This window comes from Mastacembelus armatus, chromosome 5 (assembly GCF_900324485.2).
Source record: "Mastacembelus armatus chromosome 5, fMasArm1.2, whole genome shotgun sequence".
Lineage (NCBI taxonomy): Eukaryota > Metazoa > Chordata > Actinopteri > Synbranchiformes > Mastacembelidae > Mastacembelus > Mastacembelus armatus.
This window is the reverse complement of record NC_046637.1, coordinates 18183925-18328103: the sequence shown is the minus strand read 5'-3', so window position 1 is coordinate 18328103 and position 144179 is coordinate 18183925. Positions and strand designations below refer to the sequence as shown.

The 144179-nt window shown below is 39.1% G+C and overlaps 4 protein-coding genes and 19 non-coding genes across 29 annotated transcripts; 21 read left to right on the top strand and 2 right to left on the bottom strand.

The window, feature by feature from the left end:
• Positions 1–36615: 36615 nt before the first annotated feature.
• On the top strand, positions 36616–81461 carry cdk18 (cyclin dependent kinase 18). 4 transcript variants are annotated; one of them, XM_026307927.1, is made up of 16 exons: positions 36616–36858; positions 57063–57198; positions 64798–64934; positions 68351–68482; positions 68905–68961; positions 70197–70311; positions 71518–71612; positions 71717–71779; positions 72207–72330; positions 72921–73041; positions 74777–74874; positions 75004–75109; positions 76547–76589; positions 76687–76777; positions 77355–77460; positions 78200–81461. In XM_026307927.1, exons 2-16 carry the CDS (start codon positions 57081–57083, stop codon positions 78417–78419), a joined length of 1626 nt encoding a protein of 541 aa, XP_026163712.1. In that variant the 5' UTR covers positions 36616–36858; positions 57063–57080; the 3' UTR covers positions 78420–81461. The 4 variants fall into 4 exon arrangements, with proteins under 4 accessions (XP_026163712.1, XP_026163711.1, XP_026163715.1 ...); XM_026307926.1 differs by lacking the exon at positions 36616–36858 and adding an exon at positions 50110–50229; XM_026307930.1 differs by lacking the exon at positions 36616–36858 and adding an exon at positions 50110–50229 and having other exon boundaries at positions 77383–77460; positions 78200–78356.
• Positions 81462–82802: 1341 nt separating this feature from the next.
• Positions 82803–114732, top strand: mfsd4aa (major facilitator superfamily domain containing 4Aa). Its single transcript, XM_026306865.2, has 10 exons — positions 82803–83101; positions 86603–86801; positions 87250–87504; positions 88751–88880; positions 88956–89071; positions 89574–89747; positions 106878–107025; positions 107907–107977; positions 113118–113238; positions 114452–114732. The coding sequence occupies exons 1-10, from the start codon at positions 82803–82805 to the stop codon at positions 114502–114504; spliced, it is 1566 nt and encodes a 521-aa protein (XP_026162650.1). The 3' UTR covers positions 114505–114732.
• On the top strand, positions 91767–91839 carry trnaf-gaa (transfer RNA phenylalanine (anticodon GAA)). Its single transcript has one exon. It is a non-coding gene; the product is annotated as a tRNA-Phe (tRNA).
• trnaf-gaa (transfer RNA phenylalanine (anticodon GAA)) lies at positions 93395–93467 on the top strand. The gene has a single exon. It is a non-coding gene; the product is annotated as a tRNA-Phe (tRNA).
• trnaf-gaa (transfer RNA phenylalanine (anticodon GAA)) lies at positions 94351–94423 on the top strand. The gene has a single exon. It is a non-coding gene; the product is annotated as a tRNA-Phe (tRNA).
• trnaf-gaa (transfer RNA phenylalanine (anticodon GAA)) lies at positions 95636–95708 on the top strand. Its single transcript has one exon. It is a non-coding gene; the product is annotated as a tRNA-Phe (tRNA).
• Positions 95950–96022, top strand: trnaf-gaa (transfer RNA phenylalanine (anticodon GAA)). The gene has a single exon. It is a non-coding gene; the product is annotated as a tRNA-Phe (tRNA).
• trnaf-gaa (transfer RNA phenylalanine (anticodon GAA)) lies at positions 96262–96334 on the top strand. The gene has a single exon. It is a non-coding gene; the product is annotated as a tRNA-Phe (tRNA).
• On the top strand, positions 96906–96978 carry trnaf-gaa (transfer RNA phenylalanine (anticodon GAA)). Its single transcript has one exon. It is a non-coding gene; the product is annotated as a tRNA-Phe (tRNA).
• On the top strand, positions 97219–97291 carry trnaf-gaa (transfer RNA phenylalanine (anticodon GAA)). Its single transcript has one exon. It is a non-coding gene; the product is annotated as a tRNA-Phe (tRNA).
• trnaf-gaa (transfer RNA phenylalanine (anticodon GAA)) lies at positions 97548–97620 on the top strand. Its single transcript has one exon. It is a non-coding gene; the product is annotated as a tRNA-Phe (tRNA).
• Positions 99818–99890, top strand: trnaf-gaa (transfer RNA phenylalanine (anticodon GAA)). The gene has a single exon. It is a non-coding gene; the product is annotated as a tRNA-Phe (tRNA).
• On the top strand, positions 101468–101540 carry trnaf-gaa (transfer RNA phenylalanine (anticodon GAA)). Its single transcript has one exon. It is a non-coding gene; the product is annotated as a tRNA-Phe (tRNA).
• Positions 101783–101855, top strand: trnaf-gaa (transfer RNA phenylalanine (anticodon GAA)). Its single transcript has one exon. It is a non-coding gene; the product is annotated as a tRNA-Phe (tRNA).
• Positions 102483–102555, top strand: trnaf-gaa (transfer RNA phenylalanine (anticodon GAA)). Its single transcript has one exon. It is a non-coding gene; the product is annotated as a tRNA-Phe (tRNA).
• On the top strand, positions 102837–102909 carry trnaf-gaa (transfer RNA phenylalanine (anticodon GAA)). The gene has a single exon. It is a non-coding gene; the product is annotated as a tRNA-Phe (tRNA).
• trnal-uaa (transfer RNA leucine (anticodon UAA)) lies at positions 104608–104680 on the top strand. The gene has a single exon. It is a non-coding gene; the product is annotated as a tRNA-Leu (tRNA).
• Positions 104937–105009, top strand: trnaf-gaa (transfer RNA phenylalanine (anticodon GAA)). Its single transcript has one exon. It is a non-coding gene; the product is annotated as a tRNA-Phe (tRNA).
• On the top strand, positions 105266–105338 carry trnaf-gaa (transfer RNA phenylalanine (anticodon GAA)). The gene has a single exon. It is a non-coding gene; the product is annotated as a tRNA-Phe (tRNA).
• Positions 105581–105653, top strand: trnaf-gaa (transfer RNA phenylalanine (anticodon GAA)). Its single transcript has one exon. It is a non-coding gene; the product is annotated as a tRNA-Phe (tRNA).
• trnaf-gaa (transfer RNA phenylalanine (anticodon GAA)) lies at positions 105938–106010 on the top strand. The gene has a single exon. It is a non-coding gene; the product is annotated as a tRNA-Phe (tRNA).
• Positions 114733–114867: 135 nt separating the features above from the next.
• On the bottom strand, positions 114868–129134 carry elk4 (ETS transcription factor ELK4). 2 transcript variants are annotated; one of them, XR_003295691.1, is made up of 7 exons: positions 128943–129134; positions 124155–124369; positions 120838–121611; positions 119950–120189; positions 118673–118792; positions 118355–118588; positions 114868–118228 (listed from the first exon to the last, which is right to left on the bottom strand). XR_003295691.1 is itself a non-coding variant. In XM_026306866.1 (6 exons), exons 2-6 carry the CDS (start codon positions 124359–124361, stop codon positions 118490–118492), a joined length of 1440 nt encoding a protein of 479 aa, XP_026162651.1. In that variant the 5' UTR covers positions 124362–124369; positions 128943–129134; the 3' UTR covers positions 114868–118489. The 2 variants fall into 2 exon arrangements, 1 of the variants encoding a protein (XP_026162651.1); XM_026306866.1 differs by having other exon boundaries at positions 114868–118588.
• Positions 129135–133901: 4767 nt separating this feature from the next.
• Positions 133902–143931, bottom strand: LOC113130939 (Krueppel-like factor 15). 3 transcript variants are annotated; one of them, XM_026307938.1, is made up of 3 exons: positions 143794–143931; positions 141254–142429; positions 133902–138777 (listed from the first exon to the last, which is right to left on the bottom strand). In XM_026307938.1, exons 2-3 carry the CDS (start codon positions 142360–142362, stop codon positions 138609–138611), a joined length of 1278 nt encoding a protein of 425 aa, XP_026163723.1. In that variant the 5' UTR covers positions 142363–142429; positions 143794–143931; the 3' UTR covers positions 133902–138608. The 3 variants fall into 3 exon arrangements, with proteins under 3 accessions (XP_026163723.1, XP_026163725.1, XP_026163724.1); XM_026307940.1 differs by having other exon boundaries at positions 141254–142403; XM_026307939.1 differs by lacking the exon at positions 143794–143931 and adding an exon at positions 143583–143669.
• Positions 143932–144179: the final 248 nt, after the last annotated feature.

Here is a 144179-nt window from a genome sequence, read left to right as displayed (position 1 = left end):
CTTCCGACAACTGGTGAAGAACAACACACTGCTTAAGATGACTGACGCAGAACATCTGCGTCTAATCAGCCACTCACCAAGACCTCTCTCACTGAATGAGAGAGAGAGAAGGAACACACAGGCACACACAGACAACCACTGATCATAACAGTGCAAAAGCTAAAGTAAAAAGGTACCGTAAGTCTTACTATTCATCTTAGGAGTCCATAGAATATATTTGTATATTTGATGCTAGAAAGATTAGAGTATGGGTTATAGTATATCAGTTGTGGGATTAGGGAGACCAAAGATAACTAGTTCTGTTTTATTGTCATTCAGTCAGTTTTTCATCATCCACTTTTGTGATATGCAATGTGGCCAAGACCATTTCACCTGGTATGAGGGGAAAATTAAACTGAATATCATTGGCATAACAATAAAAAGTGATATTATATGTGCAGAAACCGTTTAAAATGTTATTTATAGGCAGCAGATATATAGAGGTTGGGGCCAAAATTAAACCCTGTGGTAAACCAGTAGACAAGGTCATTGCATCCCTGTTTTAACCAAGAATTTAGAGTTAGGGTTAGGTGAAACATTTGAGGGCATTTAATTGGATTCTGGCTTGATTCTTTTATCACTTCAGGAGTATAAGTCTGCACTTAAGCGTAAGAGAATTAGTACTACATACAGTAATTCTATATAAAGTCCTAAATCTATCTTTTAATATATAGGTGTATTGCTACAGATGCATTTTTCAAGTTCAGTACTGTTATTATATTTGTTTGAAATTCCTTTGCTTTTGTACGAGTGTGAGACTTTTTGCCTTAAATGCATGCTTACAAAACTTAATAACGTTTTTTAACTTCAGAGGAAGATTTAACTTGTGTAACAGAGTGGAACAGAGAAATGAAATGATAACTGACTTACTATGACTAAATCATGAAGCTGTGATCTGATAATTTTTTTCTGTCTTGAAATGTGTTAGAAATTAAATCAGAGAATATCTTTTATACAGCTGAGCAATTTTCCAGTAGTAATAAGGCTAATAAAATATAATAAGAAAAGTCTGTTGTCACTGCAGTGAACAACAACCATTTTCCGTAATTATTTGATGACATGAAGCCTATTTAGTATAAAGAAATGATGAACAGCATATTTGAGGAAATCATTTTGTGTACCATGGGGAACCTCCTTAAGGCCTTTTGCAGCAGAGGGGTTGGAAGGGTGAAGCTGCATTAGCGATGACTGTGCCATGAAGTGATAAATTCTTCTATGACTTGAAGATTTTTTTTTAAAAATAAGGACAAAGCAATAAGTTTTACAGGACTACAGCCCACCGCAATCGAAAGGAAGGAAATTGAGTTGGTGGATAACTATAAATATCTGCTGTTGATAGCAAACTCCGCCTCAAGAAACAGACAGGAGCAATCTGTACAGATGGTACAACGCTCAATTTTCCTGCAGGAGATTATCTCTTTTAATAGGAGTGATAAAAGATGACCTCGCTTCATGAGAGTTTTGTTCAATATTTTAAGTTTCGTATAGAATTGACATGTTGAGTGTGTACAAATCAGATTGAGGTGAAAAAGAAAACAGACCAGACCAGCAGAGGTTAACTATGAGACAGAGACATGGAAAATGATATGTTGTCATTAAGACATCACTGTGACTTCCTTCCAGCCACCTCTTTAGAACTACATTATTTGTAGGCTAGTAGAGTAATAACATGTTTTACAAGTGGTATTTTTCCTCTACTAGTCTAAACCACTAAATTGTGACTACTGCATTGCTTGTTGATTTTCTTTGTGTGGAATATATTAAAGACATTAAGATACGGTTACTCTATATAGTAATAAAAGACATATACATATGAGCAGTGTAAGAGGCACAGTACGTTAACTCTCCCACACCCATAGATGTAAGAGAAGTGGGAGAAATTTCCCTGAATGAACCGAACAGCCTGTGCATCAAACTGGGAATTAGATGCCACAGTGACAAGTACCTTCTCCTGAGGGACTACAGTATCATTATGAAGCTGCTTGTACCAGCATTGGTACAAGGAGATAAATGTTCCTATGAGATGTTACTGCTGAACCTCAAAGCCCTCAAGGACACTTGTTTTGTAAAAATTGACGTCATTGTGTCATTGTGAAGGTATGCCCTCATTTCCAAACCAATTCTGCTCTTGGCATTTTTTTTTTTTTTTGGCTGACATGGAATTCCATAGAAAATTGAAGCAAATAAACGGCAAAATACAGTTCATTCAAATTAGCACCTAGATTGATATTTCAGTGCAATCAAGAAGCTGGACATAATATATACATGGTGTTATACAGCATGCATCTCTTTATGATTTGTAAAATAGTTAACATACTCCCAAATTGTTGCTGTTATGAAGTAATGTGCAGAAAAAAAAGCATCTGACTATGAGAGTCTGCATCATTTTCTATGTAAGGCTTTGCATCTGTGGCATCTTGACACACTTTGTTAGTGTACAGTGCTGCCCAGTTTCCCACTATGATTTCACGTCAACTCTTCAAATAAGCAGTAGTTTTACCATAGTCGCTGACCAGCTTAGGATATCAGTTACCTTTCTTTCTTCTGCTTGTATTTTGGTTTGTGGTACAGGCATCAAAACATTTGTGATGTCACCACTGTGTGTTGCATTCAAGGTCTAGATCCATGCACTCAGTTGGGTGAAGTTGGTTGGTCAGCCAGCTAACCAACATTGCCATCCTCATGCTGCGATGCTGCGTGCATGGCTAAAAAGCAAATCATTTGAACTTGCTGTTGCAGTCATGCACAGAAAATGTAACAATGCTCAAGAAAACATTGCAATGTGGCACTTTTTTCAAAGCTGATGTTGCCAATGTGTAATAAGCTTTTCAGGCCTATTTGTGTTTACTATTCCCCCTATCTGTTTATATTGTGCCAAAATGCTGGCATTGGTGATAAGGGTTGAACTAAACTACATTAGGGCAGGCTCCTGTGTAGCAACACCATCTGTCTGTCTCTATCACTCTCACACACATTTCTTTCTCCTCCTCTTTGCTGCGCTGAGGTGCTGCTGTCTCTTTCTTTTTTCACTAACTTCCCCTTTGCTGAAAGGCAGATGCCCAAAATCAATTGCATTCACTCAATTTTTATCAGCTCAAGTCAACACGGCTGAATGAAATGGGGGGAGGTGCACCGCTCAGGCCAGTCTAAATAGCCGCAATGTTCGGCTCATCAATAGCACAGCAGATAGGCATCAAGTACAATGAAAGGGCACAGAAAGTAAACATTACTGTTGAATCATAGATAAACAGTACGCTTTATTTTCCTGAGCAGCACTAAAGCAATTCAGATCAGGCTATTGTATATACTATAATTTCCAATAGTGGCAGGTGATGTGCTATAACTGAACCTCACTGCAATGACAGGATCATTTCAAAATTCAGTACTGTGAATTAATTTCTGCACAGGGAATAAGAGCCTTGACGGAAAATATGTTAAGCTTTAAGGCAAATTTTAATGAGGCTTCTGGGAGCTCCTTAAAGTAAATGTCCTTGCATTAGTTAAGCCTTCAATAAGTCAGTGTGATGGGGAGGGATGAAGGTATTACTCCATCGATAAACTGTTGTTACACCCATCCGCAGCTGGTTGATATTGATGTTTCACTGCCTCTTTGAGCAGGAAAAAAAAAGAAAAAAGACATTTCTGTATCAATAACCTATTTGCTCATGCAACATTGAATAATTTGACAGTGGAGTAAAATATCCTTATCACAACAAGACATGTAATTATATGATACTAAATGAAGCGTGCCTGAATTAATTCAGATCACCAGTTCTTCCTCAGAGTGGAGAGTTACAGAAAGCGAACTCCATTTTGCTTTTAAAATATTCATAGTCATAATGTATTGGCAAACACAAACGGCTGATGCAAGTGTTTGCTTATGGATACTGGGCTGGAAAGGGAGCAACATCTTCCCCTCGCGGGAGGGAGAAATTCAATTGAAGGATTTGCAGAAAATCCTGTCGGGTGAACTGTGTCTGCTGCAGTTGCAAATGCAGTGTTCTCCTGCATCCTGTTGTTTCCCTTCGGGCTCTTTGTATGTGTGTGCATCTTATTTGTTAGAGACTGTGAGGTGAGGGGGTGGGTTAGAAAATCAAAGTTGTAAGTTCCCAAGAACTGTAAAGAGAACTGAGTGTGACAACGGGTTCCATATCCATGGAAATAAGTGCTGTTGTTGGGCAGATTGAATCGATGACCACAGACTTGATACATTTGCTTTTTGTGAATCCATCTGTATGAGATACAAGAAATCTGCAGCCCCACGGTAATGTCTCATCATCAGGGTTGCAGTCACTTCCAGCTATGTTGAAAAGATCAGCTGATGATGTTCCGCGCTCCCAGAAACTGCTCACGCTCAAACAGGTGTTTCCAATTACCCTACTTGATTAGCCCTCCACTTACGCTGCATTTACATCATATGGGAATTACAGTAATTATCACTTTCCAACTTGTAAACACAGTTCAGGCAACATCCAAGTCATACTTGGGACTGGGAAAGTCTGATTTTTTTTTTTTTAAGTCTGTCATTCAAGGTATTTAAAAGCTTTTTTGATGACTATAGAGAGCAGGTGAACCCCAATCCTCAATGTTCTGTTCCAGAAGATAGATAACATCATTGTGACCACTGCTTTCCACAAGGCCATAATCCTGACATGCGTAAAATGTCAGCATTACTTTTTAAAAGTGTTTTTTTTTTTTTTAAGTAAACACAATCAACAATCAATGTGATGATTTGCTCTATTCCAGCAGCTCCGGAAGTAGCTGTGGCTTGGGAGGTAAACTAGGTTGCCAGCTAATTGCGGGGTTGGTGGCTCAATCACTGGTTCCTCTGGCCCACATGTCAAGTGAACACGATCTTGATCCTCAAGTTGCTTCCAGGGGCCAGGCCTAACACTGGTGTGTAAATGAGGGGCAAAAATGGTAACATGTTTTGTTGATTAAGGTAGAAAAGTGCTCTTTAAATGCAGTGCATTTAACATGTTTATTGGGCTGCACATAATAGCATTTAGTATTTCATGATGAAGGAACACATGAGCCTATTGAACGTGGACACAGCACAGATTTAGAAACAATATGCTTCATTAAAAACTATTAATAAAACCACCATTATTTCTGCATTTAGCTAAGAGATAGAAAGAAATTGATTTCATTTTATCGGTTTCTACCACTGTAATGGTAGAAAACATCAAAGTCTTTATCAGAATGTCATGACATTATAATGTCTATTAAAGTAAGGGAGCTGGAAATACAAGGTATTCTTTAAACAGTAGTTCCTGGAATGTTTATTGTACGCATGATGGCGGGGCTACAGTAGAAGCAAAGGGAATAGTTAAAGGGGGGTTGTTTTCTTTGTGTTTGCTGTAGATAAATTTGAAGAGGAAGATGTCAGGGGGAAATTCAGGGTTTGGAAGAAATGGATTCCCTCATGTCCGCTGTAGGAAAGTTAGTATTTGATGTTCTTTATGGAATATTTTATAAGGTACTTACCTGTTCTCTGCTTGTTTTACCCTTCAGAAAACTACAGAGTGCTTCGACTGCCAGTGTCAGCCTGAATGAAGAAGCAGGCCTGAAAGGTATGTCTGATCTCCACAGTGCATCTCCACTGACACAGCAACAAGCTCATCCGCTCAATTTTAAATCAAGCACAGAGTAAACAAGTTTGATTAACCAAGGTCAGTGTGTAGAAGTTCCTATATCTTCAATACAAAATGATTGCAAATGAATCCAATCATTTGGTATCAGCACCCCCACAATTCAAAGCCTTCCCTGTCCGTTAAAGATGCCCTCAAAACCTTTCATTTCATATATCTAATGCTGCCCTACATGGAAAAGACATGATAGTGACAGTGTATGACAGTGTATGACAGTGTATGACTGCTCATATTTACTTTCCATCAGTCTGTTCAACTCTCTAATCCTTTTTCGCTGTGTCTGAGCTGGCCCAAGGCTTCATTGAACTATGAGGCTGCTTAGGCCTCTGCAACCACCAGGGCCTTCCACATAAGCAAATTAAAACACATGAAGTCTTTTTTGCAGCCACAGCTGTAGGTGGCATACTTATTGGACAATTTGCACTCTGTATGAATATGGTGTGCCAATCCTTGAAGCAAAGTGGCCTTTATGTGGCAGTTTAGAAAGAAGACGTGTGTAGGGCGGGGGCGGTGGATTGGCCTGTAGCATAGACCAGAGTTCATGTCCTGACAAAGCCCCACAATTAAACTTTGTCTCATTATTAATGCAGCCATGATTTTTTTTATCTTTCACCAAGGGCTTCTGCCGCCTAAGGTATTTCATTTGCCACAAGCACACTTTCACCTACTGTATTTAGTGGTTTGAATAATGAGGCTTATGACTCTTGACTGTTAAAACAGAGTTGCCTTTCTTAAATAACCTGTATGGATCAGACAGGAGATAGTCAGTCAACTGTGCAACCATACAAACCATGAGAGACATGTCCAAGCCTACAATTTACTTCAAGAGGGGGGTGAGAGTCAGTGGTGGATTGTAACAAAGTACATTCCTCCATAGTGTGAACTGTGGTACTTGTTTCCATTTTATGCTCCTATAAACCTCTCCTCCTGTCACTGACAGCTAGATCTTTATTGTTTTCATGTCCTGGCGTTGACTCACACTACTCTTCTGTTGAATTAGATCCAGCCACCTCCTCTTGTTCTCATCACTCTCATCACCTAACTGTCTCCGCCCACTCACTTAGCTGTTTCCACCTCCCCAGTAAGCCCTGTCATATATACCAGCCGCTTTCATGCACCGTTTGCCAGATTGGCTATTGTGTATAGTTGAAATTTGTGAAGTGTGTGCATTGGACCATCTGCAACCTTCAGCGACCCACGCTTACCCATAAACCCCTTCATTGCATAGGTACACATTGATGTGTACACGCAGTTGAGGCCAAATCTAAATTAGCCTTAACTTTGACATGGGCCAAATGTGATGGCTACATGACTGGGACAGAGCATCTCAAAAACTGCGGATCTTGTTGGATGTTCTGATTCTTCAGTGGTTAGTACCATTCAAATGTTTTCTAAGGAAGGATAATCATTGAACCAGTGACAGGGTCATGGGTGCCCAGGGCTCACCGATAACACTGACCTATTGTTGATTAAACTTTTAAACACCATTCACTCATTTCAAATGATTCCATTATGTTAAAGAGGTTATAAATGAGAAATACACAATAACATTGTTATGGACGGACATAAATAATATTATATAAAACAGAAATAGCTCCTCCTCAACCAGCTAAATGCTATATTAAAGCAATAATAAATGTAATAAAAGTATTATAATATATAGTTGAAAAGACTGACAGTTACAGGAGTAATTTTTCTGCATAATAAGTACTTTAAGTACATCCTAAAATGCTTATAATACTTTAATGCTGGAGTTTTAATTGTAATAAGAATATTTTCAAATTGTAGTGTTACATCTCTTTACATTAGCAAAGAATCTGAATATTTTCTGCACCACTGAGACTAGTAATCATATCCTACATATAGCGCCAGAAGGACTTAGGCCAGCCCTGTCGAAACAGGCATTCAGTTTGAATAAATCATTGTATATTGAAAATGGGAATGGCCATATTGCCTCAGGTGCGTTTAAAGCAATAAAATAAGACTAAGGAAGTCTGGTTTGAGTAATGGAGTTCAAAGGCTTATGAGATGCCAAAACATAAACACACAGCTTAACATCCATGTGTTTATTTTCACTGGAGCTCCCTGTGATGGCTGCAGTGCTCTCATTGAAATGGACGAGTGTGTTATTTTAAACTGCTTGTACTGGTATGAACATAGCCTAATCCAAGTGGGCTGACTATTGCACCTTTTGCTTTGTTTGATCAGTGTCATTCCTCATGTTCCTACTTGTAGGAGCTGTGCAGTCTACATGAAGTACTGTGCTGCTGCCACTGAAAATCTTCCTTCCAGATTCCTACTGTGGCGGTTAAGACTGCAGAAAAAAAGGACCAGCTGTGGAGAAGCAAATACCCAAACCTCCCCTTCTTAGCAAGCATACAGTGAGGTGCCAACATGTGGGTTTTCAACACGCCATTTTTTCTCACATGTCTGTATAAAGTCTTCTGTTTCACAGGAACTCTAGTGTCTGCAGATGTGTGTAGTTAAACATAAAATGAAGGAAGGAAATGCTGCAGCCAGTGTCACTATGAGTGCACGCTTAAACAGGTGTATCCTGGCTGCCACCCAGTGGTTTAACTGTAGCATCACATTTATTATTTATTATTTTTTATTTAGCGAATAAAAGCGTTGCATGTTCTCCCCGTGCTTGCATGGGTTTATTCCAGGTACTCCAGTTTCCTCCCACAGTCCAAAAAACATGTATGTCAGGTTGATTGGTGACTCTAAATTACTCATAGGAGTGAGTGTGAGTGTGAGTGTGTGTGGTTGTTTGTCTCTATGTGGCCCTGTGATGGACTGGTGACCTGTCCAGGGTGTACCCCTGCCTTTCACCCAAAGAGAGCTGGGATAGGCTCCAGCCGATCCCCGTGACTCTGGTTAGGAATAAGCGGGTATAGATAATGGATGGATGGATGGATGGATGGATGGATGGATGGATGGATGGATGGATGGTATAAAAGCTGGGGAAACTTTGGTGGATCAATATTGTACAAGTATATTTTGGAAGAATATACTGCACCGGTCTTTTCTTCTGCCGGCTTGAGGGACCAGTAGAGCCGACATCCCAGAGTGATGCGACCAATTCACAGAATCTTGGGTTACAATACATAACCAACCTTCTGGCTCATTGGGGCGCACTCTAGTGGAGTGTGCATGGAGCCCAGTACTCTGCCCAGTGCAGAGTAAGTCTGCACAAATGATGTCATGGTAGACTGCATGCACACCCTCAGCAGCCAGGCCAGACAGAGTATCATTTCTCTTGGTGTGGGAGCTCTTTTTCCAGTTTATTGCAAAACCTAAAGCGCTCAAATGAGCCAGTAGCTTCATCATCTGTCACCGCGACTCCTCTTGGGAATGTGCCAGCAGAGGCAGGTTGTCGAGATACAACAGGAGCCTCATTCCCTATCTCCTTCTCGACACACTGGGAGAAGGTACGGGGTGCCAGCAAGTAGCCAAGAGACAGGTGGTTGTACTGGTCATACTGATAGCTGATACCTTGGAAAAGGAAGCACAAGAATTCTTTATGTTGGAGAATGATGGAGACATGGAAATAAGGGTCCTTCACGTAAACCAGTCACCCTGGTGAATGCACTGTAGGAGCTGAGCCATTGTGAGCGTGTGAAACCTTCTGACTTGCAGCGATTTGTTGAGCTGCATCAGATGGAGAATGGGCTTCATCTCTCCCAAGTTCTAGGGGACCAGAATATAATTGGATTAAAATCCACGGGCTGTATCCATTGGTGGAGCAACAGAAATAACTCTCTCTTCGACGACAGATCGTGTATTTCTGTTAGCAGAACCCACACATCCCTTATGATTGGCAGGGGTCAGCTGAGTTACAGAGGATTAGCTGCCCTTCAGGGGGATGTAAACATGTTTATTCAATATTGGACAACAAACATGATTAACATGCTCCTCAGAAAACATTTCACCAAATACATCCCCTGTGCTAAACTAGACATCTTGGGGTGGTGGGGCCAGCTTACACCTGTTAGCCACCATCGATGTCAAGAAGCTCCTGTAAGAGCTGGCCCATTACCAGCAGAGAGCTGTCAAAACTCTCACTCAGCTGGCATATTAGCAGCAGGCAGTTGCAGGGAGAGGTGGTGATGGAAGCCCCTCTGCAAATGGTCTGGCACGGAAGCAGAGTTGTTTAACTCCAGGTCCAAGGCCAGTTCAAGTATGGGCTGGAGCTCATCACCCGGGCCTGAGATTTCCTCAGTGGGAAGAGAGATGGGAGGAATCGTGGGAGCAGAGGACAAGGCAAAGGGAGGAGGCGTCTTGAGTCGCCCTTGGAAGGGCATGCCAGTGTGTTCTGCTCCCATGCAGCCCACGCTGCGGGGGTGCAGGTCAGCCAGAACAGGTGCTCTTTAGCTGGAATGGTGCTCTTTGTGCTTAGGCTGAAGTAAAGAAAGGGAAGCACTTATGTTGCGGACGTGATTGAGACATCAGTGTGCAGGCGCAAAGAAGGGATATAACTCATTAGCCCAGATGGCTGTGCCCCAATGAGACAGAACTGGCTGCTGACATCTATCTCCTCATCTAATCCCTCTTATTCTTGGTGTTTGCATTTTCATACAAATGCATATTTTGTCAAAGAAGCTCATTTATAAGTTGACTTGTGTGATTTTATTCATTTTGAATGGTAAATATCTATACAGTCTCAGATCAAATAATAAAGCTTTTTTTTAACAGTTTCATACTGAGGATGACTATGATTTTGAAGATATGAAAGTAATTTAATATTAATTTTAAAGTTTGACCACCAAATTGATGTTGCACCTAATGTACCACTTACCATTTTTGTATCACTGTATTACTTCACTTCCAGTCAGTATTCTAGAACCAATCACCACAGAGTAAATAGGTTGCAACAGCAAGGCATGCAACATGTTCAGCAGCCCACAGTAAATCCACACATCCATCACTTTAGTTTTCCTCAGTCTCACCTTGAATTAGCTCTGTCAACTGCTGTTCCTGGGAAACCATGGAGTATGTAATTTGAGTTTCTAATAAATTCACTGGCTACCAGATGACTTCCAACAAGAATCTACAAAAAAAAAAAAAAGAAAACTTAAGCAGTGGTGCACATCACTGATGACTCTGCATCCACAGATAAACAGTCCTATCCCATTAAAATGGCCCTTTGGCACTTCCTGTCAAAACTCTGTCAAGTATTAATCAACTTTGTTTAGATTTACATAACATAACATAATGACACAATGATGTCATGACATTAGTATGCAGGAAAAAAAAACTTTTCTTGCTTCTAATATACTAGACAGTGGATATCGGACATATATATCAACAGTTCAACAAATACAGTTGAAAGTGTTGGATTGGACACACTGTATCAATAAAGGATTTAATCTGTGTTGTTGCTCAGCCACACATGAAAAGAGATTGCATGCCTGATTATTTCTTTCTTATGGAAAATTATAAGTTTAGAACATTTCCATCCAACACAAAACTCTAAAAGCATGGCAAACACAGAGCCTGACAAACATTAGCAATATCCATTAAACATCCTAAACCACACAGTAAGTGTCAACTGTCTGACCATAAACATGTCCATTCCAGTCCAGACTGCTGGAGCTAATATCCAATTACTAAACACACTGAGCAAACAACAAGGATCCTTCTTGGTATAATGACAATTTCCCACCCATTACTTTTGCTATTTATGCAAAAAAAAAAAAAAAAAAAAAAATCTCCTCATGAGCTTTGTGGCTTTCTCATTTTCTGCCCCCTGCCTGGACACATCATAACAGGAAAAATAACACTGCAACCGGTCAGTGAGATTTTTTAAGATAATTACTCACAGGGATTGTTTCTAAGAGGAATATCTCGCTTGCAGTTTGCTAAAAAAGCACAATAGATATTAGACAACAAGAGTGACATATAAAAATATTATCAGATATTCTATATGATGAAAGATGTGTGTTATACGATAATTATTATGATCATTTGATTTGATAATTAAGGCATCAGTCACTCAACAGTGAGCAGCAAACTCAGATTACAATTACTTACTAATCATTGTCATTTTTCTTCATCGCCAACAGCTGTAGAACATTGCATTGTGGGATTGCTGAAGAAAAAAGTAATGCCATGTACATTACTTTGTATTCTCAATTGTGGAATTCAGTTGTGCACTATGGGGTAGTTAAGACAACACAAAATGGTGAACACATTATTTGTGTAGGTAGTGAGTTTGCACAGTCACACTTGCACTTAATTTGGAAATAGTACTTTTAGCAAGAGATATATGAAAGTGCATTAACTGACAAGACAAAAAGATCCAGAAAGTGCCACTCTAAACTGAACAAAGAAAAAATTAGCGTCATATCATACAGTGCTGGATTATTTATGGTCCATGATACCACTTCTTATCCAATACCAGTTCATTAAGGTGTTATCTCCACAGATGTACCTACCTGGTACTCTATACCATCAGTCAGAACTGAAGCTGTTACTTGTCTTCAAAAAACTCAAGCAAGTTTGATTTCCAAATGTAGCACTTTGTATTCTTTGTAATGTTGCTGAACTGATCTTGAATCTGGTAAATATAAGCTGATTTTATAAATGTGTATGACAAGACTTGTTAACTACTGCTATTTGAAATATAAAATACGAAAGTAAAAACAAACCCCTGGGCAATTTCCACCTTTTTATAATGAAAAGATAAAAAATAAACTTTTCTTATGCTAATGCACTGTTACTTTTTATTTCATCAGTAGAAATATTATTAAATTTTAATTGTGGCATGTACAAAATCTGTAGCACCCTACTAAATCAGTAATTATAGTAACCTCCTTCACAGCTTGTGGATGGAGTGGTTTTTCTCTCCTTCCTTCAGTAATTTTTAGTCACTCCTCTTGCAGATCACTTCAAATTCTGAGATATTTTTAGGATGATATTCATTCACAGCTTGTTAAAAACTACCCACAGATTTACAGTGATATTCAAAAGACTGTGAGGGTAGTTCCAAATGCTTCTGTGTTTTTGTAGCACATAGTGAATTTTGAGGTCATCATTGGATCAGTGTCCTGATAAGGAAGCAAGCATCTTCTCAATTTAATTTTCTGGATATATACAGTATGGGAGGGACAATGAAACACATTTCTAGAGAATAAGTTTGTTGAAGCTACTTAATAAATATGATATATTGTCTAATTTTTGTAATTTTGTCAAATACTATTTCCATTTTTTTGCAGACAATGTAAAGTAAAATCTTCGAAAACAAGACAACAAGCAAAGATATTTGTCTTATAGCATGTCTTATAAAGAAGGTGCTGTATAGTGTGAGCAGCCCATTAGCTGAATAGCAGCTCCGGTGCTCTGTGTCTGTCTACAGCCTGCACAACAATGTAGTTATAGGACAAATCACTTCCAGTTGCATTTACTATCTATAGTAACAAAAATGTCAGCCACTATGCAGCCTCTTTTCACAGCTGGATTGTTGAAAACAAAAACTGTACCTTTTCCACGAGATGTTTATGAGATTGATGAAAAATACAGCTGATGCACATTTTTTGTGTATCCAAAAGTGTGTATGCACAGCTCAAAAAACTGTCATATTCCAATGACAAAACATCATGCCAGCAAAACCTAGAGTCTTTGAAATAAGTGACACACCAGCTGCCTGCAAACAGGATGCACTTGATATATCATTGCATAGGCGAATGCAGATGTTGGAAAACCTAACTGAATGAATTAAATGCAAAAATTGAATATCTTGTAAATACTGCAGACAATAGAGTATAATGTATCACAAAAGTGATGGGTAACAAATGTCTGCTATGCCAATAAAGAAACATCCCTTCAAGTACACAGTGCTTATTAAGTGTTTGCAATTAGATAAAAGAGGCCTGAATTTTAACAAAGTGGCAGATGGAGTTGTAGAGAAGTTCCTGAAGGGGAACTACTATAGCTGGTTTAAGGTCGTCTCCCTCTGTCAATGCATATTTATGGATGTCTTAACTTTTAAATGGTGCAAACATTTGTCAGGTTTATGATGCTTTGCTGCTTAGTCTGATTTGTGTTCCATTGATAATTTTGTGAAAGTGAAATGTGGCTTGTCAGATAGAGGTTGATACTAATAACTGTATGGAAAATACATCACAGCTACAACTTTTCACAGAAAAAAAAATAATCACTGGCTGCTGACTACATGGCTAACATTAAATGATAAAATCCTGTTGACTATGTGCAGGCATTTTTAAGAGAATAACTTAGAAGTAGACAGCCAGTAGATAGTAGAAATAGATAGACCGTAGTAGATACCTTCAAGAATTAGAAGCTATAGATGTATAAAGTTACACCACAAACTGAAAGGTAATTATTAGTCATGCGGGGTGTTCCTGTTGTTCCAGCAACCACTACTTAAAATGACAGAGGGTGGATAATGCAAAGAATAAAGGGGTTGATTAGATTCCAGTTGTACACCACAGAGGAAGCTTTAATAGTGCAATAGCCTTGTCAAGTAAAAATGTTAAGTAGTAAACACATTCATTCCTTCAGCTTTTATTTCCACAGGGTGGCCAAAAGAGAGCCATTCCTTCTCATGCATGGGCCTTTTCTGTACTCAGGGCAATAAAAATCTAGGCAAAGATCCAAATTTTAGACACACATTAAAGCTTCCTAAACTACAAATAACAGATCAAATAAGGAAGGAGTAAAAAGGGCATCAAACAAGCACTGACTAAAATCTGCAACAAGAATATGGCATAAATAAAATCTGATCACAGATACAGCAGTAGCAGCAGAGGCATGTTGTTAAGTATCTGTGAGAGATTAGACAATGCACCATGAACACAGTTTTAAATCTATATGGAAATAATCCACAACCCATAGCAATCCAGCCAGTTACTTTACATATTCTGCAACTATGCAGAGGTATCTCTGTCTCAAGTTAATGTACTTTCTCATTCACCCCTTAGATTTGCCTTCATATAACTTGGCAGGTTTTTCGCTAAAAATTGTAAGATAATGTATCCCTTCATTGAGTTGAAGCTTTTAAACACCCTCAGTAAGTAAATATAATACAATTCTCTATTTTTTTAGTCCATAAAATTACAGTTGAACAACTACAATAAGTAAATATGAGACAAAGTTATCCAGACTATTAACTTATATATTGCAGTATAGAAGATAAACCAATATATTATGTTTGGACAGACCTACAAAGTCCCTTTTCTCTGCAGGTTTTAAGTCAGATTTGGCATTTTTGTCTGTTTTCTACTACATTGAATTGGCAAGTGGCATTCACCCATCCATGTGAAAAAGGCTGAGGCTGGAAGTTTGGTTACATAGTGGCTACTCGCAGGGCTAATTGTTGCAAAATTTAGGAGAGCTTCTCTCTACTGTTTAGTTTACTGCAGTGTGGCATTCGTTTACCATTGTACACCATTTGGTAGAAAGGTATCAAAGAGGGAAAATAAAGCTAACCAGCCAACACACATATTTAGTTTAGTCTCTGAGCTCAGTCGGTAGTAAGTTTGGTTTATTCAAAAGTCTATAGCTGTCCTCATTCCTGCACAAGGTGTTTCTGTCAGCACCACTATAGATCACATGCTGGTGACCAGGCCTTTCTTCACGGTCTGTGGGCAAATTCAGCAGCTGGAGCTAAATCAATCTCAAAGATGGACTACAGCAGGAGAACACTGCAGTGTCCATCTCGGCTGGTTTCTTCAGACATTGCTGAGAGTGTAATTTAAAACAATAATAGATAACAAATAAACCTGAATTGATGAGGTACCAAAGCATAATTGAGGGTTTCAAAAGCAATGGCATAACAGCATGTATATCCTGCCAACTTAATACTTAGAGAAAAATAAAACACAGTGAGTCACTGTGGACAAATTTAACAATTACAGACCTGTAGAAAGGTGATGGGGCATCATGTCAGAATGCTAAGGTGTATGCATTCTGTAATATTTACAAAACATAACAATAAGCTATGCACCATATTGTGGATAATCATATGGTCTCTAACACTCTTTATGTTAGCTTTACAATTACTGGGTATGAACTAAATACGTCACTAAAGAGAACCAGGTTACATCTTCTGTGTCCACTGATGGTTTGAAGGTGCCTGGAATAGCACAGTGCTAATTTTACACCATATTAATTTACAGCAACTATAAAAACACCTGCAGGTATATGGCAGGGCAGTGGTCTCACCTTTCAGAGTAAAGGTTCGGGGTTCAAATCACGTTCGACCCAGGAACTTCCTATACCTCTACCATTGAAGGTGTCAGGCTAGCAACCTTTCCCTGTGACAACAGCATCACTAAGGAAACGATGATCATCTCTTCGTTGCTGGTGCTGTGAGTGACTGAATTGGAGAACTTGCTGTCACAGCACAGGAGAAGACTCCACATACTCTAACAACAACCATGTGGAAATTTGAAGTAAGCATGTGATGAGCTTTTGGTAATTTAGTACGTCTATCTGTGGACAAATTTATCCAGAATGTTGATAAGCCTCTTAACATTTTTGGTCTTTTTATTATTAATGACGGGACCTGCCAGAGGACACAGACTGATCTGTGAATGCACAATTTGATTAAGTTTTAGTCCAAAACCATTATCCGTGAGAGAAATTCATAAAACTTGACTTTTTTTTTTTTTTTTTTCCTGCATGCTCTGTTCAATAACTTTTAATGCCTGGCCAGTTTGATCTATCAGAGCAGTGCTGCCATCATATAAAATACTTTATTCAATCAATCAGTCAATTACAAGAAAATACTACTACAAGATACACTTGAAGAAAAAATATCACAAAAAAAAGAATAAAACAAGATAAAGTACACAGAGTAATGAAGAATGGGTTAGGGTTAGGGACACAACAATACAAGATATACAGCATGAGTAATACATTTTAGCTACGGTTATTTATATAAAAACCAGTAAAAGCAAAACCCATTAGAATACAATGCATTATGGAGCCCCAAAGTGTTCAAAATTAAATAAATATAATGTTATGAAATAACAAATTATTTGGCTAAATACAGTAAACCAACGAAATTCGCGGGGGTTATGTTCCTAGAAAAATCATGAATTGTGAAAAACTGCGAATTTTGGATGTGGTCAAAAAAAATTCATATAAATGCCTATTTTTATAGTGAAAAACCCTAAATATGCCCCCAAATACGCTCCCAAAACACTTTAATTTCATTTCAAACTCAGTTTAATACATTGTTAGTAAATAAATTAGTGACCTAGATTAGTAAATTATATTGTTCTTAATAAGTTAGTGAAAAAATGCATAAAAGATTATATGTTGCCTAAAAAAATTGCGGAGGATATTTGTGGTTTTTTGTGTGAAATTGTGGGGGTTTCCGCTAAACAATTATTAGTTAGGTTCTAAGAAAAAAACTATTTAAGGACAGGTTGGGGTCCTCCTCTATTTGGATGAAATAGAGGAGGACTTCTCTCACTTACTTTATTTGCACTTTATGTTAATGATTTAGCAGAGGAAGTTAAAAAAGCAGAGCTGGGTTTAGTAATTGAGGAATCTTAGTACTTTGTTATATACTGATGATATTCTTTTGGTTGCAGAGAAAGAGTCTATTCTGCAAAATTGTTGGATACTATGAATGACTGGTACAATAAATGGAGGCTTGCTATTAACTGTGAAAAAACACTAATTATACATTTTTGAAAGCCCTGTATAGGTCGAAGTAATTATGTTTTTTGTAAGTTCATTTTGGAAAAAAACTGTGTTCATTCTTTTACTTACAAATATCTTGGTTTTGTTTTTCATGAAAATATGAATTTTTTCAATTTCAGATCACAATTGAACTGTGACTTGTAATATATAGTTATCGAGATCCAAAAAGATATTTAAGATAGCTCTTAAATGTGGGAAATAACAGATATCTTTAATTGGAATTATGACTAGTCAAAAGTTGAACTGTAATTTAACTATTGACTAGTCAAAATACTACTTTCAGATATCTATATCTTAAATTACAGTTTTGACTTGTCAAAAATACATCACAGATATCTCAAATGTGAATCCTGTCCAGCTATTTGATGTTAAAATGTCTTGCCATAGAGTAGGGACCTACTGAGCCATAACTACAGTCTGATAAGAAGCCCAAACGAGCTATTGCAACATTCCAATTGTGTGTTGTAATTTTGTGCTAGGTCTTTTAATTACTTTTAATTATCTCTACCATGGAAGCCTTGTCTGTCTGTTTACAATTGCACTTGTGAGTACTGAGATCCAGGTAGCGTTTTATACTTGCTTTCCTTTCTGTAGTAATACTCTGAGCTAATCACATCAAGCTTTGTAACAAGCCAAATACTTGTTTGTTGTTAGCAAACAGGCAGGCAAGGTTATGCAAAAATGTCAATAAGATCCAGGAACAATAGAACTCTCAAGAAACAAGGTCCTACACACTCCAGCAGAAAAGCAGAGGGTTAGTACACAGGAGTACAGGCAGAAACAATGGTAGGAGTGGGCAGTGTAAGCAAAATAGATAACCTGGCAAACAGGAAGGGAACCTGGGACACTATGAATAGAAGGGGCACACATAGGGAAACTGGGTCCAGGTGTGCAGGTGGGTGGAGCAGAGTCAGGTTTTGGAGCAAGCAGGAATGCTGGGGACCTGCAGGCAGACGGGGTTGTTTGTACTGGATTCACTGACAGCTTCCTCTCAAACAAAACACTTGAACAGCTTGATCAAATACCTCCATAAACTATAAACTTATATTTCACTTTGTCTTCAACAACCTGCAATATGCCTAAATATTGCAGCAACCAAATATATTTCTTTTTCCCTCCATCGTACTATTGTTGAAATTCTAACTTCCTTGCATTTATCTTGCTGTGCTGCATTGTATTTTGTGAAAGAAACAATTGCAAATGAAAAACAAAACTAAACTGTTACTCTTGTCTTTGAACATGGCTTTTTGTAGAAGTGATAACTTGATTGACATCTCTTAGAAAACTCTTTCAACTTGTCTACAGACTTGTGTTTCTCAGGCATACATCTCTTGGAATAGATATAGTTTCAATCAGTCAGTCTCAAAGTCTTAGAATAGAAAATCTATAAAAACTTTTATTTCTAGTGAAAAAATGAGACTAAAGAGATGATTACCTTCATTAATATTTGTGCAGTGTTTTATAATGAAACTGAACCCGCTGTTACTGGGATGGGAAGCTCTTGTAAACACTGCCCTCTGCTGGATGCCTGGGGCATGTACACTTCTCTAAGTGCCATGTCTGAGGGATCACATTGGGACCACGTGTTCAACAAGTTTGAGGGATCACATTGGGACCACGTGTTCAACAAGTTGAACCATTCCTGGAATTTGAACTCTTTTACTTCGAATCTCTCAAATAAAGTAATGAAGTACCTGGTGGATAAATTCTGGAGAAATCCACTTTTGTTTCTCATGTGATTTTTTTTTTAATTTACAGAAATGGCTTAAAGTGTTGGTATGCTTATACTTCACTGAAACAGTTCTTTCTGAAAAGTGTTAAAATTTAAAGTTGCTTTCTTATATGTACTTACATGTCTTTAAAACTGGTGTGAAAAGAGTTGATTTTTTGCTTATTATAAGAACATATTTTATAAATACATTTTTTAGGAAAAACATTTTGACAAATATGGAAACTCTCCAGTGGTCTGCTAGAGAAGTGGTCCTAATCTTAATCCAGATAAACATCTATGCAAAGAGATGAAAGGCAGCTATCAAATTTGAGAGAAATGATGCCACTTGCTCAAGAACAGTTGAGAAATGAAGTCTCATTAGGGCCTACAAAAGGAAGATGGCGCCATTTGCCATCTGTTGCAAATTCTGTTGAATTTTACTTTCTACAATAGTTCCCCAACATTCACTAAATTTATTCACATGAAGATATATCTCTATGGTATTTAGTAAATAGACCATAATCCATAAATGTTGGCCTACAGAGCCCTATTTTATGTTCATTTTCATACACAGTTCATTCTTCATCTGTGCTTCTGGTTTGAAATTTCACATTCTAATTCTTAGCATGGATCTCTACACCCCTGTTAAACAGTGCAGGATTTGTCATGAGAAATGTGTCTGATTCTTTATAAATATCTATAATAAGGAAATGTGTTTCATTTTTAGGGAATTCAATACGACTTCAAATAAAACCACAGACTATGAAACAATTTTTTGTTTTTACTATTTTGTTTATACTATTTTGTATTCTCTCTCTGTTGATACATTGTATGAAAAGAGCATGGAGAAAAATACATTCAACTGTTGCATATTTGCATTGCTATGCAACAGAAGCAAAGTCTGTCAGTTAAAGATCAGAATATCACAACCAAGTCAAAACAACAGGAAGTCTAAGGTTGGCTTTGTTTTCTACACATCATTTCTGCTCTATGAGAAAAGCAACACATGACGTTGCCATTCTGAGCTGCTGAATTATTTTTCTGATTTATTTCTTGAGTAAATGTAACTTGAAATTAAAACTTGCAACACAACATGCAACACCAACCAGATAAATAACCATCACCTACTATTTCCAATATTACTTATCATTTTTATCAGTGTTCATGCTTTTCTAAATACCGTGGCAACTTCAGTTTTCAGTTCATTTTTTATGACATGACTGTTTCCTCTGGAGTAACTCTACATTTTCATATCTTTTATATAGTGGGTTATCTAAATATAGTAACTGGTTGATATGAAAATTAAACAGCACATTCTAAAGTCTTGAGAAAATAAGTTTGAGGTTGTTTTTCAGTGCACTCATTCTCATCTCTGTTGTTTTTTCAGCACCATCTGTTTGTGATTCTTTCCCCTACTTCTTCTTTTCAGCACTCCCTGAGTGGTAGAGGACATACAGGTGGAGAGCTGGAAAGAGTTGAAGGAGGAATGAAAAAACCTAGTGAAGGAAGTGCTGTGGGTGGAGGTTAACTATACTGTAGCTGTAGGGATGTGGGAACTGCAAATCCATGCAAAAATAGACTTGGCAATTTAAATACTGACACTTCATGCACTGATAAACACACACACACATTCCAGCAAGTGCAAACACATAATGAAACGTTAATGGGGAAATGGAATCAGTTGCTCATTAGAAGGTGTTTAGAGAAGCAACGCTTTTAATTTCTTGAAAGCTGAAGACAATTGTCTCCATTTTCTTACACATATTGTGCACTAATCAACATTATCACAATTCTGCATAAAATATGTCACACCCACAGCTTATTGCTGTGGTGGATCAGAATACCATCCATTGTTTAGAGATATTTAACTTAGATTATTATGTCATTAATAGTTTATGTTGAAACTTGCACAGTTTTATACATGTCATAAATTATTTTAATAATCATAGTATTTCATTCAGGGCTGTGATGCTTCATGAAAACGGGAGATTAAAAAAAAAGAAACTGAAGTTGCTGTTTGCTGTGCAATTATTGTTTGCTGTTATTGTAGTTGTTGATGTTTGCTATTATTGCAGTTGTTGTTTACTGTTATCTCTCTCTCTTTCTCTTCCTCTTTTCTATCTCTTACTCTATCCCTATCCCTTCTGTCCCCCCACCCCCTGACATCTCTTGTAGCTGGCATCATTAATAAACAAGATAAGTAAGTAAGTAAAGCAACTCTGTTGGCTCAAAAAAGGCATCCAGATCTATGACTGCATGCCAAGCAACTGGACAGGACAGATTTAAAAAAAAACAAAATGAAAGGCCAGCTGACTAGCTAGGTGAGAAAAATAACAGGTTAGAGCAAAGGCAAAGGCAAAGGCAAAGGGAAAGGCAAAGGCAAATTTATTTGTATAGCACCTTTCATACACTACGCAATTCAAAGCAGCACAAGTACCAGTTGCAAAAGTATTCAATTACTGTATAGATACTTTATAACAACGTACTGGTTATTTAACATTTTCTGTCATTACTTAGCGTGGGTTTATTATTGATTAGGACGTGCAAGAGTTTTTACAATAATTAACACTAATCAAAGAATATATGATTCTGTATTCTGTTTAAAAAGGATTTAATTCAACCAGTTTTGCAGTAAATTATGTTAGGGTATAGTGTTTTGAAAACCTTCTGCCCCTTTTTAATTAAAAAAACAGCCCCTTTAAAGGTGCCTGCATGGTCCTAAGCCCATGTTTAAAACCTTGGAGTTTAAAGTAATTTCTAATGACTAGGTTTTCTTACACTTTTGAAAAAAAAAAGTATGATCTGGACATAGTGTGTGTAGCTGAATAATCTTTTCTGGGTTATTATTGCTATAGTACTGTACTCAGGTGATGAGCCTGATTTCTAGTCATGTGGAGCAGCAGTGTCTGGACATCCCTGCGGCTCCACCTGGTGTTGAGGAGGTGGAAGAAAACAGAACCATCACCCCTGCATAACAGTTGTCCTTATATCTTCCTCCTTATGTCAGGTGTCTCATCACACACTGTGAAATCAGTGGCAATGAGGATCTGTCAGATACCAGGCTTCACCAGCCAGTGAAGAATAGGACAAAATTAGTGAGAGTAGGGACTCAGCTTGAAAGTGGCAGCTTTAAGCAGAGAGAAAATGGTAAGAGTCCTGCTGTGACTGCCAAGCTCAGTGCCAACCCAGGGAGTATTTCACCTTCTCCCTTGCTGTAGAAGATGACACAACTACATTGATACTTCCTGCTGTGCTTACAGAAGCTTATACACGTGTCAAATACTGTTTAAATTATTAACAACACGCAGGATTTCATGCCCTGTAAAGTCAGATTTTTTTGCTCAATTGCTGTTTAACAGAGATTCAATTCTAAATGTGCTTTATTTTAGTTTTCTTTCTGAAATGTGTGTTTTTGAATTTTGCATCATTATGGGTTCAAGACACTGTGAGAGTTTTACCAAATGTTATACATTTGTCCTTCTTAATAGATTATGTGTTATATTTGCACATAGCTAAAAAAGCTAGCAAAAAGTGGCCACATTGATGCCTGCTAGAACAATATTATTGTCCCCAAAACAAACTGTCTTGTCATGGGAAAAACTATATCTTGTTAGTGACTACTCAGCTGTTAGTGACTTCTTCTCCCCCTAGACAGATGCTTCTTCATACATCCTTCATTTAAGGGACAGACTAATACATAAATAGTTTTGTCAGGTTTACAGTATGTAATCTAATGGCCTTTCCATCCAGCCGCACCATGTCTGTCTATACACTTTCTCACCCACAGGCAAACCATGTGTTTTTTTTTGTTTTGTTTTTTCACTCAGTGCTCCCTCTGACCTACAACAACAGCAGGCACCTGGGCACCTGTCCTCAAAAGCCCAGAGTTAGACATAACCTGCCACACATCCAGAGTACTCCCATCCCCTCCAGTGGATAGTCATAATTAGTGTCAGCTAGCCTAATTAATGTCAGATCTCCTGGATGAGGTAGAGGCCTGAAGAAACCACACAGCCTCCTACTGCCTGAGTAGACAGCACACAGGCACTTCATGTCCCTTCTGGAGCAATCTGCAGTTGATTAATCCTGACAAAAGCAAATATAAAGGGTGCAAATTATTATTATTTATTATTCTTGTCAATTGGACTATTGTAAAATAGCTACATGACAGCAAAATATAGCAAGCTTATGTTTGCAGTAAGCAGTTGTGTCTAAAGAAAATGTGTCTTTTGAATTCCACATGCTCAGCCTGTAGGACTTTTTTTATTCTCACATTCATTTGACAGTCCACTGCAATGCACTGATGAAGCTACTGTTATGTTCACTGGAAATGTGTATTATACTGGCCATTAAAAACTATAGAAAGTGAAACCAGATGTTTCTGGGTGCTGTGCAAAAATAAAATGACATAAATCAAACTCATATTTATAGTGATATATATATTTTCTTTTTTTTTTCTTTTTTGCATTGCATTATTTCTCTTGCACTTCCCACATTTCAGCTACTTTCCGACCTCAATCACACATCCTCCTCAAATTCTATCACTCTGTCTAAACTTTGAGATGGTCTCTACTTTTCCTACATGCACTTTCATACTGGCTGTCCTCTATAGACCACCCGCCCCATATCTTTTTTCTTGACAAATTTTTTGATTTTCTTGACTATCTTGCCAGTCAGAATTCTGTTGTGGAACTGAAAGCCATTCTGTTGTGGTTTTAACGTCCCTGTCAACAAATCCCTTACCTTTTTGTAAATCCTTTCTATCCCTCATTGACATACAGTATGTGGATTTACTCAGTGTGTTCATACTTCCACTCACCCCCATGGAAATACACTTGATTTAATATTAACAAGTGGTATCACTTTTTCTAATCTAACTGCCTGCCCTTTATCTTCAATTGTCTCTGACCACTCACTTATCCATCTGGACATCACCATACTTCAAAAATCTGCTCAACCATCTCTTCTATTTACTTCTCATTTGATAAATTTGTCCACTATGGAATTCTGCCGGGAACATGTAACATCTGTTCTCTCAGATCTACCATTCACCTCTGGTACACCCAATGCTGTTTTTGATTCTCTTAATATTAATCTCACTGACCTTCTAAATAATGTAACACCTATCCATACGCTGGGCACCAATACATCGTGGTTCAATGATCACCTTCACCACTTAAAACACACCCATTGATGTTTAGAGAAAAAATGGCCTAAATACAACATACACTTTTTCTATCCTACTTGGCACTACACTGTTTTAACATACAAATCCTCATTACATAGCACTTAGTCTGCCTTTTCCCCAATCTCATTTATAGGCACTGTGTTAATCAGAAATATTTGACATAATTAAGAGAGTTACCCAGCCTACGATCATGCCTGTCCCTCCAATGTTAACTGCCCAAAATCTTTCTGTGTTTTTTCATCCATACATCCATTATGTATATCCGCTTATTCCTATTTAGGGTCACAGGGATCTGCTGGATACTCTCCGAGTTAAGACAGGGGTACACCCTGGACAGGTTATCTGATCATCTCCTCCAAAATAATCTTTATGAACCACTTCAATCTGCTTTCTGACACTTCCATTCTGCTGAATCAGCTCTTATTAAAGTCATTAATGACATTTTAGTAAATTTTAACAATAATTACTCATCCGCTCTCCTCCTACTAGTCCTTCTCCAGCACTGCCTTTGACACCAACAACAATTACTTTTTAGTATAAGGAACTTGCTTACACTATTTTCAAAATCATTTTTCTGGTCGAACATCTTAGGTTCATTTTAATAATCAATTATCTTGATCCTCCATCTTGCACTATGGTGTCCCCCAAGACTCTGTACTTGGTCCATTGCACTTTGCATTATATCTCTCCCCAATTGGTAATATTATCAGGCAATACAATGTTGATTTCCAATGCTATGTGGATGATCTACATTCCCATCAAACAAAATCACTTCAACATGCTTAAACTTGAGTCCTCCTATTTGGCCATTCACCAATGGATGCCACAGAATGTTTTGTTTCTCAGTAACATAAAAACTGAGTTTCTTGTGATCAGTTCCCCTCATCTTCACTCTTACTTTAACAACCTAACCATAAAACTCAACTCTATAATCACCCTGTCACCAATAGTTAGAAATCTTGAGATCACACTAGATAACTCTCAAGTTACACTCAGATATCAAATCAGTCTCTAAATCAGCTTTATTTCAGCTCCGTAACATTGCACAAATTAAATCATTTTTGACTCCGTCCGCTGCCCAAACCCTAACACACGCCTTTGGTTCCTCTTGCTTAGACTATTGTAATGCACTGTTCTCTGGTGTTATGGCCCTTGTGCCGCTGGTTTGTTTTTGTTGTGGTTTTGTTGTTCTTGTCTTCACCCATCAGGTGATCTGCCAGCCCACATGCACAGATGCAGCTGATCAGCTGAAGATAAAAGGCCAGAGCCACCACAATTCTGTGGCCAGTGAGTCCTCAGAGCTGCTCCCAAAACGCAGGCCTTTTGAATATCCCAACCATACACAAAAAATCAGCTGGATTTGTTCTATGGAATTCTTTACCACTTAACATTAGAAATGTTGATTCCATTCAAGCCTTCAAAACAAAACTGAAAATGTACCTTTTCTCTGTTGCCTTTGGAATTTCTGTTGCCTTCGGGTAACACATTTCCCTTAATTTTTAGCATAAATTACTTTTATAATTTATGTTTTTAGTTTTCCTTTTAAGTCTGAATTGTTGCATTATGGTTTTATCTGATTTTAATTCATATGAATATGTTATATCTTGTTTTGGTACATGTGTTGAGACTATGGTGGAATGCACTATAAATAAACTTGAACTTGAACTTAAAAAAACTTGCTTTGAGTTTTGTGAGGTGTTACCGTGGAGGCACCCTTTGAGCTTATCATGTAACCAGCTTAAAGTAGCCAGCTGAGTGACTATGGCTAGGCCAAAAAGGATAGGTATTTTTTTAAAACAGCAGAGTTTACAACTAAGATGACTATGTGGGTTGTAAGAAGCATGTTGATGTTTGCCACAGACCACTATGTTCAGACCTACCACCACTAACCCTAACAGTAAAGCTGAGTGTTGTCCAACACTTGAATTCTGGAGTTTTTTCAAGTAAATGTTGCAGCCTGTAGGTGCTGCTAAAATGACTTATCAGCTCCCTCTAACCCTAGCTTTGTTGCATACAGAGAGATTAGCGTATGTGCGTCTCTGTGCATGTGCAGCAGAGATAATTATCTGTACTTCATGTTCTGTCTGGCTAAGAGGGAGGGAAACAGGATCTGTACCCAACTCAATTCACTCTAATTACAGAACTGAACCAAGAGGGAGAACACTTAACCTCGTCTAACCTCTGTCTGTCTCTTCGTTTGACTTCCGTACCAGGACCCACCTGCTTGTCTGTCTGGCTGTCCGTCTGTCAGGTGTTCCAGCTCTCTTTCTTTAACAAGACTGTTTTTTCCACCTAATCAAGCTGAAGAACCACACCACTGCTGTTAGAAAACCTCCCAAATCTGACTTCAGTAATCATGCTTCAAGAACATCTTAAACGCCCCCCTTACAAGACCCAATGTACATGTTATTCAGTGAGAACAACAAATTTTAGAAATGACCATTGCTTGGCTGGCTGTGTGGCAGTCTTGCCTCTATCCATCTGTATTTCTCTTTTCGCTAATCTGTCAGTCAGTCTGGATTGCACAGGGGTTGACAGCACTACAATCATGTAGCATGTTCCATATAATCTGCTCTCAAACTCTGTGTAATGGATCTGATAACATATTGAAACAATGTACTGTACAGTAGTATGATCAAATTACAGTCGGTTCATTCAAAGTATGTATTCACCTTTTGCTTTTCTTTCTTTCTTTAAGGCCATCTGTCTGAACCCCAATTCTGTCTGGATTCCACAGGCTTTTTCCAAGGACTGCTTCTCTAAAGCTGATTGCATTATTCATTATGAAAAGTGACTTGGTATCAATGATGTGGGCTTTCACACGATCTCATGCACACATGCGTGATTGCCAAACAATTTACATTTCATATTTAGTTGAAGGAACAAGAGAAAAAGACATGAAATAATGAGAAAGGTGGCTGTACCTATAAGGTGACATTGATTGCAAATAACCCATTTGCAACACATACTTTAGCTTTAGCAAAAAGAAACCGAGTGAATAATAAATGCACACCATAAATTAAGAACCTGAGTAGCAGTAGCAACAGAAACATTAGTGATCATGTTGGCTGTTCCTATGATAACATCTCAGAAGTGTTGAACTGTTGGTTCCAGCTGGTAGGTGCCTGAGTGGCATGTACTGAGTAGAAAGAACCAGATCTAGCAAACAAATTTTTGTGTCACGTGATAGCTGTCAGCTTGGTTGGCTGTGTGGCAGTCTTGTGCAAACAATTTCTTCTGTACTATATTTTCATGTGTAATGTGAACTCTGTAGTGACAAGTCCAGTGTGTATTAAGGGTTAGCATGAATTACCACAGCTGATCATGCACCAAGGAAAGATGCAGAATTCAACTCACACAAGGTCATAGATCAGCCACAGATGATCTGATGTGATGATTTTATTGTGAATTCTCACTGGTGGCACTTATATGGGGTGTTTCAAATGCCAACAGTAAATAGAGAACAAACATTATGTGGAAAAATTGGCTTAAACTTTTCCATTTTGATTTCAGGCTGAGCTACAGCAAGCACTTGAGCTGCAGGGGAGAGCCACTGTTACTGAAAATATCCATTGTCTGCACCTGTGATGGAGCGGCTGTTGAGAGAGGATAGAGGTCTCAGCAGTGCTAAGAGGCACAAGGAGGTATATTTATCCTCCTGCTGCGAGTTGAGCTTTTCTGCAATGCTTTATCTCTCATTGTGCTGTTCAAACCAAAAGGGAAACTCCCCATTCTATTTGTCTGAGACCATCTCAGTGATCCTGTCAGCCTGTGAGCTTCATGTGATGTACAGTAGTGTGCATGTCTGATCGTGTGTGTCCTCGATCTGTAGTGCTGTATAGTTGTATAATAGGTTGCACTGAAAATGTCAAAAGGTACATTCAGTAAAAGGCATGTAGTGCTCAGATTGTAGCAAGGCTGATCCAGTTACACTAGTTGTACAGAGTAGACTTTGTACTGAAGCTGATTTGAGAATTATATTTACAATATTTACATACCATCACAAAAGTTGCATATTAAATTAAACTAAGGAAATTGTGTCATAGCAACATACAGAATAAGCAAGTTGGCAAGCAAATCTGAAAAGCAGGACAAAGTCCAGGGTAAATGCAAACAAAACAGAGGTACAAACATGTAGCCTACAGGATGGCAAGACAGCAGTCCACATAGAACATAAGCTGCAGGACTAGTTGACAGTGGCCACTAGCTTGTGAATATATTGGGGAACGAATAGGACCTGACCTAAAATTGGTGTGTTAGATTTTCTATATGATTGAAAATGTGTCATTTTATTATCATTATTATTATAAACTATATAGAAAATTGAATATCACTGTCATCATTCTGTATATATACTTTCAAATCCTTAAAATTTAGCCCAGTTTTGGGTGTTTTTTTTTTTTATTTTTATCCCACTTCCCAACAGGCTAGCATGGCATTATAGTTTCATGTGATACAAGTACCTCTACTCTAATAAAACTGAACCTGCTACAGCCTCTTAAATGTCAGGTGCTGCTACGCCATCAGCTCCATGAGGGTAAAATGACTGATGTTGCCGATTTAAAGAAGAAAATTATTAAACTGAGCACAATTATGGACTGTTCTATCTGCTTATCATTACTTTCCAGTGAGTTGGTGTCAAGGTGCAGTCAGTGTATGCCACTTTTAAGATGTGTGTGAAAACATTCTGTAGATTATGTCATTATCATAACTTCTATGCCTGTGACTGTGAAAGTTCAAGCAGCCTTGGACAGAAAGAAAAATAAATTAGGGATTAAATAGAGAGGGAGGCCTATGTTTACTCATCAAATATGAAACAGCCTCCTTAGTGCTAGCAGCTCCCCAGGATAGATTTTAATTTTCTGCAATATTGTACTTGTACATTATGTTCCTCTGTGTGCATGTATGACGCGATGTGTCTGTATGTGTGTATGTGTCTGTATGTGTGTGTGTGTGTGTGTGTGAGAGAGAGAGAGAGAGAGAGAGAGATGGGGATTTGCCTTGTAGTGAAGGACAAGGGCAATCTAATCATACTGAAGAATGTTCCAGGCTAGGCTGCTGGCTGTGCCCTGCTCATTGTTGTGCATTAAGTGGTATGTGTGTGTGCATGTTTACTCATTGTATTACATATGCATTTGTCCTCAAGAGAGCTTAGATGAGATACAAAAAAAGTTGCAATTTGTAATTTCTCATTTTGTGCATAAATATGCATTCATTTTGAAATTCTATACAGTCAAACAGATGCTGTAATGATAGAGTATGCTATCACATTCATAATCATAATCATAGTCATAAAGCCAAGCTAACCCAACACACCAGAACCATCTGGGAGGGTACCTTAAGACACCAATTGGAAAGAACAGGCGCTTTCAAGCAATTACTTAGCAGGTGATTGGGTAAGCCATATGTCAGTCACAGTCTACACTAAGTAATTAAAATTAATCAGAGCAATGAGTCACATGATGTAGTAACTGTACACTGAAGACTAAACACAACAAATCGCTGAGGAGCCATGGACTCTAGTTGCTACCTACCATTATCAGAGAACATGTTGGTTTACGACTTCTGTCATTTTGGAAGTTAGAATAAATATGCAAATCAAACACAAAATGTTGTTGAACCATTGCTGTTCACTATTGAAACAATCACTTCTCACTGTCATCAACCTAGGCCATCATTACAACCCTAACTGATGTTACATCTTCACAGGGCACTGATTGCTCCAAAGCACTGGTGGTTTGATGAAATTACATACTACTGATTCTTGCAAGATGGATTCTCAGGAGCTTGTACACTCACAAATCTCACAACCAATAAGTACCTGCAGCCCAGTCAGGTTGCACAAGTAGTCCATTCACTCCAGGATGCTACTTTGTAGACAAGGGCCAGTATCTGCTCCTTTGTGCAAGAAAGAACAGGAGGGGCACTGTGAAAGCCCTAAAAAATGACATCTAGCAGGCTACTGGTGTGCACGATTCTAACCAAACAGTCAAAAACAGACTCCATGACGGTGGCAACGTCCAACGTCTGGTAGTATGAACTGCGCTCACAGCTTGCCACTGTGCAGCCCAGCTGGCATTCACCTAAGAACACCATAAGTGGCAGGTTGGCTACTGGCACCCCATTCTCTTCAAAGACGAGAATAGGTTCACACTGAGCACATGTGACAGTTGTGAAAGAGTGGTTTGGTGTCAGTGTCATGGCGGGAGGATTCAGGTGACATGCCCACCCAAATGAAGTATTGTGCCTCCTCACCCACAGGCCATGCCTTTGGCAAAATCTTTGTATTTTATTTAACTTATTATTATCATATTTAAAACAATGACAGCCAAACGAAGGTGACTGGACTTTACAATACATTATTAGCTCAAAGCACCACTTACATCTAAGCAGAATGCCGACTCTTTGGACTGCTTTTAAATTTTAACTTTTGGCAACTGCACAGCAATATGTGAGAATTTATTCTCCTCTCTGAGAAGAAAACCTATTTTCAGACTATAGATGCACAGTGCTCCACAAAAGGCCTTGTAGGTTGCGTTAGTGAATTAGAGATGCATGACCCAAAAATGTGCAAATGAGTGAAAAGAAGTTTGGCACCAACAGTCGTTGACTGCAACATATCTAGAAGTAAGGCATGCTTTTTAATTCACTTAATGTTGCCAGGATTGGCTTTTATGATTATTATGCTAACTGCTGATTGATTTTTAGGTCTGTCTTTGTTTGGACTAGAGCAGGGTATATCTTTTTCAAACAATGTTCTAATAAGAGGGCAGTTGTGTGCGTACAGTACACTGAGTATATACCTGCAACCTAGGTGTGCCGCTGATGTAAATGTTTGTTCATCAAGGGCTGATCTGTATGGTCCCTTAATTTTTTTTAGCAGCATGTTTTTGCGTGACCATCAGAGAAGTTAAATAAGCATTGATGTACAATGGAGTGCAGAATAATTTTAATAATCATCAGATTAAAGACCCTTGACCCTTCTTCTGTGGTTGTGTGTAGGGTAATGGAGGATGGCAGAGCTCCAAACCTAGCTGCTTGTTTACACTTTATAAATGGTTTGTAATAAACCAGTGTAAACAATGGCCTGAAAATATTATTTTTGGGCCCTTATCTACCAGGCTACCACCAACCTAAATTCTTTAATCAACATGTTGGCAGTTAACCTTGTTTGTACCTTGTTAGCTGTCACTTTGCTTTCCTTTCAGGTTGACAGCAGAAACACATTTTGTTAGTGATGGTTCAGTTTCCAGTGCCTATTTTTACAAGCCACAAAATGAATTTCCTGCTCTTTTAGACCAAGCATGAAAAACTCAGAATGGAACCCTTGATTGCTTTTTCAAAAGGAATGCTTAAACTTCATGCTGAAGTTCAAAAATCAGAACACAATGTTTCAAAAATGTGTTCTGCAAATAATATTGCTCCTTCACAATCCTGGCTACTAAAACCATTTTCTGTTGTCCAGACAAACTTTTATTTTGATAACATAGATAGTCAAAAGAAGAATCTGATAAGATATTCTGATGAGAGATAACAGTAAAGGAGGAATGACAAATTTGCCACCAAAAACTAAAAACAAGATACATGTTAAAGGATATAGAAGACAGTAAGATGATACATACACTAAGTGTTGACAAAAAGAAGTTTAACACAAAATAATAAACTTAGAAGGAAATGAAAATAGATTTTAGCTGGCAGAAGGGGGACAGCACCACGTCTGTTTAACAGCAGAGGGTGAGAGAACAGGAAAATGAAGATTCAGAAAATGGCAGCAGCCTTAAGTAAGTAGAAATTGACTTGGAAGATTGAATAAAATAGCAACAAAGAATACAGGATGGGAGGAAGTGCAGGACAGAGAGAGCAGGGGCCACGAGATTCAATACAGTTCAATTCAATTTATTTATATAGCACCAAATCACAATACAGTCATCTAAAGGCACTATACAAAAACCCAGCAAATCCCTTCTGAGCAGCACTTTGCAACAGTGAAGAAGAAAAACTCCCTTTAACAAAAGAAACCTCCAACAGAACCAAGCTCAGTTTGGGTGGCCATCAGGTGGATTGTGGTGAGAAAGAAAAAACATCAACAACAATGAACAACAAATAAACAATGCACAGGTTGGTGGGGCCAGTAACTGCACATCAGCAATATACAGCTCCAGGACCAGGGATATCTGCAGAAAGTACAAAGAGAGAGAGAAAGAACAAACTACGGGAGAGAGAAGGCACAAAGGATGACAGGACTAATAATAAAGTGTCAGAAACCGTCTATGTGGGGACAGAAACGGTAAAGGAAAGACGAGAACACACCCAAAGGTGAGCCATGCTCATATTATGGAACAGTGCCATCATGGTTGGAACAGGTTAATAGAATAATTAATATCTTTCCACCAGGGCCAACAACCATAGACCATAGTTGAGTAGTCAGAAAGAAATATAAAAAGAGAAAATGTGAGTAGCGCACAAGCTAAAAGTAAGTTTTACGTAGCATAAACATGAACAGAAAATAATCTCCCTAACCAAGCCATACCTAAGTACCTAAAAAGACTAGCCGCAGGTAAACTTCACTTGTCCCTAATATTTTCAACGGTTTGAAATGCCCAGTAAACATAAAGTATTAAACCTATTTTCCCATTTAGTTGAAAACCAAAGTGTACTTTTGACTAGTAGTGTATAAAGTAAAATAATTCTTCAATGTGTTTACTTTCCCACAACTTTGAGAGTACATTTTGACTGACATGGACAATGATTTTTGTTAACAATAGTTTGGCTGTGGTGACAACTATCATCTGTTAATTAGCAACTATGTCTGCCTTCGCTAATGATGTATCTCTGCTGTAACAGACATACAGCATGTTACTTCAACGAACCTCTGGGGCATGATTCAACTGACAGATGCGCTCAGTTGTCAACTTGCATGTAGTCTGTCCTCCAAGCATATTTACTGCAAACTCAGAAATGTTGTTCATCTGATATACAAACCCAAAGTCTGAAATGATGGGACAAATGAGAAATGATCAGAACAAGGAATGTGTCATTTTGTTTTGTTCTTTTTTATGTATTTTATGCAGTTCTTCCTTGCGTTTTATAACAAAGAGACATATGGCATATTTATTTATAACTAATATACACATGTTTATAAGCAATCTGATAATAAAGTCAGATTTTCATGATTTCATAGTGATGAAGATGAAGAGAAGTGAGAAAAAAAACTGAAAACTGCAGTCAGAAGCAAGGAGCTGTAAGGTTTTTCTGTTAAACTAATTTATCTGCTTAGATGAATTCACTGTTACTTTATTTCCTCCTTTCTGTCTTCATTCCAGTGAAACACAACTGAACCTTAACCCCTGGCATCAGATGTAAAAGAGTATAATTAATGCAGTTGGTTAGATCAGAACCGCTCACAGATAGTCAAGCAGACACATTTATTTTTATTTATTTATTTACAATTTTGAAGACCTTATGGCCAGTTTAGCTGCCAGGGAAGCTGAAAACAACACAAAAGAAGCTACCTTTTTAAAGACTAGTCTACCAGTTTGTTTGACCATAGTGAATATGGCTTGTGATTCTGAACACAAACAATCAAAGCCCAACCACTGATGCAAGCAACCCCATGGTGTTTGACCTGTAACACCAGCAGCTTCCTTCAGCCAATTAGATCTGTTTTAAAAACAGAGTAACAATGTGGTAATCATTTCCTTCTGAATTACTAGTGTCTGAGACATCAGAGACACATTCATTAATGGACAAATAATTAATAGACATCTAAAATGTATCTAAATAATAATAATAATAATCTGTGCAACAAAATTATGCTCAGTTAGGCATCACAATCCTGGTTAAACTTGTAATGCAACATAACAAACATCATTTACTGTTGACTGGTTTGTTCATAATCATTTTATTGTACATTTCAAAAAGTGATTGAAAGAATGCCTGCAGAGAAAGACAACAGAAAGGTGAGGAGAAATTAAAGAAAAAAAAACTGTAAGAGATAGTTCCTCTGCCAACTTGAATGAAAAAAATGAAGACTGATTGGTCACATTTGCATTAATTCATTTAAATTTTGCGTACATTTTTAATAAGGGAAATGTCTATAAGAAGACAAAATAAGCAAACAAGAAATAGCAATAGAAATAAAGAATAGACGTACAATACAAAAAGACTAATACAATAAGGCTCCAGCAGATCCCTGTGACCCTAAATAGGAATAAGCGGGTACAGATAATGGATGGATGGATAAAATACAATAAAATATAATAAAACTATAAGCATAAAAACGAAAGTAAGTAACACGCATTTGTTAACTAATAGGGTAAGATAGTCCTGTAGCCACATATAACCTAATAAAATGGCCTAATGCCTTCTACTGCAACTATGAATAACAGTCTACTACTACTACTGAAAATAATAATAATAATAATTATTATTATTATTACAATATTAATCATTATAATATAACTCTATTATTATATTCTCTCTATATATATTCTATTCTACTATATAGTAGAAGTAAATCCTGGCAAAATCCTGGAACTCTTTAGCAACTTTCACTCAGGGAAAGTATATTTTATTTTCTTTTGGATATGACAGAAATTCATATAGATAATGTGGCCTTGAAGAGGGTCATTTTAAAATGTCTTTCTTGGAGTAAATATTAAAAACACTTGTAATAACTGGAAAACACTTGTTTAATATGAGTTCTTCAAAAATTGCATTATTGGAAAAGCAAGATGTGTGTGTGTGTGTGTGTGTGTGCGTGTGTGTGTGTGTGTGTGTGCGCGTGTGTGTGTGTGTGTGTGTGTGTGTGTGTGTGTGTGTGTGTGTGTGTGTGTGTGTGTGTGTGTGTGTGTGTGCGTCTGTCTGTGTGTGTGTGTGTCCCTAAACCATGTTTTTTCTGTGGGGACTGGAGCCTGTTTTCACAGTGACATGAAGATTCAGCTTCCTCGTGGGGACCAAATCCAGCAACTGTGGTGTGTTAACTTCTCTTAGCCAGCAACTGATAATATCATTAGCAGGACAGATGTGTCACCCGCTAGTGATGAATAAATGTAATGTCAGACTGACTAATGAAGTGAAACAAGCTGACCAGTCCAGTCTTCATCAGCTTAGTTTATAATGAGTGCATTAATTGTGCATGACATATCTGTATCCAATGGAATGGTCAAACAGCATGTGTAGGTAAACACTAAATCAATTTCTGTTTTCAGTGGGACTTTTGGTAAGTTGTAATTAAACAATTTATAGATCAGTTTTAAGTGCTTAGAATGAACTTTTAGTTTGCCAGGTTGTGTATGTTCTGTCTTGTTGATGAGTCCTTATCCTAACCACAAAATTAATTAATGCTCATCAGCTTCCCACTTTCTTTTAACCCATCAGTCTGCAGCTATACTGTAAGTCATTAAGGAGCGGTAAATCTGCTGTAACATCTTAAAAATTCATTAACAAATTGTTATAAGTTTTGCTTTCTAATTACTTTATCGTAATTATAAATGTTAACTGTTTAATTAAAGTTTTGTTACATAACCTTGTGAATTTTGCATTTACCAGTGTGAACACACCAGTTACTAACCAGCAAGAGAGATTTTTCCTTAACCGTCAACCCTCTAAACACCTTTAAATGTGCTTGAATTCCTTTTGTATAACATACTTTTTGACACACATCATTCCAATACTGCCACTCCAGTTTATCTGTGTTTTTAATGCTATCAGCAGCCAGTTTGTTTTTTAAATGAAATGACTCACAGGACCACTCATATCACAACAGGTATAAATATGAGGGGAAATGATGCACTGCTAATTAAGAAAACAAACATTCACACACAAATAACCACACACTTACTTTCTCTAGCACAGTGCAAGTGCATTCTCACGAGTACAAACAGACTCATTTACATTACATACAGGCTTTGCACATTAACATGCACACACATACTGTATACATATATACAAAGGTATACACACTGACACACGTTTACATGTACACACACATGTACACATTGCATGCAGTGAACATGCACACTTTTTTCTGCATTGTTTGACATACACTAATACACACACATGCTTTTATAGCCCTTGCTGGTGTGTAACAACCCTGTTAACACCAGAGGCTGGCTGTGGAGGAGGAGGAGCACGGTGAGGAGGGGGCTCGTGTTATGCAGAGTGGTGATTGGTCGTTGCCATGCCAACAAGGGAGGGCCAAAGTCAGAGATTGGTGGGGGTGGAGCCCCAGGCTGGTTATAAAATGCTTCACAGCAGCAGTTTCTCCTCTCCTGAGCTGTCTCCACTGTATTTTTGCCTCTTTATTTAGTCGTTCCTGTTATATGACCAGTGAGACGGCTGACAGTGCTCTGCGTGGAGGACGGAGGGAGGGCAGAAGAGTGAACTGTCAGAGGGATTTGTGGAGGGGTCGGTCCATTTTCCCCTTTCTACTACCAAGACGTCTCTCCATCACTGTGATAGAACTGTCTGTATCTTGTGGATTTATCTCTGTGTGAGTGACACCTGGGAAGGCGAGGGAAACCTGAGCAGTGAGGCAGCAGTTAGCCCCCCACTCCAGCTACCCTGTGTCTGTGGATGACCTCTGCTCCTCTGTAAGTACAGTAGCTCTGCTGCAGCCAAATCCACTTGTTTATTTTTAAAATTAAGACATACCCACCTTACAGTAAGAGCCATGGGTCAGGGTAGGCAAAGGCAGCAGTACATGCTTTTTGTTTGTTAATTTGTTTTTTGTAGTGTGGTATGTTTTATGATTTTTATTATTTCCTCATTAGCTCTCAGGACATCTCAGGAGTCATGTTGTGTTCCACTGGAGCCCTTAATACTTTATCACGCTCTTTTTGGATTCCAACTTCACCTTAAGGTTGATCTTTAATAGTGATCTGTAATGAAATTCAGAGGTTACGTCACAGTCATCCAATTGATGTAAACTGGGTGACAACATTTAAAATATGCACGTGATACATAATGTAGACTATTTATAACATCTGTCATTATATAATATATAAATGCAAAGCAGACAAACAGATAGTGATGGCAAGACAGATGGTTTATTCAAAAATTGTGAAATGTCTGTACCTGCTTCTGTTTTGTGCCCACCACTGTAAAAAAAGAAAAGAAAAAAAAACATCTGAAACCCCTAGCACCCACCCACCTTTCTCCTGTCTCATGGGCCTCAGGCATTAGAAGTCACATGTAAAGTAACACTGGAATAGTAGAAGGGCCACTTAAATACAGAAAAGTCCATCCATAACCAATGTGCACAGCACTGTTTACCTGTAAGCGCCTGTGGGCATGACTGCGGGTGTGTGTGCAGTATCTGTGTGCTGGTATTACTCAAGTTGTTTATTTGTTTACACACTTGCATTTCCATTTCCTTCTGTGGACAAAAAGGAAGTCCCCAATATGTAAATCATTAAAGTAATGGTTATGCTTAGATTTGGGGTAGGTCTTTGGAAAATGAATCAATGTGATGTCCTCTGAAGTGATGAAAATATGTGTGTGTGTGTGTGTGTGTGTGTGTGTGTGTGTGTGTGTGTGTGTGTGTGTGTGGTGTGTGTGTGTGCATGTTTTTCCTACATCGGGGGGACTGAAACCTGTTTACACAATTACATGTGGGAACTTGGCTTACTCGTGGGAATCACATCCAGGCTCCAACCATATAAATCACAGAATTTTAAAGAAACAACTTGGTTGAAGGTCAGTGTGAGGCTAGAGTTAGGCAGGTTGTGGTTAAGGTTAGAGCAAGTTACCAGGAAGAAAATGACGTATAAAAATAAATGTGTTTTGTGTGTGTGTGTGTGTGTGTAGTGTATATACTCAAAACTAGTTCCCTTTTCCATATCTTTATCATGCATTCTTGAATCATGCAGAGTTTAGCCTTGCTGTAGCATCATCTGTAACAACTCTTTTTAAAAGCATTGCATGTGGAACACACCAAGAGCCATGAATTAAAGTGTCAGCTCATTATTATAATTGTTTTTGGAACTTCAAATGCATCAAAATGAACATATATTTTTTTCCTTTTGATCTTATTAACATGCATAATTTATTTGAATTTATTTAAAAACTGTCATTCTAATGCAGCTATGACATTTGATAATCATACAAGCAGATTCTTACAACTGCAGTTGTCCAATTAGTCAATCACTGACTAGACATGGCATGTCTTTAGCTTTCACGGTATACCATAGGAGTGATATTTAGTATACAAAATGTTCACAAGATGAGTTTTTTTTTCCAAACTCAAAGTACAAGGACAAAGGTATATGGAATGGATTAAACAAAGATCTATTTATTCTGATATACACACTTCAGTGTTTTGTGGTGCTGCAGTATAAGACCGATCACCTTTAAGACCAACATATTTACAGCATGGGAGTTAGTCAGCCTCCTCGTGGGGACCAAATCCAGCAACTGTGGTGTGTTAACTTCTCTTAGCCATCAACTGATAATATCATTAGCATGGGAGTCAGTCCTACATGTAACTACATTAAAGTTTAGGCTACCCTTTGCAGCTCTGCCCTGCTCTAGTGGATTTAAATTTAATCTGATATCAAAATCATTCAAACATCAAGCTTACCTGAGACAGCACTTTCATTGATTAGTCTGCATGCTCAATTCTTTTTCTTTTGTAAAAGTAAAACCTATTATTTTAAAAGGTGAACAAAAGGATAACTGCACTCTTGTCAAACTAAGTCATTTTTTATGGCAAACATCCACATAGTGTTATAAACAAAAAATAAACTGTCTGATCCTGCTCAGTGGTCACTAATGTAAAATGAGAAAGCTGCTTTTGTCAAACAAATGTAGACACCATGTCACTAAATATGTGCTTCTTACTGCCCCTTTTCAATCTTTTCCATCTTTGTGTCATTTCTATTAAAGTATGTACCATCTTAATAATACTGTAGGTTCCAGTATAACAGCAGCAGAGTCCATGTATATATGTACATGATGACAGTACAGTTACATTTCTGAATAGCTAGCCTCTGAGAATAGTTGTTACTATTATTTGGAGGCTATAGTAGTGATCTTTTTCCTTAGTATGCTGCAGCTGAGGCACAATACTAGCATTTACGTAAGCCGGTTTTTACTGAGTCCAAGATTCATCACACAGTCCCAGACCCACTCAGCCACGATAATGTGAAAATAGACCCATGCCGTATTCAACAATAGCCCTGGCACCAGCACAAGCGCTTCTCACAGAGGAACAAACACATGCAAACATTTGGTCAAACACACCAAATGGAAAGCAGTTCGTGATTTTCATAACACCCTGTTTTATGGGTATTGTGATTTAACTGTGAAAGGCTTCATTAATGTAAGCAAGCACCTTTTGTGAAAATAAACCCATCATCTCCATAACCTGAGACTTCATGGGTCCATGTTGAAATTGTACAACACAAAGGTTACTACCATAAAATGCAATATTTTGGCTCAGACTTTGCCATAGCATTTGTTTGAAGGGATTATAGACAGCATGTGTTTCTGTGGGATTTGGAGGATTCAAACATTACAGAATTTGCAGGTAAAGCAGTTTTTCTCCTATCATTAGCATTTTTTAGATTCCAACATATATAACATATAAAATTGCAAGTTGCATCATGGTATATTGTGTTTCCAGTATGCTTAACACCAAGCTATATCATTACGTTATTGTTCTATTTTCATTGGTCATTCCCTTACCAGAGGTCAATACATATTTGAATAAACTGGAACAAACTCACAGTAAAGTGAGAGCCAGTACAATGCATATAATTAAATAAAACCCACTACAGATGCCAGTGAGCACACATGACTTACCCAAATCAACATACTGGCACACGTTGCATGCACTGATACACACTTCACAGTCAAAGGTTGTTTTGTATTGTTTGCAACTATATAACATTATGTTTATATTCAGTATTACTCACCAAAATCTAACATGAAAATTCATAAAACATCATAATCATTACATCATAAAACATTTGCAACAACATTCTTTAAGAGTGCATTATTAAAATGCATGTTTGCTAACTTTCCCATTACCACAAGCGCAAGAAATTGGCAGAGGTAATGTGTATTATATTACGGTAAGTATAGTTACAATGTCATATCTAGTCTGTAAAAATAGGCTATAAAATTTCAGATCAACAAACCTTCAAACAAACCAATGCAAGCTGTTGCACTTTTCATTGAAATCCAAATGATTCTCACTAGTGTTTTACCCAATTTGACACGCTCCAAAACATCACAGTCAAAATAAAATACACTTCAATTAGTAGACTGGATTAGTATATTAGCCTTACAGCAGCTCTCACTGTGCTTCATAGTCGAAAATAACTTAAAAAGCAAAAACAGAAGAGAGGACAAGATCCACTTGCAAGGTTTCAGGGCTTTCAGTTCTGTCTCATTATTACAGTAATTGGAGACAAAACTTCCACGCACAATAAAAATACAATATCATAAGTAATGAGTATTGATATATTCGATACAATATATGACATGTTCAGGTTATTAGCTATAGCACCAGACAAGTTTTTTCTTTGTGTGCATGTGCAATAGTTGCATACTCCTTCCTGTGCTACAGCTACAGCCAGGGACGCATTAAATTACACAAAAAACAAAGCTCTAAAGGCCCTTAAGTATTGCTGGGCATGCTTTCCTCATTCACTCCCAATACACATCAAAAGCTCCTCACAGGTGGGTGGGTGATGCATTCATAGCCGAGCTACTGAGCTAATTAAAAAATTTCCACCCTCTCTGAGACAGCCAGTGCTTAATAAAGTCTGTTGTTTTCGGGTACACCAGACAGATACTAATATTGTGACATGCACTCTCTGGCTGAGAGAAGCGATTTTTTTATTGGTTCAGTATCCTGAAGTCCAGGATTTGCTTCTCTGGGCAGGAGGGTGGCCACTGCATCCACTTTTAACTGCTGTAATCAGTGACGTGTGTAGACGTTTTGCATAATTTCAAGGGGTCATTCTCCCAAGTTGTTAGTCTAGTACTGCAGCTGCGATGATGTATTAGATGCCAGCTCCCAAACTGGCACAAGCAAAAGTCACCTTAGGAAATGCATCTGATGTGCAAATGGTGTGAGGTAAACTGTGAGTCAGAGCTGCGCCTGTCAGAAACACAACCATAGACCAATACCTGAGGGAAAAGTCCCAAAAACCAGCACAACAGAATAATAACACACACATAATGTGACATAAAACAGCATTACAGCTTTAAAGGTCTGGAAGAATGGAAAAAATGAAAAAAAGATATTTAACTACACAATTCAGACTTCCTAAGCACAAACTTTTACCAGCTGAAAACAATAACTGAGGGAATGTGCTGTTTTGGACATGCACCCACATAATGTTGAAACAACAAAATTTGCGGAAGCAACTGACCAAGCCGAGATAAAAAAATCCAAGACATAACATTTTATGGAAAAATGTATCTCTCTACATTCCCAAACCACCCAGTTAGTCCTCGTCCTTAGGGGTCTCTGTTGTTGAAAAATAGCGCTTGGTAACACCTCTAATAAAACACACATCCCCCCTTTTTGTTGAAGTCTGCTTTCAAATGATGAAAAAAATACGACACACTCGAAAACAGACACATGGCTTGAAGTTTGAGATTACTTGGTGTACTTCTGGTTAATGTACCTAACACTGCTACATAGCAGTGCACAGCCATTTCCCTAAACTTTTTGATAGCAACCCACGTGGGACTGGTTCTTCATGACTGCAATAACATGACTGCTTTAATACATAAGAGATCAGCAGTGTGTTAGCGTCAAGACACGGCCTGACTGCTAAGTCCAAAACATGCCATAGGTAAGCCCATAAATACGAGTATAGTGAGTGTAGTGAAAGCTATACTTCAAAAAGACGTGATGTATTGAAGGTTTTTGCAGGTTGCCATCCAGAAGCCCCAGGTGAGCTTAATATTTCTCCCTGCCAGCAGGAAATTCCCAAAAACTAATTTTACAGCGTGTCCTTTTGGCTTCAATAAAGTAATTTCATGGTTGCAGCCACAACAAACAGACATTACACTGAGTCTGTCTGAGGATGATAACCATCTGTGTGGCTGCTATGGATTCCAAAGGAAAAGTCCCTCCTACTCAATTTCCTTTTTTTATTCCTTCATACTCTTTCTTGTCTCTTTTATCTCCCAAACCTTTTTGCAGTCCAACCCTGCTTTCATTATCTCCAGTCGGAGCATAATTAGCTGTGGCGTGCATCATGTGGTAACATATGTCAGTGCATCCTCACTTTCCTCTAATGTTACTCTGACAGAATTTAGTGCACTTGCATGTTTACATGTGTGTTTTAATAATTTGTGTTTAGGTGTTGGTCTATAGAGAGAGAAGAGATATTTACAGTATATAAAACTTGAATCTTCATAAAGCAGCAGTCTCAAGCAGTTTGCATCTTTCTATACTGTGTGAGTGGGAGTCTGTGTGAACTTTCATTCTGAATATGTAGACATGGTGATTATGAGGCAAAGGCTAGCATGAAAATCTAAAATGCTTTGTTTATTTGATCATCAAGTAAATTTCTAGACATTATGACAAACTTTACCTGTAAGGTTCCTGTGACACAAGTGAAGAAGCCCAGTGAGGTGGCAAGTATTTTTTCCTCCTTCTTTGTGTAACACCTCCGTAATGACTTGGGACTTAGACTTGGCCGATACCCTGACCTGCCACTGGTTGCAAATGCCATTGGTCTGCTGCCTTCTAAATGAATACATGCCTTAAATGAAGGAGTTCAATTATTTGACAATCTTGTCCATAGGTGAGGGTAAGATAGAGCCTGAGTTCAGCAGAGAGAATGGTGTGATTTCAGCAATATTGTAATCTCTGTACACGACATAGGGCATAGCTTCACATATCTCATCTGGTCTGGGAACATCTGGGTGGTCATGGGTGGCTCTAGGTCATGGGGTAATTGCCCCATGTACACTTGCTTCAAAACAGACCTCTAACTTTGAATCAAATTATAAATAAGTCAATTCAAGTCACTTTTTATGAGCACAAAATATTTCTCCTGGACTATAATGCTATATACAACAACACAAAAAACTACACAAGACTCTACTTATGAAAGAAAATATGTAACAAAATATATAAGGCTTTTGCAATAGAAAGCACAAAACTGATTTGCTCAGGCAGGACAAAAACTTGAAATGGACAGTAGTTTATATTAATGAGTATCTCACAAAAAAGAATGCAGATTTGGCCAGAAGAGCCATAAAACAATAAAGAATTCAGGCTACATGGACTTTTAACTGTAGAATGTATGTCAAAATGAATGAAAGACCGGAAGAGGTTAAAGTCCTGTGTCAGGAGCACTGAGCAGTTGGAAAATTTAAAGTTAACTTAAACATTAATTAGAGCACTTTTATGAGTGTCTAAAGAGTCTAAAGTCTAAAGTAAATTCCACTAAAGTAATTTATAAAATAATTTATAAATCCTTTTCAGAAGATGATTTCATCAATGATGTTGCAAATGTACACTAGGGTGATACACTTGAAAACACACAGGCTGAGCAAGCATTAAACACCTTTTTAATATTATTTTAGCAGTGTGTGATAAACATGCCCCAATAAGGAGACTTTCTGTGAGATCTACTAGGGCCCCTTGGTTGGATGATAATCTAAGGCTTTGTATGAAAGAAAGAGATCAAAGGAAAGAGGCAGCTATAATGTCAGGTAGCCCTGCAGATTTGCAAGCCTGTCATTCACTAGAGTAACATAATTAAATAGGCAAAGGAAAAAACAATATTATTAATTTAAGTTTGAGCAGTGTGAAAAAAATGGTAAACAGTTATGGTGGAGAATAAATGTATTTATGATTAGAGAATAAATAATTAAAATGTCTTATTACCCAACCTTTTGAATTAGTAAACTATTTCAATAATTACTATCTAAGCAAAGTAAGTACAATCAAAGATGAGATGCTCATAGTGAGTGGTAAATTGTCAAAAACAATTATTAAAATTCAAATAATTTCTGATAAAGGCTGCTGCTTTGTTTTTAAACATATCAAGGAAGATGGAATTGAAAAGATGTTCACAATTAATTGTGATAAACCTTGTGGAATTGACAATCTGGGTGGAAGACTATTTAAGATTACAGCTAAATCAATAGCTAAGACTTTATGTGATATTTTCAGTTTTTGTTTTCATGAATGTGTTTATCCAGATTTGTGGAAGATCTCAAAAATTATTCTTTTGTCTACAAATTGTAAAGAACCACTAATAGGGCAAATCGCAGACCCGTAAGTATCCAGGGCTTGAGAAAACTGTTGGAAGGAGTTGTGATTAAACAGATTCGACATCATTTTGCTGTGAAATGTATTCACTCTGATGTCTAGCACGCATAGAAAGAAGGCTAGTCTACAAGTACAGCAAGTCCTACTGATGACTGGTTTAGCCAAAATTGATAGCATATAATTGGTAGGATTTGTGCTTTTAGACTTTAGTGCAGTCTTTGATATTGTTGATCATAAGCTTCTACTTATGAAACTGTCAGCTGTTGGTTTTAAAAGAGGGCAGCATGGTGGATGGTGGTTAGCACTGTTGCCTCACAGCAAGAAGGTCCTGGGTTTGTAACCCGGCCTTTCTTTGTGGAGTTTGCATCTTCTCCCCATGCTTGCGTAGGTTTACTCCGGGTACTCTGGTTTCCTCACACAGTCCATAAACATGCATGTTAGATTAATTGGTGACTCTAAATTGCCCATAGGAGTGAATGTGTGTGGTTGTGTGTCTATATGTAGCCCTGCGATGGACTGGTGACCTGTCCAGGGTGTACCCCTGCCTTCCACCCGAAAAGAGAGCTGGGATAGGCTCCAGCAGATCCCGGTGACCCTGGTTAAGGAATAAGCAGGTATAGAAAATGGATGGATGAATGGTTTTAAAAGCTTAGCTATTAACGTTATTAGTAGTTACTTGAACTGACAGAAAACAATGTGCCATATTTAATGATACCTTTCAAATAAGGTAAAAGTTCCATGTGGTATTCCACAAGGCAGCTGCCTGGGACCACTGCTTTACAGTAAATGCATTAACTAAGGCACACATGGCTGTTTATGCAAATGGTACAATATGTTTGTATTTGTATGTATATATGTTTCAGCAGCTAGCTTAGATCAGGTCAATAGGTTGACATAACAAGGTCTAATATCTGTTTCTGAATGGATGATGGAGAACAGCTTAAAACTGAATGTTTCAGAAACAAGATGTATGGTACTAGGCACTAAACATTTTGTTTTAGAAATTTCATATTGCTCTACATAGCCAACTAGTAGAACAAAATAAGAAACTATTAGGTGTCACTATAGATGAGTGGGGGCATCTCAATAATCAGATGTAAGGTCCATTTTATGTCTGCAAAAACACAGAAACTAGTAATACAGTCTTTAGTCTTATGTTACCCCAACTATTGTCAAGTAGTTTGATCTGGTGCTGCCAAAAAAGAGCTTGATAAGCTTCAGACTGTAAGAGTAGCACTTGGCTGTCCTTTTAAAACAAATGTCAACTCAGTGCATCAAAGACTGTAATGGATGAGAGTTAATGGGAGACTAGCATGCAATCTTGTTCTGTCTTTATATAAAATCTGGATTTCACATAAACCCTTTAGCTTGTTCTCACAGCTGCTACCCACCAGTAACAGACATAGTTTTAATACATGATGAATCATAATCTTACCTTTACGCTACCTCTTCCCACAACTAATGCACTTAGAAAAACCACTATATACAGAGCAATCTCATACTGGAACATGCTGCCTCCAACAATAACTTTAAATAGAAACCATGTCAGCTTCAAAAAGAACTTTAAGCAGTGAATAATCCATATTTAGTATATTTAATCATTGATTTAACTGATTGTAGGAAAAATAAGCAGATTGTTAGACTGTTTCCAGTGGTTTTTGTTTAGTTTTTTTTTTGTTTTCTTTTTTGAATCTCCTTGGAACTATTATTGTTAAAGCAAATGAGTTCAATATGCATTTAAGTGTCATTTTAGGTTTTATTTTTCTGTAAGACTATGTGACATGTAAAAATGAACCCGAGGAAGAATAGTCTTTACTGTGGTAAAGAGTAATTGGGATCCTGAAATAAACATATAAAGAATTAGTAATTTTTATAGTTGCCATCAAATATTTTCTCTGAGTCCTTGAACTCTTATTTTGAGAGTCCCTAGTTTAGATAAACTCATAAACTGATTCACTGTTGTACATAATTTGCAGACAAAAGCTTTAACAGACATGAAACTGTTAAACTGAATCTGTTAAACAAAACGAGCACCATGACATCTGTTGATTGTGGTGCAAACTATGGCCTGTGATACAATAGGCCAGTTTGATGTTGACCCCAGTGGTGGTGTTATTCATGTCCCCTGAATACAGTAGGCCTACTGTTCATATCGGGGCAGGGGGTGACATGTAGACTGAAACAGAGGGATTTACTGTTGCTGTCAACATTGTTGTGCTGCTCATGACACTGTCCTTCGTAACATTTCTCTTAAAGTAGTTTGACAAAATATGTGTGTCACATAAGGGCAAATAAGGCAGTTATTGTTGTCTAGCACTGACCAACTCCAAGTAAAGATGGGATGGGAGGAAACAAAAACTCATCTTTATTACAGCCTCAGCCTCAAGACAAAGAGGAGACAAGAGCCTGATGTCATATTTCTAACAAAAACATGTCAAGCAAGCAATTGCTGGATTATTCATAACAGATTAGAGACAAGGTTGGTTTACTTTGTCTAGGCTTAACAGTTTTCTTCAACGCAATGTACAGAGCAATGTCAGCCAGAAGGGATTATCACTTTGGGATAAGGGCATGAGGATCTTCTGGTTGCTTCTGTCACTTAAACCATTCACATGAGTTGCAGACAGTGCAACAATCAGAGTGTTAAAATATGAGACTCTAAAGTTGTGCTTATGGAGAGGATTACTGGTTGTAAGATTATTGTCTTTAAATCTGACTCTAATTAAATTAGCAGCTGATATAATAACTTGAATGTAAAAGGTGTTGCTTGTAGTGACAAACACAGAGAGAATTACCACCAAACTCTGTATTAAAGCCTGCAGTCTCCCTCAGCTTTAAAGATTTGTTTAGTCTTTTAGCTAAGTGTTTTGTAAGCCAGCACAGCTTATGAAAAGCTCAGTGCCATGGGTACATTTTATGTCAAGCAAGAGCCAGCATGTCATAAAGATGTGAAGGACAAATGAACAGCTATGATGGCTCTGTATGAAGGTGAAGAATCTTCCAGCTAACACCATGAAAGTTTAGTCCTTGTCTATACACCAGGCTAAGCTTAATATCTTGTCTTAACTGGGGACATGTTCAATCTCACGCTACATAACTCAATAAGCCATATCTAAGGTTACTATACCTACAAAAAAATGTCAGCTTAAACTAACAACTCAAATAGGTATTATTTGAAAATACTAATTGAATATAGGTGTAGCTCTCATTTTGCAGTGGGTTTAACCAACCACCTCACTGGTATTATCTCCATTATATATGAGTACTGTTTTTGGAACATGGCTGGATGATGGCAACTGCAGCAAAAATTGGATTAGCCGTATTACACTAAACACACCTGCATTCTTTCATAACTTTCTGTGAAAGAGCAGTGTCAGCATCACTGATCTCCTTCAGTAAAAATTGTATGTGCATGTGTTTGTATCTGTGTGCACACTCTGTTGTACAAGCAAAACTAGTTTTCAGTTCATATGAACTACTGGAGCATATATTAATGTAACCTGAGGCCCAAAGTCAGTTTTGACCACATAATCCATCATACACAGATGACACAGACAGATCTGTGCATGTGCTTCTGTCTCTGTCACACACAGACACACACTCACATACACGTGCAGTCAAACATGTTTAAAATTAAAGAATGGTGCAAAGAAAAGCACAAAAGCATTATTACCTTGAATTATTTGTGCTCTACTTATTTATATTAATTTAACTTCAATTTAGTTTATTTCAATTTAAAGTTTAGGCTCTGTTGTTTGATTCCTTTTTTAGGCATTTTGATGCCTCTTCATTGGTGTACCTGTGAAAATATGACTTATGCTCCATGTTACTGAAACACCAGGTTTGGCTGCTAGGCTTAATAAAACAAACATCTCACAATCTCCCACATAATGTATCTTCAAATAATGGATGCATGTGCCCTCAGATCATCTTTCTTTCTTTCTTTCTGTTTCATTTAGGTTTTTTTCTGTATATGTCTGCCGTTTCCCCCTCCTTCCTGACCCTCTCATAGATCACAGCTTGCAGTGACAGCCAGAGGAACAGGAAGCTGCCATGCCAGGTTTCACTAGACAAATGCAGCAGTCAGATGAAGCTGTGGTGTCACTGTTAATGTCTGTCCTGACACTGTGCCAGAGCTGCATTTCACCAACCTTTTGGTCATTCATTCATTCAGCCTCAATTTTCCTGAGGTTGTGAATCTGAATGTCTGCATGTATCAAATCCTGACCCATGAGCCACAGTTGTGTAACTTCATGCCCGTGCTCTATACCTCTATGCCTGAAATGTGGATACACTATTAAAACTGTGTCACATTTCCTGGTGACTGTGCCCACTGACCTGTAAAAAACATGAAGCTCATCTGAACAATCCCCACTTCTTTTCCATCATCAGACCGTATTCTAAACAAGCACACATGAGGGAAATTTACCCGGAGCCAACATGAGCCAATGAATGACTGAGATACAGATTTTTGCTGAATCAAACACACTCTTTTTTAACCCCCCTGAGGCAACAGTCACTGAACTGTTCCACTGAATTTGGTTATTGACCAAGAGTGCAATATTTTATTTGCACTGGGAATGTCATGTTTTAATCCATCCCTCCCCCTGCAATAACAGTGCATTTACAAAAACATAAGTAAGTAAGTGGGTTACTTTTGTCTTTTTACCTTAATCTGATTTCTTCTGCTTAATGTACACAACAAACCTGGTTTCTGTAATTGTCACATGGAATCAGGTTTATTAGATAGATATCTCTCAAAGCAGATTCATTGCCATAAATACTCAAAACCACAATTCTAAATAATTTGTACATATATATGCATGACAGTGACTTCTGGCAGGAAATTACAATCAACTTAAACTGATGCTAACCAGCCTTGATAAGTTATGAGCAGTTACATTGGGTCAGGTTTATCTTTGGGAGCTGTTATTAAAAATCCCACTGACAGTACCATTAACTAAAAATAATCATTACAACAAATGGTGCAGTGAAGTCAGTTTTTAGCTGTTTGACCTGTTGCAAAACCACTAATTCAATAAATCATGTCTCCACAGCAAAATTATCTGCCGTTGTCTGGAGAAACAAATTAGTGACCAGGGTGGTGATATTTATAAAAAGTTACACTAATGTAACATTATTGAGTAATCTTCATAGTTTTCTCTTTATAATGGTAATGTTACTGTCAGTCAGCTAGCTTTTGTGTTGTTATGAAATGATTAGATTAAGGTCTGTGGTCAGTCTAGATGTTCCTTCTATATGCTTGCAAAAGACTTACCTGTTTCCCTCGAGCCAAACACAGATGGTGTCAGCATTTTAGTCAAGTAAATTAGACCAGCTTGATGATGCTCTGTAGTGACTGCACAGGTTGCTGTGGTAGTAGCAGAATGACACAGAAAGAGCATGTAATAGATTTACTAAGGCTAATTATTCGGTTGTATTACTGTGGAGCAGAGTGACATGGACATGGTGTGTGTGTGTGTGTGTGTGTGTGTCTGAATAAGTAAACAGTGTGTTTTCCATTAACCTCACACTTTCAACACTTGTGACCATGGTAACTGTACACAACAAAAATGGCGACAGCTGTGGATTAAAAATGCTGAGAAGATAAATATTAAACATGCACTATAAAATGGAGATTAAATGTCACTGATTGAAGACAAGACTAAATTGTCTTCAGCTTTTGTCAAATAACAAGAAGATGAAAACACACGTGAGTCCTACAAATGAAATAACAAAATTTCTTATTTTGCATTAGAAGAAAACAACACTAATATTAGAACACAGGACCCAATGAAGGTGTCTTCTGTGCTAACCATGCTCCTTCATCCCTTTTTCCTTGGCTAATTCCTTGTCAGGCAAACAGAGACAGAGGTTTCCTTAGGCCTTTGAACAAACAACAAATTCATTTGTGTTGTGAAAATTATATAAAGGACATAACCTTGGTGTCCTGGTTTGTACTGCAGCTATTGCCTGCCTACTCCATGTATCATTTATTTGATACTACAATTGTTTAAATTCATTTTTTTTCTTAATAATCTACACTCAGTGCCACACAATGCTAAAGTGAAAACAGAATTCAGTTTTTTTCTGTTTAATACATTTCTAAAGTTCAGTTTTCTCTTTGTCACTATGTGGCACTGAGTGTAGATTAATGAGAAAAAACTAATATAAACAATTGTAGTATCAGGCTGCATCATATAATAGGATTATTTGTTGAAAGCTACAGTGTTGTTGCACTAAGTATTCTTAGTATTACATTTCAGTAAGGACAGTAAATGACCTCAAGCTTCCATCTGTATTATTACATAAACGCACATATGGAAACCTACTATCCACTGACTATTTTCAAGGGCACTGACACCCACGTGTGTGTCCAGCATAGTTGCAATAAATCTGATTCTGAATTGAAAAATCGCAAAGATAAATCATATAACTGTTCATTAGGAAGGCATGGAGGGAACAAGACAGAGATCAAAGACGAACAGGGCCAAAAAAAAGTTGGTGTGTTGGTGCTGCAGCAATATCATGTGTGTATGTGTCTAGGAGGGATCACAGCTATGAGAAACCTCTGATTTTTTTGGCACCTCACTAGGAACAGATGCAGTTGTGAAATTGACTGTGTGTGTAGTCACAAAACCAGCCTCCTCCCTTTGATAAAATAGGTCTGATAGAAGAAGAAAAGAAGAAAACTGAAGCATGCTGAGAGTGTTGCACACACTGTCCAACACAATCAGGAAATTTCTCAGTCATGACCAATGCAAAATAGAGATTTGGGGTGGACTTGTGCTGAACCTTACCTGGGTGAGACCGTGCAAACAGCATGTTGCATACCCACTCATGGCCTCCTGAGCACAAACAATAGGCTGCTCTGGTTAATGGCATGATATTTATAGAAGCATTTTGATGACAAAAGACTTCAGGAAGCACGAAACAAATTTCAAGCCCACTCAATCTGCACATCAGCATCAGGAATGGATTTATAAGAAGAGAATTTTAATTGAGTAGTTTTGTTTGTGTGTGATCTTCTAAGTTTTCTTTCTTTCTTTTTTTTTTGCAGCTTCTGAGCACTTGAGATTGCAAGAGTTTGATTTTCTGTCTTTTATGACTAGCAAGTTGTAACTGAATCTGGATGACTGGGTCTTGTCTTTTTCAAAGTTTCAAGTCAGCACAAGCCAGTCTATTCATAGAGACACTATGTGGGATTTGTGCTACATCTCAAAACAAGCTGCCATTTTGAATAAAACCGCACCACACCATTTTTTTTTTTTTTGGTTTCCGTTAAAACTTTAGTATTTTGAATCTCACGTGGAGTTGGATCGGATCATTACAGTAACCTATTTTTTTTAGTCCTGGTCCCATCTCTGCCCTTTGTTTTTCCAGCACTACTTGTTCTGGACGTTTCTATAGAGTGCTAGTCCTCATCCAGTCTTCACATTCCCCAGATTTTCACTCCAACTCTGTCCTGCCTCCCATTTCCTCATTTTCCAGTTCTGACTGCCACACCCACTACACCTGTCTTTACTCCCCTGATCATCTGTCTCAGGTCAAATGTTTGTTTCCTTTCTTCACTGTTTTGTTGATTATCTTATATGCTTGCTAAAAGATTTGATTTTCTGTAGCCTCAGCTCTCTTGCTCACCCTAAGGTTTACATGTGTTCTGGACTCTTGCTGCTTGGGATTTTTGACTCTTATCTTCACCCCTTGGATTTGTTCAGTTTGGACTGTTTGTTTGCCTCTGACCCCACCTTGGACTCTTACCTTGCTACTGTTCCTTCCTGTTTTCCTGTTCCAGTTTTGTTTTGCCTGGATACAAAGTAAGCCTCTTTTCTTTCCCTCTCAACTGTTGAACTGCACCTGCCGCTCTTCTTGAGTCTGCATTTGGTCTCTCTGTTTCTGCCTGGTGTTTCAAATACAATTTCATTTTTTTGAGAGTGGTATCCTGTTCAGTAGTGATAATTTTAGCTTCATAGTGTACCTGAAAGTTTGTTATAATGCTTCTAATCATTTTTATTAAAATCATTTAAAAGAAAATTGTATAAGAAAAACCCTGTATCTGTTTCCATCTGTTCCAGTGAAGTGAGCATGTTACTAACTCAAATGTGGTTATAGTATTCCTCTTACAATCCGGTTTTATGTTTGGAAACTCCAGGGAAGTAGAACCCAAGTGCAGACACACAGGCAGCCAGACAGATGTAGTGCAATGAAACTTTAATGAAAGTGCCGACAAACTGAAAGTTCAGGTAAAGAAAGTGTCAGGGATACAGAGAAGGCCTATTCCAGTAACATTCAGTTCCAAAACAGATAAGCAAACACTCTGATCATGAGCAAAGGTCCAGGGAACAGACAAACGGTAAAGTTCAAAAGTAAATGCTAGAAGGGTATCAAAACCAGGTAGACAAAACAGGCTAGTACAGACTGGTGAGATACTCCACATGTAACATGAATTTCAGTCTGGCAGGGACAATGAGAAATGGGCTGGTATACTGGATGTACTGAGGGAATGTATTTAGACAGTCGCCCTGCCCACCAGCACGTGGCCAAGGCTACTGAGAACTGAGGAAAATCATCTGGTGGCAAGGTGAAAGACCAAAATGTTCAGGGCTGAGACAGGAACCGGCACTTGCACTAAAATCATTTGTTATGATCACAAATTATTCCTACACATGAGTCATACAAAAATCTTTTCTTACAATCAGTGCCTGTGTACACTAGAGGGCTGACTTTCCAGCCAGAGTTCTACTTGAACTTTTGTCATCAATATGCTCCTGTTGTTTTCAAGCATGACTTGAGATTTCTGAGTATAGAAAATGACATTTCCCAGAAGCCCTCACACAACATTTCACAGAACTCCTCATTCAGATAAATAGATGTATGTTACTGAAATGAAGGTACACTTGGAAAACTACCATGATAACTGAAATGACCATTTCTTTTAAACTCAGTTTTTCCAGTTCTTATTCTGTCCACCTCCTAGGCAACCCCCTTATCCCCCACCCACCACAAACATAGTCAAATGCTCTACATTTCAGACAAAAATGGAAAAAATCTAAATCTACAAAGAGTTGTGTGAGATGTCAGTTTTTAAGATGCAAGTGTATTGTTTGAGAGTAAAAGTCATAGTATAGTGTGCTGCATTCAGGGCTCACTTCACCACCTCTTTGGCGAAAGGATGCATATGGTATCAACACAGGTACTTCCTAAAGGAGAAATGTTGGTTTATTGTTCAAGCCACCATATTTTTCTCAGGGGACAATAAGAGCTTGAGACTTGTGACAGGTTGTAGTCCAGTTTTCTGTTTTTATTTATATCATGTAAAGTAATACACTACTGTCTAAATGCAACTCTTTGTACTCTTATGATTGTACATTTTCATGGGTTAGGTTAACCTCAACTAATTTGGTTACCATCAGAGAAAAGATGTATTGGATTCATCGGTAGATTTGCAAGGACTGGTGATAGGAAGTAAATATCATCCCTCAATGCTTTTCTTTTCTATTGTAAAATGTTTTCATTAACAATAAGTTTTAATAGCACAGTTAGCAACAATCGCCTCATCAAAGAACCTGAAATCAATCATTTGAGTGCAAACACTGTATAAACAAATACAGTACGGCTTCAGTTCAAAGTTGCATGAACAAAAGGCTGAAGATCATTTTCCATCAACATCATACTGATAAACACATCCTCCTCATTAGAAAGATAATTGGTCAAACCAGTAAAAAGAGCCAGCCACTGTTACTCAGCTTGTGACCCAAAGAGGTCTTTGTACCATTGTCTCTTAACACCACACCGATTTACTTGAGTGGATTTTTTTTTTTTTTAGATCACAGTGTCAACTACAGTGCACTTTTCTTCATATGAACTTCCGAATGAATGAAGTGAAGAATGAAGTGTACTTAAAATACAGCTATAGTATACAGGATATTTTCATTGTGCTGAGACCTTGGAGGAATCTGCCTCACTCCCTGTAGGGAATACTACCAGCTACTAATAGCTAGTAGTATTGATTTGTGTCCCCTTAATATGCTAATAGCTATGTATTATATGAGTGTCTTAAAGTTATAGACTTCTTTCATTTTGTATTTTTTGTCTATCAGTTAACAATACCTGGCCGGGGTTTATTATAGTTATATTATAGTGTTACTGTCAACATTTCCATACTGAGTTATAAGAATACTCCAGCCATACTGAAGTGGTTTATTGTTGCTAAAATTTGTTTGAAATAGATGTTAACTGTACCTTTATTGCTATGATAGATAAAAATTATTTAGGATCTCTGTTTGTCCCTTCTTCAAATACCCATTGAACATGAGTGTGTGTTATTAACAGCATGAAAAGGTTGTCATTTCTGCTTTTTGCAGTTCTGTGGCAGCAGCTTTGCTCTTTTGTGCTACCAAGAACATTTTATCTATCCACTGAAGTCACATGAGTTGAATTTGATTGATTTTTAAATGCATCGCCTTTTCAGAATTAGAACGCCCCCTTTTCTTTGCGCTCAGCTGTGGAATATTAGCTTCAGCCATCACCTTTTCAGCTGCTTCCTCTCCTCCACTCACTGTTCAATTTCTGGCTGCCACCCACACTTCTCTGGTCCTGTGAATGCCTTCATTATTTTCTCCTAGATCCCAGACCTTTGTGCTTATCTCTCACCTTTATGTGTTTCAGTCACCTCTAAAAATGAGACACATAATTAGTTTTGTGACATTATGTGATTTTCACACTCATTGAAACCACACGTCTTTCACCACATGGTAAAAGATTTAGAGCATCGTCATAAACTGCAACTTCTTAAGGTATAAAAGTGTCATGCAGTCTTTTGCAGCTAAATAACAACTGTCTGGCTATGCTGAGAATACTGCAAATAAAACCAGTTCTAATGTAAGTGTCACAGGTGACCAAGGCCATGTAAACAATACATCCTACTATTTTTTTTGTCCAGACTTTGTCAGGATCTTTAAATGTTGTAAAACGTTAAATCTTGAAAGTACAGTAGTAGGATATGAACTGTGGGGGCTGCAAAGGTTTAATGCCCCTCTCACAAAAAGTGAAATTAACATTTGAAAAAGCTTGTATCAAATGTCTGCTTTATAATTTACAGAAGCTCCCACATTCTCAGTATTGCACATATTAAAATTTGGTTGTTTGTATCAATTCTTCAAAATGTGAGATATAAACTATATGCCAGGTATCTTAGCATCAAACCTCTCATTAGAGAAATGCAGTGCATACAGATAATTAGTGTAAATCAAATTGTGTCATTTCTAGATTTAATAAGCATTATTAAATCAACCATATAAGTCATATAGGATTATGCAATGTCTCTTCACACCTGTTTCTAATTATTTTTCTCTGAACTGTTACAAAGATGACAAGTCACATCTGTCAGCTGTTGCTGTGGCACACCTGAAACTCCATATGCACACAAACCTACTGTTTGTGTGCATAAGCATAATGTTTCAAAAAAGCATTCACTAGCATATAAAAACCCCAGTACAAAATGCTAATTGCTAATTTTGCATTCTAAACTATCAGTGAGGTTTTTCCACTGGAAACTGTGTAGTTCAAAGCACAAAAGAAACTTCTCTTGTTGATCTCTCATGAGTGTTTATGAATTCTGGTCTGTTGTACCATTTATAATGATGTTACATGGATGTCTGTTCTTTAAAACCATCTGAGCTGCACTTATATTGTAATATGCCTTATAGGGCAGTTATTGTTCATACTAAGCTATATAAGATATACAGGGTGTATTAGATGCGCTGTGTTTTTTTTTTTTTGTTTTGTTTTTTTTTGTTTGCTTGTTTTATTTGTATGTATTTCTATGCATGTATTCCTACATATTGCACATGGTTCCTGATTAGGCTCAGGAAGCCATCTGACCAGGTACTGCAGCAGGCGGTGTAATTTGATAATGCACAGAATTTTCTCAGAGGCAATACTGTTGGCTATTAAAGCCTAAAAATAACAGGAGGAAATGTGGAGTCTGCTGTAATTGAACCAACCACAGACATCTCATTGCCTTTTACGATATAATGAGCAGAAACACATACACACATATGTACAAACCCATGACAGTAAAGAAAACATGGAGACCCCATGACACCACTCCCTGTGGCACACAGACTAGAGAAAAAGAAAAGAAGAAAAAGATGAGTGATAACTAAACACTTGGGCTGTGGTTGCGTAACCTACTGAGGGAAAGAGCATATTGATCAGCTGCTTTCCCGCTGTTTTCTGCCTCATTATCAAATGACACAGAACACTGTCTTTTGCTCTGCAGCTTCTGTCATGTAGGCAGTGTACCAGCAAGTGTATATCCTAGTTTTTATTTGTTTTTATGCTCCACTGCATGTTCTGTACATTGTAAGATAGATATTTTTTTCTAATTGTTTTGCATCCAAATCATCTCCATTTTGCTTTGTGATGGTAATTTGGCCTTCTGGAACAAACACTGCACCTTTTCTAAGAATATGTTCATGTAAACATTGATGAATTGGTGACAGTGTTTTTGGTGAAAGTCACTCTCTCACTTTCTCCACCCAGAGTCTGCTCGATATCACCATGAACAAGATGAAGAACTTTAAGAGGCGTTTCTCTTTATCTGTTCCTCGCACTGAGACCATTGAGGAGAACGAGTTCACTGAGCAGATCAACCAGTTCAACATTCGACACACACAAGGTAAGACCCTCTGATTTTATAAGCACATTCTAGTGTCAGGCAGAATGCCAACAGAATTCTTAAAAATCCAGGGTTATTCTGAACATCATTTTTGAACATATGTCTTTAAAATTGAGATATTCTGGTAAAATATATGCATTGCTACTACAAGGGTTAACATAAAAGCTGCACAAACCAATATGTTTTTTGTTTAATGGGTCACATCTCTACTGCTGTGCTTCATTCTCATTGCTCTCACCAACTGTCTTTCCAGCAGGAGCAGGAAGTTGTCAATTAATTTAAAACTTATTTTTGAAAAAGAAAAAAAGCAGACCGGTTAGTGAGCAGAACACCGGTGAGCAGTAGTTTGCAGCTAAATACTGTTTCTATTTCCTTAATAGTAGATCCCAAAGTAGAAAAAGAAATTCAGTATTGGACTTAAGCCACCAACATTCTTGTTCTGATGGGCTCAACAAACATAGATAGATATTTTATTCATCCCCAATGGGGATGTACAAATCTCCACAATTACCGTTTGTAATTGCAGCCAGTTTGCTGACAAGTGCATGGCTCTTATAATTTAAAACGTCAAGGTCTGCAGCCACACTGACTGCATGCAGTGCCTTGGTAATGACTGATTGATTGTTCTGTGGGCAACTCGTCTTCCCTTTCTTTTCAGCCTCCTTCCAAAAAGCACTGATAACCATGTAACAATGACATCTATAAACACCAGAAGCTGCAAATGTTCAGTGGCCAAAATGAGTTCCCAAATAATGCTAATATAACTCTTTCAGGGGTCTGAACAGGCATATCACCATTTTAATTATGTTGATTTCATATTTCAAATGTGGTCATTTGAACCAGCAGCCAAAACTATCTGTAGGTCTGCTTTGGATGAAACTGTATGAGTCCTGCATAAAATTTTGACAAATAAATGTAAATAAAAATAATGTATTTCACTGATTCTTATCCTAGCATTAGCTTTAAATTGTGTACTGCAATTTTTCATTCAAAATGGCAACAGTGTAGCTATAAAAAATGGCTAAAATTGCAATTATTAATATTAAATGACAATGTGGAAGCAATGTGCAGTTTCAGTTCGTTGTTTTGCTGCATTTTAGCAAAATTACTTCTTCTTACCAATCTCGCAGGCAGCTGTTCTCAGATAAAGAGCCAGTGAACATACCTGCTCTACACCAAACAGCCACAGGCAGATACAATTAGCAACTGTAAGATGTAATAATGATGTACTGTCATCAAGTGGTTTTGGCAGACCTGCTTGCATTTTACTGCTTGAATAAGTAATCAAAATCAGACAGCTAAAGCTTCTGTCTCCTGTGTGAAAATACAGTGCAGTTAACTGAGACTGATATATGGCCGTCTGACAGAGAGAAGCAGCTGGATATGTAGTTTAACCCCCCAGAGTACCACTGTCGGCATAACTGTCTGCTTCTGTACAAACCAGACAGAGGAGGAATACAAAGAATTGGACATAAAACAGCGGAGTGAAATAGAAAGTACAACCCAAACCCAGCCACCATCAGATTCCATCAGTTTCTAACCTGTATTCCTCTCTCATGTAAGGCTATAGGATAATGCCACACTCACACTATACATTTATCCACAGCATATACTGTTGTTTGGATGTAATCATCATCTGACATTTTTGTAAGGATTTAATCATCACACCCAGAACATTTCCTTAAGAAGACAATATTTAATAGATGTTACATGTAGGATGTTTTATTATTGGCTCCGCTAGATGTCAAAGGAACGGCATTTAATAATATGAGAGTTAGGCTGGCCACACACTGGATGAATTTGTGCCCGATTTTACCATACCTGAATGTTATACAATATAACACTTGACAAGAAAATAAATCTATTTAAACAAGCCTATTTAAACTATTTCTTTAGTGAGCTTCTTATATATATATATATATATATATATATATATATATATATATATATATATATATATATATACTATATACAGTTCATGCACTTTATCAGTAGCTTCTTCAGTTATATCAGCTTATTGGATTCTCTTCTCATTTACGAACAAGAACAGCTGTATCAAATTTCCAAACACAAAGTCAGTCAGTCTCAGATCATTGAGCAGGATGAACTCATTAGCATCCCCTAAGGATGCATGCACACACAAATACAAGACCTACTGTACAACAGAGTAACACAAAACTACACACAGATCCATCCACACTAGTCTAGTCATACAAACACAGGTAAACTCAGAGCTTCTAAACAAATAGTGCATAATATATTTGTGTGTTTGTGTGTGTGTCTTTGATTTCCTAAGGGGTAGCAAGAGCTTGCTACCTGACTAACTACTAATATTTCACATTAGGCAGAATTCCTCTGTTCCCTTTTCAGATATTAGCCCATTTGAAACTGTTTTGCTAAACTCCCCATATGAAAGTGCTAATGTAATGATGAATGTAATCACATAGGACACAGTGACACGTGTTCTGCATTGAAAGCTTCGTTTGATCAGTCTGGATAACTGTTTCTGTAGATAATTTATTGCAAGGAATGAATCAGTGAATTCTTGTCTCATAGCAAGAAGGTTCTGGGTTTGATCCCCATTCCATGTGGGGTTTACATGTTTTCCTCGTGTCTCCAAGGGTTTTCTCTGCTTAGTTAAGCTTCCTCCCACAGTCCAATAGGTAGGATAAGCCGTTGCCAATAGATGATGGATAGAATGAAACCATAAAGCAACCTATTATTTACAACATAGTTTAATAGTTTTAAATTGATAGAATGAGTTATTCTGTGGTGATCATTTTTCAAAGTATCAGACCAGAATAGCACTGTTAACTACCATTTCTCCCTCATCTAACCTGAGACTGTTAGCTCTGACTGAATTAAAATTTCCCTGCAGATTTTTCTAAATCAACTACTTAAGCAAAGTTCTATCTACCATTGGTGCTGGACGGGTAGCATACAATTCCTAAATCAGAGCTGCCTGCTTCTGCTGAAAAACACATTGATGACACTGCTGCGAGACTGAATCAAAACAGTCGCTTGTTGCCAGCCATAAAAACAAACCGATGAGCTAAAATACACTGAATCCCTCCACAGAGCAGTGAAGAACAGCAGGACTGGGTAGTGATTGTCTGTGGCAAAGTTTCAAATTACACACAATGTTTTTGATTTTAAAATTCTGACTTGTGCAGCTTTATATTCACCAAAGCACACAAAGATATATATCTATTTTTTATCAAATATGCTGATTGCCTTTTCTTGCTAAAACACATTTAGTCAACTGCCCTGAGTATTTGGGATTGTTTATATATGTGTTTTGCAATAGCTGGCACTCTTTTTCCGCCCTGCTGATGAATTTCTAGTTTTCTTAGCACATGTCTGACAGCAACTGTTGATCAAAATATTAATATCAGTGAGAGCATTTTCAGAATATGTGTATAACAGCACTATATTCAAAACTCCTTTGTATATCTTTAAAGGTTTTCAGTTTCAGCTCCATCCAAGCCTGCAAGCATGTATTAGCATGTATTAAATGAACACTAAGTAGGGCCACCATACATCTATACATGGCAAAAATCTTACTCCATGGTTGACAGTATCAGTAGGACTGTTGGGCAAGTTGATTGATAGACCATCTACAGTGGGTACGGAAAGTATTCAGACCCCTTTAAATTTTTCACTCTTTGTGTCATTGCAGCCATTTGCCAAAATCAAAAAAGTTCATTTTATTTCTCATTAATGTACACTCAGCACCCCATCTTGACAGAAAAAAACAGAAATGTAGAAATTTTTGCAAATTTATTAAAAAAGAAAAACTGAAATATCACATGGTCATAAGTATTCAGACCCTTTGCAGTGACACTCATATTTAACTCACATGCTGTCCATTTCTTCTGATCCTCCTTGAGATGGTTCTGCTCCTTCATTGGAGTCCAGCTGTGTAATTAAACTGATTGGACTTGATTAGGAAAGGCACACACCTGTCTATATAAGACCTTACAGCTCACAGTGCATGTCAGAGCAAATGAGAATCATGAGGTCGAAGGAACTGCCCAAGGAGCTCAGAGACAGAATTGTGGCAAGGCACAGATCTGGCCAAGGTTACAAAAGAATTTCTACAGCACTCAAGGTTCCTAAGAGCACAGTGGCCTCCATAATCCTCAAATGGAAAAAGTTTGGGACGACCAGAACTCTTCCTAGACCTGGCCGTCCAGCCAAACTGAGCAATCGTGGGAGAAGAGCCTTGGTGAGAGAGGTAAAGAAGAACCCAAAGATCACTGTGGCTGAGCTCCAGAGATGCAGTAGGGAGATGGGAGAAAGTTCCACAAAGTCAACTATCACTGCAGCCCTCCACCAGTCGGGGCTTTATGGCAGAGTGGCCCGATGGAAGCCTCTCCTCAGTGCAAGACCCATGAAAGCCCGCATAGAGTTTGCCAAAAAACACATGAAGGACTCCCAGACTATGAGAAATAAGATTCTCTGGTCTGATGAGACCAAGATTGAACTTTTTGGCGTTAATTCTAAGCGGTATGTGTGGAGAAAACCAGGCACTGCTCATCACCTGCCCAATACAATCCCTACAGTGAAACATGGTGGTGGGAGCATCATGTTGTGGGGGTGTTTTTCAGCTGCAGGGACAGGACGACTGGTTGCAATTGAAGGAAAGATGAATGTGGCCAAGTACAGAGATATCCTGGAAGAAAACCTCTTCCAGAGTGCTCAGGACCTCAGACTGGGCCGAAGGTTCACCTTTCAACAGGACAATGACCCTAAGCACACAGCTAAAATAACAAAGGAGGGGCTTCAGAACAACTCTGTGACCGTTCTTGACTGGCCCAGCCAGAGCCCTGACCTAAACCCAATTGATCATCTCTGGAGAGACCTGAAAATGGCTGTCCACCAACGTTCACCATCCAACCTGACAGAACTGGAGAGGATCTGCAAGGAAGAATGGCAGAGGATCCCCAAATCCAGGTGTGAAAAACTTGTGGCATCATTCCCAAGAAGACTCATGGCTGTACTAGCTCAAAAGGGTGCTTCTACTCAATACTGAGCACAGGGTCTGAATACTTATGACCATGTGATATTTCAGTTTTTCTTTTTTAATAAATTTGCAAAAATTTCTACATTTCTGTTTTTTTCTGTCAAGATGGGGTGCTGAGTGTACATTAATGAGAAATAAAATGAACTTTTTGGATTTTGGCAAATGGCTGCAATGACACAAAGAGTGAAAAATTTAAAGGGGTCTGAATACTTTCCGTACCCACTGTATACTATGTATGTATTGGATGCATTACAATAAAATTTGGTATACACTTATTCATGTTTGCCAGAAGGTAAATCCTACTACAATCACAATTCCAAAAAGTTAGAAGTTAAAATCTACATAAAAACAGAATGCAACTAGACTTCTAAAAAACTAGAAGTTTAAAGTAAATTTGGGTTTGTTCTTGAGCAAAATACTAACTAATTAATCTTAATCTGCTTAGTGATTGTATTAACAATTTTGTCCTAAATGTGAGTATTATAGTTAATACAAATATATTGTTAAATTTAGCCTCGGTTAATTTATTGCCTGCATCCTATCTGCCTTTCTCCCGCTCAATATAACTACAGTTTCAGATGGAAATGCGACAAAAACATCATGTGGCGTACCATATTGGATTGTCCTTTTCCTAGCAAGATCTCAAGCAGGCACCCATCCATATCTCATAGCAGTCAGGCACAGTGTGTGCATGTGTGTGTAATCATATCAGTGTCGCCTTTGCTGACCCTAATTAGCATTGAGAGATCAAAGGAGTGCTGTAGCTGTGATATTCAAATGACTAGCAAACAGGTTGTCATTTCATCCTCCCACCCCATTAGAAATGTCAATCAATCTGACACAAAACGGCTTGTCAGACACTTCTCTGGTGCACCATGAAAAATGCTTGTTAAGATCAAGCAGACATTTGAGTCATCTTGGGCTCTGTCTGCCTGCTTTATATTTTTACTGTTATTGAAACACTTGAGTACAATATTATGTATATGTGTTTAACACTACACTGTTGAATTTTCTGCTCTTTAAAACAGGTCATAGGTCACATAATATTTGTTTTTATACATAGAAATGTGCATGTGTGTTGAGAAGGTTCTTTGTAAAGAGATTTCCTTTGTAACACTGAGACCTGCTTCCCTTGTTTGCCATTGTCCCCATAGAAACAAGTAGTTAAAGCACTTTGTGATTCACCCCAGGAGGGAACAGATGTAACCCATACATATGCACACTCCTGGAGCTGCCAATAAAACACATGTCTACTTCACTACACTAAACACGCCATAGCGGTGAGATGGCAACACTCACCATTGAAACTGGACATCAAACTGCAGCTGAAACCCTCGCAGCAGGTTAAATTCAAAAGAAGCCGAAAAAACATCAAACCCACATTACATGCAGTGCTGTATGATGAGGATCAAAGTCCATTCTTACCCCCGCACAGACTGGTAGGTGACACGCTGTGATGCTGGTGCGCTCATTGTATGATTGTCAAACACATTTACTTCAGTAGCCTTTAACTATATCTATGAATAAGCTAAGAATGTACTCACATTAGGTGATCCATACACTTTCCTGGTGAGTATGTATACTCTGTATAATTCCTGAGCATGGTTCAGTGTACTGCACCCGGGTACACCGCTTCAAGGTCAGTTGGACTGGGGCACGGTATATATACAGTGTAATTGCTGGACACAGAACAGGAATCTTTATACATGCATCAAGATTAACTGGAATTTACTGCATGACATAATTGACAAAGCTAGAAGTCATGTGAGAGGGTTGTGTATCACAAGATGATTTCCATAAGCCAAGTTAAATAAATCATTGCAAGAATGCTTCTCTTCCACACAAAAAGTTGCATTGTGGCAGTGTAAGCACGCTTGGGCCTGCACTGTTTAAGTGCAGTGTGAGCAGAGACAGACAGGGGGTGATACCTTTTGGTGCACAGGGGGCCCCTGTTGGGGTCCAGATGGTCCTGGGTGTACTGGGCCCCGTGGCCCAGGGCTTACCTTGGGCTGTTTGGCGGCCTCGAGGTGAGCCCTGGGGTCTTCCACATGCTTTCCTCCTGGGGGCTGTTCCCTGCCTCAGTGGTATCTCTCGGCCTGTCCCTTGGTGTTTTTCATTGGGTCATGTGCCTGGTTCCCTCTAGGACTTGCCCTGTCTGTTTCTTAAGATGGGTGTAGCCCTGGTACTTAACTTGGACTTGCTGTTGCTCCTGGTGCTATACTTGTTCAGGAACAACATATATTGACATAAACACACTAAATCTTTAGTTTTCCTTTTTTTCTAACTACATAAGGGACTCACTCTTGACACACACTATTGCACTTGAATGCACACACACAGGCACATGCGCACAAACACACAAAGGTTACTTAAGCACGCATATACAAATGTATGTGACAAGGTGATATTATGATAGTCATAATTTTTATTCTGTGCTCTCAATGCATGAGAGATCTACAAACCTCTTAAAAAAATGTACAAAATTTGGCAAGCTTGTGTTTGAACACCACTGTTTTCCTTTATCTCTTGTCTGTATAACTGCTAATGCTCTCTTAATGTATTGTCTCTGTCAGGCCTGACTTCAGGAAGGTTGTGTCCTCCCTCTCACGATGCCAGTCCAGTGAGCCCTGAACCAACCACACCAGGATCTCGGTCTCCATCCCACCTCCACTACCACAGCAAGGCCCAGCACAGACGTTTCTCCATGGAAGTAAGTAGCAGAAGCTACAAATTTATGACATCAATCTGTTGCTGGACAAGTGCTATATTTTATCACACATGTGAGTGGTAGAAACAATGTTTCAACAGCTTTTGTACATGTAAGGGTAGTTTCAGCTTCTGAGGTTGACATGACAATATCGTTTGCCATTGAGAAACAATGTAAAATCATATGAAGTATGTAAAGTATTAGAAAAACTGTGGCTTTCATTGCTGCTCTGGTATCTACAACTTAGGCCCATTTCTGTGTTTGGGAGGTGTGTGTTACTGCTGTATATGGGCATTACAAAGTCAGTTAATAATTCTACCCAAAGGAGAAAAACTGCAGAAGGTCGTGGATGGCTTTCAAGAGAAGTGGGGGTTCCCCTCAATGCTGTGGAGTGGTGGAAAGGACATCAAAGGACTATTACAATCCTGAACCAAGTCGGTCATTCAATTATAATGCAAGCTGTACTGGATCATCTCTCTCTCTCTCTGAGTAGACCTCATATATGTCTTGCAACATTAACAATGCAATCCAAATAACGCTGTTATAAATTTGATTCTTGTAATGTTTATTATTCTCTAATGTTTAGTGCTGGGGAAGCTACTTTGAAACAATAGCTCTGCAAGCTCTGAATTAGATGTTGAACTACAACCAACCTTCTATAGGAAGAAATCTCATTAAGCCAGGCTAACAAAAGTTACTTTAAAATAGTAATACTCACTACGTCGGGCGGCAATCAGCAGTTGGGGTCAGTGGATAAATTAGGGATCCTGTTTCACTGGCACTCCAACCACATACCTCAGCGCCTCTCTCCATTTCTTTTTAAGCAATCATCATGTCCACACTAATGATAAATTTTCCTTGAATGGGTATTCTTACCTGTATTTAGTGCTGTCCACTTGTGATCCCATCACGCATGATACATTGAGACACATCTTAAAACCAAGTGTAAACAGTGTCTTGGGCATCAAGACTGGCAGTCATCATACATTTCAAGTCTTTCTCATACTTTACATAACTCATACCAGAAAGTCAAGTGATGATGTTATGCCAAAGGAAAGCAGTTGCTCAGGAAGGATTAATGTTGATGTTATGAAGAAAAAAATAATGGTATGATTGTCAGAGGTCAGGGAGTTCAGGCAGTCTGGAATTATAAACCTTTGTCACAACAGACATTTTGACAGATCACAGCAGAAAATTATATGCTTGAATGTTTTATTGGGACACTTAAATATTAATTTCACCTTTCAAAACAAAATGTCTATTGTGCAAAAGATCTACAGGTATTCAGCTTTTTTTTTTTTTATTTAGCTTTTTAGCTAATTCACCAGAACAACCTATCCAACTGACAGTTCAACCACTTACTATTTGGAAAGCAGAGCATTCCGACAAAAGTCAGTTTTATTGATTTATTAACATTTAACAAGCCCATATTGTGGCAGATCGTAGTGGAAGCGTCTATTAATTAATGACTAGTGACTTTTGACTGATCAGCCCCATCTAAGGACTATTTAGGTATAAACAGGATGTGCCATGTAATTCTAAGCCATAGCTCCACTCATCTTGAATCTCTGCAGTTTACAAGCAGGGTCTGTGTGGGGCATTTCACAGTGCACAACTGATGGCTTATCAAGTTAGAGTCTTATCTATCTACTCATTCTATAATAATCATAAGTCATTCGTAACTGCTGAACAACACCTTGGAAGAGGTCAGTGAGTTAAATGAGAAGCTTCTCAGCAGCAGGGTGGTGGGTGTGGGTAAGATTCACCCTGAGATTCTGAAGGCTCTGGGTAATGTGGAGGCTGTTTTGGTTGACATGCCACTTACCAGGGTATCACAACCAGAGGATTTGAGGCAGTTACTGCTTAGCCTGCCTGAGAAAACTAGAAAGGCCTCCACCTGTGTTGTCCCTTGTCTGCAATCCTGGTTATGATCTTAAGGTGCAGCCAGGTGGAGGATTGTGTCTGGTTTTGGGGCCTCAGAAATGCATCTCTGCTTTTTGCAGATAATGTGGTCCTGTTGGTTTCATCAGACCTTGGCTTTCAGCAGGCACTCTGGGAGCTGGGATGACAGTAAGCACCTCCAAGTTGGAGGACATGGGTATTTGCTGGAAAACGGTGGATGGGTCCCTTCAGGTTTGGAATGAGTTTGCTTCCCCAAGCAAAGGAGTTCAAGTATCTAAGGGTCTTGTTCTCAAGTAAAGGTAAAATGGAGTGGGAGGTTAGAGAGTGCAGTGCCTACGGAAATGTGGGCACTGTACTGGACCATTATGGCAAAGGAGCTTAGCCAAAAGGTGGGACTTTCAATTTATCAGAGCTCTGCAGGGTTCTGACATTCAGATGTATGGAGCTTGGAGTAAAACCACTGTTCCTTCACATCTGTGCAGACTTCCAAGCCAGAAAACAATGGTATTTGCCTTATTTTTCCAACATTGTATAAATGCCAGCTAGCTCAAATATGTCATGCTGACAGTCACTGATGTAAGAATACATCTGTTTTTTGGGGTTTTTTTTCATCTTTTGATGGAAATGACCCAATTCACCTGTAGCTAGCATTTACCTGCACAGGTCTGGGACAAGTTTTGTACAATTGCCTGAATCTATAAAAGAAATACAACAAGCTTGTCGTCTTCAAGAGTTTGTGCCAAGCTAGCAACTTACTTTCATCACTGAGATGAAATAGAAACTACATATTTAAGTACATCAACCCCTGGAGGAAAGTTGGACTGACGGTGTTTATTGAGATGATGCAACCCATCGCATGTCTCTGTTAAGGAATGACACTGCACCATGGATATTGAGTTACTCGCTGTGGGCATTCTCCCTTATCACAGTCCTGAGGAGACTGAGGTCTTTTGGAGTGTGCTAAGGACATTCTAGCCTCAGCTATCCATTACACTGTCTGCTGGGGAGTGGGCAGCACTGAGACTGAAGAGACTGAAAATGCTGGTTAGGAGGACGGTCCTGGGCAGCCTGCTAGATTCTGTGGAGGAAGTAGGTGAAAGAAGGATGTTAGCCAAGTGGACATCCATTATAGACGATATCTCTCACCTGCTGCATCAGGCTCTGAGCAACTCCTTTGGCAGCATACTGTTACACCGTCAGTGTAGAAAGGAGCCTTAACAGAGATCTTTGTACCTTTTTTTTTTTGTGTGTGTGTTCTTTGTGTTTCTAATGCAGACCAGTGTTTACACAGGCACGTAATGAGAGTAGAATGCTGGTAGAGCAGCTGCAATGTAGGTACACAGGCAAGAACATTCAGCAAAAATCCCATCAGGTTGAATTTATGCTCATATATGTAGAGAGAACCACACACTACAACATGTCCTGTGTACTCAGCTGGATCTTTTCTTTTTCAGAGAACCCACCCACCTCTCTTTTGATATTTCATTGTCATCTGACTTTCTGTTGGCATCTTGCAGGATGTCAGTAAACGCATGTCTCTGCCCATGGACATCCGTCTGCCTCCAGAGTTTCTCAAGAAACTGCAGCTAGAGAGTGAGAACTCCCCACTCTGCAAACCTGTCAGCCGCATGTCTCGACGTGCTTCACTGGTTTGTGCTCAATATTTCACATTCTACTTCTACTTCATCTACTTTTACATTCTTCTTCTACTCTTTAATTCTTATTTTAGTAACTATATTGGCTTCTTGTTCACATCCATTTGACAGATAACTCACTAATGAATGCCCAACTTTAAAGAGATTTTTTTTCTCTCCCCAAAGTGCATTAATCTTATTATTAATAATAATTTATTCCTTCTATATTCATATTATAGTAAAAACCATTCTGATATTTTCCCCTCCACTAAAATGCTATTATCTCCTGCTTGGTTAACTGCGGAAACAAGGATTTGTTTAATTAGCTTCAGAAATCCCAATAATATCTGCACATGTGATTTTTATATTGTCCTAAAAATGGGATAAAATCATAACACTATGCACTGTAAGATTAATATGCTTCTTTTTTCCTCCAGTCTGACATTGGCTTTGGGAAACTGGAGACCTACGTGAAGCTCGGCAAACTAGGCGAGGTATGTCACTACCCACATTCACTTCTTAGCCATTTTTCATGCGATGAAGACAGATAAGTTTGAAACCAAACAAAAACATGATGTTGAAGTGAACTTTATTAAGCAAGAGTAAAGTATCTCTGGTGTATTATGTCAACCATGCTGGCCACTTTATTCTCTGTGGGGCTTTGTTACACTTTTCAGGCTCACTGTTAGTCAGGCCTCTCAGGAGAGACAAGAGCCTGTCAAAATGGGTACAGCTTTTATATATCTAAATAAGACAAACTAGAGTATACCTACTATGTGTCCATTTTCCTGTTTTAGTTCTGCATGGCGACACAGCTTGACAAAGATAAAACCACTCTTACCCCCACATTCACATTATGTGTGCTGATGTATTGCACTCTGTTGGATGATAAAGCATGTTTGTGCTGTGGATGAGGATGGATTAATACTGCACGATACCAGTGATGCAATTAATTCCCACACCATGTATCTGCGAAAATTGTTATTGCCTTTAGGAGTAAGGAATGGTTAGTGACAGAAGCTGTCTGCATTAGTCTTGGTCACACGGCTCTGCAGCAGATAACAGAGGCAGTGAAAGAGCGAAAAGAGCAGCTTTTGTATTCAGTTATCGCAACCTCTGGTTTGTGAAACCATGCTTTGGTGTATGAAGTGAAACACAAGATTTGCACATGTGACCATTATAAAAGAATCTCTTGTACTGCTGGTAGTTAAGATAATAAGATAAGATGAACTTTATTCATTTCCCCAAAGGGAAATTGAGTATAAAGAGTTTGCACAGTGTCTAAAATAATTTGCTTTCTTTTTAGCCTGCAGTAATTGAGCTGCACTTAATAATACACCTACAATCAACTGCACAATGTGGAAAAGCTATTGCATATGAGATATAACCATGAGTGAGGAGGGTGACATGTAATTGTCAGTAATAGAAATCTTAAATAAACATGCATTTCACAGATGCTCTCATTACATGGAAGTAATGTTTCAATGTTGCTGTTGGAAGACTGTAGTTAATTAATTCCAGCTGACTGAATGAGGCTAGAAGCTTTACCAGCTAGCCTTTATATGTATGTGCTATTGTATAGACATTGATGAGAAGGTAAACAGGCAATGAAGATAAATTAAAACCAATCTAATTAACTTTGTTATTCTGTTCCTATTAATCACAGAAAATGGTATTTCTGCTGCCATATGAGTAAGTGAATGTCACCTAGAAATGTATGTGTCTATAGGGGACATACGCTACAGTGTTTAAAGGGCGAAGCAAACTAACAGAGAACCTGGTGGCACTGAAGGAGATTCGGCTGGAGCATGAGGAGGGAGCACCTTGTACTGCTATCAGAGAAGGTACACACACAAGTCAGCAAATACATGAACGCACTCCATTTGTTCAACGAAGGTTGAAAGGAAAGGTGTGCTACCCTCTGGTATATAATCATTATATTTACATTCTAACCATTACCAAATAGAACAGGAGCATATTTTAATCACTTATCTATAACCTAAAGTACATTTACATGTGGGTTGTTGTGTCACTAATACAGCCTTCTAAACACTGCCCCACAGAGGTGATTTAGAAGAACACTGCATTATAGTTGCTGTGTATACACTTGGATTGGTAATTGCTTGAAGTTTGAAGTGAAAATTGGCTTAGGCTACCTGATTTCCACTTCATCTACCCATTGTACAAAAACTGCTGAGAATGGAAATTGGAAATAAATAAACCACTGGAGGAGATAATCCAGTAGGAGCATTTAACACTAACATTATACAAGTATGTCAATAATGTTAGTGTATAATCTAAAGGCACTTTTAATGCATATAAACATCGTACAGTATCATAGAAGAGTATACCACTACAATAATAACTAATACCTTTCTCTCTACACAGTAGTGTAGTTGAATATATTAATTTACATTAACATTAGGAGTAGAACAGGTTTAGTCAGTCATTTCACAGCCTTAGGTGATTTTAACAGTGCGCAGATGTAGATGTCTCACCTGCCTGCACTACTAACAAACAGACTTCACATCTACAAGTACCAGAAGTGTGCTGCTGTATATAATCAGGCATTGCTACTCTAATTTGAGCTTGTCCAATAATCAGTAAGGGTCAGGTTATGCTCTGCCAGAACTAGTTTGTAAGACATGTTGTCTCCTGCTTGTTTTCCAACTATCCCTACCCTACACCCTTCTGGTTACCTGAACCAGGTATGTTCAGCCAATCCCAGGCAGCCTTTCCAATAGACAATCTGTAGATTTCAGTAAAACCCCAATAAATGGACCTGGCATTTATTTCTATAGGAAGCAACTGTGGGATTTAGAAAACAATGGTACTTCAAACTGTAGCTTCTGTGGACATGCAGCAGCAATAGGGCTTACAGTAAGGGGACCACATGATTTTTTTTCAGACAAGTGAAAACTCACTAAAGTTGCAGCCAAGGTAATAGCAGAACAGCCCCTGAGTGTTAAAAAAATGGTTTTTCATGTATTTGAACATATTGTAGATATAGAAAATAGCACAGCTTATCTAGCCTTCCTTTGTCTACCCAGTATCTCTGCTGAAGAACCTGAAACACGCCAACATTGTCACTCTGCACGACATCATCCACACCGATCGCTGCCTCACACTGGTGTTTGAGTATCTTGTGAGTACATTCAGCATGCAGGTGTTCAAAAGGTATTGATGTCAGTTACAAAATTAGAATATGGATAGATTTAAGTGTATGAATGCTGAATTATTGTCTTCCAGGATAGTGACCTTAAACAGTACTTGGACAATTGTGGGAATCTCATGAGTATGCATAATGTCAAGGTGAGACACACTCAAGGAAATGACTCATTAGCAGCTGCATCAAATGTCAGGAACACTACTGACTGTATACCAAAGGCAGGCAGGGACTTGTGTTGTTTTACATTCATGCTGAGGCAAAGGATTTCTTTCAAATTTACTTTATCATTTACTTAATGTTTTTATTTCAAACATCCCTCATGTTCCCCACCATCTCAAATACACAGCAAATAAACAAATAGAATTATGGCTGCAGCATTTTGCATAGTAACATACAGTAAAGCCCCATGATGTGCCTCTTATGAAGTACCATTATATTTAAGTCATGGGAGCTAAGAATCTGATTTTATGTGTGTATATATATATATATATATATATATATATATATATATCTGTGTGTGTGTATATAAGCATGTACAGTTTATTTTTGGTCTTCTTCATTCTCCTGTAGATCTTCATGTTTCAGCTGCTGCGTGGTCTGTCCTACTGCCACAAGAGGAAAATCCTCCACAGAGACCTAAAGCCTCAGAACTTGCTTATCAATGACAAGGGCGAGCTCAAACTGGCCGACTTCGGTAGGAAAGCCGCACACACTCGCATATAGTGTAGACATCAATAAATGCAAATGTGGTCGTAATGACTCAACCGCTTGGGAATAAGATAGCATGCTTCCTGCTTTTCCAATTATATTTTACTGCCACTCAGAGATCTTCTGTCCTGATTACTTTAGCACCTTTACTTCCTGTATCCTAGCAACTGTGCCCCGCTCTCTGAGTTTTCTCAGTTTTGTGCTGGAAATGGATAGATAAACCCACCTGCATTCCCTGATTATTTTTCAACTCTTTTTAACTAAACTCAGAAAATGAGCTTCTTAATGGGCTGTTTTCACATTTTATTTGGGTGGCACTGATCTGTCGGGGCTGTTCATGACAACATAATTTTCAGAAATTAGGGTTACGATGCTTAAGACTCTTAAACCGTGATACTCTTTTACACTACTATATGAGACCTAATACATTATAATGTTCCATAGTACAGCTGTGGAGATAAAAAAAAAATCTTATTTTCATTTTTGGTAGTGCAGTTGAAAGGTTGAAGATTTGCACAAAACAGCCTTTCATTTTGCTGCTAGTGAGATCCCTGTGTTAAACTTTGTGCCATCCAGGTCTGGCGAGGGCCAAGTCAGTGCCCACTAAGACCTACTCCAATGAGGTGGTTACTCTATGGTATCGGCCCCCTGACGTGCTGCTTGGCTCTACAGAGTACTCCACACCCATTGACATGTGGTGAGTTACTGCTTGGATATTTGGTCATCAGCAGTCTTGTACTTGCCTCACATAACAATGCTCTGAGCCACAGTGAACAATGAACTTCTGCTCATTTTAGTAAACAGGGCCTACAGTTGTGGATACAAGTGCAGACAGAACCAGAGAGGGAAGATGGCAGGAAACACAGGGGTTTATTTAGAAACAAGGATTGAGGACAGGCCAAGGAAAAACACAACAACAGGGATGAACTGCACATGGCAGTGTAGGAATCAAACACAAGCGCTAATGCAACACTCAAGGTGATGGGTCCCAGTAACTTCCAACAGGCAAATGACCAAACAGAATTCCAGTAATATCCAGGTCTGAGAAAATGGGGAAATGACACAATGTGATATGGACAACCAGCAAACTGTGGATATGGAAAGGGCAGGTACATATACAAGGACAAGACAATCACATGACCAGAGCAGGGAAGTAAAGCTGAGGGTCAGAGCTGTCAGATTTTTTTTTTTTTTTTTTTTTTTTTTTCAAAGGGGAAGAAATGAGGTCCTGTAGAAGCATCAAATCTAAATAAAATATATGATGAAAAAATGCATGTGTACATTTGTGTTTAATAAGCCTCACTCTTAACTAAATGTGAGTTTCAGTATTTCAGCAATTAAGTAACCGAATTTGCAATCAAATGTGCAATAGCTACCTCAAACTTATGTAATATTAACTTTTTTTTGTTATAGTTAAATGTATAATACACAGCTGATGTATACTATATGCTAAGTGCAATGACAACAAATTATCTCTCTATCAAAGAGACATGAGTGAGAAAAACCTGTTCTACTTATCATTCTTAGCTTGGATGTTTGCATGAGTATGCAGAGTTTGGCATTAGCCTCAATTTCATCATGAAAGATCACCATAAATCATGGTCATTAGTTTGTAAGCGAGCACTATGCAATGATTCAAACTTGCAGAACATAAATTGTATCTGAAGTAGGAGGCATCTTGTGTCCAGTGCTAACACTTAGGAGATTTAAAAAAAAAAAAAAAATCAGCATATTTGTAGATTTAGGATTTTTTTTCAAAGATGGGGTAGATGTTACTGATGCTGACAAAACAAACTTTATATAAATGGCAACAATATTTATATGTATATTAAATATTATATACCAATATTATTCTTTGATGTCACATGCTGAACTTTTCCAGGGAACCCCAAAGTATATAAAGTCCTCAAAATCCTTGTGTCAGCCGTGGTGCTGCATGACGCCGTTACTTGGTGAGTTAGATGAGCTTGAGGATCATCCAGGATTTTTATGAATCATGCATATTTATTAAAGTCCCCAAGGTTATGAGCACAGAGATGAGTCACTAGTCATGCAATAGAGTGCAATTCATCTGCATTCACTTTCCTTTTGTGTATTTGGCCAATAGCAGTTTGTCACAGTGAGAAAACCCACACAGCTCCAGTAAACTACAGAGGATTAATTGTGGCTCTTAAGCAACACAACAGCCTTTTATGAGCTCACCGAGCTACATGTCCTCTGATCAGACCACAGGGTGTCTCTTCATCACACCATCCTGGATGGAACAAAAGGCTGCACTGTGCCCACTCCCACCATATGTCTTTGCACTTATGATCAGTGGCCTTTGAAGTGTGTGTTTGCTGAACAGGGCTTTGCCTAGAGTTTCATAATGCTGGATGACTTTGTTTTTTGCTCTTCTGCCCTGTATCTTCATCTCCTCCCTCTACTTCCAGGGGCGTGGGCTGTATTCTTTATGAGATGGCAACAGGTCGTCCCTTGTTTCCTGGTGCCACTGTTAAGGAGGAGCTACATCTCATTTTTAGGCTCATGGGTAAGAGAGTGGTATTACATAAAAATATCTTACAGACCAGACTAAAACCAAGTAATAAATAATATGAGAACAAGTAATCTAAGTGTCTTATAAAAGCAGATGACCATAAATGTATTTCTTATATTTCAGGCACTCCAACAGAAGAGACCTGGCCTGGTATCAGCAGTAATGAGGAGTTTAGGTCCTACCTCTTTCCTCAATACAGACCTCAAGCTCTTATTAACCATGTGCCCAGGTACAGTAACTGCCATTTCAACTGAGACTGAAAATATAATGTTCAGTTATGCTTGTTGCTCTTGTGAGGCTGAACTTAGACACAGTGGTAGTTTCAACTAAATGCTAATATAACCATACTCAAAATGGCAACACTGACATACTGATATTTAGCAGATATAATATTTATGTCAAATGTATTCAGCCTTGAAATACTTTGCTTTGTTATATAAAGGTTTTACATTAAACTATATATTTCAGTAAAAGTGCCAATGTATCACCATCCGAATATAAAAGTACCAAAACTAATCAATAGGCAAGTTACATATTAATAGGATAAAATTATTGTTGCATTAATATGCTTGAACTTAAGTGGGACTATTTTAACTACTTCATATATTGCTGAGTAGCATCACCTGTGGTATTAATACATAACTTGTTGGACACTTTCACAATATGTACACTCTGCACTACTTCAGCCTAAATGATTTTTGCACTCTGTACAGGCTTTTTAACTTTTAACATATGTATATATTAAACATAGAGCTATAGTCTATATTTTTTCTTATTTTTGTATCTATTATCTCTTGCAGTACTTCATATTTCTTGTACTACTTCCTACTTTTAACTTTGAGTTTAATGTATAATTCTCAGACTTTTGCGCCAGATGAAAAAAAAATAAAAAAAATTCCTTGAATAATGAAAACATACGTAGCAATAAACCTGATTCTGATTGTAATAATTTGTTGATTATTTTTTTAAAATAATAATCCTAATCTGTAACATACCTGGTAAATAGAATAAAAAGCATATTTTTTACAGTCCAGGTTCAGACTTCCTGCCCTGGACCTTAATTTTGAATTCCTGTTTCCTGTCTCGCCTGGTTTAGGCCAAGTAGCTTTAGGTTGATTTGTATTATTGGTTGCACATGTCTGCCCTGCTCCCTTTGTCTCTCCTCCTCCTTGTCTATATATACCTGCCCTGTTCCTTTGTTACCTGCTGGATTTGCTAACCGTGTTCTCCACCCGTCACCTGTAGCTTGTTACCTGTTTTTTATTAAAATTCCTTATTTACTACAAAATGTAACAATATTGCATGAACTCAACCTCAAAATTGCTCTCAAGTTCAGTACAGTAAAGTAAATAATATTTGGTTACTTTCCACCACTGGTGTTTGGTTAAACTCTTCAGCACACACAGCACACCCAAGGCAGATGTACTGCACGTCATATTAGTCATTAATGAAAATATTGACAAATTGACACAGATGAATTATTAAGCAATTAACAAAGTGACTAAAATCCAGCTTCATATAATATAATTATAATTGTGTGTACTGAAAGTGCAAATTTTAACAGTTGATCTACATGTGGTATGTAATTCTTAATAGTACTAATAGTTATAGTTAATAGTACCTTAATAGTTATAATTCAAGCTGAACTGTCTTCTCTCTTCAACAGGTTGGACACAGAGGGGATTGACCTGTTGTCTGCTTTGCTGCTGGTATGACACAGTAACTTTCACCACACACCTGGATATGAGACAGAATTGGAACTGTGATTTCAGAGATGTCTAATCATCTGCTTTTCTATTGTTGCAGTATGACACCAGGAGCAGAATCTCCTCCGAAACTGCTCTGCGACACCCATACTTTCTGAGTCTGGGGGATAACATACATAATTTGGCAGACAGTAAGTCACATACACTACAAATGAACACACACTGCATACAAGGCCTCTCAAGTGTATTTGAGGTTCACACTTCATCGCAGACTGCACTTCCACTCTAAATGTGCTACTTTTCAATCTCAACAATAGGCTTTTTTAAAAAATGTTTGGCTTAAATTGGACAATTTTCCCAAATGTGCACAGTGCTTGCACAGAGAAAAAGGTCTAAAACGCATAGAATGCAGTTTTAAAAAGCTCTGGGTTCTAGTGAGTTAAGCTGCTAGATTCACCAGCAGCTTCGGGTTAGAAGTATGCGAAACTGTGAGCTGTTCCTACTTGCAATGAAACCATGGATGTAGAGACAACTACCCCTGGAATTAATTATCAAGCAAGTTCTGGTATTACAATCTGCATGTTTTTTATGGACATTTTAATTGTGACATCATACATTGAACCTTAAAATATCAGTATTTTGTGTATTGTGATTTATGTTATGATTAGGACTAATAATCAGCCACTAAGGGATTGAATCCACCTCTTTGCCTCCCTAATTTGTGTCAGTCACAAATTCAGCTCATGTCTTTGTCTCTGTGGTCTTCAGCTGGCTTCTCCCACCTTCTTTATTTTAGCTGCCTCAGTGTTTTCCCTCAGAGAGGTACAGCTCCAGAAGGACCCAGGCCACCGCAGTTCAGTGTTTCAGCCTTTAGGTAAATTGCCTGTCACAGAATCTCACAACATAATATAACTTTGATGAAGCCTTCAGTCCATTTACCATTAATGGAAGCCATTCATTTCTTCACATAGAGAGCTGCTGTAGCAGTACTGTAAATGGACTTTATTCTACACATTATTTATGTACATTATCCCTGTAAATGGGAATGTATTGCACAAGATGCTGTGTGTAAGCTGTGCATTCATGTTGACTTTACTTTTTTAAAAAACTTTTATTTACTTTAATTTTTTTTTTTTTGCTACTGAGATCATTATCATCTAACATTGTGTGGTTCCTGAAGTGTCTGGAAGTGAGAAACAAATAAATTGTAGTTTGTTTTTTGCTCCTTACCACAACAGCTGAAATATGTCTGCAGACACACTACTAATTAGCAAAACTCTGAAAGAAGGCAGCATGCTGAGGTTGTTTACTGTGTCACGTATAAAGTCTCAGAGGAACTGAAAAAAAAAATGAAACTAAAAAATAAAAAAATTAAGTTACATGATAGCTTGTAGCATCAATGATGTGGTTGTGGGTACAGTATAACTGTAAAGGTAAAGTAATCTGACATGTAATCTGATTTCTAGTTCAAATCATTTTCAAGTGCAATTACTCCTATCTAGCCTAACGTTTGACCTATGTGACCGACCCTACATAAACATGTTGATTTCTGTCCTAACTGGGTCTCTTAAGGTTTAGATCTGATATCCACGCTCTAATTTGTCTATTTTCAGGTCGAGGAAAGAACCGAAGACAAAGCATCTTCTAGAGATCACAAAACGGAGGAACAGAAATGCACTAAAAAATGAAGCTGCCTTTCCAGACACAAAGGACAACACAGCTCTGCACATTCATACACCTGCATGCACACTCAAACTCGTGCACTCACTCATTTCCATGCACTTGACCATGGAGTCATGCAGGGTTCCTGGAATAAAATTGTACTGCACTTGAAAAGACTGAGCACTGAGCAAAGTTAAATACTCCCTCCCTCTATTGGTCTCTCTCTCTCTCTTTCTCTCTCTCTCTCTCACTCTCTATTTAGTTGAACCATAAATTTAAGTATCCTACTAATGCACATGAACAAAAAAACAGGTTCTTGCATAAAACTACTACACTCTATTATAATGCTATATGCTATTATAATACACAGAAGCTTCTATACTTTCTATCCAGAATACACCCACCATCCTGCCCATCTAAAGTAGCTACCATACCTGGAACCATTATAAAGTTGCAGGTATACAGAAATTTTTGCCTGAAAACTACTGGGACAAACTTTATGTGAGTGGTGTGAATGAAAGTCGATTCAGTTTTTACTCAAAGCTAATGAGATTGTTTCTTTTCAAAATTTGCTCCTAGTTTTGTTTTAGTAGTGTTTGGCTTACTGTGAAACCTGAACACAAAGATGTAGCTCAAGGATACAGTCTCTTGATTGTTATTTTACCAGCCAGTAGTACCTCTGACTCCCAAAATGTCCTCCCCAGCTCAACACTGGCATTTTGGGATTTGTAGGCACTTTCACTTCCCAGAACAGACCTTCTGAAAAGTTCAGATAATGGTAGCTAATGTGACACCCCTGGGTGCTCTTAGGCTAAATGGTGTGTATCTCAGCAAAAATTTGGCAAACTGTTTTTATTATTGTTAGCTATAAAGATGCGGCAGGCTAATTATGCAGAAAATTACATGACACATAATGTTTAGAGCTGATGTATTTAGCTGATAATGGTTACCAAGCTGGTTATGTTAGCTAACCAATAGACTGGTGTTATTTAAACAAAGTCAGATTTACCTGTGATGAGATGAAAACACAAGCAGATTCCACAGCATGGCAGCTAAGGGTGTATTATGTAACCTGAAAGTCTTGAAGTTGTACATACACAAGCAGTTTGAACACTGAAATAGTAGCAACACCCTGTTCATACCTCTCCTGATATAAAACAACAAACATTTAACCTTTCATAGAATCTGATTTCATCATGAATATAAAACATACATGACTTCATGTTGACAGACTTGCCTTGCTGCAGCACATGTTTCAATACACTGTGGAGTATTGTTTCTTTCAGTATTAACTGCTGACTTTCAAACCAGTTTTTGCAGTTGCCTTAGTAAACTGTGCATGAAATTTTGGCATGTGTAGAATCTGTAGTTGATCCAGTGTAGCCAATGTGTTAGGAGACATTTGCTTTGTGTCTGTAGATAACTCCCTATGAGTCTATGTATTTCTTAGTCTCTTATTTGCACAAACCAGAAGTGTCCTCGGAAGCCTGCTCCCTTTCTTTTGTGTCTTACTTACGTGGTTTCAAAGTATGATACCATATCATACCAAACCTCCTTAACCCATATGAGCCCATGGTAACACAGGTTTTACAAACCCTTTAAATGTACTGGAAAGTTCCTTAGCTTTATCCTTGACCTTACCTCATGAAGTCCCTAAGTGACGTCTACTGAACATCCTGGTGTAGTCATGTGAGAGTGTGTGAATTTGTATACCCATGACATAATTTTAAAGAGCGTGGTGTTTATGATGCCTGTGTTTCATTAGGTTTTGGTGGGTTAATGTTAAACTCAGAAAGTACAAGTATTTTGTTGGAGCATATAATTCAGTACAAGTCACCACTACCCTTATATTTGGACAAATCTATTCTGCCTATTGCCAGGGAGCAGTTTTTGCCCTCCAGATCCAGCTCAATATATAAAATGACATACAGTAAAAAAAAAAAAAAAAAAGTACATTAATTGTGCAATAGATAAGCATGTGAGAATTTAAAATTCCCTTTGGTGATTCTTTGAAACTGAGCACAGTGTATGAAAACAATAGTGGCTTCTTCTTGCTATTATTTTGTAAAAGTTCTGAACAGTGAGCAGATAAGTTATCACAAATGTCACCATCCTTCATTTACTTGTATCTTGAGATGGAATTATGTTGACCAAACATTTTAAAATTTGCTGTAATGAGATAAATCGCAGACTTTGTATATAATCATGTCTGAACATTATCTGTTGCCCAGATCACAGGATATCCAGAAATGTTGCGTCAAAAGCAACTGGACAAAAACATTTCAACTCAACTATGTCCTCAGCTCTGACTGACTTAGGGGGAGTCCACATGTTACAGCTGTTCGCAAAGCATTTATCACTTTTCGTGTATGACCAAGTGCAATACCATGAAATCCTTTAAAGTGAGACTGTACAAGTTTGTCTCACTGTGTTATCTGAATTTGTATAGGTTAACTCATCCTGTCTCATCCCTTCTGTGTGGCTTTTTTTCAATTAGACATCTTTGGACAATATTTAAGAATTTATGTGTCTTGACTGGTAGTTTAAGGCACATTTACACCTTAATTTATGTTATTTAGTTCGAAACATTGCAGCCAGTAACCACACCACATGCTTGTAGCTCTTTATGGTTTGTATACCTGACTTAATTACTTCCTTTTCAGTAATCAGGCCATTCACGTACATTAGTGATATAAAGTGTGTGTTTGTGATATAGTGTGGTAATGATATAAAGACCCAAAAAAAAAAAAGCAAGTAAAAACCAACACACATGCTGTACAATGGTGACATACAGCTACTTTAAGAACTGCCACACCTTGTCTTTCCTACTTTCTAATTGACTTTATAGTGATTAAATGCTTGGACTCCCAACCACTCAGTCAGAATTTTGGAAGCCTTTTGGATGGAAGGCAAAACATCATAGAGAAATCAAAAAGTCTACAGGAGGTGATTTAGCAATGACTGAAGCCAGTGGAGATAATGTTGGAAAAATAATGTTGTGATCATCAAACCCTCTGTTCATCTGTCAGTGAGCATGGGCAGAAGGTGAGGGCAACAAGGGCAAACCTGCAGGGATTTCAGAGAGATATAGCTGTAGATGCTACACTTCCAAACCTCCCCTCCCTTCCTTCAGTGGCTGAAGTATTATTGTGTGTTTAGTTGTGGTAAATTAAGCTATTTTAAATACTGTAATAAAAAATAAATTATATATATATATAAAAGGTGTTTTCATCTTTCTCAGTGAGTTTAATGCAGTTAAAACGATAGAACATTGTATTTAAAATGAAGAAAAAAAAGTCTTGCAGATAATGTCTAAATGTTTTATAAAAGATGTTTAGATTTTGTATAAGATGTGATATTTTGTGTTATTGTCTATGCTGTTATATAATGAGAAACTGAATGTACTGTGACTGCCAATAGGCATAATATTGATTGAATAATTAACAAATAAAGTATTGAAATTCTGGAACACATTCACTTCTTCAGTAGTTTTCTTTCCTCAGCTTCTTGCTACACAATGTGTTGAGATGCTGTTCTTGAAGGATGTACAAAGGCAAAGGTATAATAACACTAATGAACAGGAGATGGTGCTGTTGTGTGTCTTTTACAGGAAGTCATTTCTTTACTGTAGACGACAAACTGAACTGAATGACATACCACCTATCAGTTACATTATCATCATCAATGTGTTGCCGTCACCTTTTGTAACAATGTCTTCCTTGGCAAAGTGCAGGCAGATTAGTACTGAGTGTAACTGCATTAGTGATTTATTCCATCATTTAAATCTGTATTCATGTTTACTCTTCAATAGAGGGAGCACACATTTTGTTGGGATCCACTGTGTACTGTATAATATTTTTATACATGCAATTCAATTATAATGAGACCATCCTTGCTCAGCTGTGCTGCTGCTGTGCATGTGTATTTTAATGCAATAAAGAATAATTCATTTCAAAAACATATATGATACTAAGGTTTTTAAAATACAATAGCTGACCATTTTTCACCCAATATGACTCACTCTTATTAATTTAACAATAGGCTCAAGGCTACACACTAGGTAGGTAGTTCCAACACCTGGGAAACCTGCCACAGGTCTGTGGATTTAGGTTATATCATCCTAATCCAAATGGAAATTGTATTTACACTTTATCCTAGGGATGAAAAAAAGAAGGAAAAGTATTTTCCAGTATTTCCAGTATTTTCCACTTCATCCTCAGCATTTTGACTTATTCTTCCTCTTATTTGATTGTCTTAACATGGTCCTAATATGACAGGAAAAACGACACATAAACTGTTAAAAAAAAAAACTAAAAAAAAAATACATCACTCAGAGACTATGACTATTGAGGAACAGGGCGGGACCTTGGGACAGCAGCCAATTAAGCGTCGCATAGCTTAATGGGGATAATTAGTAGTGAACTTAGCTTCCTCAGGCTGAATGTCTCCTTGGCTGTGTTTACCTTCCGTGCTGGCAGTAGTCCTTAAGGTTTTTTTATTGTGAGTTTTTTTTTTTTTTTTGTACCGTGATAGAGCTCCTCGCCGTCAGTGTGTATGAGCGGTTGGCTTCTGTGCGGTCTCTGCGGTTCCCAGAAACTGCGCCTCGTCGAAGGAGCAAACATGAAGCCGTTCGATGAGCGCATCTGGTTGCTGTTTAAGCGCCACTGGCGGCAAACTCTCACATACTGGAGTGTATTCTTCAGCTTCGGGCTTTGTATCGCCTTCCTTGGACCCACCATACTGGACCTGAGATGTCAGACCCAGTCCACCTTGGAGCAGATCACCTGGGTCTTCTTCTCCCAGCAGTTCTCGCTGCTGCTGGGCAGCTGCATCGGGGGACTCTTTAAGAAAACGTGAGTGTGATTAGTGAAAAGTTTACAACTTTAATACAAGAAACACATATTTGATGGAAGTTTTGGTAGATTTTGCTGTTATTCTTATTATTGTACATGGTGGTGAGCAATATAACATTTGTAAATATGTCTATGTTGCTGCATATAAGGGCAGGGCTGCAATATTTCGCTGAAAATTAGTAAACTGTTGTAACAATTGTTGAATTAAATTCAATTTTAGCTGCTTATTTAAATTTGATATAAAATAATTTATATATATTAGCATTATATTTTCACACTTTACATTTTCAATCTATAAAGTATCTTATGTACATATGTATGTGCATAAAAAAGCAATTTTTCAACTCTGATTTATGTGGGTTGCACAGTGAAATGGTGGTTGGCACTGTTGCCTCACAACAAGAATGTTCCTGGTTCGAAACCCGGCAGGGACCTTACGTGTGTGCAGTTTGCATGTTCTCCCTGTGCTTGTGTGGGTTTTCTCCGGGTACTCCGGTTTCTGACCACAGTACAAAAACACGTATGTCAGGTTGATTGGTGACTCTAAATTGCCCATAGGAGTGAGTGTGAGTGTGTGAGGTTGTTTGTCTGTATGTGGCCCTGTGATGGACTGGTGACCTATCCAGGGTGTACCCCTGCCTTTCACCCAAAGAGAGCTGGGATAGGCTTGAGCGGATCCCTGTGACCCTAAATAGGAATAGAAGGCTTTAGATAGTGGATGGATGATTTATGTATGGATTTTTTGGTGCTGTATTATTATTATTAGGTCATATTCGCTATTATGCTAGGAAAAAAAGATACCACACATTTTGATAATGGTAAACATTTTGTGATGTGGTATATAAAGACTGAACCAAGTATAAAGAATGGAAATAACAGCTCAAGACCTTAAAGGGTTAAAAATAAAAAAATAACCATTAGTTGCAACCCTATATGCAGCATTACATGTGTTACATTTCTTTGTGAAAGAAGTTTTGGCCAGCAAATTGAATATGTTTACGTATATGAATATGCTTAATCCATGAAAGGAGACTGGCTCCCTATATTGATGTCAATGATTCATTCTAAGATTAAGAAAATATCATTGGTTGGTATTTTTCACTGATTACATACTACTGACAACATATTTATTCGATTTTAATTTTCCATTTATTTTATTTATATGGCGCCAAATCACTATGCAATCATCTCAAGGCACTTTACAAAAAACAAAAACAAAACTCAACTAATCCCTTCTGAGCCAGCACTTGGCGACAGTGAAGAGGAAAAACTCCCTTTAATGGAAGAAAAACCCTCCAGCGGAACTGGACTCAGTTTGGGCAGCCACCTGCCTCGACTGGTTGGGGTGAGTGGATAGAAGAGAGAGAAAAAGACAACAACAATAAACAACAAATAGACACTGCAGGTTGGTGGGGCCAGTAACTGCACATCAGCAATATACAGCTCCAGGACCAGGGACACCTGCAGAAGGTACAGAGAGAAAGAGAACAGAGAGAGAGGGAGAGAGCACAAACTATGAAAGAGAGAAGGCACCAAGTTAGTGACATTAAAGAAAACAGTATAGTCTATCTATCTATCTATCTATCTATCTATCTATCTATCTATCTATCTATCTATCTATCTATCTATCTATATTGTATATATTTATGTACATAGTATAAATAAATAATATAGTACTTATAAACGCCATATTCAATTTCTGTTAATAGATTGCTGTAAATATTACACATGTAACAAGGCCTGTGCCAAATACCAAATTTTATGTTGCATCATGATAAAATTAAGGTTGATCTTGATGATAAGAGGTGGCGGAGGAGATGGCTGCATGGAGGAGCAGCCAGCAGCAGGTCACATGCTGATGTTTGGGCTGCTGTCGCTGTGTGTCAGGAGTGGCAGTCTGAGAAGATTGCCACTCCTCTTAAAGAGAAGATGGACAGAACAGAAAATGTTGACGACAACTCGAGTGTCAGCGTTAAAGATGAAAACACCCAAACAGACACAGCCCAGGGCTCAATAGATGTTGGTAGCGAGGTCTGAGAACTTTAGAAGTGTGGACATATATTTTGGATATTTAAAGTCCGAAAAGACGCATAGTAGCATGCACTGCAAAACACAGATGTATATTTGACCAGAATATACAAATGTTCCACTAAAAACAGCTAATACCACTAACCTTTTTTACTACCTAAAGCAGTGCCATCCTCTAAATTCCAGTTGTTCTCTATAGTTGTGAGATCTGCTGAGGCCTTTGCGCATTATTTAGATTCTTTCCATACTCATCAAACCAGTCAATGACCCTTCAAAACATGGAAATCCTTTTGCTTGTACAGCCCAATCTGCACTGAACCTAAGATTTTGTACCCAATTATTGTTGATCCTCTAGAAATCCAACTTAAAATGTGTTTTTAGGCAAACTCATTAGACCATGAGGCAGTGTGTAGGGGTATAAAGTGAACTGATAATATCAGTAGTTAGAGTCACAAAATGTAGAAAAAAATGAAATAGAGGTAGACCCACATGGATTTTTCTATGGCTGATGACCTATCTTTAGAAGTCAGGGCAGCCAATGGCCAATATGATGGGCCACTTCTCTTTTCCCAAGTTTTGGACCCATCCATACCTTGTAAGCTAAAGCTGTCAATGTTACAATTACAAACTAACCTATAAGTTAGTCAGCCTCCATCTGGCAACATCCATTGAGGTTTGTTGGATTGGAATTTTGGAAAAATATTGGAAAACTGTGACTGACAGAGTTTAAAATATGAATGCGACTGTTAAATAAGTGCAAGTGAAGCCTTTCAGTGACAACATGTGAGACTTTCACTTTCACAGTTAGACTGAAGTGTATATTTGACTGACAAATGTAACATGCAAATGTCAGACAGTTGTTTCTGGTCTTTGCCACACACTGAGCAAGAAATGAACCATGACCTATAAATGTGACACGTGTTCGTGTGACATGGATGTAAATATAAATATATATTTCTGACGAGGAGATTGCCATAGCAGAATGTCTTATGGAACCGCCTGTTTACAGTGGATCTTTATGCTCTGATGATTACACACTTTCAGCCATTCTATGTAATGCATTTACACCCCTATATTGCAGCCTGAACAGTTACTAAACTAAAGGTTATCTAGGACAAGGTGAAAAGGAGACTGGAAAGTTGGCAGGAAAGAAGAATATAATGTAGAGATAAGCTGGAGGTGTACTCAGGATTAAAGGCTGTAAAACTACTGGGTAAATACAAGCAGCCAGACTATCAAGGTGACATTACTGCAGCAACAACCTGAAAAGTAGGTTTTCAAGAATGTGATTTTTAAGTGAAGGTTCAAAATATGTTAAATAGCCAATTGATCAAACAGCAAATTTGATCATTTTGGCTTTGAATTGACATCTTTCATAAAGTGACAGCAGATACTGTATTTTCTAGAAGTCATTATAGTCTAAATACACTGCATAATGCCATGGATGGTGTTTCATCCTTGTTTGTTCTCCAGACTGCTGTCCTCCTTGTCAGCTCTCTTCTCCTGCACCATTATCATCTCACTCGTGTTCGCCATTATACCACTATGCTACAATGTGGTAGTGTTATCTGTCGTCCTGGCGATTGCTGGCATAGCCATGGGGGTGATTGACACACTCGCCAACCTAGAGCTGGTGAAACTGTACCACAAGGATTCATCCATCTTCCTGCAGGTCAGATGTAGACAGAGGAGGTGTGTGTGTGTCTGTGTGTGTGTGTGTGTCTGTGTGTGTGTGTGTGTGTGTGTGTGTGTGTTTTGCTGCATGTTCAAGGGGGGGCAGTTTAAAATGACATTGTGAATGTACATGCCAACTAAAACAAAAATATGTACGAACGTACAGTTCTATGTTTTTTGTGTTCAGATTTTTCTGTTCAAATTTACATGTGATCACCTTTAAAGTCCATATGCTAACCTATACACAAACATTTAGCAGTTACAGAGGAACTAAACACTGCTAAATGAAACTAAGCTCACGGACTAGTTTCTAGCTGTGCAGTAAAAATAGTAAAAAGTAAAAAATACAGTACAATAAAAAATAGGAAGTGGAAAGAAAAAGGCAGTGTTACAACTGTTGGCTATAGGCAGTTATACAATAGTCTAAAAAAAAAGTCTCTTCATAGGTCCTGCATTTTTTCATCGGCCTGGGAGCACTGGTCAGTCCTCTGGTGGCTGATCCTTTTCTAGCAGATGAGAACTGTGTCCTGGCTTCCAACAGAACCAGCAACTCATCGTCCTCCTCAGACCTACAGCACCTGCGCAACAGCCTGGCCGGTAATGGAGCGGGACTGAGAAACATCTCCCAGTATGCTCTGTACACTGAAGGCACAGTCATCACCAATGTGTCTTATGCTTTCTGGATCATGGCCCTTATCAATGTGAGTTCATGTCAGTGCCAGAGTCATATGTGTGACAGTACAAAAATGTTTTCACACTAAGTAATTCCTATTAAACATATTCATTTTAAGGTTTAGGACTTTTGGCTGCAGCTGCAGGTTAGAGAAGACCAGGTGTGACTGTATGGCTTGGCTGAGAGTAAAGATAACACTATCCTCACGAAAAGCCTGGAACCTCTTATACTGAACAAAAGGATAGTTAGCGTTTGTTATATATTGAGTCTTACTTTTTTTAGTTTAGCATTACTTATGTAGGTTAGTTACTAAAGCAATTAAATTCTGAGAAATGTTTAAAAAAATATGACTAATGGATTAATAGTTGCTAATTAGGGTTGATATTTTCAATTAATGCAGTTCAGACAGATTCAAACACGTAAAGCTGGCATTACGAATTCTGTTCCCTACTCAATACCCACCATGCAAATGAGTTTAAACCTGAGTGTATATAAAAATTTTTATTCTAGACTAAAAAGGTGAACAGACTGACATATGCTTTCCTAAAGCCAGATAGTTACCTAAAGTCAAAGAATATTGAGTATATGATTTTAAATCATCAGTATTTTACATTGTCTATAATCTGCTGTTGTTAGAAACTGAACACAGAGCTCTGTTTACACTTGGGGTGTGTGGTAATGATTCATCGACTATGATACAGTTAAACAACAGCAATTGTTTTCACTCTTATACTGAAAGGCAATTATTGACTCTAACATTTTAGCATCACTGGTGATTGTGATGGCTTCTTGGACCTGAAGGGTCAACAAGAAAAACAAGCACAATGCTGATACTTTTTCTCCTTATACTTTGCAGATATATAAACTGGCAAAACTTTGTTTGGCTGATAATTATACAAATTTGGTACCCAATGATGAGATTCTTCATGCATTTTTGAATAATGTCACATAAAAAAATCCAAAGGTGATTAAGAAGAAATTTCCAAAATATTGCTGCTCTTCAGAGCTACTCAAAATTGTGTCCTTATTTCCAATTTGTTGTTATTATTAATTGCTTTTCTTCAGATGGCTATAATGTATAAAGCATTAAACTTTCACCTAAACAGAAACAGTGCTGCCTCTTTCTGTATGAACTGGATCTGTTTCAAGAAGAGGATAAGATAAGACAGTGTGTATTCTGCTTTTATGAAAGCTCACAAACTGAATCAGTTGACAGGATGTGCTGACTGTTTATTTAGTTAACAATGTGTGTGTGTGTCTGTCTGTCCTGGCAGCTCCCTGTGCCAGCAGCAGTGCTTGCATTGATGTACCATGAGAGACTGCTGCCCTGCACTAGAAACACTCCACGTCTGCTGGAAGGGGACTCTCTGTCTAGCACGTGTCCTGATGGAGACACTAGCCAAGGTAACGTATCTGTGTGTGTTTGTGACCACACTATTTAAAGCTATGGCAAACTGCTAAGTGTCCCTGTCTCTGTAGGTCATGGGAGTGTGTTTAGTTGCTGTAACCTTGCCAAACTCCGGGATCGCCCTGCCACTTTCTTCATTGTCCATGCATTGGGCGGGGCCATCCTCTTCATCACAGATGGGATTATAGTGAGATATAACTTCTAAGTCAACAACAAGAATTTAATGCTGTAACCTGTGTCATGGGTTTTTTTGTGATGCATGCAAGTAAAGCGGTGGAGTTAAATGGGGGCAGTATGTGGCATGACAGATCTGGGATTAAAGACACTGAATGAAGGGAAAGAATGTTATGAAAACAAACTGAACGTATTTAATTAAGCACCAGACCACTTCAATTTCTATTAAAAAATCACATTCCATTCATTATGAATAAATGCTCATAAACCTGTCTAGATCTCAGAAAAATCTCATTATAGCATATAGAATCATGGCATTAGAGTTCTTCAGTATCAAAGATACATTGCAAACAGATACTGCTAATGGCTAATTAAGTATATTTTCAATGGTGCCAACATGCCAATCTGTAGATGTAGGCTAAAAAAAAAAGAAAAGAATTGAGGCTCAGTTTTTCCTGAAAGGGGACCCTTAAGGTCAACATCCTGCTTTTTTCCTGTTTTTTTCTCCCCTGTAGGGCTCCTATGCTGGCTTTGTCTACACCTATGCTGTCTCCCCTCCTCTGCTGATAACTCATAAGGAAGCTGGCTATCTGGACAGTGTATTCTGGGCTTCCATCACAGCAGGAAGACTGGCTTTCATGTACCTGTCCTACAGATACACGGCACCAAAGCTGATCATCTTCAGTCTGGTATGAACATAGAAAACCACTCTGTATCTTAGCTGTAACACTATGAGAACAGACCTCAGCAGGCCAATATAAAAGTTAGATTTTGTCTTTTTCCCACAATACTTTGTGTTATATTTATTTAATATTTTTTTGTAAAAGCAATAATCTCATGGACAGTCATCATTTGACTGTAAAAGACTAAATATTGGAGCTGAGTGGAAATGTGCATAGACGGCTAAGATGAATCGGGGACAATTAGTGTGTGTGGAAATGTGATCAAAGGAAGTAGACAGATCATCAGTTATGACATGAACTTGACTGAGAGCAGCATAAACATTTATGGCAGTGGGTCCTCTAAGAATGGGCCTTTTAAAGATGTTGAGTTTATGACCTTATGACTATCAGAAGAAGGGCTTTGTGTGCTGGAATAATGCTGACTTTTGCCCCTCAAAGCCAATAGAAAACCTCCTCCATGTGCTGGAATACCTCAGCTAGGAGAGCGTTAAACTGAAGACCTAAAGGTCCCTGCTTCGAGCCTGGGTTTCAGCAGTAGTTAATTTACCTTGAAAAACTCCCTGAAACTCAGGAAACTCCCTGCTGTTAGCAGTTGTTGTGTTGTCGTAATCAGATTAATACATAAAGCGTTCCTTCCTTTGCACACAGACCATCCTTATTTAACGCTCTGGTTTCTGCGTTGTCCTTCCATAGTATTGACATGCTGACTTATGCCCCTCAAAACCAAGAAAAGTCCAGCTCCATGTGCCAAAATAGCTCAGCTGGAAGAGCCTTAAACTGAAGACCTAAAGGTTCCTGTTTTGATCCTGGGTTTCGGCAGTAAATTTATCTTGAGAAACTCAAGAAAACTCCCTGCTGTTAGCAGTTGCTGTGCTGTCTCAACCAGGTTAATATTACTTGCTTAGAAATTTCTGCTGAAGACTTATGCCGCAGGCGTTCTACATAAAGCGTTCCTTCCTTTGCACACTGACCATCCTTATTTAACACTCCGGTTTGTGCGTTGTCCTTCCATAGTATTGACATGCTGACTTTTGCCCCTCAAAACCAATAAAAAACCTTTTCCATGTGCCAAAATATCTCAGCTCGGAGAGGGTTGGAATGAAGATCTAAAGGTCCCTGGTTCGATCCTGGGTTTCGGCAATAGGTAAATTATCTTCAGAAAACTCCCTGCTGTTAGCAGTTGTTGTGCTGTCTCAACCAGATTAATATCACTTGCATAGAAATTTCTGCTGAAAACTTATACCGCAGGCGTTCTACATGAAGCGTTCTACATGAAGTGTTCCTTCCTTTGCACACTGACCATCCTTATTTAACGCTCCGGTTTGTGCGTTGTCCTTCTATAGTATTGACATGCTGACTTTTGCCCCTCAAAACCAATAAAAACCCTTTTCCATGTGCCAAATATCTCAGCTGGGAGAGCGTTAGACTGAAGATCTAAAGGTCCTTGCTTCGATCCCGGGTTTCGGCAATAGGTAATTTATCTTCAGAAAACTCCCTGCTGTTAGCAGTTGTTGTGCTGTCTCAACCAGATTAATATCACTTGCATAGAAATTTCTGCTGAAAACTTATACCGCAGGCATTCTACATAAAGCGTTCCTTCCTTTGCACACTGACCATCCTTATTTAACCCTCCGGTTTGTGCGTTGTCCTTCCATAGTATTGACATGCTGACTTTTGCCCCTCAAAACCAATAAAAAGCCTTTTCCATGTGCCAAAATATCTCAGCTGGGAGAGCGTTAGACTGAAGATCTAAAGGTCCTTGCTTCGATCCCGGGTTTCGGCAATAGGTAATTTATCTTCAGAAAACTCCCTGTTGTTAGCAGTTGTTGTGCTGTCTCAACCAGGTTAATATCACTTGCATAGAAATTTCTGCTGAAAACTTATACCGCAGGCATTCTACATAAAGCGTTCCTTCCTTTGCACACTGACCATCCTTATTTAACCCTCCGGTTTGTGCGTTGTCCTTCCATAGTATTGACATGCTGACTTTTGCCCCTCAAAACCAATAAAAACCCTTTTCCATGTGCCGAAATAGCTCAGCTGGGAGAGCGTTAGACTGAAGATCTAAAGGTCTTTGTTTCGATCCCGGGTTTCGGCAATAGGTCATTTATCTTCAGAAAGCTCCCTGCTGTTAATTGTTGTGCTGTCTCAACAAAATTAATATCACTAGCATAGAAATTTCTGCTGAAAACTTGTACCGCAGGCATTCTACATAAAGCGTTCCTTCCTTTGCACACTGACCATCCTTATTTAACCCTCCGGTTTGTGCGTTGTCCTTCCATAGTATTGACATGCTGACTTTTGCCCCTCAAAACCAATAAAAAGCCTTTTCCATGTGCCAAAATATCTCAGCTGGGAGAGCGTTAGACTGAAGATCTAAAGGTCCTTGCTTCGATCCCGGGTTTCGGCAATAGGTAATTTATCTTCAGAAAACTCCCTGTTGTTAGCAGTTGTTGTGCTGTCTCAACCAGGTTAATATCACTTGCATAGAAATTTCTGCTGAAAACTTATACCGCAGGCATTCTACATAAAGCGTTCCTTCCTTTGCACACTGACCATCCTTATTTAACCCTCCGGTTTGTGCGTTGTCCTTCCATAGTATTGACATGCTGACTTTTGCCCCTCAAAACCAATAAAAAGCCTTTTCCATGTGCCAAAATATCTCAGCTGGGAGAGCGTTGGACTGAAGATCTAAAGGTCCTTGCTTCGATCCCGGGTTTCGACAATAGGTAATTTATCTTCAGAAAACTCCCTGCTGTTAGCAGTTGTTGTGCTGTCTCAACCAGATTAATATCACTTGCATAGAAATTTCTGCTGAAAACTTATACCGCAGGCATTCTACATGAAGCGTTCTACATGAAGCGTTCTACATGAGGCGTTCTACATGAAGCGTTCCTTCCTTTGCACACTGACCATCCTTATTTAACGCTCCGGTTTGTGCGTTGTCCTTCCATAGTATTGACATGGTGACTTTTGCCCCTCAAAACCAATAAAAAGCCTTTTCCATGTGCCAAAATATCTCAGCTGGGAGAGCGTTAGACTGAAGATCTAAAGGTCCTTGCTTCGATCCCGGGTTTCGGCAATAGGTAATTTATCTTCAGAAAACTCCCTGTTGTTAGCAGTTGTTGTGCTGTCTCAACCAGGTTAATATCACTTGCATAGAAATTTCTGCTGAAAACTTATACCGCAGGCATTCTACATAAAGCGTTCCTTCCTTTGCACACTGACCATCCTTATTTAACCCTCCGGTTTGTGCGTTGTCCTTCCATAGTATTGACATGCTGACTTTTGCCCCTCAAAACCAATAAAAAGCCTTTTCCATGTGCCAAAATATCTCAGCTGGGAGAGCGTTGGACTGAAGATCTAAAGGTCCTTGCTTCGATCCCGGGTTTCGGCAATAGGTAATTTATCTTCAGAAAACTCCCTGTTGTTAGCAGTTGTTGTGCTGTCTCAACCAGATTAATATCACTTGCATAGAAATTTCTGCTGAAAACTTATACCGCAGGCGTTCTACATGAGGCGTTCTACATGAAGCGTTCCTTCCTTTGCACACTGACCATCCTTATTTAACGCTCCGGTTTGTGCGTTGTCCTTCCATAGTATTGACATGCTGACTTTTGCCCCTCAAAACCAATAAAAACCGTTCTCCATGTGCCGAAATAGCTCAGCTGGGAGAGCGTTAGACTGAAGATCTAAAGGTCCCTGGTTCGATCCCGGGTTTCGGCAATAGGTCATGTATCTTCAGAAAGCTCTCTGCTGTTAATTGTTGTGCTGTCTCAACAAGATTAATATCACTAGCATAGAAATTTCTGCTCTAGACTTATGCCGCAGGCATTCTACATAAAGCTTTCCTTCCTTTGCACACTGACCATCCTTATTTAACGCTCCGGTTTGTGCGTTGTCCTTCCATAGTATTGACATGCTGACTTTTGCCCCTCAAAACCAATAAAAACCCTTTTCCATGTGCCGAAATATCTCAGCTGGGAGAGCGTTGGACTGAAGATCTAAAGGTCCTTGCTTCGATCCCGGGTTTCGACAATAGGTAATTTATCTTCAGAAAACTCCCTGCTGTTAGCAGTTGCTGTGCTGTCTCAACCAGGTTAATATCACTTGCTTAGAAATTTCTGCTCAAGACTTATGCCACAGGCATTCTACATAAAGCGTTCTACATGAAGCGTTCCTTCCTTTGCACACTGACCATCCTTATTTAACCCTCCGGTTTCTGCGTTGTCCTTCCATAGTATTGACATGGTGACTTTTGCCCCTCAAAACCAATAAAAAGCCTTTTCCATGTGCCAAAATATCTCAGCTGGGAGAGCGTTAGACTGAAGATCTAAAGGTCCTTGCTTCGATCCCGGGTTTCGGCAATAGGTAATTTATCTTCAGAAAACTCCCTGTTGTTAGCAGTTGTTGTGCTGTCTCAACCAGATTAATATCACTTGCATAGAAATTTCTGCTGAAAACTTGTACCGCAGGCATTCTACATAAAGCGTTCCTTCCTTTGCACACTGACCATCCTTATTTAACGCTCCGGTTTGTGCGTTGTCCTTCCATAGTATTGACATGCTGACTTTTGCCCCTGAAAACCAATAAAAACCCTTTTCCATGTGCCGAAATAGCTCAGCTGGGAGAGCGTTAGACTGAAGATCTGAAGGTCCCTGGTTCGATCCCGGGTTTCGGCAATAGGTCATGTATCTTCAGAAAGCTCTCTGCTGTTAATTGTTGTGCTGTCTCAACAAGATTAATATCACTAGCATAGAAATTTCTGCTGAAAACTTGTACCGCAGGCATTCTACATAAAGCGTTCCTTCCTTTGCACACTGACCATCCTTATTTAACCCTCCGGTTTCTGCGTTGTCCTTCCATAGTATTGACATGCTGACTTTTGCCCCTCAAAACCAATAAAAAGCCTTTTCCATGTGCCAAAATATCTCAGCTGGGAGAGCGTTGGACTGAAGATCTAAAGGTCCTTGCTTCGATCCCGGGTTTCGACAATAGGTAATTTATCTTCAGAAAACTCCCTGCTGTTAGCAGTTGTTGTGCTGTCTCAACCAGATTAATATCACTTGCATAGAAATTTCTGCTGAAAACTTATACCGCAGGCGTTCTACATGAAGCGTTCTACATGAAGCGTTCTACATGAAGCGTTCCTTCCTTTGCACACTGACCATCCTTATTTAACCCTCCGGTTTCTGCGTTGTCCTTCCATAGTATTGACATGGTGACTTTTGCCCCTCAAAACCAATAAAAAGCCTTTTCCATGTGCCAAAATATCTCAGCTGGGAGAGCGTTAGACTGAAGATCTAAAGGTCCTTGCTTCGATCCCGGGTTTCGGCAATAGGTAATTTATCTTCAGAAAACTCCCTGTTGTTAGCAGTTGTTGTGCTGTCTCAACCAGGTTAATATCACTTGCATAGAAATTTCTGCTGAAAACTTATACCGCAGGCATTCTACATAAAGCGTTCCTTCCTTTGCACACTGACCATCCTTATTTAACCCTCCGGTTTGTGCGTTGTCCTTCCATAGTATTGACATGCTGACTTTTGCCCCTCAAAACCAATAAAAAGCCTTTTCCATGTGCCAAAATATCTCAGCTGGGAGAGCGTTGGACTGATGATCTAAAGGTCCTTGCTTCGATCCCGGGTTTCGACAATAGGTAATTTATCTTCAGAAAACTCCCTGCTGTTAGCAGTTGTTGTGCTGTCTCAACCAGATTAATATCACTTGCATAGAAATTTCTGCTGAAAACTTATACCGCAGGCGTTCTACATAAAGCGTTCCTTCCTTTGCACACTGACCATCCTTATTTTACGCTCCGGTTTGTGCGTTGTCCTTCCATAGTATTGACATGCTGACTTTTGCCCCTCAAAACCAATAAAAAGCCTTTTCCATGTGCCGAAATAGCTCAGCTGGGAGAGCGTTAGACTGAAGATCTAAAGGTCCCTGGTTCGATCCCGGGTTTCGGCAATAGGTCATTTATCTTCAGAAAACTCCCTGCTGTTAGCAGTTGTGTGCTGTCTCAACCAGGTTAATATCACTTGCATAGAAATTTCTGCTGAAAACTTATACCGCAGGCATTCTACATGAAGCGTTCCTTCCTTTGCACACTGACCATCCTTATTTAACGCTCCGGTTTGTGCGTTGTCCTTCCATAGTATTGACATGCTGACTTTTGCCCCTCAAAACCAATAAAAACCGTTCTCCATGTGCCGAAATAGCTCAGCTGGGAGAGCGTTAGACTGAAGATCTAAAGGTCCCTGGTTCGATCCCGGGTTTCGGCAGTAGGTCATGTATCTTCAGAAAGCTCTCTGCTGTTAATTGTTGCGCTGTCTCAACAAGATTAATATCACTAGCATAGAAATTTCTGCTGAAAACTTGTACCGCAGGCATTCTACATAAAGCTTTCCTTCCTTTGCACACTGACCATCCTTATTTTACGCTCCGGTTTGTGCGTTGTCCTTCCATAGTATTGACATGCTGACTTTTGCCCCTGAAAACCAATAAAAACCCTTTTCCATGTGCCGAAATAGCTCAGCTGGGAGAGCGTTAGACTGAAGATCTAAAGGTCCCTGGTTCGATCCTGGGTTTCGGTAATAGGTCACTTATCTTCAGAAAACTCCCTGCTGTTAGCAGTTGCTGTGCTGTCTCAACCAGGTTAATATCACTTGCTTAAAAATTTCTGCTCAAGACTTATGCCACAGGCATTCTACATAAAGCGTTCTACATGAAGCGTTCCTTCCTTTGCACACTGACCATCCTTATTTAACCCTCCGGTTTCTGCGTTGTCCTTCCATAGTATTGACATGGTGACTTTTGCCCCTCAAAACCAATAAAAAGCCTTTTCCATGTGCCAAAATATCTCAGCTGGGAGAGCGTTAGACTGAAGATCTAAAGGTCCTTGCTTCGATCCCGGGTTTCGGCAATAGGTAATTTATCTTCAGAAAACTCCCTGTTGTTAGCAGTTGTTGTGCTGTCTCAACCAGGTTAATATCACTTGCATAGAAATTTCTGCTGAAAACTTATACCGCAGGCATTCTACATAAAGCGTTCCTTCCTTTGCACACTGACCATCCTTATTTAACCCTCCGGTTTGTGCGTTGTCCTTCCATAGTATTGACATGCTGACTTTTGCCCCTCAAAACCAATAAAAACCCTTCTCCATGTGCCGAAATAGCTCAGCTGGGAGAGCGTTAGACTGAAGATATGAAGGTCCCTGGTTCGATCCCGGGTTTCGGCAGTAGGTCATTTATCTTTAGAAAGCTCTCTGCTTTTAATTGTTGTGCTGTCTCAACAAGATTAATATCACTAGCATAGAAATTTCTGCTGAAAACTTGTACCGCAGGCATTCTACATAAAGCGTTCCTTCCTTTGCACACTGACCATCCTTATTTAACCCTCCGGTTTGTGCGTTGTCCTTCCATAGTATTGACATGCTGACTTTTGCCCCTTAAAAAACAATAAAGAGCCTTTTCCATGTGCCGAAATAGCTCAGCTGGGAGAGCGTTAGACTGAAGATCTAAAGGTCCCTGGTTTGATCCTGGGTTTTGGCAATAGGTCATTTATCTTCAGAAAACTCCCTGCTGTTAGCAGTTGCTGTGCTGTCTCAATCAGGTTAATATCACTTGCTTAGAAATTCCTGCTCAAGACTTATGCCACAGGCATTCTACATAAAGCGTTCTACATGAAGCGTTCCTTCCTTTGCACACTGACCATCCTTATTTAACCCTCCGGTTTCTGCGTTGTCCTTCCATAGTATTGACATGGTGACTTTTGCCCCTCAAAACCAATAAAAAGCCTTTTCCATGTGCCAAAATATCTCAGCTGGGAGAGCGTTAGACTGAAGATCTAAAGGTCCTTGCTTCGATCCCGGGTTTTGGTAATAGGTAATTTATCTTCAGAAAACTCCCTGTGTAGCAGTTGTTGTGCTGTCTCAACCAGGTTAATATCACTTGCATAGAAATTTCTGCTGAAAACTTATACCGCAGGCATTCTACATAAAGCGTTCCTTCCTTTGCACACTGACCATCCTTATTTAACCCTCCGGTTTGTGCGTTGTCCTTCCATAGTATTGACATGCTGACTTTTGCCCTCAAAACCAATAAAAAGCCTTTTCCATGTGCCAAAATATCTCAGCTGGGAGAGCGTTAGACTGAAGATCTAAAGGTCCTTGCTTCGATCCCGGGTTTCGGCAATAGGTAATTTATCTTCAGAAAACTCCCTGTTGTTAGCAGTTGTTGTGCTGTCTCAACCAGGTTAATATCACTTGCATAGAAATTTCTGCTGAAAACTTATACCGCAGGCATTCTACATAAAGCGTTCTACATGAAGCGTTCCTTCCTTTGCACACTGACCATCCTTATTTAACCCTCCGGTTTCTGCGTTGTCCTTCCATAGTATTGACATGCTGACTTTTGCCCCTCAAAACCAATAAAAAGCCTTTTCCATGTGCCAAAATATCTCAGCTGGGAGAGCGTTGGACTGAAGATCTAAAGGTCCTTGCTTCGATCCCGGGTTTCGACAATAGGTAATTTATCTTCAGAAAACTCCCTGCTGTTAGCAGTTGTTGTGCTGTCTCAACCAGATTAATATCACTTGCATAGAAATTTCTGCTGAAAACTTATACCGCAGGCATTCTACATGAAGCGTTCTACATGAAGCGTTCCTTCCTTTGCACACTGACCATCCTTATTTAACCCTCCGGTTTCTGCGTTGTCCTTCCATAGTATTGACATGGTGACTTTTGCCCCTCAAAACCAATAAAAGCCTTTTCCATGTGCCAAAATATCTCAGCTGGGAGAGCGTTAGACTGAAGATCTAAGGTCCTTGCTTCGATCCCGGGTTTCGGCAATAGGTAATTTATCTTCAGAAAACTCCCTGTTGTTAGCAGTTGTTGTGCTGTCTCAACCAGGTTAATATCACTTGCATAGAAATTTCTGCTGAAAACTTATACCGCAGGCATTCTACATAAAGCGTTCCTTCCTTTGCACACTGACCATCCTTATTTAACCCTCCGGTTTCTGCGTTGTCCTTCCATAGTATTGACATGCTGACTTTTGCCCCTCAAAACCAATAAAAAGCCTTTTCCATGTGCCAAAATATCTCAGCTGGGAGAGCGTTAGACTGAAGATCTAAAGGTCCTTGCTTCGATCCCGGGTTTCGGCAATAGGTAATTTATCTTCAGAAAACTCCCTGCTGTTAGCAGTTGTTGTGCTGTCTCAACCAGATTAATATCACTTGCATAGAAATTTCTGCTGAAAACTTATACCGCAGGCGTTCTACATGAAGCGTTCTACATGAAGCGTTCCTTCCTTTGCACACTGACCATCCTTATTTAACGCTCCGGTTTGTGCGTTGTCCTTCCATAGTATTGACATGGTGACTTTTGCCCCTCAAAACCAATAAAAAGCCTTTTCCATGTGCCAAAATATCTCAGCTGGGAGAGCGTTGGACTGAAGATCTAAAGGTCCTTGCTTCGATCTCGGGTTTCGACAATAGGTAATTTATCTTCAGAAAACTCCCTGCTGTTAGCAGTTGTTGTGCTGTCTCAACCAGATTAATATCACTTGCATAGAAATTTCTGCTGAAAACTTATACCGCAGGCATTCTACATAAAGCGTTCCTTCCTTTGCACACTGACCATCCTTATTTAACCCTCCGGTTTGTGCGTTGTCCTTCCATAGTATTGACATGCTGACTTTTGCCCCTCAAAACCAATAAAAAGCCTTTTCCATGTGCCAAAATATCTCAGCTGGGAGAGCGTTGGACTGAAGATCTAAAGGTCCTTGCTTCGATCCCGGGTTTCGACAATAGGTAATTTATCTTCAGAAAACTCCCTGCTGTTAGCAGTTGTTGTGCTGTCTCAACCAGATTAATATCACTTGCATAGAAATTTCTGCTGAAAACTTATACCGCAGGCGTTCTACATGAAGCGTTCTACATGAAGCGTTCTACATGAAGCGTTCCTTCCTTTGCACACTGACCATCCTTATTTAACGCTCCGGTTTGTGCGTTGTCCTTCCATAGTATTGACATGCTGACTTTTGCCCCTCAAAACCAATAAAAAGCCTTTTCCATGTGCCGAAATAGCTCAGCTGGGAGAGCGTTAGACTGAAGATCTAAAGGTCCCTGGTTCGATCCCGGGTTTCGGCAATAGGTCACTTATCTTCAGAAAACTCCCTGCTGTTAGCAGTTGCTGTGCTGTCTCAACCAGGTTAATATCACTTGCTTAAAAATTTCTGCTCAAGACTTATGCCACAGGCATTCTACATAAAGCGTTCTACATGAAGCGTTCCTTCCTTTGCACACTGACCATCCTTATTTAACCCTCCGGTTTCTGCGTTGTCCTTCCATAGTATTGACATGCTGACTTTTGCCCCTCAAAACCAATAAAAAGCCTTTTCCATGTGCCAAAATATCTCAGCTGGGAGAGCGTTGGACTGATGATCTAAAGGTCCTTGCTTCGATCCCGGGTTTCGACAATAGGTAATTTATCTTCAGAAAACTCCCTGCTGTTAGCAGTTGTTGTGCTGTCTCAACCAGATTAATATCACTTGCATAGAAATTTCTGCTGAAAACTTATACCGCAGGCATTCTACATAAAGCGTTCCTTCCTTTGCACACTGACCATCCTTATTTAACCCTCCGGTTTGTGCGTTGTCCTTCCATAGTATTGACATGCTGACTTTTGCCCCTCAAAACCAATAAAAAGCCTTTTCCATGTGCCAAAATATCTCAGCTGGGAGAGCGTTAGACTGAAGATCTAAAGGTCCTTGCTTCGATCCCGGGTTTCGGCAATAGGTAATTTATCTTCAGAAAACTCCCTGTTGTTAGCAGTTGTTGTGCTGTCTCAACCAGGTTAATATCACTTGCATAGAAATTTCTGCTGAAAACTTATACCGCAGGCATTCTACATAAAGCGTTCCTTCCTTTGCACACTGACCATCCTTATTTAACCCTCCGGTTTGTGCGTTGTCCTTCCATAGTATTGACATGCTGACTTTTGCCCCTCAAAACCAATAAAAGCCTTTTCCATGTGCCAAAATATCTCAGCTGGGAGAGCGTTAGACTGAAGATCTAAAGGTCCTTGCTTCGATCCCGGGTTTCGGCAATAGGTAATTTATCTTCAGAAAACTCCCTGTTGTTAGCAGTTGTTGTGCTGTCTCAACCAGATTAATATCACTTGCATAGAAATTTCTGCTGAAAACTTATACCGGAGGCGTTCTACATGAAGCGTTCTGCATGAGGCGTTCTACATGAAGCGTTCCTTCCTTTGAACACTGACCATCTTTATTTAACGCTCCGGTTTGTGCGTTGTCCTTCCATAGTATTGACATGCTGACTTTTGCCCCTCAAAACCAATAAAAAACCTTTTTCATGTGCCGAAATAGCTCAGCTCGGAGAGGGTTGGAATGAAGATCTAAAGGTCCTTGCTTCGATCCCGGGTTTCGGCAATAGGTAAATTATCTTCAGAAAACTCCCTGCTGTTAGCACTTGTTGTGCTGTCTCAAGAAATTTCTGCTGAAAACTTATACCGCAGGCGTTCTACATGAAGCGTTCTACATGAAGCGTTCTACATGAAGCGTTCTACATGAAGCGTTCTACATAAAGCGTTCCTTCCTTTGCACACTGACCATCCTTATTTAACCCTCCGGTTTGTGCGTTGTCCTTCCATAGTATTGACATGCTGACTTTTGCCCCTCAAAACCAATAAAAAACCATTTTCATGTGCCGAAATAGCTCAGCTGGGAGAGCGTTAGACTGAAGATCTCAAGGTCCCTGGTTCAATCCCGGGTTTCGGCAGTAGGTCATTTATCTTCAGAAAACTCCCTGCTGTTAGCAGTTGTTCTGCTGTCTCAACCAGATTAATATCACTTGCATAGAAATTTCTTCTGAAAACTTATACCGCAGGCGTTCTACATGAAGCGTTCCTTCCTTTGCATACTGACCATCTTTATTTAACCCTCCGGTTTGTGCGTTATCCTTCCATAGTATTGACATGCTGACTTTTGCCCCTCAAAACCAATAAAAAACCTTTTTCATGTGCCGAAATAGCTCAGCTGGGAGAGCGTTAGACTGAAGATCTAAAGGTCCCTGGTTTAATCCCGGGTTTCGGCAGTAGGTCATTTATCTTCAGAAAACTCCCTGCTGTTAGCAGTTGCTGTGCTGTCTCAACCAGGTTAATATCACTTGCTTAGAAATGTCTGCTGAAGACTTATGCCGCAGGCGTTCTACCTAAAGCGTTCCTTCCTTTGCACACTGACCATCCTTATTTAACCCTCCGGTTTCTGCGTTGTCCTTCCATAGTATTGACATGCTGACTTTTGCCCCTCAAAACCAATAAAAAGCCTTTTCCATGTGCCAAAATATCTCAGCTGGGAGAGCGTTAGACTGAAGATCTAAAGGTCCTTGCTTCGATCCCGGGTTTCGGCAATAGGTAATTTATCTTCAGAAAACGCCCTGCTGTTAGCAGTTGTTGTGCTTTCTCAACCAGATTAAGATCACTTGCATAGAAATTTCTGCTGAAAACTTATACCGCAGGCGTTCTACATGAAGCGTTCTACATGAAGCGTTCTACATGTAGCGTTCTACATGAAGCGTTCTACATGAAGCGTTCTACATGAAGCGTTCCTTCCTTTGCACACTGACCATCCTTATTTAACGCTCCGGTTTGTTCGTTGTCCTTCCATAGTATTGACATGCTGACTTTTGCCCCTCAAAACCAATACAAAACCATTTTCATGTGCCGAAATAGCTCAGCTGGGAGAGCGTTAGACTGAAAATCTAAAGGTCCGTGGTTCATTTCCGGGTTTCGGCAGTAGTCATTTATCTTCAGAAAGCTCCCTGCTGTTAATTGTTGTGCTGTCTCAACCAGATTAATATCCCAAACCGAAAACTGAAATGCTGAAAACTTATACCGCAGGCGTTCAACATGAAGCGTTCTACATGAGGCGTTCTACATGAAGCGTTCTACATGAAGCATTCCTTCCTTTGCACACTGACCATCCTTATTTAACGCTCCGGTTTGTGCGTTGTCCTTCCATAGTATTGACATGCTGACTTTTGCCCCTCAAAACCAATAAAAACCCTTCTCCATGTGCCGAAATAGCTCAGCTGGGAGAGCGTTAGACTGAAGATCTAAAGGTCCCTGGTTCGATCCCGGGTTTCGGCAGTAGGTCATTTATCTTCAGAAAGCTCCCTGATGTTAGCAGTTGTTGTGCTGTCTCAACCAGGTTAATATCACTTGCATAGAAATTTCTGCTGAGCGTTAAACTGAAGATCTAAAGCTCCCTGGTTCATTCCCGGGTTTCGGCAGTAGGTCATTTATCTTCAGAAAGCTCCCTGATGTTAGCAGTTGTTCTGCTGTCTCAACCAGATTAATATCACTAGCTTAGAAATTTCTGCTGAAAACTTGTACCGCAGGCGTTCTACCTAAAGCGTTCCTTCCTTTGCACACTGACCATCCTTATTTAACCCTCCGGTTTTTGCGTTGTCCTTCCATAGTATTGACATGCTGACTTTTGCCCCTCAAAACCAATAAAAAACCTTTTCCATGTGCCAAAATATCTCTGCTGGGAGAGCGTTGGACTGAAGATCTAAAGGTCCTTGCTTCGATCCCGGGTTTCGGCAATAGCTAATTTATCTTCAGAAAACTCCCTGCTGTTAGCAGTTGTTGTGCTGTCTCAACCAGATTAATATCACTTGCATAGAAATTTCTGCTGAAAACTTATACCGCAGGCGTTCTACATGAAGCGTTCTACATGAAGCGTTCTACATGAAGCGTTCTACATGAAGCGTTCTACATGAAGCGTTCTACATGAAGCGTTCCTTCCTTTGCACACTGACCATCCTTATTTAACGCTCCGGTTTGTGCGTTGTCCTTCCATAGTATTGACATGCTGACTTTTGCCCCTCAAAATCAATAAAAATCCAATTCCTTGTGCCAAAATAGCCCAGCTGGGACAGCGTAAAACTTAATCTCTAAAGATCCCTGGTTCAATCCTGGGTTTTGGCAATAGGTAATTTATCTTCAGAAAACTCCCTGCTGTTAGCAGTTGTTGTGCTGTCTCAACCAGATTAATTTCTGCTGAAAACTTATACCACAGGCGTTCTACATAAAGCGTTCCTTCCTTTGCACACTGACCATCCTTATTTAACCCTCCGGTTTGTGCGTTGTCCTTCCATAGTATTAACATGCTGACTTTTGCCCCTCAAAACCAATAAAAAGCCTTTTCCATGTGCCAAAATATCTCAGCTGGGAGAGCGTTGGACTGAAGATCTAAAGGTCCTTGCTTCGATCCCGGGTTTCGGCAATAGGTAATTTATCTTCAGAAAACTCCCTGCTGTTAGCAGTTGTTGTGCTTTCTCAACCAGATTAAGATCACTTCCATAGAAATTTCTGCTGAAAACTTATACCACAGGCGTTCTACATAAAGCGTTCCTTCCTTTGCACACTGACCATCCTTATTTAACCCTCCGGTTTGTGCGTTGTCCTTCCATAGTATTAACATGCTGACTTTTGCCCCTCAAAACCAATAAAAAGCCTTTTCCATGTGCCAAAATATCTCAGCTGGGAGAGCGTTGGACTGAAGATCTAAAGGTCCTTGCTTCGATCCTGGGTTTCGGCAATAGGTAATTTATCTTCAGAAAGCTCCCTGATGTTAGCAGTTGTTGTGCTGTCTCAACCAGATTAATATCACTTGCATAGAAATTTCTTCTGAAAACTTATACCGCAGGCGTTCTACATGAAGCGTTCCTTGCTTTGCACACTGACCATCCTTATTTAACGCTCCGGTTTGTGCGTTGTCCTTCCATAGTATTGACATGCTGACTTTTGCCCCTCAAGACCAATAAAAATCCAATTCCTTGTGCCAAAATAGCCCAGCTGGGAGAGCGTAAAACTTAAGCTCTAAAGGTCCCTGGTTCAATCCTGGGTTTTGGCAATAGGTAATTTATCGTCAGAAAACTCCCTGCTGTTAGCAGTTGTTGTGCTGTCTCAACCAGATTAATATCACTTGCATAGAAATTTCTGCTGAAAACTTATACCGCAGGCGTTCTACATGAAGCGTTCTACATGAAGCGTTCCTTCCTTTGCACACTGACCATCCTTATTTAACGCTCCGGTTTTTGCGTTGTCCTTCCATAGTATTAACATGCTGACTTTTGCCCCTCAAAACCAATAAAAATCCAATTCCTTGTGCCGAAATAGCTCAGCTGGGAGAGCGTTAGACTGAAGATCTAAAGGTCTTTGCTTCGATTCCGGGTTTCGGCAATAGGTAATTTATCTTCAGAAAGCTCCCTGCTGTTAGCAGTTGTTGTGCTGTCTCAACAAGATTAATATCACTTGCATAGAAATATCTGTTGAAAACTTATACCGCAGGCATTCTACATGAAGCGTTCTACATGAAGCGTTCCTTCCTTTGCACACTGACCATCCTTATTTAACCCTCCGGTTTCTGCGTTGTCCTTCCATAGTATTGACATGCTGACTTTTGCCCCTCAAAACCTATAAAAACCCTTTTCCATGTGCCGAAATAGCTCAGCTGGGAGAGTGTTAGACTGAAGATCTAAAGGTCCTTGCTTCGATTCCGGGTTTTGGCAATAGGTAATTTATCTTCAGAAAGCTCCCTGCTGTTAGCAGTTGTTGTGCTGTCTCAACAAGATTATTATCACTAGCATAGAAATTTCTGCTGAAAACTTGTACCGCAGGCATTCTACATAAAGCGTTCCTTCCTTTGTACGCTGACCATCCTTATTTAACGCTCCGGTTTTTGCGTTGTCCTTCCATAGTATTAACATGCTGACTTTTGCCCCTCAAAACCAATAAAAATCCAATTCCTTGTGCTGAAATAGCTCAGCTGGGAGAGCGTTAGACTGAAGATCTAAAGGTCCTTGCTTCGATTCCGGGTTTCGGCAATAGGTAATTAATCTTCAGAAAGCTCCCTGCTGTTAGCAGTTGTTGTGCTGTCTCAACAAGATTAATATCACTTGCATAGAAATTTCTGCTGAAAACTTATACCGCAGGCATTCTACATGAAGCGTTCTACATGAAGCGTTCTACATGAGGCGTTCTACATGAAGCGTTCCTTCCTTTGCACACTGACCATCCTTATTTAACGCTCCGGTTTGTGCGTTGTCCTTCCATAGTATTGACATGCTGACTTTTGCCTCTCAAAACCAATAAAAACCCTTTTTCATGTGCCGAAATAGCTCAGCTGGGAGAGTGTTAGACTGAATATCTAAAGGTCCCTGGTTCAATCTCGTGTTTTGGCAATAGGTAATTTATCTTCAGAAAACTCCCTGCTGTTAGCAGTTCTTGTGCTGTCTCAACCAGGTTAATATCACTTGCTTAAAAATTTCTGCTGAAGACTTATGCCGCAGGCAAATTCATATCACTTGCTTAGAAATGATAGAAATGGTCCCTGCTATCTGCCTTTGTCAGCTCTGAAGTTCTCATTTTTATGGCATCTCATAGTGACCACAGTATAGATTCCAGATACATCAAAAATACATTTCATTATTTGGAAGAACTGGTATATTTCTCTCATTATTGTTTATTTATCGTTTATGTCATCACTGATTTCATCACTCATAGCAAAAGCAGGAAACAACACCATATCAATTATGCTGCCATTTTACCTCATGTTAAACAGTTATGAGGACTTCCTTGCAAAACAGCTGTTGGGAGATTGTCAAATTCATTATTTATTCATTGTTTATTTTTTATTGGATGTGGTTCAATTCCTGGTTTCAACATGCCTCTGACTTTCTTTGGCCTTTAACAGTATTGCTCATAGCAGTCAAAGTCAAAGTTATGTGCGTTTGCTCTCCACATCTGTAGCATGTTATAGGATATTACTCTTGTTTTTCTTTTTTGGAATCGTAGGAATGTTTGTTTTAATATCTATTGTTTTCTTTTCTCAGGTGGACAGAAAGATTTACTTAGTCCACCAAGCTGTCAATCATGCACACATTGTTTGTCAGCTTACTGATTGCAAATAAAGTTATCCAAAAGATCATGATATCAGCTGAGCCATTTTTCTGTATGTAATCTCTCTCTGTCTCTCTTTCTCTTTCTGTCTCTCTCTCTCTTGTGTGTGTCTGTCTGTCCATCTGGCTCTACATGTGTCTGTCTCTCAGGTGGGAGTCACTCTGGTGCAATGCCTGTTGCTGATCTTCTACACCAGCTGTGTGTTTCTGTTCATTGGCACTTGCATGTTGGGACTGTTCATCAGCAGTGTATTTCCCTCCCTACTGGCCTTTACAGAGGACATACTAGACTACAAAGGTAACACACATGACTACAGTTTTTTTCTCGGGCACTGTAGTATATTCCTCAGATCAAAAATAAAATTCACAAAATTCCTTATCCATGTCATCTAGTTACTTGTCCACATCATATGAGCAATTTCTTGCTCTCTTGGGCATGTTCCTAATGAAATAAAGGCTACACTTATGTACCATGTTGTCAGTCCTGTTCTTACAGTGACTACCCTGATCAAAGGGTTCAGCCAAATGGTAGGAAAACTCAGGTTCTGACTGGCTGAACACTTCTTGTTGAGTCAAAACATTTCACCAGTTATCCAAGTGGCTTCTTCAGTCTGAAGAAAGTTTGGTAGAAATCCTCCAGGTTAGCCTGAATAGGCACATTAGTTTGGACTATGCCATGACTCAACTTCTAGATAACTTCACAGACAAGCAGGGCAGTGGGCCTCAAGGAGCGGAGCGGGGTACCCCTGCCATACAGAAAAAGTGCAGTTAAAACCTGAGTCACAGTTTCCATCAGAAAATGTATTCTTAGTCCACAAAACAATTACCAGGGCCTTGCTTGTAAACAATGACACATGAATTTGGTAGTCTAATGGTCTGACCAATTCATTGACATAAATATTTGCTTTTGTGAGAATTCAAGCAAATTACGGGCTTTTCCAGGAAATCCATTTTGTGGTGCTGCTTGCACGAGTTTTCTGAGAAATGCACTTACTACCGAGGGTGATTCAAGAAATGTGCTATATAGTCATTTGTTTTAATTATTTTATTTTTTCATCTACTGCAGCTGAGCATTTAAAATATGAACTTATTTTACCATTTATTTATTGATAAATATGCCATTTTCAATCCTCTGTGCTTGAATGCGTTTCCTGTGTGTGTGCCTCTTGTGTGTTAAAGGTTGTGCCACAACTGTACTAGTGGCTAGTGCCAGCACAGGCGAGATGATCCTGCAGCTGCTTGTTGGAATGGTAAGAAGTCTATCATGACACACACAAACACACACACACACATATATATATGTATATATATATATATATATGTATATATACACAATGTATATACATATATATATATATATACACAATGTATATACAATTATATACAATGTATATTGTATATACAATTACACACTATGTGTATATGTATATATATATATATATATATATATTTTTTTTTTTTTTTTTTTTTTTCCCCCGTCTCACCCCTATGGGTGGTGTGTCTTCCTCAATCTCGGGTCCTCTACGAGAGGCCTGGGAGTTTGAGGGTTCTTCGCAGTATCTTAGCTGTTCCTAGCACTGCGCTCTTCTGGACTGAGATCTCTGATGTTGTTCCTGGGATCTGTTGGAGCCACTCTCCCAGTTTGGGGGTCACAGCCCCGAGGGTGCCGATTAATAATAATAATAATAATAAATTTTATTTCATGGCGCCTTTCAAACTCTCAAGGAGAAGGAGGTGTCGAGGGTAGAACATGACTGAGCTGTGACGCCAGAGCAGCAGACTAAGTCGAGGGTGTGGCCTAGAGAATGTGTTGGGGAGGTGATGTATTGTTGGAGCCCAAAGCTGTCCAGACAGGAAATGAAGTCTTTTGTTGTGGTGTTGTTGGGATTGTCGAAGTGGATGTTAAAATCACCAAGAAGAATTATGTTGGCTGACAGAGAGATGAGGTTAGCTAAGAGGTCAGACAGTTCATCCAGGAAGGTCGGGTTAGGTTTTGGTGGGCGGTAGATAGTGGCCAAGAAGGTTGGTGTGTGACCGTGAATACGTGCTATGAGAGCTTCAAAGGACTGAAAGGTGACAGTGGGGTGGATGGATATTTTGTATTTAAGGTTGAACAGTATGGCGAGGCCGCCACCACGTCCCGAGAGGCGTGGATGGGTGAGATATGTGAAACCAGGAGGAATAGATTGATTAAGTTCAGTGAAGTCGTTGGGCTGCTGCCAGGTTTCAGTTAAGCACAGGATGTCGAGATTGTGTTTTAGAATAATGTCAAAGATGAGGGATGCTTTTTGAGAGAGGGAGCGAACGTTAAGTAGTCCAAAATGAGTGTTATGGAAAGGTGTAGAGTCCATGTATCTGGGGATGTTAGCTAGAACAGAGTGGTTGATCAGGCGTATACCTGGTTTCCTCGGCTGAGGTCGGGAGGATGACCAAATGGAGGGGATTGGTAGTATGGAGTCAGATAGTCAGGCTTGTGGGACAGAATGGACAGGTTGTCCAGTGTTAGCGTGTGGGGTACAGTGAACTGCATGTTGAATGTTGGTGGAAAGTATATGGGAGCCCAGGCGGTTAGGATGCAGACCATCTCCTGCAAAGCAGGCAGGTCGGTTCCAGAAGAGGTTGAAGTTGTCGATGAATTGGAGATTGTAGGACAGGGAGACAGACTTGAGCCAGGTGTTGAGACTGAAGCGGCCAGAGCCTCTTCCAAACGTGGGGATGGGACCAGACATGAAAATAGTCTTACCACAGTTGCTTAGGAGGTGGAGGAGAGAGATAAAATCCTTTTTAGTCAGTTCAGACTGGTGGAGTGACGTGTCACAAGTTCCAATATGAACAATCATTCTAATGATGGAAGACGGAAGTGTTGGCAGTAATCCAGGAAGCATGGCCAAGATGTCTGAGGTCGTAGCTCCAGGGAAACAGTGAGTAGTGGCGTTGAAAAAGCGTACATTCCTTATAATTGAGTCTCACGGGGGACCACGGGATTACCACGGGGACCACTGTTGCCTTCACCTTCCACATCTTTTCTAGCTCTTCTTTGAGCCCTTGGTATTTCTCCAGCTTCTCATGTTCCTTCTTTCTGATGTTGCTGTCACTTGGGACTGCTACATCTACCACTACGGCTTTCTTCTGCTGTTTGTCCACCACTACTATGTCCGGTTGGTTAGCCATCACCTGTTTGTCGGTCTGTATCTGGAAGTCCCACAGGATCTTAGCTCGGTCATTCTCCCTCACCTTTGGAGGCGTTTCCCATTTTGACCTTGGGACCTCCAGCCCATACTCGGCACAGATGTTCCTGTACACTATGCCGGCCACTTGGTTATGGCGCTCCATGTACGCTCTGCCTGCTAGCGTCTTACAACCTGCTGTTATGTGCTGGATTGTCTCAGGGGCATCTTTGCACAGCCTGCACCTGGGGTCCTGCCTGGTGTGGTAGATCCCGGCCTCTATCGATCTTGTGCTCAGGGCCTGCTCTTGTGCTGCTACGATCAGTGCCTCTGTGCTGTCTTTCAGTCCAGCTTTTTCCAGCCACCGGTAGGACTTTTCGATATCAGCCACTTCTTGTATCTGTCGGTGGTACATGCCGTGCAGGGGTTTGTCCTGCCATGATGGTTCTTGCTCTTCGTCCTCTGCATCGGGCTTCTGTTGCCTGAGATATTCACTAAGTATTCCATCGCTTGGGTCCATCTTCCTGATGTACTCATGGATCTTGGCCGTTTCATCTTGGATGGTGGCTCTGACGCTCACCAGTCCCCGGCCTCCTTCCTTCCTCTTAGTGTACAGTCTCAGGATGCTGGATTTGGGGTGAAGTCCTCCATGCATTGTGAGGAGCTTCCTTGTCTTGACATCAGTGGCCTCTATGTCCTCTTTTGGCCAGCTTATTATGCCAGCGGGGTATCTGATGACCGGCAGGGCGTAGGTGTTGATGGCTTGGACCTTGTTCTTCCCATTTAGCTGACTTCTTAGGACTTGCCTTACCCTCTGTAGGTATTTGGCTGCGGCTGCTTTCCTTGCGGCTTCTTCCTGGTTCCCATTTGCCTGTGGGATTCCAAGGTACTTGTAGCTGCCCTCAACATCCGCTATGCTGCCTTCTGGGAGTTCAACTCCTTCAGTCCTGACAACAATATATATATATATATATATATATATATATATATATATATATATATATATACACAACCTCCGCAGCCAGTTACCAAGACTAAGTGAAGTACTCTCTGAAAGTCTACTAGAAGATGTGAATGCAGCATTACAAACAATCCCCACTGTGACCATCACCGAGACCAACAAGCTGATATACACCACGGCAACAGTGATGAGATGCTTGGCCACAAAATACATTCCACCACCAAGGAGCAGTACCTTGCCTGGAGAAGGAGGTTAGAGGCAAAAATAAGGGCAACACGGAGAGAAGTTAGCCAACTATCAGAACTGCAGAGAAGGGGGATGAAGTTGGGTAAGAAATACAGCAGGCTGTCCATACCTGAGGCCCTGGAGACTGCCAAACAACGACTCACAGCCCTGGCCACACGCCTGAAGAGGTATACCAGAGAAATAGAAGCACGGAGAATAAACAGGATGTTCTCCACCGAACCATCCAAGGTGTACTCTCAGTGGGAGGGCAGTAACACGAGGGCAGACCCACCAAGGCTGGAGACTGAACAATACTGGAAAAACATATGGGAGAGGGAGGCATCACATAACACCAATGCCCAGTGGCTGGCAGACCTGAGAGCAGACCACAGCAACCTCCCTGAACAGGAACCAGTAACCATCGCAACGGCAGATATCCGAGAAAGGGTCTCAAACATGAAGAACTGGACAGCACCGGGGCCTGACATGATCCACACCTACTGGCTAAAGAAGCTAACTGCCCTCCATGAGCGCCTGGCAGCTCAAATGAACCAGCTGCTAATGGATGGGACCCACCCAGAGTGGCTAACTGAAGGCAGGACAGTCCTGATCCTGAAGGACCCCCAAAAGGGAGCAGTCCCATCCAACTACCGTCCAATAACCTGCCTCTGCACAACATGGAAGCTCCTGTCGGGCATCATAGCGGCTAAGATGAGTAGGCACATGGCTCAATACATGAGCGGGGCCCAGAAAGGAATGGGTAAGGACACCAGGGGAGCAAAACACCAACTACTGGTGGATAAAGCGGTCGCTCGAGACTGTAAGACCAGGCAGACCAACCTGTGCACCACCTGAATTGACTACAAGAAAGCCTACGACTCAATGCCTCACACATGGATCCTGGAATGCCTGGAGCTGTACAACATCAATAGGACCCTAAGAACCTCCATAAGGAACTCAATGGGACTGTGGAAAACAACCCTAGTAGCCAACCTCAAACAGGCAACAGAAGCCCGATGCAGAGGAAGAAGAGCAAGAACCATCATGGCAGGACAAACCTCTGCACGGCATGTACCACCGACAGATACAAGAAGTGGCTGATATCGAAAAGTCCTACCGGTGACTGGAAAAAGCTGGACTGAAAGACAGCACAGAGGCACTAATCGTATCAGCACATGAGCAGGCCCTGAGCACAAGATCGATAGAGGCCGGGGTCTACCACACCAGGCAGGACCTCAGGTGCAGGGTGTGCAAAGATGCCCCTGAGACAATCCAGCACATAACAGCAGGTTGTAAGATGCTAGCAGGCAGAGCGTACATGGAACGCCATAACCAAGTGGCCGGCATAGTGTACAGGAACATCTGTGCCGAGTATGGGCTGGAGGTCCCAAGGTCAAAATGGGACACACCTCCAAAGGTCAGGGAGAATGACCGAGCTAAGATCCTGTGGGACCTCCAGATACAGACCGACAAATAGGTGATGGCTAACCAACCGGACATAGTAGTGGTGGACAAACAACAGAAGAAAGCCGTAGTGGTAGATGTAGCAATCCCAAGTGACAGCAACATCAGAAAGAAGGAACATGACAAGCTGGAGAAATACCAAGGGCTTAAAGAAGAGCTAGAAAGGATGAGGAAGGTGAAGGCAACAGTGGTCCCCGTGGTAATCGGCACCCTCGGGGCTGTGACCCCCAAACTGGGAGAGTGGCTCCAACAGATCCCAGGAACAACATCAGAGATCTCAGTCCAGAAGAGCGCAGTGCTAGGAACAGCTAAGATACTGCGAAGAACCCTCAAACTCCAAGGCCTCTGGTAGAGGAACCGAGATTGAGGAAGACTCACACACCACCCATAGGGGTGAGATGGGAATATATATATTCAATTCAATTCAATTGATGACACAAAAATGCTGCCAGTGTAACTCTGTTCTGAAGCCACACTGCTTTCTCGCTTTCTCAGTTTGATTGGAACTGATGGCAGAAATCCACTGTTCGTGTGTGTGTGTGTGTGTGTGTGTGTTTGTGTGTGTTTCTACAGGTGATCCACAGTCAAGGTAGTTATGCTTTCCTGCTGTGTTGCACAATACTGTCCTTAATTGGCTTCTGTCTATTCCTGCTGCTCCTCTGGGTCCAGCACATCCACAGAAAGTGCCACTCAGGTAAAAATCCATTCTTTTGATAACTGATGCCACTTAACAAGAGGTGAGAGTGGTAAACATGTAAATAAAGAGCTATGGTATACTGTCTATACAAGCCAAACCAGAACAGGTGGAGTCTGCAGTGAATGAGGTAGTGACAGCAGCAGCATACAAACAAAATCAGGATGTGGAATCTCAATATAAAAGATTATTGCACCAGTGAAGTGAGATGCCATGGGTGGGGGGTCACTTGGTACTGAACCACATGTCCCAGTATTGTGTGCTACCACATGGGATGCTGCTCCCTCGTCAAGTTGTAAATGGGGTCAAAAAAATGTATACTATGTCATTAAAAAATTATGCTTCAGACTAGTATGTCATGAAAAAGTTATGCTATTATACCATGAAGTAAATTTATGCCTTAGTATACTATAGCATGAAGAACTAAGTATAGCATGTCATGAAAAATGGCACCACCTACAAAGAATTACTATGGTAATACCATAAAGAATTGGCATAATTTGTTAATTAACATGATGTTTCAATTTCATATAAACGCCATGATAACTAACACCTGAATTTACATTTAAGGTGTTTCGGAAACCCAATATTGACTCTGTTATTTAGCCCAGTCTCATTGTTTTAAATGGGGTTTAAAAATAGAAACACATATTAGTCTTAACAAAGCAGCCTACAATTCAACATCAGAGACTTCATTTTCCAAAGAATGAAGTGAGGACTTATTGCAGCACATTTTTATTGCACTGCATTAGTTTTAGCTAGGTACTTAATAAACAGCCTACTGAATGCAGTATATGGAAACTAACTTATGCATAATGTTTTTGGTACAAATTATATCATGAACAGTACCGTGGCTAGTACCATGACATTATACTTTTAACATTTCCAGTACCATAGTACATTATTTTTCCAAGAATAAATGTTGAAAAACACTAATATATCAATAACAAGTTGTGTGATAAAGGCAACAGATAAAGTAAACCATGTTGTTAAGATACTGTTGGTTAACTTGACTATAAATTTACAAACATCAATCCACCGTTCTACACTTACAGTCAATATTAAATTTCAAGATGAACATCTGAAAATGACTGTACATTACTTGGTGAGATTCCGATGTTATATTTTAGTGTAAATATTATAATTGTATGGCTTGCTTCCTGTCCTATGTATTTTGTGTGACTCAAACTAATGAACACATTTTACTTCTCAGATTCTTCTAAAGACATGGACATGAAAGAGAAACCAATAAGAGGAGTTTCGTGATCTGAGGACCCCAAAGAGACCAGAGAATACAGAGAGGAGAGGAGTGTTATTAGTTTTATACTGGCCTGCTCCAACTCAACATTTTTACTCTAACAGCAGTTAAACCTGATGATCAACAAGCAATTAGATGCAAATACAACTAGTATTTGACTTCACTGAATTTTTGCCAAAAGTCATTTGCAGTATAGTAGAACTCTGTTGTAGCTTAAATAAGAAAACACTTGAAATGATTGCCTGCTCAGTATGAATGTGGAGTTATAAATGTTGCTATAATTAAAATATGACTAACATAAGTCATTGTAAATAATGGTGTTGTGATTTTTTGAGAAGTCAGACAAAAATAACATAAGCTATAATGATAGCTCTATTTAGTTAGACATATTTTATTACTGCTCTCAAATGTCTTATTCTATTAGAAACACTTCCTCTATACCATTCACACATCAATACGCCACTTAAGACAAGCAGCTTGTAAACATTTGAAAAAGCATCAAACAAACAGAACAAGACAGAACAAAGCAAGAATTGTCTTTTTTTTTAAACTAGAGTTTACATTTCATGGAAAGTTGAATGAAAAACATCATCAGAGGATACAAATGAAAAAATATATTTAAATGACAAGTCCCTTAAGTTTTACGTGGGGGTAATTTACCAGCTATATTATAGTTTTTTTAAATCAAAGTTACTGCAAAATGCAATGTAACTGACCAATTCTATTGGACTTGAATATAAATTCAAATAAATAAATTGCATGTGGTAGTGCCTAATTATAAATTATTGTAAATATTTCATATACACTGCATAAGACTAAATCGACTCTGTTTTGCCATATAAAATACGAAGTGCATAATCGTATCCTCCCTTTGGGAAAATATACATTTCTTAATAAGCAAACATCAACAAGTTGTAATCAAGAATGAAATCTGAGTCATAGAAAAGTGACAGAATCCAATACTACAGGAACCCCGAAATTTTAAGTGCAAACGTTTCATCACAACATCTGCATGTACAATATCAACACTATATCAAAACACTTTAAATATAAAACATAGATCTAGATTTCTCCCCATAAGGCTTTGATTCCCAAAAATAGCCAACACCACGATGGGGCAGCCACCTCCCGAATCCACAAGAGGAAAACAACTTATAGAAAACACATGCACAAGGAGGACATTACATCAGAGAACTCAAAATAGCAGACATGTAAGTATCTGGCTGTTACAAAAATAGAAATTAATCTTAAAATTTTATTGGTGTTACAGGAAATAAAAGGAAATTACACACAAAGATAAACAGATTTTATATAATTTTCTTTTTATATACTTTCTGAGTTATCACAACAATTACCACAAGCAGACTGGAAAGGGATATGGCCATTAACTCTTAAAAATGGCCTGATTTGATTTACACACTATGCATATTAAGCCTGTTGCTGTCTATATGTACAGTAATGTATCCTGAAGAACGCTGCAGTACATATAAGGTTCTGCGATAAGTGCGCTATGGCAGACCGAACTGCAGTGTACCTGCACACAAAACATCAATGTGAAGTTGTACTTCAAACTTCTGAGGTTCTTGTTTGGTCTACACAAGGATATGGCAGAAATACAAACAGGAACGCTGTCGTATAATGTTCAATCTAAACTAACTTCTAAATATTCAATCTCCATCCATTTTAACAAGATAAACCTGGACTTGGCTGTGGTAAGGCACGGTATATTGATTAAACTACAGGTGGAGGGGGCAAATGTCTATTAGTTGAATAAAAGTGAGCTTAAGTTTTCCCTCCTACAAGATTTGTTGATCATCCATCCCTGGGTAAGAAAGTGACACTTAGGTAAACACACACACTAGCATGTTCTAGCCAAGTATAGTGTAAACAGGTAGGATGTACAATATCCATATTTAATAACTTAGAAACACGGGATCTACCTTTTTTTTTTGAGTCTGTGTCTCAGACTTATGGCTTTAAGGTCATTACAAATTAGGTATAAACCTGTTGGGATGATAAGAGACTTCAGGAGAAACAAAGGTGCTTAAAATGTTGCAGAAGGTTTCTACAGTCCTCAGGATTAAAGGTTGATGTGATTCATATGGCTAAGGCGAGGCAAAGGTTAAGGCTAAACTGCTGAAGTCTAGCTACTAAAATTTGGGCATAAATAACTGCAATGACATTGCATGCAACAAGATAAAAAGTCAATCTCTTTACAAATAGGAAATCTGTGAACTAGCAACACGGTTTTCATGGTCTGCTGTGATTCTGGTTCATGAGGAACAATTCTGTCTGGTTTATTTTGAAAAACAGTTGCTTATCAGTCTGTTTTGGAATAAGTAGCTGGAGCCAGCAGTTTTTTTGTACATATTAAATTGTGGGTGCCAGGGAAGAATAAACAGCAAAATGAAGTTTTATCATTTTGATTTAAACAATTCATATTTGTTTCTGTCAGACACAGCCACTTTGTCCCTGGTTACAATCTTTGTGCCAAGCGAAGCTAAGCGACTGCCAGCTACAGCTACATATTTACCATACAGACATTTGTCATCTAATGTTATCTGCTTAAAGGTACAATGCATAATATTTAGAGCAATCAATGAATACTCTATTGTATTTCCGCTAAGAAATATGTTGTCATTAGTCGGTATTTTCTGGTGGTTACAAACTATTGCTTAATCTTCTAATGGAGCCTTTTAAATCTACATAGGGAGCCAGTCCACCTTTCTAGAGGCAGCCATGTTGATTCAAACAACAGGGAATCACATTTTGACATGACACCTCATAGCCACCATACGCTCCCTCATGCGTTGAAATGGGGGTGAGTAGAGAGGGGTAGTCAAAAGGTTGTATTCTGCAGTCTCACGTCTAGATGCCACTAAATATTTCACATTTTACACATTGTACCTTTAAATGTTGAATTACAGTATTTGCTGAAATTTGATCATCTCTGCAACTGTAATCTGAGAAACTGTAGCAATAAGAGATCTATGTATATCTCTTAACATGATGATCTACTAAGGTACAGTTAATTTAAAAATGCAACATTAGAGCAGTAACAAATATAGGGTTTAGGTTTTGCTTGCAGCAGAGTGGATGCACAGAAAGGGTTATGGCTTCACTTTCTTTCATTCCCACCTAAAAACACAGACGCACACGCACACACTAGAATGGTTACAGGCATTTAAGGTTCCCCTTGGATTATGGCCACATGTCATAGTAAGACAGTCAAAGTAAATGTTCAGTTGGCCATGGCTATAGTTAGCCAACATTTCAGAGCAGCTGAGGTAAGGCTTGACATTTGAGTTTAGGTTAAAAGCTGGGTAAAAGATAAGAGTTGCAGGTAAACATGCAGGTTATCAGGTTAAAGCATTACCTTTCAACAAGAGTAAAAGTTAAGGACAGAGCGAAGAAAGAAACATCACTCTACCAGCAGAGGAGAAAACTGGTTAAGAACTGAAAATGTGTCTTTTTTGGCAGTAACACTTTTGCACAAGATAAGAATGAACTTGTATGAAAGGAAAGATTCAGATATCTGGAATCCTGCTGGTCTGTGTGTCCAGGTATGAAGCCGATTGTGGCTGCACAGGGTCCAACTCACATCCACCAACTGTTGCCATGGAAATTCCTCTCTTTCAAATTGTTATGACTGAGGATCCCAAAAAACCAGACAAAATGAATCCCTAAGTGCATAGGGGGTGGCATCAGTGTGTGTGAGTACACAACAGCATCCTAAGGGTGTAAAGGAAACAAACTGAACATGTTAACCTTATCGGCTGATTTGGACTGCCAGCATCTCTCCTGATTCGTCCCCCGCAATGTGGACTGTAGTGTGAACAGCAGTGAATTTCAAAGTACCAGAGTGATGGGGAAAGGCAATGGCTAAGTTCCCACATTAGTGTCCTGGAAGTGGGAGCAGGACATGGAGCTGGACGCGGGTATGGGTCTAGGTGTCTATGTCCAAATGAGGTGATGTGATGGGGGTAGTTGATCCTATGTCTTCTGAGCGTCTGGTGAAATAGGGCCAGGTGTGTTGGTCCCATCCATACTGTGTATGGGGATCTGGAACTGAGGGGTGAGCACCGACGGAAACTGGAATACAGCAGAATGAAGACCGTTAAGAGTGCTTTAGACAAATAGACAGAGAAATCAAAGGCATAGTACCAATAAACTGACTTGGAAAAGGTGGGCTCCCTGGCGTTGTGTGGCTGGGCTGAGTGGAGCAACTGGACTAAGTGTGCTCCAGAAGTGGATGTTGGAGAGCAGTGGACTGGGAGTCAGCAACAGTGTGGGAGTCTGAGGAGCAACACAAAATGTTATTGCATTAAACTCCAAAAGATACAACAGCAGGGCTAAAATCAGCTGATTTTATATTTTCACTGATATATTGTACCAGGATTTATGAAAGACAATAGCTAATTAGAAATTGCCCTAGAGAAATGTCTGTTACATACATGTGCCAGATAGCATGACATGCTTATTTTTAAACAATCCTGCTCCTGTTTTCTTTTTTCATAACCAATTTTGAGGACTCCTAAACAATATTATTTTTGTTCTGTTTATAAAAAATGACAATCCGTCTATATTCTTATACTAAAATATTGACAATGGTTATACCTCAAAAATCCATAATCAATCCAGCTCTAGCATCTATGTGACATTTCAAGGCCATTATTCAGCCTGGTACGTCTTCAGAATTGCTGTGACAATTGTAATTTGTTCAACACATCACACACTCACAGATGTTTTTATCATCTGGACAACCAGTAAACCAATGAAGAGTTTAATTGTCAGGATAATCAATCGAGCTGTCATCATCCCACAAAGCTACCTAGCAACGTCCAATATGTCCATGGTTATGGGAGTTTCTATTTTTGTACTCACCACTAACAAAGCTTGTTTGGAAGAGCTATACTTAAAAGGATAATAAATAATGACATGTTATGACCATCAGTGAATAAGGACTTGTTAGCAACTGGTACATCTTAAAGTGGCTTAAAGTGTGAAGACCACAAAGGATATCACACTCTATGGTGCTTTAATGAAAAGATTTACTGAAAAACATTATTTCTGTTTGTATTATTATTTTTATGTTTTAATAACCCTGTCCCTGAATGGAGGGGTTTGAGTGCCCGAGCTATGATGTCAGGGGTTATATGCCCCGAGTAGCCCCCCTAGTCTCCCAAGGCAGACAGGTCCTAGGTGACAGGCCAGACTAAGAATCAACTTATGCAATTGAGGACCACGATCGCAGGTGCTCTGGGAGCATCGGGTTGGGGCCCTCTGCTAAGGGCTGTCCTAACTCTGTACGAAAAGAGCAGGAGCTTGGTAAATTAAACCTATTCCCAGTGCATGGTGAACTATACAGTAAGTTCATACTTTGGTTAAATGATATACATATATATATATATATATATATTTTTTTTTTTTTTTTGTATAAGCTGTATTCTCACCTGCAGCATTGCTGGTGTAAGAGACGCAGTGGGTAAAGAGGGACTGCAGAGGTTCATGGGGGAGAAGTCAGAGGCGGTGACAAGCAAAGCTGGCGGGCTGATCTGCAGGATTTTCGGTGGTTTGCGCGTCTTTCCGGAGCTCTGAGTGCTGACTGTGGTGCAGCTGCTGACTGAGGATGAACTGGTTTCAGTGTCCACCAAACTGGTCTCATCTCCAGACAGACCAATACCACTGTCCACCTGGTGGACAAGGGGAGACAGATGATGATTTCTACATGTTTTTATTTACACTAATGTAATTCAAGTGCTTTTGTTTTACATGTCAATCAAATGCTAGAACATCAGGGTCAGTATGTTACCTAAGTGGTTGCTGAAGGCACTATACACAGCTTGTTTAGTATGCATCAGAAAACAACAGAAATTCAAAGCAATTTCTAGAAAATTGTGTAGACATATTTCTTCTGCAGTGACAAAGCCCCATATGTTTGTCAACCTTAACATCACAATACTTAAAACTGTTAGAATTGAATTGAACCAAGTGTTTTTCTATGCTGTTGTTCATCCTGATTGATACAAAAAGTGTGATTTGTTTTATTTTCCATTATTTCCTGCTGTCCTGATAGTTTTTAGGGTGGCGCACTGCATGGCAGGTTGTTTAATTTTTCACTCAAGTAACATGATGTATATGGCATTTGTTCTTTAAATTCTTAATTTATTTGGATTTTGTAGCAAACATATCATGTCATGTTATAACACCTTTACGATAAAAAAAGAACACTGCATTTCATTAAGGGGAAATGATTAAGCAGTTACTGATTGCTGACATGGTAAACTAGTGATTACGAAAACTGCATAAGATTTGCATCCCTGATTTTTAGGTTTACTAGCCTTCTCTTGGGAATGAGCATCTGTGGGCTCTGGTGCCTGAGCATCTGTGGGCTGAGATGATCCAGATTCAATGTCAGTGTCAATCACTAGCTCCTGAGAGGAGTCAGGCACTAAGCTTGGGGACGGGCTGCCCGTGGTCAGGTCTGATAGGCTGAATGCTGATTCTGATGGACGGATGTGTTCAAATGAGTAGACGGATTGGGTTGCCAGGGAGGAGTGTGTGCTGATCTCTTCAGCCCTCTGGGGTGGAGCCTGCAGAGGATCCATGTGGTTGGAAATAAGAGTTGTTTCTATGGCAACCTGAGGAGGCGGTGCTGGTGCTGGCTTTGGAGGTGTGTTTCCAAACTTGATGACAGACGGCAAACCAGTTGGCTGTTGTGGCTGAGGCAATGCTTCAGGGCTCTGTGCAGTGGCAGTGAGAACCCTCTTGTCAGTCATCTTTTCTGCTGGGTTCTCTATTTTGATGGACTTGAAGAGCTGGCGACCAGCTTGCAGCGAGTTAAGTGTAAAGGAGGTGTACAGGCCGGAGTGGATGTAGTCATTGCGGCTTGACTGCTTGGTGCTGGAGCCCAGAGCCACTGTAGTACCTCCTACCTTGGGTCTGTCACCAGAGTCACCGTCAAGTAGGGTGCTGTCCCTTGTTGTAATTGGGGGGATGCCCCCAGCACCAATATCCCCGCCCTCTGTTCGGGTAGCAACATCTCCTTTCAGGATGTCAGGATAGGAGACAAAGCGATAGACAAACTTCTGACCATTCACCTTCTTTATGATGTTCTGTAAGACACAGAAAAGCAAGTCCAGAAAAGATATGATTGTTTAGACTCTTAGTGACTAACATGAAAAGTAAAAGGAAAAAAAAAATCATTATCATTACAGAGAAAACAGTGAGAGCAGAAATAAGATTTCACTTCACATAGAATGCCTATACCAAAGGTGTACTAGGAGCCAAAAATAGAAGAGTGAAACCTTGCACATGGTACAGTTCAGTGCTGTGCCTCCTGTCTGTGCAGAACTAGCAGCCACTAATACTGCAGCCAAACATACCAGTGTAGCCCTGCCCAGAACGCCCACAGGGTCAGGATGTGTTTCTGCCAAACCACAAGCAGAGTGGGTGACAGACAGCACTCTCTCTCTCTCTCCACATGTCAATGAGAACTGGACTTTAGCCATTTTGAGACGGAATTAAATTGTGTTTTGTTATTTACTGGTGGAGTCCTCAGTTTAGCTGTCTGGAGGTACCAGTCCTCTTTGAAGCACCAGTTGCAGCTTTAACACATGTGTTTATGCAACAGTGGCATCATGTAATTTGTTTATTTCTGACTTGCAAACATCTGATCTCATACATATCAGGATGCTGCACCATCTGATTAAATTCAGATTCATTTTTATGTTTTGGAATATGGGAGTAGAGGAGAAATATAAAATTTGCTTTGAGGAACCCAGAAGTTCATCTGTATCTATAAAACCACACCAATTACTTTTTCACTAGAATCATTCCATTTAAAAGTGGAATGATATTTAGTGGTCTATGTATTGGGCAGTGGTCCATGTACTAATTCTATGTATTGGGCAGCATGGTGGTGTGGTGATTAGCACTGTTGACCATGGGGGTTCTCTCCAGCCTCCTCCTACAGTTTATGGTTAGGCTAACTGGACATCCTAAATTTTGAGATCCATTGTAACTGTAATGTGAGTATGAGTGTGAGTGTTTGTCTGTTTCAATGTGTCAGCCCAGTAATAGACTGGTGATCTGTCCAGGGTGTAGCCCACTTCTCACCCAATGATGTGAGCTGGCTCCAGCCCCCCACAACCCTAGAAAGATAAGTGGCAGATAATGAATGGCTGGAATGAATTCTTTGTAGGGCTGGGCAGTATGAAAAAAAATCTTATGATAATTTGTTACATATCAGTCGATAGCAATATATATCGATATAAACCAAACCACTATTTTAATCAAAGGTTCCTTTTTCCTCCTATGTGACGTAAAGATATAGGTTAATTTTGATTTTTTTTTTTTCTAAAAACTAAAAAATAGTTATAATAAATTATATAAATCTGTACAGTCAAAAGCCTGTTACGGGAGAACACACTAAATTTGGTCAACTACAAATTTATACATAAAATCTTATTCATAAATCTTGAATCTACAACTAAATAATTAAAGCTTTCACATTTTACTGGAGAACATAGATTAAAGTCTTTGTTCACTACCAAATCAATAAACTAGGTCTGTTGTTGTGCAGCAAGTGTCACTCTAGTTTTAAGGAACCACCAACACGTCCTTGGGTCTGGGACAGTAAAGTCTTTCATTTTATGTGGTCTAGAGGATGGCACTGCTTTAGGTGGTTAAAAAAAAAAAAAGGTTAGTGGTATTAGTTGTTTTTAGTGGAACATTTGTATATTCTTACCAAATATACGTCTGTGTTTTGCAGTGCATGCTACTATGCTTCTTGTCGGACTTCAAATATCCCAAATATCTCCACACTGTTGAGACCACATCTATTGAGCCCTGGGCTGTGTCTGTTTGGGTGTTTTCATCGTTAACGCTGACACTGTCGTGTGCATCAACCTAACTGATGTGCTCTAACTCTCTTCCAGCCACATGATTGGTTCAGCACGGCAATTTTCATTATCCTTGGTTGTTCGTGCTTTCTGTCAAAATAACGTTGGAATGAGTTGTTTGAGCAAAGTTTTATCACAAATGGGAGGTAACCGTGAACAAGACTTGTGGCTCGCTGCTCAATCTTATATTTCTGCTGTGTGATTGGCTGGAAGACCTGTCCACATCGAATAAAAAAAAGGCCAACTCTTATCATTGAGCTCAACCTTAATCTTATTGCAATGCAACATAAAACTCAGTATTTGGCACATCCCTAATTCTATGTATCGTCTACTTACAGTAATAGTCACATACTACTAAGTTACAGCTGACAGTTGCCAATGGTGCTGAAAATACTATATCAGATGTTTTCTAAACTGATGTTAGTGACAGCTCTCAGCCTGCACTGCAGCTGCTGAACTAATTGTAGCTGATGTTAATATTTTATAGGCCAACCTGGCTCTAAATGTGCAGAGATCTTGATTAAAGTGGCTAAGATACTGGTGTAATCCTTATGTATAACCAGGATATTCCAACTATTATTTAATGCAGGTTATTATGGACTTTTCATACTGACAGTGCAGGTATGTTTCTAATTAACTGTAGTATGTGAAATTTAAAGACAAGAAGACAGAAAAATATTTAATGCAGCATCAAATACATGGGAACTACTTTCAATCAACACCACCCCTGCAGAACAGAATAGCTGAAGATTTACCTTATCATAGTAGTATCTTAGAGCCCTGCTGAGTTTGTCATAGTTCATATTAGGCTTGTTCTTACGGGCTCCCCAGAGCCGGGCCACCTCCTCTGCCTGCAGCAGTTTGAATTCTCCTTCCTCATTGGTCCAGCAGATCAGCTGCTTATTACTGGAATCCAATAGGAGCTGGAGAAGGAACTGCCACAGGGTAACAGAGTTGTCCATGTCTCTCACTGAAAAAAGAAAAATCATCAGGCTCATCAACCACAGAATTATCATCTTTAGGTTTTTAAGTCAGTTTAGTCAGTTAATTTTATTCTCACAGTTATGTTGTGATGAAGTTTGCATGCAGTGTATGTGCTGTATTAGCTTTAACACAATCTAATGACACAAAAAGTTTTATATTTTACGTTCTGAGCAAAGAAACTGATCCTACCTGGGGCTATGGGCATGTACTGATCTATAGTTTAGGCCAATTATTCAGAAAGAACAAAATGACATCTAGTCATAAACACCTAATCTTTCTTTTAGGTATACCTATGTTGCAGTATGACATTGCTACAAACTAGGTCTTTAAGGCCAAACATTCAGTTCACATCTAGCAAGAGCTACACAATACCACAGCCATAAAAAAAAACAAACGCCGCTAACACCACGACGTAAAGAACAACACTCGTGAAAGTGTCTGTTGAGGTTTGCTATTAAGGTTAAGTCATTGTCAAAACATCATGCAATGATTTAAAGGTTTAGGTTTAATGAGATTAAAGGGAGCATTAGCTGTCTGAGACTGCTAATGCCAAACCAGTAGGGGTGGGAAAAATAATCTTTTTTTTTGATATATTGTCAGCCTATATGCCTGCTTCACTTTGCATTTTACAATCTACCAGCTAATCAACCTGGCTTGGTGTATCTGTTAATTGTTCTTGTTTTATTGTTACAGAAGAATGTTTACATTAGAGCTGCTACTACCTTATATGTAGTTGTTTTGCTGTTTTGACAGCAGGTTTTTTCTCAGGGTTTTTTGCCAATTACAAAAGTTTTTGTTTAGAGAAAGGTCCTTAATTATTATTTTTTTTATGAATAAGAGCAGCTGTTATTGTTGCAAAGAGAGTCATGTCAAAGTTTGACAAGTTTGATACAAGGATGCTGTTACTGGCACTTTTTGAAAAGCAAAGTTGCACATGTAACTATGAAGCAGACTGCCACTTTAATAAAATAATAGTAAAAAATAACTGATTCTAATCACCGATTACTGCAAATATTTAAAAAGTAGCAAGTATTTCATATGGATAAAATATGTATAGTAACATTTGATTAAAAAATAATGCATTTCGATGATTTGACGATGTATAGGGGGTGGGCCTATACAGAGGACAGGGCCCCTCCCCTTATAAAAGGGGTTGACACTAAGCCGCCAGTCATTCAAAAACCTATTCTCGCTATGAGCATAAGTTCCTAAACTCACATCTCTCGAGGTAACTGTCTCTCCGGGACCAAGCTTAACTGTCCATTGACAGGTGTAAACTTGGTCTCCGGGAGATTTGTCTGCAGCGTTTACAATTCCTTGAGAGATCCACTCACACTAGCTTGTCACCAAACACTGGCTTGAGCCCCGACAGTCGATAGCAGCAATACTATCTACAGTCAGCCTAGCAGAGTGGTAACACCATTGACAATGTATAGGCAGTGGACCTATACAGTGGGACATCACCGACAGCATTATGCACTGCAAAAATTAAGCCAATTCAGTCGCCATGTTTGGCCATTATGGATGTCACCATATTGCTTTTTTGGAGCCAGAAGTGCCAAATAAGACAGTGTCTAGAGAATGTTTCCATGGCAACCACTGAGCCAATCAGCACTGAGCTTGTTGAACGTACACACCCACTGGAGAGATACGACCACTACAATCTGATCTGATTTTAGCCATAGGGCTTAGCCTAAGACCAAATATCAATATCTGTTATGCACAATTAATTCTACGTATACAAGAGCGGGCATGAGCAATTTCTGTACATTCTTCTTAAATGTCTAAGTAGCAGCAAATTCATTCCTCCTAAGGAGGGCTGGGTAGCCTAAAGCTATAATGCTTATGGGTAAAGCAACCTGTCAATCAAACCTGTCAATCATCCCCACGGGGTGGAATGAGGCAACGTGGATTGAAAGAGGCACCTGATTGGTCAGTTATTTACCTTAATGTCTTGTGTTACAGAGCAAATATCGACATATAAAAATTAAGAATATTAAAAGTGTGTTCAAACAAAGACAACAAAGCCACAATGATTACTGTGGCAACAATAGTGACTTTGTAATTGGCACTGATTGTTGAATGAAAGTCAGTGGGAGCCAGAGCTTTTTGAAGCCTATATCGCTTCAAACCCGGAAGCAGGCTTGCTATGTCCACCCCTTCTGCAGTCACTGGTAGCAATGTGGTAGCAATACCTGTCACCAAGTAGCAATACTCTCCAAACGAACATTAGGTGTTCAAGGTGGTTGTTAAAATTAAATAAAGTAGTAATACCTGTTATTTTTACACTGTTATGTAGACAGGGGTGATGCCTTTTTGTTCTAGTTTTTCTGTTATGTGATCAGATAATCAGTCATCCTGTAAAATGTTTACGGTTCTGCCAATTGACAAAGTAACGTGCATCTTACTGGGCAGAAAGGCTTTTGTTTTATCTGATGTCAGTCCACATTAAGACACTGGCAAGAGACCTATGTCCCTATTAACCTCTGCATTTTTAAGCTTCATGTCTGTATTTCCTCTAGCGCATTGAATTTTTCTTTTGCTGTGTGTGAAGCTGATGGTGAAAACAGTACACACACATGCACTATTTCACCTGTTGATATGAATTATAACTTCTGTATTTCACACAAATATGTGCTTTTTCAGTTACTTGCAACTTTGTTGAGATGTTCAGGAATTTCAGTCAAAGTTATATAAAATAGTTCATATAAAACACAAAAGTGCTTAATTTTGTCTAAGCACAAGACAGCTTATGGCTGCAATTATTGACTAATCAGCAATTTAACAGTATTTTCGATCCATCTCTATCCATCCATCCATCCATCCATCAAGTATCTACCACTTATACTGGCACATCCAGGGTCACTGGGGGGTTGGAGCCAATTTTTAATTAATATCCATAAAATGTTCAAGAAAATGTGAAAAGTAGGCTTAATATTTTCCACGGTGTTCAAATATCTTGTTTTGTCTGATCAACAGTCAAAAACTCAAAGATATAAAAAAATATAAGGAATAGGGAAATAATTTTTACATTTAAAACAGTGGAACCAGCAAAAAGTTGGCTTTTATTTTTAAAGAATTATTAAAATAATTATTTTTAATTGTTTAGGACTAATTCATTAATCAGCTAATCAGTGCACCTCTAAAGCAGCTTTATAAGAATTTAAATTTTAACTAGGTGAAATTCTTCATAAAATTCACAGAACTGTTATGTATATCAAAACATTTTCAAAAGCCAGTGAAGTCATGATAATGACGACAACAAAGATTAAGAAATCTCAAACCTCAGAGGGGATAACTCTCCAAACACTCCAGTCTTCTCCAGTTATCTCCAGACAAGTGAAGATGATTCTTAGCCCACTGCAAAAACATTTAGCCATTGAGGAGAGCTATTCTATGTGGCTGTCGGCTTATCATGTCCTTGTAGGTGTTCACCAGAGACAGATATTTTATTGAATCCAGAATAACACCAACTGTGAAACTAAAGCCCAATCCTTCCAATGTCACTGGTGCCCATCTAGGCAGAGATGCCTCCCACATGGCACATGTTCTGACGAGGTATCATGTGTTCCAAACTAGTTCACATTTGAGAGTGCCGCTACTGTAAAGCCCAGCATCTCCACTTCCCTTGTTGATGATCCACAAACATTTTTTTTTTTAAGTCCTAGGATCACAGTAAGAGCCCACTCTTAACAATCCAACAGAGTTTCATAGACAGGTGATGCAGTAACATATGCACGATTTTCTGTCAGCAAGAACCAGCATCTTCTCCAAGCTAAGGATTTCAGTCTTCCAAAGCAGGTTTCATGTGCAATATTCTTGCAATTCACACATCAGCTACTAAGGTGACGACTCCTAATATGACTGTCTATGTTGTTGATATTTCTTCTTTTTTTTTCTGTTTTTGCCCACCACAGGTTTCGGGCTGACTGTCTTGCAGTCCCCTTGTCAGTATGTGTCACCGTGTGTGTGTGTGTGTGTGTGTGTGTGTGTGTGTGTGTAAGCTTCTTATGGTGACGAGTAAATCTACCCTGACTCATCCAGACCTGCTGGGTTGGAGACACGCCCCCTCACACACACAAACACAATCTGTCCCAAACTGTCATGTGAAAACCGGTGATATCAGGGCAAAAATAGGACAGCATCAAAACTGCTGCCAGGGGAAAAGATTACCAAGGAACGTTATGTAACGTCTGACATGAGCAGCAAACGATATCTACAAGGCACTGAAATAATTGTCAGGCCATATAACATGGCTTATTAACGCGCTATAAACGCTCGAACTGACTGCTTTCTACTATCAGTCAGCCAGCACACACAGAACAAAATAAAAGACCACTTGTTGATGAATAACGTTAGTTTCGTGACTGTCAGTAACAAACTGCTAGTTTCTACGACTATTTAAAGTTTCGGGGTTGCGCTGAAATGCAACTGTCGTGTTTCGTATTTGTGTTGACAGCAGAGGAGACAAACAAATCAAGGCATAACGTTAGTTTGCTAACAAGAAGCTAGCTTTTAGCTTTGAGCTAGCTTCTTGTTAGCTTATCTGCTATCATTACCTCGCTCGTAGAGCCCGCTGAATTCTCGAGTCGTCGAGCCGCGCCGAGATATTCCCAAAGCATTGCTGGAAAAGTTTTTATATTGCCATTGCTGCCGAAATAAGACTTAAACAGAGTATCAAGCAAATATCTAAACATAAAATACATTAAACAGTCTTTGGCTCGTACTGACGATATATCCTTTGAACAGGAAATAATGTTGCATTTAATGATTCTCGTACATTGCAAATGTTTTTACTGTCGCGTTTGCTGGGAGATAAATATACGAGTTTTGTGTAGTGGTAGTTGTTGCTTTTTTTCCGTGGAAATCATAAGGCAAAGGGTGAGAACGGTGAAGGTGAGAATATTTCCTTCGGTTATGCATTGCGTTGTTAATGTTGTTATTATTATATCATTATATCATTAAAAACGCTACTAGCTCTGAGAAAACAGAATATCAATGTGATCATTTGCACTTAATATTACGGCTCAAGCACTATATGTTTCTCTTTATTCGCTGATGAGGGTTCCATGCTTCTATCTTAAACGTTACAGGTCAGTTTCTTCTAGAAGAGAAAATTCCCACCTGTTTGGGTAATTGCTAAAATTCCGATGTTCTTGAGAACACGGAAACGTCTCATTAAACTCAGACTGAGATCACTTCCTCTATTGCTTCTGTAGTTATGTTTAATATTGTTATGATATTTCCACACGTCTAACCCAATCAGTGAGTGATCCACACGACTTGCTGTTTATTTATCGAGTTCATATGGTTGCACGGATACACCGTCAAATAATTTGATTTTGTGCCAGTTTATTTATTACTGTTGATAATGACGTTGTGACTTGATCAAGTCACTTTACTGATTAAACGAGGATAGAATCACTTAAAACTGTAGGAAAACAATTTGTTCTAACTTACATCACAGAGATACGGGTTTATTAATTTACTATTATCACAATCAAATAGCTCATTTATCAAGACAAATAGTAGGAAGACCAAGGCTTTCAAAACACAACAATTGTGCATAAACACACTGTCCAACATATAACTAATACTAATACTAATAATTATTTCATTGTCTCCCACACCACTGAACCAATCTAAAAAATTCTACTGTTACTTATTTGGTCTTTAAAGTTTTAAATCTGTTAGTTCCTCATTGCATCTGGGACCCCCTCACTGAATCCAGGTTTCTGTCTTTTAGGCCTACTCACCTAAAAAAAAAAACATCCAAAGAGGACTGATATTTATTTAGATATTTAGAACAAACTGACTGACCTAAGATCTGTCACAGTTACAGACTTGTTTTGTTTGTGCAGTAGATGTTGTTTCATTAACTTAAACTTATTTTTAATGTTTGCTTTTCTAGAAAAATAAATGTCTCAAAAGAAGACACTGTGTAAACTGTAGCTATGTATGTCATCAGATTAACCACCAAGTGGCAGCATATCACAGCAGTGTCACACTACCATCAGCCAACCCTCAGCGAATTAGTCTAATTTACAATACACATTCATTTGTTGTTATATAGTGTGAACACAGAGGAAACATACAGCTAAACTCGGTTCAATATTTTTAGTAAGTGGGCTTAAACAAAAAACACTCTGAATCCATACAGATTCACCTTACCATTTACCACTGAGATGTTAATTTTCCATCACCTCACTGTAAGCAATTTAAAATCTGTAGTTGCAAAGACGTGTGGGTGCAATTAATGGCAGCCAATCAGAATATAGTGTGAGTATCAGATTTTGATATTCAGCCAAAAAAGATGAGGACAATTCTGCTTTTAATTTGATGCAGTCAAAACCAGTGTGATAATTTATAGAGTGGTGATGCTGGATTGATCTGCTGGTTGAGTGACTCACAGCAACAAGATAAATCCGTTTCATCGTGGAGTAATGTTTCACACAGATAGATTGTGGATTTGTTGGAAGGTCAGTACATTAATGGTAGTTAAATATTCACAAACATACAGTATGTTCTAATAATCGATGAAGGGATGGTAACTTTGCATAGTATAATTTTCAGTTACAGCAGTGATATCTAATGTGTGTCACTAGATCCAAGTTGTAATGTTCTTGTGTCCATTCATTTTTAGACTGAATGTGTGTTTTTTAAATGACTGAAAATGGTAGCTTTAAAACAGCATCTAATTTCCATTTAGCCAGTTACAGGGCAAAACAGGGCATTTAATATATTATATTACCATAATTACGAATACAAATTAGTATAAATTATTATTAACAAATATGTGTTTAATATTAATTCTGCTTCTAGCTTTTTCTTGTTCTTCCTCAGCTCCTGATCAAATATCTTGTCTCCTTCTATATGTTTTTGCTGTGTTTGTCAGTTTTGTCTGTCTGGTGTTGGGCAGGTAATGTACAAAAAAAGCTTCTTGCTGCAGCTGGTTGATGAGAGTGAATAAAAACAGTAAATGTGCAGGTTGGAAAACCAACACACCAAGTTTAAAGATGTGGAGACATTTTGCAAAGCTGGGGTGAAATGCAAAGCACTATGGGTCCTATGGGTTCATTAAAACAAGCAATTTCATGAAATTATATAGTGCTTTATTCCATTATTAATATCTTAAATGCTGATCAGTGCAGCATTCAGGCTGCTTTCAGTGAATTCAGCTGCCAACCAGGCCAGAGAGAATATAACGAAAGATGGAAAAAGGAGCAAAGAAAGGGGGGAGAAAACATCTGGCAAATCCAAGTAAGTTATAAATGATTAATAGTCAAAATAATAGATTTAAGTAAATCATTGACATAAGATACAAATATTTCTGTCTGGTCTTTAACTTGAGGAAGGACCTGTCACACTTATCAATCAGCATAAATTAAAGATGTTGTTCGTCTTTAAATACAGTACAATGTTTTGTCCTATAGTAACCTCTGGTCACAACTGTTGTCAGCTACTCTTATTACATTACCCCTGGTGGACACATCCCATTTCTAAAAGGAAACCTTCTTCTACTCTTTGTCGTACTATCCCAGTGATTTTTTCTCTTCAGACACTTGCCTCAGCTACAGGTCATAAATAAAAACAACATGACAAGAATCAAGTGAGCAGCTTCTTCTGAATGCATAATTTCAGACTAGCAACAGCATGAAAGAGCAGAGCAGAAAAGGAGTCACAGATTTTGGCTTTGAAGCTGGCCCCAGCTTCCTCTGGGTGCTCCCTCCCTGAAAACACAACTGGAAAACACCAAAAGCCAGAAATTCCAAACTGATATGCAAGGAGATACAGCTGCAGCTTCTCGTCTGCTTTCTTGAGTATTGGTTTAAGACATAGTGCACCATGCAGCAGGAGTCAAATCCATATTGGAAAGTGATTACAGGACTGATCCCTGCCTGCAGCATATTTTTATCCAGAGACTCACTGGAGTAGCTTTGACGTGATTATCCTACCACCCACTCTGTGCTATAATCCCAGCTGTTTGTCACTGCATGAAATTCAGAATGGTGCTATTTCAATGAGACAGCAAATTAGTAGAGAGGTAGTGACTATGAAAGGACAGGCTGGAAACTTTGTTTGCCCACAGCCAAGAAGACACTATTTTGAGTTTAAAATGTGTTCTGTTGTTGCTGTATATGCCATGTTGCTATATATTAAACATATTTCTAATGCAGACACATGTAAATCACCACCATCCTGAGGTATTTGTATTAGTACTTCATTTTTCTGCTACTTCATACTTTGACTTCAGTAATCTTTAGGGGCAAAAATTATACTTTTAATGCACCACAATTGTTGAATAACTTTAATTTTGAATGTCAGATTAAGTAAAATACAGTATAATCAGTACAGTATAAAACTTTATTTATTCCCAGTGGGAAATTCATAAGATACCTACCAGTTTGTAAAGTCATTCAAATTCTATGTAAGTAAGGTAGATAACATTAGCTCCACATTTACCAACTGCCACATTAAAGTGATAAACACACTAATGCATCTATAATTATAATCCATTAATATCATATACATTAATGTCAAATGTGCCATTCTTCTGAATGACTACTTTTGCTACTTCAAGTAGATGATAAAGTAACATTTTGTATGTAAAACTATTACTTGTAACAGAGTATTACACTGTGGTATTTATTTTATATACTCATTAAGATGTTGGTTAAGTCACTGGTCCATGCAATTACCATCAAGTATATGGAGCTTTTTAGTATTGTTTAGCTAATTGTTTTGGTTTTACAGCCCTAGAACTTACTCCTTTTGTTCATCAGTCCTCTTTGCAGCAGTAGGCTGCTGTTCTCAGCAAAACAGACGTCTATGTTAGTTTCACAGCACCAAATAGCAAAGTTGGCAATCAGACGTTGTAATAAAAATGAGTTATACTGTTTAATAGCCAGTATAGTCCAAAATAGAGTTAAGAGAGGAGTGATTGTTAGACTTGCATTTGTTGGTTCAACCGACTCCCAATGAATTCACCCATGTGGCCAAATACATATTAATTTTTTATCTACAAACTACAAACTTATTATTTTTTATCTAACTCCTGAACCTGGTTGACAAATGTTATGCATTATTTCTTTTTCAAATTTACTTAAGTAGAAATATGATATGTCAGAAAACTATTGTTTCATTATGAGCAGGTAGTGTACACAGTTTATAAGCCCTGGAAACAAACTTAATGGGAGCAATGAGATTGAGGCAAAATGGCAAAGCTTTGGGCTGCAAAATCAAACCAAACTAAATGATGCAAGAAAATATTAGCTTTTCTTGCAGAAGGATGAGGAAACCTCTGTGAACATCCCCTCTCATATTACACCAAGGCACTGGATCTATTGTTAAGGTAAAAATAATGATGCATGCATCTTTAAGGACATCACGCGAATAAATGTACTTTACATCAGTGGTTTATAGTATAATTTGTTGTGGAATATTTCTGTATCGTATCATTATTGTTCTATGCAAAATAGTAGTTGTTATTGTCAGATGTGTCACATGTACCAGCATAATTAAAAGTGTAACTTCATTACAGTTGCTAATGTTGCTACGCATTGCCATAAGCAACATGTACGTTCACAATAAGCATCCTACTAATAACAACAAGGCAGAACATTCATTTTTGCTTTTTATTTTTGCAAATAGGAAAATAGCATTTCTGATATTAAAAAAGAAAAGTACAATACAGCCTGTGTTTGAACAGATACACAGGCGGGACTGAGCGAGCAAGAGAGATAGTGAACTGGATGATGATTAGGGGATACAGGTCTGGATGTAGGTCAGTAGTGCAGCCTGGGGAGGCTCAGACACAAAGACAGCACTGGTTCAGACAGATAAACATGTCTGTCTGCTTCTAATGGGTTCCTACATTACTAAGGATGGTTGTTTTCAAAGCATGAAACCTGCTGCATCTATGGTGCTAGAAGACAAATATGTGAGGATGATTGCTGTGTAAATGACTATGTGCTGCTACAGTACAAGCAGGCCTGCTCTACTTTTATCCAGAAGCACCAGTGTTACTTGAGCTAAGTTAAGCTTGCTAGTAGCCTATGGTTTGTAGTATTAACTATCTGCTGGTTCAACAGTGACAATCCAGTTATGCAAAGTTTTCGGTAATACAGTCTCTTTGTATGAAGCACTGGTAGTTTAACAAGCACCCAAGTATTGACATAAAAAAAATGACTGCACAATGTAGTGCAGTTTAACCTTCCAATTTTATTTATTTTGGCATTTTACCGTTCCAATACATTTCATGGAACTGCCATAAGAGCACAATGACCGTTTCTCACTTTCCAGATAATACAAGTGCACTTGAGACCAGCAGATTCAGCTTAATGGTTTGTCAGTGGGTACAGTGGGACTCCAAATCCCAGACCATAATCAGTCTGACATTCCACAGACTGATCACGCTACAATCAAAAACACAGAATAGGCCAGAAACCTTCTGCAGAAACACGACTGAATAGCTTAATGGACTGACTGAAAGTCCTCTTTGATTAAAAAAAAAACAAACATCTATATAAAGGCTACAAGCTATACATGTTATCAATGTCCTTTATATTCAATACACAATATTTTGAGTATGCTAATACAGATGATTGAATAAATGTTAGCTGCCCTTCCAGCTATTTAAAATATTAGCTTTTCTTGCAGCTATAACAACAAAAAAGTTTACAGTAACCACTACTTTAATTGAGAAAAAGCAGTGTTTCACATCACTTCTGCACCACTGAGCCAAAGTATAACATACAGACTGAGTAGTTTCTAGGCCACATAAGTTGGCTACAGAATGATTTCCAGGAAACAAAGAGCTTATAAACTGTCATGCACCAATAGTATCACTGTCATGCTCTCACAGGTCCAGAACAGGATTTTCTGGTTTTGCAGCCCCCAGTTTAGAATCACAGTTAAATAAGAGCAGTCATTAAAAAAAGTACAACAGTAGGATTAAGTGTCATTTTGTGTCATGGACAAAGGCATCAATAAAGATGAGGACATACTAGGAATGAGAAAAGGCATACAGGTCAAAATAGGGATGATTATGATTGGACAAAACCAATAATGGCTAGGTTTGGGTGGATAAAATGTTTGACGTTAAAGAGTATTTTTCAGTATTTTTCAGAGTTTTGAGAAAGGTTTAATGTGAGTGAATCAATGTCCATTATCATTGCTAACATGTACAATCCAAACTGAAGTCACATTGTCAAAACTCTTCACACAGAAGTGGACCAGTGGACCAATTGTGAATTGCTTTCACACAAAATGCATTAAATGACCACATCTTCCAAAATCCTAAAAATGAGTTTTCAAAACTTTTGCACAAATTTTGTGCATTTCTGCAGTAACCATACAGAAATATATAGAAAATCAATAGAAATGTACAATAAAATCAAAGCTTATACAGGGGTCCTGTGTTAGTCTCATTGCCATCTTTTAGCAAAAGGGGATGACTGGAATGATTTTGTTGGAAACAGGAATCGAAAGACAGTTTGGTGGAAAAAGACTGACAATATCAGTTGGTGCTCAGGTGGTTCACCCTCTGATCTATCTGTCTATCCTATTTGTTCAGTCACCCTATATCACTTTGAGCCTGTTTCCTTGACTTTTTTTGTCTTGGATAGTTACTAGTTACTCTCATTAAACCAACGCTCTCTTGATGTTATAACAGGAATATTACTAAAATATGTTTTTGACATCTTGGTCCCCAGCTTGCTTGACATTACTTATTGCAGTTTAAGTAGCAGAATTGTTGCAGCAGTTTGCATCTGAAGTCTTGTCTGGACCCAATGATTTTTATCTAATTACAGAATTACAAAATTGTATTTCTAAAGTCCTTTAAAAAATGGCTTTTATTCAACTGCAATCTTTTCTTATAGACTGCAGTATTGAGGAACAATTTCAATTAGGTTTTGGATCTGGACATAGTACGTTGTCGGCCCAATTAACAGCATACAATGATATTCTTATGGGTAGGGAGGCTGGGGACACAGTATTGTTGGTCCTTTTAGACCTTACTGCTACATTTGATACAGTGGACCATTGCATTCTTTTCTCGTCTTTCATAGGTTGTAGGAATCAATGGCACTTCTCTTTCATGGGTTAGGGTTAACAGGTTATGCAATAAACATTGGTGCCTTTATCTGTCCCTCTCACCTATGGTGTTCCTCAGGGGTTAGTCCTTGGTCCTACGCTATATTTTCACTGTATTTGCATCCACTTGGGTCAATTTTGAGAAGTATGGTCCTTCCTTCCATTTTTAACCTGATATCCAAAGTAACTTGCTATTGATGAAGGGTTCTCCATTACAGAAGCTTTTTGCCTGCACAGAGGAAATAAAGGATAAAGGCATGGCTTATTTCCGATTCTTCTCAGGCACTTGATATAGATCAGGGCTTGCAGAGTACAATGTTGAAATCTACAATAAAGAATCCTTCGGTGTTTGATAGTGACCTGAGGTTCAACAAGCAGTCACATTCCGTCAAGTCAGCCTTTTTTAGATTGGTAAGCAACGTTAAGTCATTGCTATTGTTTTCTGATCTGGAATTGGCATCCAACTCTTTTATCATCTTGGGGCTTAATTATTGTAATGTACTTTATTTTGGAATCAATCATTTCTGTCTTGCTCGTCTTCACTAAGTGCAAAATGCAGCAGTTCGTATGCTGACCAACACACAAATTTGCCTAAACAAACCCTTATTTTGGCCTCCCTTCATTGGCTTCTTGTGTAGTTTCATCTTATTTTAAACTTTTAACCCTTTTAAAGTAACGGGAGCGCTCGCAATCTGATTTGGTTATCTATTTTTAAATGCCTGTAGAATTGCAACCAACTAAGAGAGTAATAATTCTTTTTGCATATAAAAGCAGGGGAGTTACACTTTCATATCATGCACTCAACATGTCCCAAAGTACTGATTTCTACCGCAAATGAGTTTACACAAATCTCATAAAAATGTGCATACACCAAAACCACTATAATGCAGAATTCGGTTTTTCTATAGATCTGATCTGCCAGTTAAGGGCACATCCTGTGTTCCAATTATGTCATCACATTATCAAAAAATGGCACAGCATGTAAAAATGTAAAGATATGCTCTGGCAGACTTGTTCTATGGTAGGTCATAAAGGGTTAATTTTTGCTATAAGGACCTGCATGATCTGGCAGGGTATGTTGGTGATCTCTTGAGATAGTATCATTCGTCTTGATCTCTAAGCTATTCCAACCAGTATTTACTGGAGGTCCTAAACCTTAAATTTAAACACTGCGATGAACATGGTTATGTAACTGCAGCCCCCAACTTTGGAATTCTCTGTCTCACTCTTAAATCTATTACAATTTTACTGGGCTTTTTAGCTGTAAAGTACTTTGATCAACAAGACACTATTCTTAAAATACTATATAAATAAACCTTTGATTAACTGATTGATTGACATTGAAAAAAGAAGAGCAGGGAAAGGCAGAACATGTGGACGACTATATGCAAAGTTTTGAAAAAGCGGCTTCAGAATTGACCTGCTTTTGTTAGCAATTGCAAAAGCCTGAAATATATTTCATTCAGAGTGCACTTAGAGGAAACTTCTGCTGCTTTAATCAGAATTTCACCCAACAGTTTTAGTTGCCATGTGACGCATGTCCATATCAGGCCTTATGATTAAAACACATGGCACAAATGTGAATGTAAATTTTCACTTTAACAACATTGGGAAGCTTTATTCTTCTGGACCCTGAAGTTTGGCTTAGAGAAAGAGGTGAGATGCAAAAGTAGGAAGAGAACATAACGTATACGAATATAACGTATTACATATTATAGATATTCCCATTACAGGTGACCAATAGACTTCCAGCAGCACCTGGTAGCCTGGTAACAGGAGCATTAGTGCAAGCAGTGGTGGCAAAAAGGGCCTCTCTGTAAGACCTGCTATGTTATGCGTTTCATTTCATGTGTGTGCTTATGAAGGCCAGGAGAGACTTTTCCTGTGTAAGCTGCTCAGAAGTAACAGTGAAAGTTAAACAATATGCAGGACAGAAAGGAAGGAAGTGATGAAGGTGAAACAGAAGCCAGCTCTCAAGATTCTTCTGAAAGTTCTGCTTGTGAAGCACCAAAAGTCCTGAGGGAGATCCGGACCCCCCACCCCCTAACACACACACACACACACAACTCCCACCCGGTGGATTGGGGGGTGGATGGGTGCGGGGAAGGGTTTAGGTCAGCTTAAATGTGTCACACAGTGCCTCTGATAATCCTGCTGGGTCTGGAGCTGCGGTGGACCTTGGTGTGTTTGGATAAGTGGTCACTGCGGGCAAACTTCTTCTCACACAGTGAACACTCATACGGCTTAATGCCAGAATGAGAGCGGCGGTGACGAGAGAGTTCGTCAGATCGGGAAAACCTGGTGACACAAGAGCAGACGAGTAGCGTAAGGAAGACAGTTTCATAGGTAATTAAGAGGATGCACCAAGTTCTTCATATTATCCCACTGGCAAATATAAACACGATTTGGTAATAAAACAGGTATCAAAAGACTGGTGTTCAAGGGCATAGCCTTAGGTTTCAGGTCTGCTAAATGAAAACTGCCTTGGGCCCCTGATTTTTTTCAAACCCCTTTTTTCATAATTTTTTGCCCTAGTAATGGTGGCCCTACCGCTGTCACTTTCACCAACTGTCACCGGGGTGGTTCCAGAATCATCCTAGTTATTACTAGGGGTATGGCGAGATCTCATAGCAAAAAATCTTGTGATATTAAAATATGATTATATTTATTGTTGAGGAAAAATGCTGCCTTGCTGTATCAGTACTTAACAGCACTGCATCAGTCAAGCGTTTCAGTGTTTCAAAGTTTTTGAGATGCTGCACATAACTACTTTTCTATTCTGCAAGTGTAGTGTGTGCAGCACATAGCATGTCAAGTAAAGTGTGTGTGAGAGTTAGGTTTGTGTCTGTAGAGTGTGTGTTCACTCACACATTGGAACCGCTTTGTTTACAAAGAGCATAGAGATAAGCCTGGGAGGGAAAAGGGAAATCTAGGGTCCAAAACTGAAAAAAACAACAATATTGTTCTGTCTTGTACAGAACTAGAGAATAAAACCCACAGTAAAACACATGAAAGCAAATGAAAAATATCCAATGCTTAAAAAGGACTTTAGGCAATATAGGATTGATGTAACATATTTATGATGAGTATTTTTTCTTCATAGAACAGTATTAGGCTAGTAGTAGGTTACCATCTGTTGATAAAAAATGTTCTGAGAATATTTTAATATTGTCATTTTGGACAGAATTAATATTTGTATTTTCTTTTCACATTAACTTAAACACATTTGTATAATGTTCTTAAACTTCTACCTTATTGTTCATTTTCAACTGATGTCACTGTGTTTACTTGGAAAGAGTATATTTTCTCCTTTGGTAGCCTGTATTTCCATTGCAATTGTGATTTTAAATATAAAGTGGTATTAAAAAGGTTTTTAAAAGTCTTAAATTTAACATGATTAAACCTTTAAAGAATATGCATAGAAGATGATAATTGGTCTGTCTTTTACAGCATATGATAATTTATATTCAGAAAATAGGACTGAAGTGGCATTCATTACAAGATGATTACTACTAAAAATATTTCAAATTGCACTGGCATTGTTTCGCATTTTGTGACTTTCAGTCAAATAAAACTATTTTTCCGGTAATATATTTTGTCACTGAAGATTTCCTAAAAATAGAGCTAAAATATTGTCTAATCTCATTCCTGTGAAACCAGTATCATGTATCATGTATAGTCGTGTCTTGTCTTGTGAGTTACATGTTTCTTCACACTCCTGGTTACTACGTATATTTACTTTCCATGAGTTTACAGTTTACTCGCTATATAGTGCTGTCCAAAGTCCCACAGCGGAATGTAAACTGTATCGTTCATAGCACACTTTTTGCTAAAAGTCCCACAATGCAGTGCCTGCTTAGATGGTTGCATTTCAGTGATGTTGATACCCTATGCCATGCAGATATAAATAAGACGATTACAATTCATTTATGCATGTTTGAGCACATAAATTAAACATCTGTGCTTGGACCATCTTTCAAAAACCAATTTTTTAATTGTCCTGAACATTTTATATCAGCACATTAATGTCCAAACTCCAAAGTAGCCTTATTTGTTTGTACATGGTTTGTGCATATCTGTGCAAGAAAAAACATCTGTGCTTCATTATTATTCACATTATTACAATTTTTATCTGATGTCTAATGCTTGTAATATAACATAGTAGCTGTCCTTTGCCTGTATAAACACATGGTTTTCTTAATAATCATTTGAGGTGTCAACTTCAAATACACTAGTCATCATAGCATTATTGTTGTATTTTATTTATATTTGGAACACTACGTTAAGTTTATTTTAAATATAGGGGACATTTGTTTTTTATGTTTTCACAACTTAAGGAAGTGTTCAGGTTGATATTGCCTCAGAGTGGAAAATAAATCATTCTTCTCCACAATAAATACATGTTTTTCTGGCAAAGAACATGAACCAGGCTCAACTGCTGGAACAACTACATGCAACAACATCCATCAATGCACTGAGTCATCTAAACATTCCTGTTAGATAATTATCATTGCAACAGAGGATGGCAAGATTATCACTCTGAGAACTTTATTTTTAAACTTGTAATCTCTTTCCTAATACTCTGTAGCGTTTCAGTAGTGTTTTGGCATCTGATAAGGATTTGGTTCTCAAACTGGATTTCCTCAGGTATGTTACATAATTTTAGCAAAATCTGAAATAACAACTTCTAATAATACAGTCCCTTGCATTAACCATCTCCCAAAAACTTAGTGTTTACTGTTAGACCTCGCACAACACCCATCATGCCACATACCTCCAGCCACAGTCAGGCCAGCTGCACGTGTAGGGTTTCTCTCCCGTATGCCGGCGGAAGTGAGCTTTCAGATGGCTGCTTTTGGTGTACATCTTCCCACAGCCTGGGTGGGAGCACTTGTGCACCCTCTCTGTAGGCGGCACTCTGGTCACCCGGGGGGCCACAGCCTTCAACAGGCTGCTCCCCTGGGCCCCGACCCCACTCACACCTGTAATCTCTAGAGTCCTCATTGCAATGGGAAGAGGGGCAATCTTCACATACTTCTGTTCAGCTGACTTCATATCTCCACCGTTTAGTGATAACAGGGCGGTGGAGGTGGAGGGCACCTGGGGAGTGAGTAAGGTCAGATTTTGTCCTGTAGCATCCTGGAGCCCCATGACCAAATGGGTGAGCCAAACTCCATTCTGGGCCCCAGGACTAGAGCCTGCAAGTGCCTGAGGCTGGGCCAGAGGAAGCGACTGGAGTTGGAGAACCAGCGGAGTGCCAAGGAGCATCGCAGGGGTTACAGTGGATGGTGTGGGGGTTACTAGGGCAGAAGGGGAGGGTTCAGCTGGGATAGGGCTGTTGTGCTCTTTCTGTGGGGTGTCTGGGCTAGAAGTGCAATGGGAAGGACCAGTCCCCATGTCAGTGCAAGTCTCTGAGGAAGAGGCTGAGGGCGCAGTGGAGGATTGAGAGTCAGTAGAGCTGCATGGAAGAGGGGATGCTTCTTCTTTTGGGGCAAGGAGCTCCTCTTTGACTAATTCCATCTTCTCCCTCAAAAACTCCTCTATGTCCTCCAGGGTCGGGGAAAATGGAGAAGAGGGATGGAAAGGGAATTCTGGAAGCTTAGGCTCTGGACTTCCAGGCTCCTCTTCTCCCACTGCTCCTAGAAAAATATGCAGATGCTCCCCTTCCTCATCATCTTCCTCTTCCTCCTCATCGTCCTCCTCTCCAGGGCTGGAGCTGTGCATAGGTCCTAGCTTCCCCACCTCTGGGCTGTTGCAGGAGGCCGAACTGCCTGCCTCACTGTGTGCTCCATCTGCCAGGCCAAGGGAGAACAGGCTGCTGCTGCTGCTGCTGTCCCTGAATAGGTCATTCTCCAAACTCAGCGTTCTGCTGAGAGACACCATTGATCCAGGCCAAACACAGAAGAGAGGATGTTGAGGAAACTCTATCCAGAAAAGAAATCACAAAAACCTGTAAAAGCAAAATTCAGACAGGCTTTTATTACCTAGAAGAAAGTCGATGAATGAGGAGATATTTAACTTAATGCCAACATATTAAAATTTAAACAGCTATTTCAAAATGCTTGAGGACTCTGCTTTAATCTTGTTTTTTCCTGCCTAATCACTTGCCAGATGGGCAACAGACAATTTTCCACTGTCAGTCAAATTTTGTTCTATTCAATGACTAAACCATGGCTGGTTTAAGTTAAAATATTAAGTAATGAAGTTGATAATAACAATAAATACATTATAATAGAGAAAATTCACACAAACGGATGCTCAGTGGAACTGTTACATGTTACAAAACAGCCTCTTTGCTTAAAATCTAATGAATATATGCTCAGAAATAAACAATAAGAATGAATAAGACAATAACACAATGAATTTATACCATCATGACTCACCTCTACTATAAAACCAAGTCATTGCACAGCCCTACACTTGTCTGGAATATGCACCAAGTTAGTCCAGTAGAAACTAAAAGAGACTGCCTTAAATTTGGTGTTGACAAAAGACACAAGACACTTCTACATAAGGTGTTAAGGCAGTTCTCATATTAGTTGATATTGTACTAAAGGGGTCTCTAGAGTCTGGGGCCCTAGGGCACCACTCGTTTTATCCTGCTGGTAAACCAGCACTGAACCAGCTTTTGACACAGACAGCATCATCATCATTTTGACATTACATTTATAACAGTTGAAAAAAACCCCTCTTAAAGAAATACTTCCCCAGAAAATAATTATAATTTTGGGCCCAATTATTTAGCATCTGTCTGGTGCTGTTATTTAACCATATATATGGCAGCAGTAGAGATAAGGAAAAATTAATATTTGATTCTGCAAATTTCTGGAGTGTGAAAAGCTACATTTTAATTAGCTGCGGGACCCGCGGAAGTCTTCCTATGATCCATTATAAGGTCCGCAGACCCCATATTGAAGGTCCGAACCGACACGTCTTACGTGGAAAGCAAATCCCCGTTTTCTTAGATAAAAACTGTCTCTGCTATCAGGCCCTCAGGCACATGTTGCAGCAGGGCCTCATACTTTACACAGTGCACGGACAAGACGCAGGGTAAACACGGCCCGCACTGACGCGCCCATAACCGTGTGTCGAGGAAAACTCACCCTGAACAAACAATCTCCCTGTGGAAGCGGACAACACGGCGCTCTGTGTGTGTTTGTACAGGACGAACTGCCGACAGCATGGTAATCTGCCAGAAGACAACTGAGCCTGTACAGGAATTCACGAATCTCAAGTTCGCTGGGTCAAAAAAAAATGTTCTATTTATACTCCTCCGCGTCTGCAGCTGAATCCCGGACGTTTGGTTCGACCTACCGTGTGTAGTTCGGAGGTGACTCGGTGGGAAAGGGCAGCAGCGTCGATGGGTTTATATATTTTCGTATTCTCTTTTTTTTTTTCCTCCGTCGTGTTATTGCCGAAACACACACACATCCCGTCCTTGCCACGGGTCCATGTTGGCATTCCTTTTCCCAGTGTCACGTGATCGCATCGCTACACAACTCGGAGGCACGGGCCCCGTTCCGCGTCTCTAATTGGCCGAGCGCCGTGGAGGCTCGCCCTAAAAGGAGGACTGTGATTGGCTGTCGCTCGATAAATTCTGACTGCCATGTGTTGATGGAAGGGGGTCACTGACACGATTTAACAGGACACAATGTGGCCTATTGATGGTGGAACAAAATCATAGAAACACCTAATAATGT

What these genes read in the sequence shown, in the direction of transcription:
- cdk18 (XM_026307926.1), top strand. An exon ending in TCTCATTTTTAGGCTCATGG is followed by an intron (nt 74,875 to 75,003) that starts GTAAGAGAGTGG and finishes CTTATATTTCAG; the next exon opens with GCACTCCAACAGAAGAGACC. An exon ending in TGTTGTCTGCTTTGCTGCTG is followed by an intron (nt 76,590 to 76,686) that starts GTATGACACAGT and finishes CTATTGTTGCAG; the next exon opens with TATGACACCAGGAGCAGAAT.
- mfsd4aa (XM_026306865.2), top strand. Translation starts at nt 82,803, where the DNA reads ATGAGCGGTTGGCTTCTGTGCGGTCTCTGCGGTTCCCAGAAACTGCGC. An exon ending in ATTCATCCATCTTCCTGCAG is followed by an intron (nt 86,802 to 87,249) that starts GTCAGATGTAGA and finishes GTCTCTTCATAG; the next exon opens with GTCCTGCATTTTTTCATCGG. An exon ending in TGCAGCTGCTTGTTGGAATG is followed by an intron (nt 107,978 to 113,117) that starts GTAAGAAGTCTA and finishes GTGTTTCTACAG; the next exon opens with GTGATCCACAGTCAAGGTAG.
- elk4 (XM_026306866.1), bottom strand. Translation starts at nt 124,361, where the DNA reads ATGGACAACTCTGTTACCCTGTGGCAGTTCCTTCTCCAGCTCCTATTG. An exon ending in TAAGATACTACTATGATAAG is followed by an intron (nt 121,612 to 124,154) that starts GTAAATCTTCAG and finishes TGTGTCTTACAG; the next exon opens with AACATCATAAAGAAGGTGAA. An exon ending in AGGGAGCCCACCTTTTCCAA is followed by an intron (nt 118,589 to 118,672) that starts GTCAGTTTATTG and finishes GCTGTATTCCAG; the next exon opens with TTTCCGTCGGTGCTCACCCC.
- LOC113130939 (XM_026307938.1), bottom strand. Translation starts at nt 142,362, where the DNA reads ATGGTGTCTCTCAGCAGAACGCTGAGTTTGGAGAATGACCTATTCAGG. An exon ending in TGGCCTGACTGTGGCTGGAG is followed by an intron (nt 138,778 to 141,253) that starts GTATGTGGCATG and finishes TTGTGTCACCAG; the next exon opens with GTTTTCCCGATCTGACGAAC.